General features: G+C 40.6%; 4 protein-coding genes across 4 annotated transcripts; 2 read left to right on the top strand and 2 right to left on the bottom strand.

Annotated features, from left to right (window-relative positions):
- Window positions 1–31,488: 31,488 nt before the first annotated feature.
- On the top strand, window positions 31,489–33,225 carry LOC128739926 (protein croquemort-like). Its single transcript, XM_053835427.1, has 5 exons — window positions 31,489–31,620; window positions 31,681–31,986; window positions 32,047–32,888; window positions 32,947–33,037; window positions 33,112–33,225. Exons 1-5 carry the CDS (start codon window positions 31,489–31,491, stop codon window positions 33,223–33,225), a joined length of 1,485 nt encoding a protein of 494 aa, XP_053691402.1.
- A 26,708-nt stretch (window positions 33,226–59,933) lies between these two features.
- Window positions 59,934–73,472, bottom strand: LOC128740542 (UDP-glycosyltransferase UGT5-like). Its single transcript, XM_053836090.1, has 5 exons — window positions 73,223–73,472; window positions 71,163–72,293; window positions 63,977–64,401; window positions 61,972–62,191; window positions 59,934–60,658 (listed from the first exon to the last, which is right to left on the bottom strand). The coding sequence occupies exons 2-5, from the start codon at window positions 71,789–71,791 to the stop codon at window positions 60,361–60,363; spliced, it is 1,572 nt and encodes a 523-aa protein (XP_053692065.1). The 5' UTR covers window positions 71,792–72,293; window positions 73,223–73,472; the 3' UTR covers window positions 59,934–60,360.
- A 9,077-nt stretch (window positions 73,473–82,549) lies between these two features.
- Window positions 82,550–122,791, top strand: LOC128739925 (serine proteinase stubble). Its single transcript, XM_053835426.1, has 9 exons — window positions 82,550–82,577; window positions 87,094–87,433; window positions 87,645–87,907; window positions 87,998–88,137; window positions 88,204–88,492; window positions 94,958–95,147; window positions 95,324–95,621; window positions 121,994–122,143; window positions 122,235–122,791. The coding sequence occupies exons 1-9, from the start codon at window positions 82,550–82,552 to the stop codon at window positions 122,367–122,369; spliced, it is 1,833 nt and encodes a 610-aa protein (XP_053691401.1). The 3' UTR covers window positions 122,370–122,791.
- Window positions 122,792–122,970: 179 nt separating this feature from the next.
- On the bottom strand, window positions 122,971–123,670 carry LOC128744256 (uncharacterized). The gene is made up of 4 exons (XM_053841113.1): window positions 123,472–123,670; window positions 123,322–123,401; window positions 123,114–123,261; window positions 122,971–123,056 (listed from the first exon to the last, which is right to left on the bottom strand). Exons 1-4 carry the CDS (start codon window positions 123,668–123,670, stop codon window positions 122,971–122,973), a joined length of 513 nt encoding a protein of 170 aa, XP_053697088.1.
- Between the last annotated feature and the right edge of the window lie 20,509 nt (window positions 123,671–144,179).

Below are 144,179 nucleotides of genomic sequence, written 5' to 3'. Positions count from 1 at the left end.
TGGAAATTCCTCATCGAGTACGTAGTAGAACTCTACGTAATATTTATTTACTGCTTCTCTAGGCCGAATGGTAAAGCGGTAGAGTTGCTTTATGCTCTCTACGCTCGATGATTTTTACTGTACCAAAATTATTCTACAGTGAACACTTGACTTTACAATATGTACATTAGTTTTGACAATATTATCTCAGCATATCCATACAATCATTCGAAGTGAGGATGCCGTCGCGCACTTTCCCATACCATTTTAATTTTAGGACATCATTAAAGCCTAGGTTCAAGTGATAAAAATAATCTTCATCCTGTTGGAATGGGGAAACCCTGTCACTTGTTTTTGTAAATGAAAATGGCAGAAATTCCAGTAGCATTATGTCTAATTGGCATCTGTGTCTGGGAAGTACGGCAATCACACTGAATATGTATGGGAAAACTTGATGTTTTCGTTGATTTACATTATTTATCAATTGAAAAACGATGTTATGCTAATAACCATATAAATGCTACATCTTTAATGAATCGATTGATATACAAACCTTTGAAAACCGTTCAAAACTGGCCGAGTTATTAGCGTTCAAATACTTTTATTGTTTTTGTTTTGACGTTCGTTTTTGATGTTTTAGATTTTTTTTTAAATGACACTCCATCTTGCCGTAAGACGTAGTTCTGCGTTAAATTTTTTTGGTGTTTTCGACTTGGTTGGCTTTTGAGGGATTCAGAAGGCACGATTTTTTTCTATGGTGTGCTGAGACCCCTCTCCCTTCTAAGAGGTGGGGGGCTCCTATACAAATGAAACACAAATTTTCTCAAAACTCAAGAACTAATTAAGCAAATGGAACCAAAATTTGGCATGTGGAGGTTTTTGGAGGCAGGAATTTTTTCTATGGTGAATTAGGAGCTTTACCTACCTTAAGAAGCGGAGATCTCATACAAATGAAATACCAATTTCCTCATAACTCGAGAACTAATCAAGCAAATGGAACCAAGTGGGGGTTTTTAGAGGCATGAATTTATTTTATGATGGTTTGAGACGCCTCACCCCTGTGGTAGGAGGATAAGGACTCTCATACAAATAATACAGAAATGTTTGCGTATGCGCCATATTTTTTTATATGTAACAAGCGGTAAGCTGTGAAAGTAAACTAGTAAAACCTTTTCGGAGTAAAAGACAGTGAATCAACGCCGTTAACTTACGTGCCTGTTGTCATTCATGTCAAAAGAGAATGACATACGAACGGCACGTCGTATTTGCGATGAATTTTAATATTATTTGTAACCAATGGCCCTTTTAAAGTCCACAAGCGAGTTAAAGTAAGATTATTGAAACATGTCAAGCTACGCATAATCATATTTAATACAATAATCTGTAGGCTGGTCATTCATTACTATTTCAACCTTTATGATGCACACAAGCGATTTTTAAAAGAAATCTCTATGTCTCAATGGTTGCAGGCGTTGTACTTATGAACCCCCGTCCACGTATTGTCAAAGCCAAGATAGCATTCAATGAAGAATTGAATCTGAATATTTCGCTATCCTCTTTTAAACATTCGCTTGAACAATGGCACTCACAGATTCTTATAAACATACATATGCCAGAAGTGCAAAATCAAAAATATAATTCATGAAACAGATATTAATAACCAAGCTCTCTGTCATTTTTTGACTTAGAATAATATTGGAATAGAGAGCAACTTTCATTTGGACTATAACTATGATTGTGTTCAAGCGGTTCAAAGAAATATATGCAGTAAATTATTATAAACAACCTGACGATAGCGGTAACAAGAGTAATAATCGTAAGAATGAAGATGCTGAAGTTGCTGATGGGAATAGTATTGTAACCGACGTAGACGCAATAACAAGAAAAACAACGTAGCATAGCGTGGTAAATGCAGTTTGCCTGTTTTATGTGTAGCTACGCCGTCCACGTCAAATTATTACTGCATCCAGCTCACATTTCACCTCGCTGTTCGTTTGAATCCGTGCCATCAGTTTTGCGTGAATTTGAATACCTTTTCGCGTGGTGCTTCCAGTTTTGCTTCTGTCTCGTGCCTTGCAAGAATTTTCCCAGACACTTTTTCGTGCTTTATTTAATTACCTTTGATGTATCTTAACGACGTGAGAAGATATGCTAAGCTGTGTCATATTAGCAAAAACATAAAGCTGAAGATTCGCGATAAGACTTACATTCTTTATTCTGACTTTTCTTCCTAATTTCTTATTTTTCCATTGTTCACATGTTTGAATGCGTCTTCATTGTAGTTTACCACAAAGCGACCTTGGAATACTGAATGCTAACTTCGATACATCTCAAATTTAAATATCTCGGTTAATTAAAGCAACGTGCTGCTCGAGTCAAAGATGCTGATAATTAAAGCAATCCGGAAGCTATCCACAACGTGCCAGAGCATATTGGACCCGTACCATGGAAATCTAAGCATACAAAATCCGTATTGTACAAATTTCTACTGTGAATAACAATTTCTATTACACTATCTTACGCAATACACTGCCAACTAAACTTGCAGTTATTGGTTAAGCTTTCTTACGTCAAGTCCTTTGCGAGGTAATTTCACGCACTGTTGCCATGCATGTAGCAAATCACGGCGGCACCAGCCATGCCATAAGAGGAAAAGTAGCTTATCGCCGCGGTGAAATCTTACACCGCCTATGTTGCAATATCTAGTTTCTATCATCTAGTTATACCAATTCACTTTAACAAATGCCCGTACAGCTCTGCTTGTGATGTGCAATTCGAACGAAGAAGGGATCTATCTTTGCGCCATATCTAAATGAAGCCTGCAAATTAAAGAAGTAGCACTATTTTAAGTAAAACTTTGCACTATTATAATAGTAGTTATATTGCAATGTCATTGTAGTTCATTTTAAATCTAGTCAAAAGTATAAATATAGAATCTTACAAAAACTGTATTTTCTACGTTATTTTGTGAACCCATTTTTTAACGAAGAGCAGAAAGGACAAATTAAATTATTGTTTGGTTGCATCAAAACTGCTAAAGTAGCACAAAATGTATGTTAAATATATGTAATGTGATAAAAGTAATAAAAAATCAAAGTTTTAGTACGAATATCCGTTGGGACGTTAAGAGGTCATTCGGCCTTTCAGGTTAAAGGCTCTATAATAGAAACCAAACCAACCAAGTACGAATATCATTTGCCATTGAAGGTTCGTTGCTTGTACCGTGAGTCGTCCGCACTCGAAATTTTAACTATGCGTATGGAAGATAATGCGGTTTGAGCGTCTTAACGATTTGCGAACTCAAACTGGTAGGATGATGGTACGATATGGTGCCGGTGCGGTCGTACTGAGTTAAGAATTTCATTTTGAATCACGTTCCGAGCCTAGTCCAAGTCACTAAGCCTGCATCATTTCTGACGGGGATTATTGTTGCTGCTGCAGCTGCTGCTCTGCTAATGACATCCTGGACGTGGTCTGCAGTAATTAGAGGAGATTCGATCAACTTTGCAAGGGGTCTGCCGGGAACGATGTGCGGTTGAGGTTTAGTTTGTATATTGGAATTGGAATTCATCAACTCTCCTCGATGGACTGAACGGTCCAATCATGGTCTGCAACTTTGTTGTTACATACTGTGCATTTGTCCGAGATAGAATGCGGTCTCAATAATGCATGGTGTCTATGTGTAAGCTAGAATTACATTTGCAGTTGAGGTTTTGAGCAGAACGGTACTTTTATTTGCGAGTGTACAGGCGTGGAAACAACAAGTGCGGGCCAGTCGTGTCGGCGTAATGAGGTTAAGTAAAGTGTAGATGGAGGTTGACAAATTAGATTAGAGCGGAAATTTGATATGTTTAGCATTTTTTCTGTATGGTTTGACACTAGCTGATTGAAGCCAAGATTTATTATTTGTCTTTGACTGGGCATTGGAGTTGGCGGCGAGTATAATCGAATGTAGAAATCGAATGGTTGAGTATTGGGAATGCTTTTACTCTTCAAATAAGTTTGTACCGTAATGCCGTGTATGTTGTTCGAAGTTATCTATTGATCTCAACTTGCTACACTACTACTACTTGCTACATACAACAGCAGTACACTCAGACACTTCATATCATCGATGTTTTGCAGTAGATCAAATATTCAGGTCAATTGCTAAGTTCATTTAAAATAAAATGCAATCGCAAATAAATCGAGAAAACAGAAATAATGTACCAAACAAACTTACCTACAAAAACTTTGTTCGTGCTAACGTAAGAACCTATAATTTTACATTTAGTGAACGGGATACAACACTAATAGTTCTTACAAAACGAATAGTTTACCTTTTAAACCGTCTGTAAGAACAATTAGTGTTGTGTCCCGTTCACTAAATGCAGATTAAACTACTTTGAGATTTATTAAAATTTCCTAAATTATTAATAACCTTTGTGGAGATCGGATAAGCAACCCCAATGGAAACTATGCTGACAAGGAAGCAGGCATTCATGCGAACGCTGAGTGTTGGTACGAGGGATAGCCTTGTCAACCCTAGGCGTTTGTTCCCATGTCAGTACTGGCTCTTGACGGCTTGACGATTTTTCATCCTAGTGAGCGGTTGAGCTTCAAGTTAGAAGCGGCTCACGATAGCGTTTGATCCGGAAGAGGTAGTTGAATTAGAAAGCGTGGCATTAAATAAAGCTGCCATATCACTTGACTTCTAAACAAACTTACTACGTAAGACCAAATGCACACAAAAGCTCCTAAATAGGGGTATAGATGATTGGTAGCTAGTACTCTTGATCGCTGCATTTCGTGGGTGTCGAGCAATAGAACAGCCAGCACCCCGAAAGTTCGGCATCATGGAGGCATCCGGAGGCATCTGCAAGAGATCCGTCGCAACGACCAGGAGTTGTAGAGGATCTGTGGTTCCAAGGCCCTATTTTACCAGAGCTATGGAACGTCCAGCGAGCTGGAAACGGGCTTCGTAGTGATGGGCTGAATACAGAATCGCGTGTTGGATTAAAGGCGTGCTTATAATGGTGAACTGTTCACACGAAGGTAGAACCGACGACGAGAAGGAAGCGTTCTATGCGTAGCTGAATTCCCAGGTCGGTAGGGAGGCGATATAAAAACATGGTGATCGGGCACCATTACCTGAAAACAGACACGAACGATAACGACCAGCGCTGCATCAACTTTGCAGCTTTCCGAGGCATTGTGATCAGTAGCAAGTTGTGATCAGTTTCTGTACCTGCAAAGGTATCAACAAGGTCATGTGGTTATCTCAAAGAGGGTTGAGGAAGGATGAGTTTGGCTAAGGAATACCACGAGGGAGAATTTGGTCAAGCATCGATTAGCGGGGAATGAGTTCAACCCGATCCAGTGGTGGAAAAACCGCCAGGAGTAGGACAGACATTCTTTATATATTTTATATCATTCGATCGACGATCGATCGACAATCAAAATAAACTGGGTCTAGTAATTTTACTTTTAAACAAGTGCGAAGGCTCGCCAAATTCGAACAGATGCTCAATACTAGTGAATAACCTTATACTGAGCGCTACGGGTTCAAAATTGCCGAAGTTTGTAGGATGAAATTTATTAACTAGCATGGAAGATGGTCTCAATATACGTTAAAAAAAATTTTTTTTACCCGGATAATCGAGTCTAAAAACCCGGATAATCGAGTCCGGCCTGTACTATATAGTTTTAGGCAGTTTAGGCAGATACTAGAAAAGGAAGGCCTGTAGAACAGTGTGTGCTCTACATATGCTGGCCGAAACAAAACAGCCTATACCCGCCGATGAAACAAAAAAGAAACGTTTGGTAAAGTTTCGATCTGACGGAGGCTGCAGTATCAGCGGAAAACAGGAAAAGTGTAAATTGAGAATACAGCCCGGACTCGATTATCCGGGTGATCATTTTTATTTTCAGCCCGGATAATCAAATCATCATTTTTGGTACAAATTTTTTTTTTGTATGTCAAGTTTTCTAACTTTTAGGTATCAGAAATGTTATATTTATTATTGATCTATCTTCCCAAAAGTCAGAAAATTCCTTTCTCACGATTTTTTCCAATGATGATTTTTTTTGTACAATATTATTTTTTGTATGTTATGGTTTTTCAATATTTAGGTATTATAAATGTTTTTTTATTATTGATCAATCTCCCTTAAAGTCAAAAAATTCGACTTTTGTAATTTATTTTCTGATGATTACGATGATGATGCTGATGATAATGATGATGATGATGATGATGATTTTTAAGTAAAAAAATTGATTCCATCATCGCAGGATTTATTTTTGTTTTGTTCGCCGGTAAAAGGGGTATAAGAAAGGTATTTTGTAGCTTTAGGGAGGTGAATCAATACTTGTCAAGTTGGAATCACCATGTAGCATGAAAACTATAACATTAGGGTTTAAAATAAATCAATGAAAAAAAAAATTTTTTTTCACCCGGATAATCGAGTCTAAAAACCCGGATAATCGAATCCCCGGTTAATCGAATCCCCGGATAATCGAGTCCGGCCTGTATTCCTTTCCGAAACATAAACATGGAGTAAACGTGCGACTCGGCACTTAATCAGAAAAATAAAGAATTTGTTGATGTATTGTGATATTGCCCGGGTGTTGCATTGCATTTATTTTTGCTATAATTGTTGCCATTCGCTTGTCCAACTTAACGTTCACGTTACTTTTCCTGGTTATGGTTTCAATAACAATTTAAATGCTGCTTTTCAAACTACCACCTTGTCTAACCAGGTATTTTTTAGGGAACTTCAACCGTTTGGCATGCTTGAAAATGTCTGAAACCGTTCTCTTCCGGTTACCGTATAAACCCCTGCTAGGGAATTTGCCTGCTCGAACTCGATTGAAGCCTTTTCGTAGATTCCATCGGCCATCACTACGTAATCGAATTTCGTCAGCATAGTCATGTACAGCTTTTGAAATCGTGCTTTTGGGTGACGCGAAATGGAATCATTACTGTGATATGATATAGTCCTGTTGATAGTCTTGCTCGTTTTTAACTCCATGCACGGTTATAGACGACACTCCCAGTTTGTATGCGATGTTACTGGTGAAGAGATTAGGGTTTCGCTTGAAACTTCCGTCGCTTCCGTCATTCGTTTTATCGCTGTTGTCTTCCGGTTTTCGATATGCGCTTGATCCAGAACAAAATAAACGCGTCGCTCGCCGCGCATGGGGTGGTCAGGTTTTTAAATACGCCATTAACTTTCTAACGCGGGCAACGTCATTAAAATGATACGATCAAGCTAACGACTATTTTTTCATGAAATCAGGTAGACTTAAAAGATGCTCAAGTGTTGATTGTCATTGCCAGTAAGGAAAAAATCTATTTTTTTTTAGTTTTTCTTGTCAAACGCTTGATACAGATATTTTTTCAAATCAGACATTTACAAAATTCCAATAAAGAATGAAAAATTTTTGGAGTCAATTAATTTGTTCTATGCACCCTTTTTCTTCAAAAGTAAAAATGACCAAAACTAGAAATACTTTTTTTGCAATTTTCCTGAATTCTTGTTTTAAAAAGATAATAACTGTTGAACGCATGGTTGGAACCAAAATGCCGAGAAAATTGTTCTGAAAAGTTTTATATTGATTATTCAAAACAAATTTCATATGTGCTTCTGAGGTTCTAAAAGTGAAGGCCGTTAAGTTTAGGTCGACCAAATTTTGTTCGTGTGTACAGGTGAACAATATTATCCCCTCAGTGAACTTTTTTTTTGCAATTTTTAGCAATTTTTCAGTTTTCAAGCGGCATTTTTGTTTGCCGGTAAACGACATTGAAATACTGTGATCCGACGCTTTATTTTGCTGAATTCTTAGATTTGCTGTTGAAATGTTCTCATTTTTAAATTCAATAAAATATAAATACATATGTAAACATTTCTTTTCCGATACCTCAGTTCAAGCTTATTCGAAATCACGGAAAAAATACATATTTATATTTATGGTCTGCGGTATTATGATTTACCAAGATTAGGGGAGAGACGTCTACAATGAGACACTTTTTTTCCAAAATTTTTTAAATTTTTTTGATGATAGCTACCAACGAGCTCTTCAACCCATTTGAAAGGTATATCGTTCTAGTTGTCTGAAAAAAGTTTCAGTCGTTTTGGTTATAAGCTAAATTGATTATAACCACAAATGGGAAGGTGTAATTTTGTCGCACTGTTAACCAATAAGTAGGAAGAGTGAGACAACGAGTATGGTGACCGTACGAGAGCCATAAATACGATAGCCATACGGACGGTTGCCATACGTACTAGCGGAGTTAGCAGACAATTCGATTGTCATATCAAACTACTCTCCCCTACATTCTGCAAATAAGTGAGTAATTTCCGCAATACGCTCAAGGTATTGGCTCACTCTATAGAACTAACTTCTGCAACCCGCATGAAGAATTAATCCTTTGTAGGTCTAGGTATATATGGTTTTGCAATCATACCGCAGTACTTTTGATTATATATTATCCAAGCACTTTTTCATCGATAATTTTCAACTAATCGTTATAGTACTTTTTAGTTGATTACACAGGTACTCGCTATATAATCAGGCTGAAACAAATTATTGTTTTAAAAGCTTGTGATAATATTAATGCCGCAAGTAACAATAATTTGTTTTGTAATCAGCGGCATTAAAAAGTACTTCGGCGTTAGCTAATTTAGCGCTCATGATCAAGAAGATCTTCATTATAAAAAGATTACTGCTATCGTATCGACTTGAACATTGATTGATCAACTTTTTAATCCAACGATTATTTCTCTGCTCGTGCAGAAGCTGCGGAAGTGGAATGAAGTGACAACTCACTTACGTTTAACTCTACAGCAATCCTTCCGATAAGGCAGTTTCAAATTCTTGTTTAACCATTGAAGCTTAGTTTTGGTTTACGCTCAGTGTCTATCGTACGCTTCACACGAACCAAAAACAAGCTAAATTAATCAAAGAAATCTGTGATATTGCAAGTGTAGACGGTACTGCTCGCCGCTCTTTTTGAAGGTTCGCTGTACGAGGCCCAGCGACTAGTGTATTATAAACTCCAAGAAAACGACCCGAGGCAATGCACATTTTATCGTTCCTAAATCTTCACATAAGCCGCTTAAATTTACAACTGCATTAAAATCACCTTTATAATAACAATAAAATAGAGAGATTTGATTTAATCTTTAGAAAGCATTCCTATGATGTTAACAACTTGTTATAACATTACGTGAGGCATACTACCATGAGCTTTCATTGTAAGGGTATCGTATAACAATACATTTTTAGCTGGAATAATAACGAAAATTTAATACAAAGTAATTTATTTCTGTTTCGCAAACAAAAATTATATAGATAAATTTAAAAATATCTTTATAATTAAATATCTTTTTAAAATAAATTTATGAACAAATATTTTTGAATATATAAATATCTCATTACATTAAAATACTCATGAATAAACGTCACCAATTAGGAACACTAAGATTGTCAAATTATATAATATATCGAATAATTGTGTCCGAAGTTAGTTTCCATAATCGTGGTATAATAGTTTAATGTTATTTTTCTTGAATTTTTTTTTATTTGTCCGGCGGTTTGAAAGCCAGCTGTGACACACCTCTGATGGCCTAGCACCATCTTGATTTGTGTTTAAGTGATTTATTGGCATGAACGCGGTGGGCGAAGATTTGACATTTTGACTTTTCACGCTTACGGCTTCGTGATTCATACACCTACAGCACTCCTCGTTTTTATTGTCTACTAGCTGACCCGACAAACTTCGTATTGCCACAAATTAACCTATATTGTACATAAATCATGAATCTCGGATGATCTTTGTCACAATCTCGAGTTTTGCAAGCCCCCCAGTGGGCGGCGCTTCCGACGGCGGGTCACCGGCAACACTCGCGACCGTCTCGTCCTGAATGATCTAGTGTTACTATAGATAGTTTTTGTGGTCTTGTATTGACTAATGTTTTATGGAAGAGTCTCGAATTTCTCGAGTTCGATTAGTTTTTGAGTTTCGCAAAAATTTCTGTTTCATTTGTATGAGAGTCCATATCCCCCTACCACAGGGGTGAGAGGTCTCTAACTATCGTAAAATAAATTCAAGACTCCAAAATCTCCCACATGCCAAATTTGGTTCCATTTGCTTGATTAGTTCTCGAGTTATGAGGAAATTTGTTTTTTATTTGTATAGGAGCCCGCCCCCCGTCTTAAAGTGGGGAAATCCATAGAAAATATTCTTGCCTACAAAAACACCCACATGATAAATTTGGTTCCATTTGCTTGATAAGTTCTAGAGTTATGAGGAAATTTGTATTTCGTTTGTATGAGAGCCCCCCTCTTAGAAAGGTAAGGGGTCCTAATTCATCATATAAAAAATGGTTGCCTCCAAAAACACCCACATGGCAGATATGGTTCCATTTGCTTGATTAGTTCTCGAATTATGAGGAAATTTGTATTTCATTTGTGTAGGAGCCCCCCCCTCTTAAAGTTGGGAGGGATCCTAATTCACCATAGAAAATATTTTTGCCTCCAGAAACCTCCACATGCCAAATTTGGTTCTATTTGCTTGATTAGTTCTCGAGTTATGAGGAAATTTGAATTTCATTTGTATAGGAGCCCCCCCTCCTAAAGTGGGTAGGGGTCCCAATTCATCATAGAAAAAATTTTTGTCTCCAAAAACACCCACGTGCCAAATTTGGTTCCATTTGCTTGATTAGTTCTCGAGTTATGAGGAAATTTGTATTTCGTTTGTATAGGAGCCCCCCCTCTTAAAGTTGGGAGGGGTCCTAATTCACCATAGAAAATATTCTTGCCTTCGAAAACTTTCACATGCCAAATTTGGTTTCATTTGCTTGATTAGCTCTCGAGTTATGAGGAAATTTGTATTTCATTTGTATAGGAGCCCCCCCTTCTAAAGTGAGGAGGGGTCCCAGTTCATCATAGAAAAAAATTTTGTCTCCAAAAACACCCACGTGTCAAATTTGGTTCCATTTGCTTGATTAGTTCTCGAGTTATGAGGTAATTTGTATTTCGTTTGTATAGGAGCCCCCCCTCTTAAAGTGGGGAGGGGTCCTTATTTACCATAGAAAATATTCTTGCCCTCGAAAACTTTCACATGCCAAATTTTGTTCCATTTGCTTGATTAGTTCTTCAGTTATGAGGAAATTTGTATTTCATGTGTATAGGATCCCCCCTCCTAAAACGGGGAGGGGTCCCAATTCATCATGGAAAAAATTTTTGTCTCCAAAAACACCCACATGCCAAATTTGGTTCCATTTGCTTAATTACTTCTCGAGTTATGAGGAAAATTGTGTTTCTTTGGTACAGGAGCCCCCCCTCCTAAAGTGGGGAGGGGTCCTAATTTACTATAGAAAATATTCTTGCCCTCTAAAACCTTCACATGCCAAATTTGGTTCCATTTGCTTGATTAGTTCTCGAGTTATGAGGAAATTTGTATGGAAGCCTCCCCTTTTAAAGAGGAGAGGAGTTATAATTCCCCTTATAAAGAGGGGAGGGGTCTCAATTTACCATAGAATAAATTCTTGTCACCGAAAACACCCACATGCCAAATTTTGTTCTATTTGCTTGATTAGTTGTCGAGTTATGCAGAATTTTGTGTTTCATTTGTATGGAAGCCCCCCCTCTTAGTGGGGGGAGGGGTTTCTAACCATCACTAAAACCTTTCCTGGCCCCAAAAAACCTCTACATGCATATTTTCATGCCGATTGGTTCAGTAGTTTTCGATTCTATAAGGAACATACGGACAGACAGACAGACAGACAGAAATCCTTCTTTATAGGTATAGATGATAGTCCGTAGTAACTTTCGCTCAATAGTAGCAAGTGCTCAAATGATCTTTTATACAGGGTTCCATTGTTTCACGTTCAGAAGGAGCCGCAGCTCTGATAAAGCGGTCTACTAATAGAGCTACTGGGTACATGCTACACGCCATACAGGGGTGCTACATACAGGGTGTTCAATAAGTTCAAATACACTTTAAAAATTTGTTTAAAAAATGAAAATACACTGAAGTCGCTTTTTACGCGGTTTGGTTTTTACGTGACTATTTTTACGCGAATTTCGGAATTTACGCGGTTTTATTTACGCGAATTTCGGAATTTACGCGGATGTGCTCAAAACGTCTATTTTTTCGCGTAGTGTTGAAATCCACAAAGTTTTTTTTACGCAAAATTTTGTTTTTTTAACGCGAATTTCGGAATTTACGCGGGACGTATCCCTCGCGTAAAAAGCGACTTGAGTGTACAAGATATTCTTTTCTGAGTCAATTTTTATTGAAGCAGTGTTTATTGAGAACCTTTACGACATATTTGGTGGAAACACCCTCCTCCCCCCCCTTGTGCTTTATGCAGATCTTGGAAATTCTTAAATTGATCCATAGTGCTCACATTATGTTCGCTCTTCTTGGCCATGAGGTACGACCATACATAAAAGTCCAGGGGATTAAGATCCGGGGAGCTGGGAGGCCACAAAGTCTTATCGAGAAAGTCAGTCAAATTCTCCCGACACCACGCTTGGACGATATTCGTCGTGTGGGCCGGAACGCCGTCCTGTTGAAAGACGTAATGTTCTTTCCCGTAGAGGTCACGAAGTGCCGGGGCCAAAACCTTCTCCAGAACCTCGGTCTTATAGTACGCTGCGTTGATTTCCACGTTTTTCTCGTTAAACACCAGTGGAAGCTTCCCACGCTTGGATACGAAACCTTTGCGAGATTCGTCGTGTCTTTGATAGAACTTCCGTGTGTCGTGAAAGGGATCCAACTGCTCGAGTTCTTCACTCTCCCTCTCCTCCTAGTGTCGGGTTTGCTGTTTTTTTCTTTTTCTTGAAGCAGCAGCAGTAGCCCTTGAACGATGAAAAGTTGTATTCGAACTTGTTGAACACCCTGTACAGGCAATTCATGTGCGTGTGGTATGGGTCTTCCCTAAAGTCTAAAGAATATGCAGCATACACATTTTTCTATTCATACACATGAAGCTATAAGAAGATATACACAATATGCCTCACAGTACAAATTTGTCGCCCGACAGACGCAAGCAAAAGTTTTGCTTGTGTTGTAAGACGTCTGTCCGATAATTCTTACCGGGTATATACACGCGTGTGGTGTGCAGCCTGTAGCACGATTAGTAGACAACGTCACTTTCAATTGCAAATCGTCACTCAACAATGACGCAATGAAACTTCAGTTTCAATGAAGTATCAAAACTGGTTTTCATCAGCATCGATGAAGCGGGTTTCACTTTATCATGACGATCGCTTTTAAAGTTTTATTTGTACTTTTCTATCAAATACTGATCCGCGCCCAGTAAGCTTCGGGGTACGATGCTGGCCTAACAAGCCAGTCGTCGTATGTTCGAATCTCGGCCGGGAGGAGCTGCTATAGTGTCAGTAGGATAGTTGAAATAGTCCCGTAATTGTCCTGCACTCAAATAGTTGGCCATTAGTTACATTTTAGTCTGGTGTATTATTCGTTCACCGCCTCAAATATTCTACCGAAAGCATCCACGTTATCGGCAAAACAGATAAATTGATTAGATGTTCGCATCTTGGCTGGGAGATGCTGCTATAGACTCAGTAGGATCGTTGCACTATCCCCATAATTGTCCTGTACTCTAATAACCGGCTGCGAAGTCTGTCGATAAAGAAGGGTCTAGTTCTCAACAGGACGTTTATACCCATGGCTTTGCTTCGTTTGATTATCGCCTTTCTTGTAGATAACACAAATAACTCCGTCTTTCCATTTCTCCGGTAGTCGTTCCGTATTCCAAATCTTGAGAATCAATTGATGCAAACAGCTGGCCAATTTGTTCGGGTTCATTTTAATAAGTTTCGCTCCAATGTCACCTTTTACTGCTGCTATGTTGTTGTTCAGCCGCATGATGGCTTCTTTAATTTCACTTATCGATGGGGGTGGCACATCTTCGTTGTTTGTTGTACCAATGAAATCACTTCCTTCACTATCACGGTCTTCTGCCTGCACGCCAGTCAGGTGTTCACCGTAGTACTACTTCTACCTTTCGATCACTGCAGGGTCGTCAGTCAGAATACCTCCACCTGTATCTCTGCACATTTTGGTCCGCGGCAGCACGAAACCTTTGCGAGATTCGTCGTGTCTTTGATAGAACTTCCGTGTGTCGTGAAAGGGATACAACTGGTCGAGTTCTTCACTCCCCCTCTCCTCCTAGTGTCGGGTTTGCTGTTTTTTTCTTTTTCTTGAAGCAGCAGCAGTAGCCACAGCACAGCAGCAGCAGTAGCCCTTGATGTATATAATGATCGTCCGTGCCTGGGAAGCAGGGTTATCACAAGAAAACTGTATAGCGAAATTGAACCTTGAAAATTTTCGGTAATTTTCACTATCTAGCGACTAGAAAACAACGTTTTCCTGGAAACTACATAATTTCTGCATGCTGCTTTTATGAATCCAACGGCATGCGTTGGTAACCATCAAAATCCGATCTGAATTGGAAAAGCCTGGACTAAATCTGAATTTTGGATTGACACCCTACGGTAAGACGTAGGTCTGCGTCAAAAAGCATAGTAGAATTTATTAAAACATTTTTCTCACTTTCTAACAGACGTCTGATCTTCTCAAAATCCTGACCAAAAATATGCACAATTGACTTAATATAACTTCATTTTTTGTTTTGATTCATTGCATTTCTCTCTGTTCTGTTGGACAATTATGAACAGCGTAGTGGCTTGTTAGTTTGATGGCGCAGGGCCAGTGTGAAAATATTTTTTTCCTGTTCGGTCGTATCTGGCTCCGGTTGAGATAAAACGCTCATGCGATTTAAGTCGGATTAGATAATTAGACCAGTAGAAAAAAAATGATGGTGTTCCTCTTGGCTAACGTGCGGTTCTACCAGTCTTTAAAGATTTTTGCTTCCAGCGGGTTGGCGCTTGATGATAGAACAACGTCTTCGGTATACCGTTAGCTACAAGGAAAATTGCCTGGCTCTTTCTCTCTCAGTGATGACTGCGGAAGACTGATATCACCGGGAGCCGATTTCGATTTCATCTCTGGTGCCGTGGAGATAAGCATCGCAGGAAGAACACTAGTGAAATGGACGCGGTAACTAGTGAAAGTAAAGGGTAAGAAAGCCGGTGTCGTCAGGAATGCGTTGCCCGGTTTACGACTTGTGTTCGTGAGTAATTGTATAATTTACCTGCGAAGAGCTTAACGGGACCAGCTGTAGGACTATTCCCAATGGCTAATGATTCTCTTTTGATAAAACAACAGAATGTTGGACATTTTATTCTCTGTAACATTCAACCGCTTTTAATACATATCACGGACGGTCCGCTAACTTTTAAAGGCTTCCAACGGGAAAACGGTTGTGGTTCGTGCGAATGTGCGAAATATAATTGCATTCATGTTAATGGATCGAGTAACGGCGGTTTCAGTTCTTAAATAATGATTAATTAGTGATTAAGCAATATTCATCAATCATTCACGTCGAGAGGCATCGGTCTTCTGAAAATAGCCTAGATGAGCACTTAAAGAGTGGTTTTCTATCTGCGAAAAGCACTTGCGAGTGTCCGGTCCGGTGACCAATCAAAGCTTTTTGCTTTTTGTTTGGTTTTTACAAAGCATTTATGCATCGAGCAATTTGCGTTCTACTTTAGCGTGTAAAGGGCTTTTGTGCAAAATTGAACTTAATTTCAACATTTTACTTTGTTGCATTCTTCTACTAGGTACCACATGAATCGCATTTGTAGGGACAAATAACAATGATGTATGTAATTGAATTATATAGCTTTTAGCAGTGACATACTTTTTGAGAAGGTGTCATTTTACATATGCTATAATTAAATTAATAAATTATATACTATAACGATATTAAATTTTCATTGAATATTGAAATGTTGAAGTCGTTAAAAAGTAAAAAATGAAAATAATAAGAGATTTTTTTTGTTTCAGATTCACGTACCTTCGTCCGTACAGGTAAGCTACCAGAAACATACTTAACTAAGACCATGCTTTTAATTGTGTTGAAGGTTTTTAAGCTGACTAGCGCCATTACAGCATTGGGTTCATCTTCTGACTTCAGGGTAGAAAATTTATATGATTGCAATTTATAATAAGCAAAATAAGCCAAATACAATATGACATTCTCCCAACTGATCATTTTAATGTTAATCGACATCACAACATCCCCGTGATTGCATTGTATATGTGACAATTTTTTTAATTAAATCATCTGCCGCGATCGAACTTTTATAAATAGACTGATCGAAGACATAATAGTGTATGGTTGTAGTTTCGTAAGGTGCGATGTAAGTCGTAATTTTTTTCCCGGTTCTTGTCGATGGACTGCTCTCCGATGGACTACAGACACTATCTGATTACGACCGAGCTTTAACATGAGGTTGTCAACGCTGCTACGCGGTGTTCATCATCTTGAATGGAAGATGGAAGATAAAAAGACCATAAACCAACAATCCTAACTGTGAAGTACAGCAACATGATTAAAGAAAGGCAGTGAAACTACCGGTGAGACAAGCAAGACGGAATCGGTCAATCTGAAAGGTGGAAATGTTCGTATCAAGAGTTGATTAAAAAAGCTCTAAACGGCTACAAGTAGTTAATACGTAACCTACGTTCGTCACTTCATAACACCTTTAATTAAGAAGCTTTCATTGCGTTTTTTTTTCATACAACAGGTATGGTTCATTAGTTTCTGACTGTTGAACTTCTCAAACGATCGACGATTGTGACTTTAAATCCGGTTTCATTCTATGAAAGTGAACTTTATGAATTGATGCAATTGGTACTTTCTTTTCTTGGGTGGTCCCAACCCTACTAGCACACTTGATATAAAACGATTGCGCTGACTGTTAATTTAACCATCCAACGAGCAACATCGTAAAATCGGTGCGATCAATCTATTTTTTCATGAAAGTTCACTGAAGATAAGTTCAAATTTTGATTTTCACGAAAAAATTACCTGGATACCTAGTATAATTTTCCCTCTTTAATTTTTCATAACGCTCTACCGAGATATTTTATCAATTCAGATGTATTCCAAAATTGAACTATAACTTTGTAACTTTTGGCTTTTGACTTTTGTCTCTTGATTTTTGACTTTTGATTTTTGATTTTTGACTTTAGATTGATGACTTAAGGTTTTTGATTTCTGGGTTTTGACTTTTTCGACTTTTTGTGATTTTCTACTTTCGACTTTACAGCTGAATATCAAATGGTAGTTACCGTAGAGCACTCAAGAGACATTAATGAGTGAATTAAAGAACGAATTGTAGAGCCTGAACGAGTAGGAGTATGAAGCACATGCATGATACGATCAGTAAATCTAGCCTGACAAATAGCTACTTCCTATGACTTTGACTCAGAATGCCAACGAGGGCCAGATTAGAAGAACCAAGTCAAAACCCACACGTTGAGTATTACTGCGACGGGTCAGAACAGAGAGCGATATAGAAAGGCTAGAGAGGTCTAAAAGAATAGACTTCACCGGCGTAACAATTGTCAACACTGGAATTGCATTAGTGCACAGGTGGATGGTTACTCCACTAGGCACGATACGAGAAGCTTCTGTAAAACGATCAACAAAATCTGCAACTAGATCGTACCAACTCTTTTTGTGTGTGTGTGTTTTTGTATTATAGTCACTTTAACCCTTGACTTTAACACTTTATGAAAGAAGAAATCTCTCCGGATTAGTGGCAACGACCTTTAGCATGAAAACACGGACACGAATCGGAACATGGAATATACTGACCCTTGCCCAGCAGGGCAAGCTGGCTTAACTTGCAAGGGAAGCTAGCCGCCTGAAGCTTGAAATCCTGGGGCTGAGCGAGGTCCGCTGGCTGGGTACTGGCGAACATAATCCGGGCAAGTCTTGCTCTACTCTGGCATACGAGGTGAAAATGCTACTCGAGAAAGAGGAGTTGGATTCCTACTGAGCCTAGGGGCACATGCGGCCCTGATGAAGTGGGAACCAATAAATGAGCGAATAATCGTTGCCAGATTCAGAACACGGGTTAGGAACCTTACGGCAATCCAGTGCTATGCGCCAACAGATGCTGCCGACCTGCAGGAGAAAGAGAGTTTTTACAGCCAGCTGAACAGCGTGGTTGAGAAAATCCCGAAGGGGGACATCCAAATTCACATGGGCGACTTCAACGCGAAGATTGGCTCAAACAACGCGGACCTTGAACGCGTCATGGGACACCATGGCCTAGGAGAGATGAGCGAAAACGGGGAGCTGTTTACAGAATTCTGTGGTAATAACGACATGGTCATTGGTGGATCGCTCTTCCCCCATAGACCAGTACATAAAGTCACGTGGGTTTCCCGCGACAGCCGAACAGAAAACCAAATCGACCACATCTGCATCCGCCGGAAATGGAGAAAGAGCCTTCTTGATGTACGCAACAAACGCAGCGCTGACATTGCATCCGACCATCATCTTGTTATCGCTGAGATACGTCTGCGCGTCGCACGTGTCCAACGACGGGAGGAGAAAGTTGGGTGCCGCTACGACGTCCGCCGATTGGAGAATCCTGAGGTGAAAAGGGCCTTTGTCGAACAACTTGAACCTCGAGCCTCGGAGTTGCCACCTAGTGAAACCGTCGAAGAGCAATGGACCGGCATCAAGAACGCCTTCATCACGACCAGTGATGAAACCCTCGGCAAAGCGCGCAGCGGGCGAAGGGGTGGATTTCGGATGAAACTTGGAGGAAGATCGACGAGCGGAGAGAGGCGAAAGCCGGCATTGAGCGAGCGCGGACCAGATCGGCTAAAACAGTTGCCAGCTGTATCGTCAACGATACGCCGAACAGGAGAGGGCTGTTAAACGTGCTTGTAGGCGGGACAAGAGAGCCTGGACTAACTCCCTAGCCGAACAAGGAGAAACCGCCGCCGCCAATGGTGATATCCGTTTGTTGTACGATATTTCTCGCCGCCTTAGTGGTGCCAGGATGAATACAAAGATGCCACTAAAGGACAGAGCTGGTCAGACTGACCGTACAGAACAGCTTAAGCGATGGACTGAACATTTTGAACAACTCTTCCGAGTTTCAAATGTCAGAGACCAACAAAACCAGCAGCGTACGACGCCTACAGTTCGTCGAATAAATCGCGTGAACTCGGAGGCGCCATCGCTGGATGAAATTGTAGCAGCCATCATGAGTATGAAATCCAATAGAGCGCCAGGGATAGATCGTATTTCAGCCGAAATGCTCAAAGCTGACCCATCTTTGTCAGCCCAGATGATGCATCAGCTTTTCAACAATATTTGGGAAACCGCAACTTTTCCGGTGGACTGGATGCAGGGCATATTGGTCAAAGTCCCTAAGAAAGGAGACCTAACGGAATGCGGTAACTGGCGTGGCATCACGTTGCTCTGTATTACTCTCAAAGTACTCTGTAAGGTAATCCTCAACCGGATCCAGGAGTAGATCGACGCTACTCTCCGGCGGCAGCAAGCTAGATTCCGTGCTGGCCGATCATGTGTAGACCATATCACAACGCTCCGCATTATATTGGAGCAGATCAACGAATTCCAGGACTCTCTTCTGCTGATGTTCGTTGACTTCGAAAAGGCGTTCGACCGGCTCAACCACGAAAACATCTGGGGCGCACTTAGGCGTAGAGGAGTTCCAGATAAGCTAGTCCATCTCATCGAGGCTCAGTATGAGGCGTTCTCGTGCAAGGTCTTGCACGACGGCGTCTTGCCCGACCCCATAAGGGTTACTGCTGGCGTGAGACAGGGCTGCATTTTATCACCGCTTCTGTTTCTCATCGTTATGGATGAGATATTAGTTGGAGCAATTGACAGTAGACCAAATCGAGGATTGCCTTGGAATTCTCTAACGATGGAGCAGCTAAATGGCCTCGACCTAGCCGACGACATTGTCTTGCTCGCACAACACCGAAATGACATGCAGAGCAAGTTAGATGACCTCTCCGTGAGCTCCCAAGCAGCAGGTCTCACAGTCAATGTAGCGAAAACTCTATGGTAGTGAACACTCACAATGCCACCAACTTCACAATAGCGGGACAACAAGTTGAGCAGGTAGCCGCCTTTCAATATCTTGGTAGCCAAACAACGCCCGATGGTGGTACCAAGACTGATATAGCCACACGGATCAGGAAGGCAAGGGGTGCCTTTGCAGGTCTGCGAAACATTTGGCGCTCAAACCAGATCACTCTACGTACGAAAACCCGAATCTTTAATTCAAACATTAAATCCGTACTGCTGTATGCCTGCGAAACGTGGTGCGTCTCAGCGGAGACAACGCAAAACTGCAGGTATTCATTAACCGGTGCCTGCGATACATTATTCGTGCCTGGTGGCCTGATAATTGGATATCCAATGAGGAACTCCATCGTCGGTGTCATCAACGGCCGATAGCCACAGAAATTCGTAAACGTAGGTGGAAGTGGATCGGACACACTTTGAGGAAAGGAGCGAACGAGGTTTGCAGAGCAGCACTCGACTGGAATCCAAGGACAGCGTAGAAGAGGCAGACCCAGAGGCTCGTGGCGACGGAGCTTAGCCAACGACATCCGGGCTGTAGACGAGAACCGTCGATAAATGGAAACAAACTTTTTTTTCGCTTCCATTATAAAGAGTTTTAGGAGCAAACAGATACAAAACTAGCTACGTAACAGAAAGGGAAGCTGACTGGGAAGAAGCCAACACCCCCCCTCCCTCCGCTGTTGACCGGAGGTGTCCGAGGAACGAAAGTATGAATGTACGTTATGCCATAATTGCGAAACGTCAAAGTTTCGGAATGTTTGCCAGATATGTTTTTTGACATAAAAGAATCAGCGCATGGGGGTTTACAAACGAGGGAGACGTTTAAAGGGTGCAGTTCTCTTGCATTTGGATCGATAGCAGTTGTACAAGCGGCTGGATTTTTAAAAGGGGGAATAGTGTGGCCATTAACAAATGAGACGTTCAAAAACATAAAAAAGGCCTTGCTTTATAGGGATTACCGAGAAGGAGGCAGATCTGCAAGTGGCTGGAGGACAACAGAACGGGAAGGGGAACAAAGAGAGTAAACACATTCAAATGAAGAAAAAAGGTTTTATTTTTTGCATTATGAGAATTTTTGTTACAATGACAGATGTACAAGTGACTGAGAGACAAAGCGGCCTCAAATAGGATCGGACAATCAGCTAGTTTATTAGATCCTATTTGAGGCCGCTTTGTCTCTCAGCTAGATATCAAAAGTGGCAGTCACACCGGACGCACGCGTTTTCGAATCGCTGCTGCGCGCGCTCTTCATAATTTTAAATTATATTTATTTTACCGCTTAAACCGTCGCGTAAGCGTTTTTACCAATAACATAGTGAATAATTTTGTGTTTTAATCGCGCGTTTTTATCATCAATCATGCCGTGCGGAGTTAAATCGTGTGGTATCAGTGACGACCGCTTCCTATGGAAGTGCGAATATTGTAACAAACAATATCATGCAGCTTGCATCGGAGTGCAGCGGCAGCGTGAGCATTTTATCACGGCTTTCATGGTGCCTATGTGCGCCGATTGCCAGGAAATACTACGGAAGGAGGCCGACGTGAGGAAGCTGCTTCATCAACAGGAGCAGCTCATAGAGGCCATTACCTCACAGACCGACGCTAACCATCGTGTTGCTGCTGACTTAAAGAAATTCTGCCTGGTATCGGAACTTTTCGATAGCATCGAACAACTGCTCAGCGACGTTAAAGTAACATTGGCAGCAATAAACACAAATAACAACAAAATGTGCAACGCGGTCAGTCAGCACATTCAGTCGTGTGACTCACAAGCGCACACGACCATAACTGGCATCAACGAAGCAAACTCAATGATGTCACAAAAAATAAAAAAATATTTGGACGAACGGCTATCAAGCCTGACAACCGACATGGCTCTATCGATGGAAAGAGCCGACACATCATTACCTCAATATAATTGCGAGTCAACCCTTCGCGAAATTCTGGACGAGGTAAAATTGGTCTCAACAGCTGTGTCTGCTGTTGAAACGAATGCAACAGCTGTTTCGCCGCCACAGAAGACATTACAGGAAGAATTAGCAGAAGCTTCATCAGCAAATAATGAAAATCTACAACCTAAGACTGACCATTCATCTCCAGGATGGCGATTTTTGGGCAATAAATGGCGCTGGATGCAGAACTGGTCGATGTATGACGCCAAACAACGGACTCGTAGGCTTCAGGAAAGAGCTGCGGAAAAAGCCAGACGTAGCAGAAAACGCAGTAAACAACAGCGCATCAAAACTAAGAACAATATAAATAGCAATCATAGAATCGGTAACCAAACCCGTACGAATGCTTCGGACAAACAGCTACTGGCCACAGCGAAAGTACAATTTGCTGGTCCACCATCAAATACGGACCACCCAATTGCAGGACTTTCAGTGCCAAAGTTTATTGACTTCCAAAAGGGTGAAATTCTAAACCCCTACCACACGGGCCACCAGACAAAACACAATAGAATTGAATCACCACCAGCGGGAAATAGCACTGCGTCAACACCGTCAACGTCATCATCGCACTCAACATCTACCTGGACACCCGACCCGATGCGTCCACCTATCGTCAGCTTAACGCAGCAATCAGCTGGCGGAGACGGACGTTTCCTGAAAGCGCGACTGCGAGATCCGAAAATTATGTATCTCATTCGTCTTTACCTGGCATACATGCACGACAAGGAACCGACGTTCTGCTACGAAGGTATGACGAACACCAGCATAAAAGTGAATTTGGCTTCAGAAGGACTACCGGTCTCTGCGCAGGACCTGCAGAAAATCTTTTTCGAGGTACATGAGGAATTTGGTGTACCGAAACAGGCAGCATCTGACGACTTGGAAGGTTATCGACGGCATCTCAACAATCAGAGAATCCAGTACCTGCAACGTGCGAGGGAAAGCGCCGGTAAATTTAGCCATCCGGTCCGAAGCACCAACCAGAATTTTCGGAAGTAACGACTCCTTTCGATGAGAAAGAGGTAACTAATTTAAGTATTTCTTCAACCGACCCTCTTCCGTCAATTTCTTCACTAAAACAGAATGTGACTGAAATATTGATTTATTGTCAAAATTTCAATCGCATGAAAAGTCCAGCCAAAATGAAGGAAATTTATAAAAATTTACATAGCTCATCCTTTTCTGTTATTCTGGCAACTGAGACAAGCTGGAATGAAAGCGTAAAAAGTGAAGAAATTTTTGGAAGTGCCTTTAACGTATTCAGAGACGACAGAAATTTTCTTGAGTCTCAAAAGAAGTCGGGTGGCGGAGTCCTCATAGCTTTGTCGTCTAATTTCAATTCCGAAATTATAACGACAACAAAATTTAAAGAATTCGAGCATGTCTGGGTAAAATCACATTTAGCAGGAGAAACACATGTATTCGCCTCGGTGTATTTTCCTCCAGACCAAGCTCATAAAACAACTTACGAAGCATTTTTCCAAATTGCCGAACACATTCTATCACAACTGCCTCCCGAGGTTAAAGTTCACATTTATGGAGACTTCAATCAACGCCATGCTGACTTCATTCCAGACTCTGAAAATGAATGCATCTTACTCCCAATCGTTGGGGAGAATGAAACACTGCAGTTTATTTTCGACAAAACTGCCAATTTGGGGCTGAACCAAATTAACCATATTAAAAACCAACAAAATTGCTATCTAGATTTTTTGCTTACGAACATTTATGAAGACTTCTGTGTGACTGAATCATTAAATCCACTATGGAAAAATGAGGCGTTTCACACAGCAATTGAATATTCTTTATTTATACACAAATACCATAGACCCAACGATTGCGAGTTCGAAGAAGTTTTTGAATACGAAAAGGCAAACTATGAAAACATTAGACGTAGATTAAACTGTGTTAATTGGCAACTTATTCTCAAGAATGAAGAAAATGTCGAAGTTGCTGTAGACACATTCTATAAAATTTTATTAGAAGTAATGATACAGAACATACCGTTAAAGAAAAGAAGACGTCACAAAAATACAAAAAGTCCAGTCTGGTATAACAGTAAGATTAAGAACTTGAAAAATCGCAAACAAAAGGTCCATAAAAATTATAAAAAACATGCCAGTACTGAAAATTTAGCAAGATATTTGGACGTATGCAACCAGCTAAATTTTGCAATCAGCAATGCGTTTGAAGAGTACAATTCAAAAATTGAACTTGAAATAAAGTCCAGTCCTAAAAACTTCTTTAATTACGTGAAAACTAAACTAAAATCTGACAATTTTCCATCCATAATGCATCTTGATGAAAATGTTGGGGATAGCTCGGAAAATATTTGTAAGCTTTTTGCAAAATTTTTTCAAGAAATCTATACAACATTTTCTGAAGAAGATCGCGATCGCGACTATTTTGCATTTTTTCCGGATTCTTCAATGGATATTGGCGTTAACCAACTTCACGCTCAGGATATTTTGCAGGCTTTGAAAAATGTGGATGCCTCAAAAGGTCCTGGGCCTGACGGAATCCCTCCAGTATTCATAAAAAATCTTGCAATAGAGTTCACTGCTCCTCTGTTTTGGCTTTTTAACTTATCACTAAAATCCGGAATCTTTCCAAAAATATGGAAAAGCTCATTTCTGGTGCCTATCTTTAAATCGGGCCGGAAATCTGACGTGCGTAATTATCGTGGTATTGCCATTATCTCTTGCATTCCAAAACTTTTTGAAGCTATTATCAATGAAAAACTATTCCTTCAAATTAAAAACAGAATTACAGAAATGCAACACGGTTTCTTCAAAGGACGTTCGACTACGACAAATTTACTGGAATTCATAGACCACTCACTGAATGCAATGGATAATGGAAACCATGTAGAAGCACTCTATACGGACTTTAGCAAGGCATTTGATCGCATTGACATACCAATGCTGCTTTTCAAATTGCAAAAAATTGGAATTGAGCCAGGGCTCCTGAAATGGCTTGAATCGTATTTAACTAATCGCCAACAAATAATTAAATTTAACGGAAAGACCTCGAATCCAATTCAAGTCACTTCTGGTGTTCCTCAAGGCTCTCATTTGGGACCTCTTCTTTTTATCTTGTATGTAAACGACATTTCCTTCATTCTCAAGGAACTTAAAGTGCTAATATATGCCGACGATATGAAGCTCTTTTTGGAAATAAGAAATGAAGAAGACATCAATGTATTCCAGAACGAAATACACATATTCTACATATGGTGTAAAAAAAAGCTTATTAAAACTTAATGTAAAAAAGTGCAACCTTATATCATTTAGCAGAAAAAGAATTACACCGGAAATATCAATCATATTAGGAAATCAAATAGTAGAAAAATGTGAAAAAGTTAGGGATTTAGGAATTATCTTAGACTCCAAACTAACTTTAATCGACCATTATAACACAATAATACACAGAGCAAACAACATGCTAGGTTTTATTAAACGCTTTAGCTATAATTTTTCAGATCCATACACCATCAAAACACTATATATTGCTTATGTGAGGTCAATACTGGAATACTGCAGTATTGTATGGTCTCCTTTTTCAATCACGCACGAAGAAAGAATAGAATCAGTACAAAAACAATTTCTCTTATATGCTCTTCGTAAATTAGGTTGGACAGCATTTCCTCTTCCATCATACGAAGCACGCTGCATGCTCATAAATATACAATCATTAAAAGAGCGTCGTATTTATGCAATGGTCTCATTTGTAAACGATATCGTTTCGCACCGTATTGACTCAGCAACACTTTTATCAAAACTGAACTTTTATACACCTACCCGGCAACTTCGTAATCGAAATTTATTTGCCATAAGCCATTATCGTACTAATTATGCAAAATTCGGTCCACTAAATCGTATGATGGCAGCGTACAATCAATACTGCGAAACCATTGACTTTACAATGTCTCGGCATAGACTTAAACATCACTTTAATTCAATACGTAATCATAACGCGTAGATAACGAAACAAAGGAATAAGAACACTTTTTAATCACCATCTAATTATAAGACTTCTATATAAGAAACTGTATATGCATTATACTAGTCTACATCGGTTGACGAAATAAATAAATAAATATGAATGAAGGCAGTACCTATCAGGATTTGCATTATAATATAATAATTTATAATTATAATAATTTCATCGACGGTAGCAGTAGAATAGTGGAAGAGACCTCGAGTGTTTGTGCAGCGGTGGTGATAGACAGAGATACTTTAGTTACCTTGGTAGGCTAGTGACATGTGACAATGATGTTATCCCTGTTCTGGCTTACGGACAGAGAGATAGCGTAGCATCCCGCAGTCTTCAAATTCGCACAAAACTGGCAATTTACAAGACCCTGGTTCTCCACGTGACACTCTACGCCCACGCAGCGTGGACGTTGAGAAAACAACCGACGAGATCATGGTGTCCAAAGGCGTAATATTCTGCGATCAATTCTTGGTGGTAAGGGGCATAATATCGGTGCTTCGCGTACCTGCAGATACAATATAGAACCGCAGTGGTCCTTAGCCCCAGATCCAGCAACTCCTATCTTTACATCTTTGTGGTTCCAACCGGAACATGAGTAGCCTTAGCGGAGATTGGGTAACCAAACCCGGTGCAAACTAGGAACGTGGCAACTCGCACTAAGGCTAAGATGGTAGCCCCATCATGAGACTGGATAGCGTGGCCCCAGTATGGCAACCTACATAAACTCACCTTACTACGAACATTCAAGCAATAATATTCCCGAAGCCTGAAGCTGATTAATGTACTATGAATGACCGTACGTCGATGGTCGATTTCCCCTGACATCATGAATATACGTTCCATACGGGTTGACGGGGATATTGGCTTTGATCATCAGTTAATCACTCAAAACTGTCAACCGTATATCAGGAACGTCATAGCCGTCCTCCTCGGCTGAACATTACGCAGTAAGATAACCCACAATCTGCAGAGAACTACGTACGAATACTGGATAAGGCACGCCCGAGAAGTTAGGTGCCAAAACCTTCGAAAGTGGTTGGTACAGAATACGCTTGGCCTTCAGAGAGGTGAACTAGGTGAAGAGCCCCGGAGAATACAAAATTATTGGTTTGATGGGAAATGTCAACAAGCGGTGGAGGGAGAGGAAAAAAGTGTCAGCTCCGAAAAACTATCTGAGGAGAACTTGGCCAAAAATCGACAAGCAAGGAACCAGTTGACCACGATTCTGAGAAGTAAGAAGCGCCAAAAGGAGGACAGTGATTGTGAAGAACTAGAACAACTATTGTGTGCCAATAGCACGCGCAAGTTTTACGAGAAATTGATCCAAACTCGTAAGGGCTACACACCGAAACATGTTATATATAGGGACAAGGGAAGCTGATCACAAACGAGTGCGAGGTAGTTGACATGTGGAAGCAGTTCTGCGTATAAATACTGCGAAGTTGTCGAAGGAGGCGAAACGGAAGTTAATCTAGAAGTGCTAATGGAAGACAGTAATATTCCAGCCCCTGATCTTCAAACAGTCAAGCAATAAATTGGGTAGCTAAAGATCAACAAAGCCGCCGGTACGAACCACCTGTCTACCAGCAGAGCTTTATTCGCATGACCGCGAAACGCAATGGCTCTACATTAGTTTATTTCCTAGATTTAGAAGGTGGAGAAACTACCGGAGGAATGGATGGAAAGAGTGGTTTGTCCCATCTACAGAAACAGTGGGTGGCTCGACTGTAGCGATTATCGCGGCATAACGCTGGTAAACACCGCCTGCAAGGTACTCTCCCAGATCGTCCAATCCAATCCAATCCAATCCAATCCAATCCAATCCAATCCAATCCAATCCAATCCAATCCAATCCAATCCAATCCAATCCAATCCAATCCAATCCAATCCAATCCAATCCAATCCAATCCAATCCAATCCAATCCAATCCAATCCAATCCAATCCAATCCAATCCAATCCAATCCAATCCAATCCAATCCAATCCAATCCAATCCAATCCAATCCAATCCAATCCAATCCAATCCAATCCAATCCAATCCAATCCAATCCAATCCAATCCAATCCAATCCAATCCAATCCAATCCAATCCAATCCAATCCAATCCAATCCAATCCAATCCAATCCAATCCAATCCAATCCAATCCAATCCAATCCAATCCAATCCAATCCAATCCAATCCAATCCAATCCAATCCAATCCAATCCAATCCAATCCAATCCAATCCAATCCAATCCAATCCAATCCAATCCAATCCAATCCAATCCAATCCAATCCAATCCAATCCAATCCAATCCAATCCAATCCAATCCAATCCAATCCAATCCAATCCAATCCAATCCAATCCAATCCAATCCAATCCAATCCAATCCAATCCAATCCAATCCAATCCAATCCAATCCAATCCAATCCAATCCAATCCAATCCAATCCAATCCAATCCAATCCAATCCAATCCAATCCAATCCAATCCAATCCAATCCAATCCAATCCAATCCAATCCAATCCAATCCAATCCAATCCAATCCAATCCAATCCAATCCAATCCAATCCAATCCAATCCAATCCAATCCAATCCAATCCAATCCAATCCAATCCAATCCAATCCAATCCAATCCAATCCAATCCAATCCAATCCAATCCAATCCAATCCAATCCAATCCAATCCAATCCAATCCAATCCAATCCAATCCAATACAATCCAATCCAATCCAATCCAATCCAATCCAATCCAATCCAATCCAATCCAATCCAATCCAATCCAATCCAATCCATTCCAATCCAATCCAATCCAATCCAATCCAATCCAATCCAATCCAATACAATTGTAATCTAACATTGGTTCCAATTCAATTGGAATCCAATCCAATTGTAATCTAATATTGGATCCAATAATCTATGTTTATAAATCTGTACAGTGAATGAAAAAATGATGGATTTTTATGCCAATTTGAGAATGATGTTAATATTGTCAACTCAAATCGACTTTTCCCACAGATACACTTCAAGAAGACTGAGTCCGTTAAAGTTAAATAAAATAAAATAAAATCAACTACTTTATTCTAAATCAAATTTAAAGGTGTTGAAGTTCTTACCCAAAATATCTATTATTTTCTGTATTTTTTTCAATACAAACACCATTTTTAGATCGATTGATATAAGTATTTCTAAGGTGAAAATATATAGCTAAGACGCTCAAAAAAACAATATAATTGAAATTTCTTACTAACCCATTTGGTCTTAAAATACAAAGCCGTTTAATTATTTGAAATAGCCCAATTTCCTTTATCAAACCATAGTAAATTAGTTCAACGTAAACAGTTCTCACTATATCACATATTTAGTATTTAGTTTGCGGTTATGCTTCTATTGAAGCTTCTATGTTAGAGAATTGATATGGAAGCACATTTTTCGTCCAACGATGGACGATCATGCAGCAACGAGACTTACGTAGTCTTACGTCAACCATGCGGTCGTGTCATGTGCACAACCCCTCTGATTTATTGTGATCTTGTTCAGTTTCTCCTTCGATGCTGTCTTTATCTCCTCAATCATGGCGTTGCGTCGTCCTTTCATGAGCCTCTTCGGTTTCGGGAACAAGAAAAAGTCACAGGGGGGCAGGTCTGTGGAATACGGTGGGTGAGGCATTATTGAAGTGTTGTTTTTGGCAACAAATTCGCGCACAAGTAATGATGCATGAGCAGGGGCGTTATCATGGTGCAAAAACACTCTTCATCGCTCACATCTTCTCGACCCTCTGATAACATTTTTTACCACCGAAAAACGTTCAAAGTCCAAAGTAGCTTCGCCGTAGGCAACAGTCAATATTTGGCAAATGTTCGTCCACTTCAAGATGTTTTTTACACAAAATTGTATACAAATTTTTTGATTCGTTTTTAGGAATAGACATAAATCGGAGACATCCATGCACAATAGCTGTCAAAAACTGACTGAACATTCAAAATGGCCGAAATTGTCAACATCAGTGAGGGTAACGAGTACCAACATACCGCCACAAAAAGATCGAAAATCGAACATACGTAACCCGCGAAAATTCAGAATTCGCGGTACTGTTTGAACCAACCTCGTATATAATGTTTGCTCAGTTTTGGTTTGAATTCTCCAGGAAACCCAACATTGTGCAGTTCTCGAAATAATAAGTCGAAGAGTCAAAGCAAAGTAGCATTGCAGTGGTATGCAACCTACAAATATTCCGTGATTATGCTATGCTATGCTAAAATTTTGAAGACATGTTTTCATAGTGTGCACTCCAAAGAGCATATTTTTGTGTACCTGTTTCGGGAAGTTAAGAGTTAAATAAATATAGAACACCATTGGTTTCTGAAAGATTTATAATTAAGTTTGAGTTTGGTAGTTTATGTTTATTTTATCACGCTGATAATCCATTTTAGCTTCCTTTCTACTCACTCATGTCAACAGTATGTGCAAGATTTTTTTGGAATGTTCATCTCTGTTTAAGTTAATGACTTTATTGGATAGCTGACAGCGAACAGAGCTTTTAAAAAAAGCTTGGAACGCACTGTTCTGTTGCGAAGTTTTCCTACACGTAGGTTATTGTTTCCAGCCAAAAATTTCGATTTGGATGGATTTTGTTATCTTTACGCGGTACGAGATAATTTTTAACTGCAACGGTAATTTGAACGACAGTTTTACTAGTGTGAATTTATTTTCACCAGCAATTAGCGGAAAAACTGAAAGGTTTTTGTTAACTGCGAGCAAGAATTTCAAAATCCGGCATTAACTAAAATATATTACGCTTATTGAACGGTAATAGAAAACTAAATGTCGTCCAGGTTATCTGACTGTTGCTTTGCTGTGGGTCTCTTTACCACATGATCGAAGGTCATTATCAATTGATAAGCAGTGCTCGTGGGATTAGCAACTAATCAAAAATTATGATTTATTCATCTAACAATGTAGCACAATGCTTCGTACAAAGCACGTTACCTAGCTATTATAATTTAAGTACATAATTTTGAAATTGCAAATAAAACAAATTCTCCAGGTTGACTTTGAAAACTATCATGTCGACAGTCATTATAGAAACTAGGTGCAAATTGTTAGCTTTATTACGACGTAACGAACTTTAAAATTAACAGCACTTTATTTGACATTCCGTTGTCTCTCTCGTGGTTGCTTTGAAGAGGGGAGCGAATGAATTTCTAACTCAGTGGAAAGCTCGCTTCTTGGGGGTTCACCTGTAGAACGACGATTTAAAAGCGTTTCTTCGAAAATAAAAAAATATAAGCAACCTTGGACGATAATAACAAAATTGAGGGAAATTTCACACGATTAACGTTTTTCTCTTACATTATCATTTAATGCTGGGACAATAAAAAATGCTGCTTCGTCTTTTTTTTGCCAATTGCCAATATGTTAAGCGGCGGTAATCGCGAAAGAGTTCACTGATAAGAACCGCTGCAATGGACTGACGGTGTAATCGATATCTTTATGATGTCGTTATTTTAGCCATTTGACTGCTATACAGAAATTCATTTCCAATCTGTACGGCTAAATGTGCACTTGAGAATACGATGTGCTGCTGCTGTAATTGTTCAAATTTGGCAAAAAAAGTATGGTCCTTCGTTGGGGTGGCCATAATTTTTGCACTTGCAGCATTTTTCGGATTCGGGCTGCCAGCTATTGTGGATTCCGTAGCCCGTAAAGTAAGCATGTATAACCATTTTACGAACATTAACATATATATGAATTCACTCATTTGCTAGGAGTTCATCATGGAGCCGGGCTCTCAAGTGTACGAAAATTGGCTATCCTCTGAAGTGCCCAAGTATTTGGATATATATGTTTGGGATTGGGTGAACCATGAAGACATAACCAATCACAATATTCGCCCGAAGCTCGTTGAAAAGGGTCCGTACGTGTTTTTGGAGGATCACGAAAGGCATGACATTGCATTCAATACTGACCACACAATCAATTTTCGGCAGAAGCGGACCTGGACATACGTACCGGAACAGTCGAAGGGAGACTTCTACAACGACATAGTAACCACTCCGCACACCATTCTTATGGTAAGTTTCTCAAGTTCATAAAATTATTATAATTTGAGGATGCAGTCGATATTATTTTAGACGATCAGTAGGCTCGTTGGATCTGGCGCTAATGAGACAACAATCGGTTATGTCAATAATATTATCGAAAAAAACAATCTTCTTGATTCGGGAATCGCATACAAAGATGTTCTAGTGCGTGATATTCTATTTGACGGAGTTGAGGATAAACTACTGAACGCACTGCAAATCTTAGCTCCAATGTTTCCTGAAGGCTTCGAAGTTCCACCATGGGATGGTTTTGCCTACTTCACTGGTAGAAATACTAGTGTTGAATATGATGGTTGGTTCCAAATACATTCCGGTACCGACGTATGGGCAAATTCTGGACTGTTGACATCGTGGAACAATGTAACGCAGGTCCCATACTTTCGTAATGTATGTGGTAAGGTTCACGGTTCTACGGGTCAAGTGAATCCACCAATGACCAGTGCTCAGATCAACACACCGGAGGATTTTAGTCTGTTCATCACCGATGTTTGTAGTGCTTTCAATTTGAAATTTAGCAAAGATATTGAATTTAATGGAGTAGATGGCCGAATTTGGGTTGGTGATAATCGTGTTTTCGACAATGGTCACAACTTTCCCGAAACCGAATGCCAATGCACCGCACCGGTAGCACAATGTCCCAATTTGAAGAGAGGCGTACTTGATATATCTGGTTGTAAAGCGGGTGCTCCATTGTTGGCAAGTTTTCCGCATTTTTATCTGGCCGATCCAGCCTATTCGAATGCTCTAGAAGGGCTGCAGGCTATACGCGAAAAGCATGAGTTCCAGTACGTAATGCATCCGTTCTCTGGAATACCTCTTGAGGTTAACGGCAGATTACAGTACAATGTACATGTCAAAGATTATGGTTTGAAGTAAGTTGAATTCGAAAAATATTCGATTCAAAAAATTTATGCACAAATATTCTTACAGAGTCACCGAGGATTTACCGGACGTTTTGTTGCCAGTGTTTTGGGTGAATCAAAGAGTAGTTCTATCGCAGGAAAAAATCGACGATTTGAAAGTAAGTGTTGTTGGGTAGCTTTTTGTTTAGCAAATTACATAACGGTTGAGCTTACTTTGTACGATTTTTTATAGGCAATCGATACCATTCGTTCAGCTGGAATATACACAGGTTTTGCATTGCTGGGTGTTGGTATTGTCGCACTCGGAATTGCCCTGTATTACTCAATATTCGTTTGGAAAAATTGAAAACCATGACTGAAATATGATGAAAACTACGACTGTGAGTGTGCTATACAATGTTTACCTGCGTTCATATAGATGTAATATATGATGGATTTCTTTACAAGCGACAGGTCCCTTGGAAAACGTGATAAATCACAAGTGTTAAAATATTATTAATTAAGTTGTAAATTTCATGATAACTTAAGAATAAAATGGTTGACTAGCTGTAAATCGAGAAGGCCCTAAAACTTTTTCGAAATTTATGAAAAATTTACAACAAAATGCCGGTACGTATCGCCACTTTAGTGCTGATAGTCTATTATCGATCCTGTGTCGATCGAACTATGGTCCTTTAGTACTGTTGGTCCTGGGTTTTCGTTCACTAATGGCCTCGAACACCATCTTTGAGAGCAGACATGCACCGTATGCGGGATCTGCCCCGGAGTCTACAGTCTCTGATTATAATTTTGGCAGTCTGAACAAGCTCCCAACTATATTAGAATTTTTGTATGCTAGATACAGCTTGTGGTGAATGCGTCTGCGCCACACTCTACTTTACATTTTGCCATAAGGTATTGATCGCTGAGGTTTACGCTTGAAAGCAACATGCACTGGTCGATCAGTTTCCTTCTGCCTCCATGATTCATGTCCGTAAAGGGCCAGAATTAGTAGTCGGTGTAGAGTGCCAATTTTGTGCGAATTAGCAAACTACAGGACCTCAGCTGGCTAAGTAATTCATTTTTTTAAGAAAAGGGAAATCTGCTGAGCACCTGAGAAAATACGGTGCTATCAGACACCTGCGAAGACAACTCAGGTAGTGCGGGGTTAGCGATCCCGACCCCCCTAATGAGACGTGAGGATCCCGACCCACTAAAAACCTACTCGAATCTCCAGCCTCAATCCTCCCTGGCACCACCTTATCGATAATACTTCTGAGAGGGGTGATTGTGCTTAACGCATCCTCTTAGATAACTAGTGGACTATGGTATTTAGGCTATTTACTTGCCGTTGATCGGCTCTCCAGCGGTTTTGTAGCTCAAGCATTGACCGCTGTAGCTCAAGCATTGAATATGGGTAGCAGCCGCATTGACCGCTCCCCAGACGTCCGTGCTAGAACACATCATTTGGGCTAAGTTATCCGGAGTAGTGTCCTGTCCGCTCACTGCCTGCATGTTGCTTCTTGCACACACGAAACATATATACATTGCGACATATAAAGAAAACATGTTCTGCAGTTTCTTCTACATCCACGCATTCGGGACACGCGGGGGACTCCGCATGCCTGAACTTGTGCAGATACTGTCTAAAACAACCATGGCTGATAGAATCTGTGTCAAGTGGAAGTTGACCTCGCCGTGGCCCATCCGGATAGTTCCGGGATAAGTCGATGTGTCCACCGGCCTTTTGTGGAGTCAGACCATGCCCGCTGCCATGTGGTCATCGAGGCCGATCTTGTGGTACTCCGTATGCCTCTAGTTCCACGTTGGTTGAAGCACTCTACGTCCTCACTGATGATGATGCCAATAAGCATCATACCCGCTAAGACGCAGATTGTGTCATATGAAACTGTGCGATACGTACTCGCCACTCTCAAGCACATGAGACGATTGGTACTTTCCAGCTTACCTAGGTAGCTATGGCTCCTAACGCCGATGACCACACCGGTCCGCCATACCTAAGTATGGACTGGACCACGTTGGCTAAAAGCCTTCGCTTGCTGCCATATACCGAAGAGCTATTAGACATCATACGAGACAATGCCGAAATAGCTGTGGAACCCTTCTTGCAGGCACAGTCGACGTGGCTCGTGAACTTGAGCTTGACGTCGACCATGACTCCCAGGAGTTTTAAGGACCGCGTTGACGAGATAGTGCAGTCCCCGACGCTGATGTTTGCTTGCTGCACCGACTTGCGGTTGTTCACCACGATAACCTCCGTTTTATGATGCGCTAGCTCTAGTTTCCTGGAGCGCACCCAATCTTCAACAATGCTTATAGAGTGGGGAGCCGTCAACTCAACCTCACCGATAGATTCCCTGTAGACTTCCAAGGTGATGTCCGCAAAGCCGACAATCACAATTCATACCGGGAACTCCTAATGGGAGTTGTTTGATAATGGACGCAGGGTAAACGTCTGATCCGTCTTGGAGCAATCCTTATGAAAACCACCCAGGAAACAGTTTGGTTTGCATATGTCAATTACTATCTTACAGTCTATATAGCGGTTTCTAGAACATGCAACTAAATACTCTTCGATATGCGATGAAGATATAACTAAATATTACAATCATCTGTAAATGCAAAGCATAGTTTTGGTGCTACATTCCGCTTTCGGAACTTGATAGGTTTTTATTGGGTAGGATTCGCAGCAAACTGTTAGAATACAGGACAATTCCTGGGTTGGTGCGACGATCCGAACGACTCCTACAGTCCCTCTCTGACGAGATTCAAACAAGCGAGAACTGGCTTGTTAGACCAGCATCGTACGTCGAGGCCAACTGGGACAAACATCTGTACTGTTTTATAATTCACAGTCTTATACAATTCGAAAATAAAATACGCACACGACTTAATATGGACTTTCCGCAATCGGTCTCAGTTCACAAAACAGGATACAAAATAGAACAATAGAATAGAATAGAATATAATAGAAGGTTTTCCGAACAAACTGACACGACTATTCAAAGCTACCGTAGAGTGCGTGATGTGCTACGTTCGCATTTCGGGAGCACTCTCGAGTCTTTTCGAATCGCGCAGAGGTATCGAAATGAGAGGAACGATCGTCAGCAAGAGTAGCCAACTTCTAGCCTTCGCAGACGACTTCGACATCATTACTAGAAGCCTTGGACCGGCGGAGACAATTTACGCCAGACTAAAAACGGAGGCTAGGAGGATTGGGTTGCAAATCAATGCATCAAAAACCAGATATATTCTAGGAAGAGGCTCCAGAGGAAACAACGTTCGTTTCCCACGGACAGTGGCTATTGACGGCGATGAACTGAAAGTGGTTGATGAGTTTGTATATTCGAGATCTGTGGTCACCGCCGACAATAATACGAGTAAGGAGATTCAACGACGCATTCAAGCTTGAAATCGAGCTTACTTTTCCCTCCGCAAGACGCTTTGATCAAGGAACATACGCCGCCGCACAAAGCTGTCGATGTACAAAACGCTAATCAGTCCGGTAGTCCTCTACGGACTTGAGACAGCAACTTTGCTTATGAAGATATACGTGCACTTACCCTTTTGAACGAATGATGTTGTGGACTATTTTTGTCGGAGTACAAACGGATAGTGGAGTGGCGGAGGTATATGAACCACAAGTTGCAGGCACTACTTGGAGAGATTACTATCGTACACCTGGCGAAAGTTGGGAGACTACGGTGGGCCGGCCACGTCGCAAGGATGCCGAACGACTGTGCAGTAAAGTCCATACTCTTCAAGAACCGCACCGACACCAGCAATAGAGGGGCCCAATGCGCTATATGGCTTGACCAGATTGAAGGTGACTTGCGTGTGCGAGACGCTCAATGAATTGGCGACGAGTAGCCCAGGACCGAGAATATTGGAGAGGAATTCTTGACACGGTAATAGCCACCAGCTCTCGGCTAGCAGAAATAAGAAGTAAGGATCTTCTCCTCTTTCGAGCTTCGTTGACCCTCCGGCGAAACAGGGGTTGGTGTAGTAGGCTTTGCAAGCCGTCACCACGAAAAATACTAAAGCACGGAACGAAGAACAAATAAATTCTTACGGGAACAATCAGAATAGACCCACGCGACGAAAAAGAGCTATGGATTGGAAACTCGGGACGTGGAACTGCCGATCTCTAAATTTCCAAGGGAGCACTCGAGTGCTCTCCGACGTATTGAAGAGTCGCAAGTTCGACGTCGTAGCGCTGCAGGAGGTGTGCTGGAAGAGCTCAACGCTACGTACGTTCAGAGATGGACATACCATCTACCAGAGCTGCGGCAACACACACGAGATGGGTACAGCTTTCATAGTGATGGGCGAGATGCGGAAACGGGTGATTGGGTGGTGGCCAATCAATCCTCGAATTGCAGGTTGAGAATCAAGGGCCGATTCTTCAATATAAGCATCAACAACGTGCACAGCCCTCACCTCAGAAGTACCGATGACGACAAGGATGAATTCTACGCGCAGTTGGAGAGTGAATACGACCGCTGCCCAAAACGTGATATCAAGATCGTTATCGGGGATTTCAATGCTTAGATCGGCCAGGAGGAGGAATACAAACCGGTGATTGAAAGGTTCAGTGCACACCAGTGGACCAATGAAATGGGTCTAAGACTTATCGACTTTGCCGCCTTCAAGAACATGGCCGTACGTAGTACCTTTTTCCAGCACACAATCCATCACAAGTACACCTGGAGGTCACCAAATCAGACAGAATCACAGATCGACCACGTTTTGATCGACAGTCGGCACTTCTCAGACATTATCGACGTCAGATCCTATCGAAGCGCTAACGTTGACTCGGACCACTACCTAGTGATGGTATAGATGCGCCCAGACTCTCCGTTGTGAACAATATTCGGTACCGACGCCAGCTTCGGTTAGATCTCGCGCGGCTGAAGCATCCAGACGTCACCGCCAACTACGTTCCAGCCCCAACGATAGGCGAAGGTTAGGAGGCCATCATGCAGCTAAAGAACAACAAGTCAGCTGGAAAAGATGGCATCAGAGCGGAGCTTATTAAAATGGGACCAGAAAAGCTGGCCGTTTGTCTGCACCGACTAATTGTTACAATTTGGGTTACGGAACAGCTACCGGAGGAGTGGAAAGATGGGGTTATCTGCCCGATCTATAAAAAGGGCGACAAGTTGTGAGAACTATCCAGCGATCACCGTTCTCAATGCCGCCTATAAAGTGCTCTCCCAAATCATTTTCCGCCATCTATCACCAATTGCGAATAGATTTGTGGGAACTTATCAAGCCGGCTTCGTCGAAGCGACCTTCGACTCTACAACGGATCAAATATTTACACTGCGGCAAATCCTCCAAAAGGGCCGTGAATACTGAGTTCCTACGCATCATTTATTCGTTGACTTCAAAGCCGCATATGATACCATCGACCGGAAAGAGCTATGGAAAATCATGGACGAGAACAGCTTCCCCATGAAGCTCATCAAACTGGCTAGCGGAACCGAGGCCGAACGATACCGCTTGAGCAGTAGTATAATGATCGAGGGCGATGAGTTTGAGGTAGTCGATGAATTTGTCTACCTTGGTTCACTGGTAACGGCGGACAATGATACCAGCCGTGAGATTCGGAGGCGTATTATCAGCGGAAGTCGTGCTTACTATGGACTTCACAAGCAATTGCGGTCGAGCAGACTAAGTCCCCGTACAAAGTGCACCCTGTACAAGACGCTTATTAGACCGGTTATTCTCTACGGGCATGAAACATGGACAATGCTCGAGGAGGACCCGCGAGTGCTCGGAGTGTTCGAACGACGAGTGCTAAGAACTTTCTTCGGTGGCGTACAGGAGAACGGAGTATGGTGGCGGAGGATGAACCATGAATTCGCACAGCTCTATGGCGAACCCAGTATCCAGAAGGTGGCTAAAGCTGGACGGATACGATGGGCAGGGCATGTTGTAAGAATGCCGGATAACTACCCTGCAAAGATGGTGTTCGCCTCAAATCCGGCAGGAACAAGACGACCAGGAGCGCAGCGATCAAGATGGTTAGACCAGGTGGAGCGAGATCTGGCGGAGAGTATTCGGTGTCCGGGGAATTGGAGAGCGGTAGCCCTCAACCGAGTTACATGGAGAAACTTTGTTCAGCAGGCTTTGTCTTAGGACGGCAAACCACCTAAGTAAGGATCTTCTCCAATCTGTACAGTTTGCTATTAAAGAGATTGCTGACATATATCTTACGTACACTTTCCTACCTGGACGTGCGTGTAGACGCATCGGAACATTATGCGAAATCCTTTCAAAATAGAAGCTCTTCAGTACTATCTATGGCAGGTTAGCTCTATCTATGGCATATGTGGAGCCCTACCAATTGATAGACGAATGTGTATACACTGTAGACTATTTTGGGGTGGAGAATTCTCGCGTAAAGTTGTTGTAGAGCTGTAGAGCTGAGCTCTACAGAGTGTATACATTACTCTAGTTATTTCTACGCGAGATTTTTCCGAAACCGAAGCGAAGATTCGTACGCATATCATACGTTTTCGTCCATGGCGTAATGCACTCCAGCTACCAGAATACGCAGATTACTGTCAGTTGCTTGAAATCGAATGTTACTGATATTGAAAGTGCTATTGGTTGGGTATTTCGTATTGCCAGTTTGAAATAATCCATAGAAGAAGTTAACTCGCCCACTAAAAGTGTGTACTACTGGTAGTTATACCCTAATTCTGCCGTATGGCGGCAAACTACAACTTGTATAACTCGAGGTACACTCTAGGTCTAGAATGTATTCTGGAGAGTGGTTGAGCCTAATTGTACCAGATATAACCTGATTTGGCATTAATTTACTTAATCCTAAAGACGTAATGTGAAATCAACAAAATTTTAGGGTCATGTAGACCCAAAATGGAAGCTACTAATCCCATTCTTTCTCCAGCGTAATCTAATCTCGTCATCATTATCATCATCATCATCATCATCATCATTAGATCTATCTATCTTTATCCATCCTCAAATAGTACCGGCGGAAAACGATCGCGTCAGTGATAAGCGAAACCAGCATGTCGTACAAGCAGTTTGTATCGCTAATTTTGTTATTGATCACTATGAACCGTGACAGACTGGATGTGAAGGAATTCGCTAATTATATAACATTCGGCTAGATCGGTTTAGCAGGGGCTTGTAGCTCATACACATTGTGAAACCTAACGGCACGTTAACTAGCTGACATCTCGAACTGCTTCTTGGTAGACCGTGGCCATGACAGCCAACAGAAACAGAGTCCCATTCCGGTCCGTCACGGTGAGCGATAGATGACAACAGATCGCGATAAGGCAACCCACTTGCGTTCGGCGTTTGGTGCCATCCAAGTTCTACTTCATCTCAAAGCAAATCTGTTATTTATTGTGGTCAGTAGTGCATGTGCTTTTTGAAACAAATTAGCGTTGTTTTATAAAAGACTTCTTGTGTGGTTCCCTACGAAGTAGGGAAGATGTTAACTAATTTCGTTCTCATATTAATGACACCATTTTTATGTTTATTTACAGATCTGCTGATATGCTGATATTCATGTCGCTACAGCAGGACTCTGATGGTGGATTTAGGTAAGTGGAAGCATATTCACAAAAAAAAAACAAACTTACTTGCCAAATTGTATGGAAATATCAAAACGATGAGAACCTAGAAGTTCTCTCACACGATGATTAATGTGGTTTCAACTGGAAGCAAGCGATGTCAAGCCAGCAGTGTGATAAACGGCAGAAGCTATCGGCAACAAAACCATTCCCATTTATTCAGTCCTGATGGTGCACCCGAGAGGAGTCGGGCAAGATTTATTCCAGATCTCTTTCAATTTAACCACAGCGGGACATCCAATTTAAGCACACTAATCGTTTCTCGCGTTTCGGTTCGGCGTGACCGGTGGCGGTGGCGCTTCCTTCTGTATTCTGTATTCTATCTCTGACAAACGCGTCTTCAAACATGTACAATGTTTAGAACTTGGCCGTATTCTTCGCCGCCAGCAGCCTTCTGTTAGGCCATAAATAGCGCAAGTTGACGTTGGCGTTTTGCATCGATACCGCGGCTCGAGTCATTGAAATATTACGTACGCTCAGGGGCGTGACCGTTTTGAAAAGATTAATTAATATTTGTTATTAGCTCACGTGTGCATCGATCTTGATTAAGCAAAAATAATTGAAACTGGCATATGATCATTGATCTACCATTTGTTTTCAATTTTCTCTTCTAGTGGTTAATATAGTATTAAGCGAGCATAAGTTTGCTAGAAAGATCATCGCATTAATCAATGACTTACACAAAGTTGCTTGTCATGGTGACGGTTGATCGGTATGTTTGACTGGTATATCAAAGTGCGCGTTGGTATATTTCTCTACAATCTTTAAGCGGTGTGATTATTAGCCGCTCTAATTTCGAAAGTTTTTTTTATGTCGGTATGTATGATTATTAGGTTCACGCTATTGCCCCACATCCCAATTAGTGTGCTTGAAATTCTTATCGATGCTTGTGAGCTTTTCTAAGGGCAAATACCGGGGGCTCTTGTTTACAGGAGAAAATAATATCGGTTTCAATGGTTCATTAGTCAATGAGCCATTACAATAGAGCCTTGGGCATAGTCACCTATATAGGCGTTAGCGGTTGATATGCCAGTTGAGCACAGATGTTGATGGAAAATAAACAAGATGCAATAAACACTTCATCCAATAGTTTGTCATTTACGATAATTATCCGTGAGGGCAATCATTAATTCTGAGTCTCTACTTTCAATGTGTTTCTGGTTATTCCGCATAACCGTTGCTTTTTTTTTGTAAGGACGTCACAGTTATGCTTGGATTCCGCACCAGATTTTCCTTGCAGCATTATTATTACATAAGCGATATTATCATTTATTTTTATCCAAGCTTACGATAAGTGATTTAGCCAAGTTTGCGCTAATTTTATGTTTTGGTTAAAACTTTTCTTCTAGCGTTTAAAAATTTTTTTTAATCGAGCCAAAAAAAATATGTGATTTAAGCATTTAAGCAACTTTAGATAAAAAGTTTAAACGTGAAAACTAAATCTATTCTTGCTTTTCATATATATGTTATTACTTTATATAAAATTTATGCAGGGTTGGATTTTGAACTGCGTAACAAGGTAGTCTGACGTTTTTTGATTTCATTCGAAACATTAAGGTGATTTATCTATTTTGAACAGGTATTACGCATACTTTTTTTGGTTATTTAGTTTAAAATGCACATGCTGTCATTTTCGAATTATAGAGAATACAAATTTGGTAATCAAATGCCAATGTTGTCTTTTAATTTCGTTAGACTACGATGTTACTCAGTGCTTTAACCCATTATGTCCTAGCGTATGAAATTTAATACGTGATTTCAATGCTCCACGAGTCATAATTGGTTGAACTAGAGTAAATGATTATAATTACAATTAATAAATAAATTAGAGCTATAACGATAGACAGGCTGCCTCTAATATACGGGTATTTGTTTAATATACTAATATTTCAAAAGTTTTCAACTCGCTTTTTGTTTACTTGCGCCTTCCATTATTGAACTTAATAATATATGATGTGGCATCTGAATCATCGATCTTTGCTTTTTCCTAGAAATTTGCCCGGTCTCTTTTTTTCTCACACTTTGGCATTCCGAATCTTCGTAAATCCTGATGCCCGGTTTTCTGCCCACCTGGGCAACATATCACTGAAACAGGTTATATAAATCATCCCGCCAGCTCTGGGCAAGCCCACGAACCAGTTTCCAGTCCGTCATTAGATTTCCGTCAACCCAACACGATGCTTTACTAATCCGAATCACAAACATATTTCAGCCATCTAATTAGCGAAAGACCGTTCGCCAATCTCGCCGTGTGTGTGTCCTGGTGAACAGCATTTCATTCATGAGTGCTTGAAATTTATCAACTTCCTGAACCGGAGAAGCACTCCGTGAATCATTTCTCCAAAGCTGCCGATCAGGGCGGTGGTTTGCGTTTTCGAACTGAACTAGATCACGTAACTTATCTGAATATTTTATCTACTTTGTACAACATATGCTGCAGCACTTGCAGGGCATTCAGCAGTGGTTCAGTTAATCCGTGCTATTTGATTCGTAAAATAAAATGAGGCTTTTAAAATGCTATCACTTCTATTCAATCACGCAATAACTTGCAATAACTTGCTACTCATTCAAATTCAAATAGATAAAATTAACAAGTTAGTTTACGTTAAGCAGGACTTAACGCAAACGGAATAAGAAGTGCTTGTATTGGGAGGAAAAGCAGCTTTCATAAGATTTCTAATAGATGGCGTTAATAAAATTAAAGTGCCTCACATAATGTGGTCACTTTCTCTTTCTAACTACGAAGTCTGTAGTCGATTACGCTTAATTGTTGCACCATCAACAGTCTACGCCATCAAGAAAGAATGGAACACTCATTACCCATTCCAAATTGAGTATTCACTTTGAGAATCATTGGTTGATGGGATTATAGACAAGTAGATCTCAATTTCAATTTCAATCAATTTATTTTCATTTTATTTCATTTTCGTAGTGTTGATGTATTTAAGTATGCACACAGAAAATTTTATGCCCTTTTGGTAAATATTCACGAAGGTAAACGTATCCGAGCAATTGTAAGAAGCTATTGGAACTCTGATAGCGTTTTATATGAAACTGTAGTTTCAAAGTATGTGAGTGAAATCGGAAACAGTTGAACCAATCAATCTCAAATTTTATTACAAGAAATAATAAGTTTTTTCACCAAAAAATAATTTTCACTTAAAAGGTGCATAAAATTTGAAAGTTGTGCTTTTACAGCAATGCCTCCGAGATGATATTTTTGTCACTATGTACGTATTTAGTTTTGTTCCCAAAGTAGACGCGATCAGGGTTTATTTTTTTATCAATTTTCGTATGAAGTGGGCCCAGGGGGCCTGAGTGAGTGTGTGAGTGACTTTTTTACGTCAGAAAACGCTCGATACTAGGCACACTATTGATGTACGTTTGCATCACGTGACACAGTGTGAGACTCTAAGCCATTAAAAAGCACACGAGTGCCTGACGTAGACCTGTCGAGACGTGTACCGATGGCTGCGGTCATATCGTCCATTCCTTCACAACCACCCTCGCCGGATTTTTTTCAAGCTAGATTCTACTCCATGTTGGCTGGTAAACGGCTTGGTAATGCGTACCATCGGTGCCTTGTGCATTGGGCATAAAATAGACCCCACAGTGGTTCACAGCCTCTTACCTAGCAACTCCTACCCCTACTCCTCGTGGTACCAGCCGGGATACGAGCAACCTCGGTGGAGATCGGGTAACCAACCCCGGTGAAAACCAAGGTCGTATGCTGACAGGGGAGGAGGGCTCCTTCGAGCTACGTTGGCCCTCCGGCGATACTGTGGGGTTGGTTGCGGGCTTTGCAAGCCTGAACCACTAAAAAAACCAAAGCAATGGACTCCGTAAGTAATAATAATAACTCTAATCGGAACAATCGGCAAAGACCCAGGCGACGAAAACGGACTAATGATTGGAAATTACGAACATGGAACTGTCGGTCTCTAAATTTCCTCGGAAGTACTCACGTGCTTTCTAAAGAAGTGAAGAGCCGCAAGTTCGACATCGTAGCGCTGCAGGAGGCATGCTGGAAAGGAACGATGGTACGGACGTATAGAGATGGTCATATCATCTACCAGAGTTGCAGCAATACACACGAGCTGGGCACAGCTTTTATAGTGATGGGCGAGATGCAGAAACGGGTGATCGGGTGGTGGCCGATCAACCCCCGAATGTGCAGATTAAGAATCAAGGGTCGATTCTTCAATATAAGCATAATTAACGTGCACAGCCCTCACCTCGGAAGTACCGATGATGACAAAGACGAATTCTACACGCAGTTGGAGTGTGAATACGACCGCTGCCCAAGACATGATGTCAAAATTATCATCGGGGACTGTAATCGGGGACAGTATAACCTCTACCATCGGTATACCTGGAGATCACCCAACCAGACAGAATCACAAATCGACCACGTTCTGATAGATGGTCGGCACTTTTCAGACATTATCGACGTCAGAACCTATCCGGGCGCTAACATTGATTCGGATCACTACCTAGTGATGGTAAGGATACGCCAAAAACTATCTATTGTGAACAACATGCGATACCGCCGCCCGCCACAGCATAATCTAGCGCGACTGAAGCAATCGGAGGTCGCCGAAAACTACGCGTTATCTCTCGAAACCGCGCTGCCGGAAGAGGGTGAGCTGGATGAAGCCCCTCTTGAGGACTGTTGGAATGCCGTGAAAACAGCCATTAACAGCGTAGCGGAGAACGTCCTAGGCAGTGTGGCACCGAATCGACGTAACGAATGGTTTGACGAGGAATGCCAGCAGATATTGGCTGAGAAGAACGCAGCGCGGGTACAAATGCTGCGTAGAGCCACCCGTCAGAATGTGGAGCGATACAAACAGAAGCGGAGGCAGCAAATCCGACTCTTCAAGGAGAAGAAGTGCCGACAAAAGAAGAAGGAGTGCGAAGAACTCGAACCGCTGTACCGCTTTCACGACACACGGAAGTTCTATCAGAGACTCAACGGATCTCGCAAAGGCTTCGTGCCGCGGGCCGAAATGTGCAGAGATAAAGATGGAGGTATCTTGTCTGACGACCGTGCGGTGATCGAAAGGTGGAAGCAGCACTGTGATGAAAACCTGAATGGTGTGCAGGCGGAAGACCACGATAGCGGAGGAAGTGACCACATTGGTGCAGCAAGCGACGATGATGTGCCACCCCCATCGATAAGTTAAAGTTAAGGAAGCCATCCAGCGGCTGAAGAACAACAAAGCAGCGGGAAAGGATAGCATTGGAGCGGAACTTATTAAAATGGGCCCGGACAAGTTGGCCGGCTGTCTGCATTAACTGATTGTCAAGATTTGGGATACGGAACGACTACCGGAGGAGTGGAAAGACGGGGTTAACTGCCCTATCTACAAGAAAGGTGATAAGCTGGATTGTGAGAACTACCGAGAGCCATCACTATCCTAAATGCCGCCTACAAAGTGCTGTCCCAAGTCCTCTTTCATCGACTATCACCAATAGAAAATAGATTTGTGGGAAGTTACCAGGCCGGCTTCATGGAGGGTCGGTCTACAACAGACCAAATCTTCACTCTGCGGCAGATCCTCCAGAAGTGCCACGAATTCCGAGTCCCCACGCACCACCTGTTCATCGATTTCAAATCCGCATATGATAGCGTAAACCGACAAGAGCGACTAAATTTTGGACGAAAACGGCTTTCCGGGTAAGCTTACTAGACTTATCATGGCTACGATGAATGGGATCCAGTGCTGTGTGAGAATCTCGGGTGGATTGTCGGACCCATTCGAATCTCGCAGGAGACTTCGTCAAGGAGATGGTCTTTCCTGCCTGCTATTCAACATTGTGCTTGAAGGTGTTATAAGGCGAGCGGCGATCGAAATGCGGGGCACGATTTTCAATAAATACAGTCAGTTTATTTGCTTTGCTGACACGAAGTATATGCTGGCGGGCGGGACCGAGCGCGACAGGGCTCGCTTGGGCAGTACCGTGGTAATCGACGGGGATGAGTTCGAGGTAGTCGACGAGTTCGTATAACTTGGCTCGCTGGCAACAGAGGACAAGTTTGAGCCCCCGTACAAAGTGCACACTGTACAAAACGTTAATTAGACCGGTTGTCCTCTACGGGCACGAAACGTGGACACTGCTAGAAGAGGACCTACGAGCACTCGGCGTTAGCTAAGAACCATCTTTGGCGGAGTGCAAGAGAACGGTGTATGGAGGCGAAGAATGAACCACGAGCTCGCGCGTCTCTACGGCGAACCAAGTATCCAGAAAGTGGTTAAAGCTGGACGGATACGTTGGGCAGGACATGTTGCTAGAATGCCGGACAACTATCCTGCAAAAATGGTTTTCGCATCAAATCCGGTAGGAACAAGACGAAGAGGGGCACTGCGAGCGAGGTGGCAAGACCAGGTGGAGCGAGATCTGGCGAGCACTGGGTGCCCGCGGAACTGGAGATCAGTTGCCATGGACCGAAACAGATGGAGAAATTATACTGCGCAGGCCTTGTCATAAGACGTTAGGCCAATTAAGTAAGTAAGTCTACTCCATGTTGCTAGACCGTCCACTTTCCCTGCACCTGTCGAGACGTATACCGATGCAGAGATGGCGACCGTCATGACTTCCATCTCCTCACGGTCTCCTCGCAGGGTTTCTTATCGAGCTCAACACTGCTCCATCGAGTTCGCTAATTCACTTGCACTTCACCTATCAAGACGTGTATCGATCTAGGGATGGCGAGCTACATGACTTCCATCCTTTCACGGTCTCCTCGTAGGTTTTCTGATCATCCACTGCTTCATGCTTGTATCTCTGCTTCCACTACGTCTATCCGGGTGTTTTAGTTAGGGTTTTTCGTCTCTCTATTTTTGTTGCAGTTGCGCCTTAATCTGTGGTATTATACTGTTGACAGCATTCCAAATACTCTCTTGAGATATTGCGTTTACTACGTTATCCACGGTCAAAGGTGGCATCTCGCTTAGCACCGTGGCAAATTTTGGGTATTCGAAAACAACGCGCTCCGCTGTTTCTTCTACCTCTCTGCGGCAGGTGTCACTGCGTGTCCGAACCGGTGCAGCCGTGCCCCGATAGAAACTGTGTCAAACGAAAGCTGGATTGCCCATAATTCCTGTTCAACCAAGTCGACAGAACCGGTGTGAGTCTATACGTCCATCTACCGTTTTCGGCCCTGACCCTATTCTGCCGCTATTTAGCCAATGATACCTCTCTCACCAGCTTCCGATTTTCTCTGATGTGTCTTCGTCTGTAGTATTCGTTAATTTCCTCCAGGATGATGTAGATGGGAAGAATTCCTGCAATAACACATACTGCCTCCGATGATGTTCCGGTTCTGTACGCACTGGCTACTCTCACAGCCATGCGCTGGAAGGTACCATTTAGTCTGGCGCGATTCCGCTTGGCTCGCAGCGCTGCAATCCTGGCTGGAGCTTCATAACTTAGTATCGACGACGATATGCTAATCAGTAGTCGTCGGTTGCTGCTACTACAGGCTCATACCTGTTCGACATAACTCTGGCTAACGTGTTGATAGCCTTCGCTGCCTTCTCACTACACGCATACGCGTTGAGGCAATTGCGTGCTCTCCGACAATGAGTGCTGCTTGCTGTACGGCTTTATAATTACTAACCAGCAGGGCTTCCGTTTTCTAATGGGCTGTGTGCAGCTTTGCCCCCTGTATCCAATTTTCTATTGTTCTTATCGCTTCGGTCGATAGCAATTTCACTTCCTACAGTGTTTCCATCGATATTACAATGTCATCGGCAAAGCCGACAAGAAGCACTCTTCTGGGCAATTTGTATTTGTATTTATATTTGTATTTGTATTTTAATATAGGCCCGTTATCCTTTCTTAAGATTAATTTACAAACAATTATTGGACAAATTCTACATATAGAAACAAGGTTGTGATTTTATCGACTGGATTCAATTGTAACTGTTAATATTTGGCAGGGCAGTCTTCGGAGAAATTTATCAAGACTGAAGTTTGATGTTTTCCCGACGTTTCGACACTTTGTTGGTGTCTTTTTCAAGGGGTAATATCATTTAGTCTTTTGTTCTGTTCGGTCATGGAGGGTAGTGGTTGGGTGAGTTTGAATATTTAAAAGATTTAAAAAAGTTTTTCCTGCTTTGTAGCTGTACTGCGGAACAATGGTACAAATACGATCTCCTCTTCGCTTCTGTTTAGACGAATATTCGGCTCGCTCGATTAATATCCCTCATCTACAGTGGATTTCTCTTTCCGGAATCCAAACTGCATTTTTGACAGACTGTGTTTACCTTCCGTGCATGTCCTCAGCCTGTTTAGGATAATGGTCTCTAGGAGTTTTCCGTAGGTATCCAGCAGACATATCGGCTTCTATGATGTTGGATCCCCTGCAGGCTTCCTGGCTTAAGCAACAGCACTAGCTTCTGGGTTTTGCACCTGTTCGGGAAGCGACTATCCTCTAGGCATTTCTGCCGCACTGTCCTGGACATATTCGGGTACGTTTGTATCGCTGCCTTTAGGGCCGCATTGGGGACTCCTTCCTAACCTGGCGCCTTCTTGATCTTCAGTCATCGAACTATTGCTAATAACTCGTCATCGGAGACTTGTAGACCTTCAGTATTAGTGGCCTTTTCTAAACCGTATGGCGTCGGCGGCCACATCATAAGGTGGTGTCTATAGAAAAGTCCTTCCACGATAGCTTGCAGCTTATTTGAGTATAGCTCCCTAGTTGTCACGGGATCTTTGCCATTACGATGCAGTACGCGTTATCCCATGGGTTGGCATCAGCTTTCTTACACAGCTTCTGGTACCAGCTGCGTTTTTTTATTCGCTGCGTCTGTTCAGCTTTATCTCACGTTTCAATGCTGACCTAGCTAGTCCGAACTGCACGCTACGCTGTTCTAAATCTGCTGCAGTTCTGAATCTCTGGACGCGTCTTCTAGCTCTGAGACAATTAGCTAAGTATCTCGGTCCACCAGTACGCAGAGCGTCGGTGGTTTCTCGGATCCAGTTTTCTCTGCAAGGTGGCATCGCATGCCTTCGCCAAAATATCCATCAGTCCGCAGTCAGGGTCTGTATTTCACTGTCCACTCGTAGTGCCTGAACAAAGAGATCCGGGTCGAAAGCTGTAGTTTTCAATTTCCTCTCGTAGATTCTAGCTCATTGTGTAGCCACCGAATTTCATCGGTCAATGCTATACCTGATCGCTCGATGATTACTATGTGTCTGATCCTCACATACTCTCCAGTTCATGCCCGGCATTAAGGAAGGACTGCCGAAGTTTACGTCACTGATGAATTTATGTCCGACTACGAAAAATGCTCACGTTTGCTTCGTTTAACAGCACGACAGCTAGTTTAACCAAGGCATCCAGCAGGCTGTGAATGAGTGAGCGAGTGAGTGAGTGAGTGAGTGAGCGAGCGAGCGAGCGAGCGAGTGAGTGAGTGAGTGAGTGAGTGAGTGAGTGAGTGAGTGAGTGAGTGAGTGAGTGAGTGAGTGAGTGAGTGAGTGAGTGAGTGAGTGAGTGAGTGAGTGAGTGAGTGAGTGAGTGAGTGAGTGAGTGAGTGAGTGAGTGAGTGAGTGAGTGAGTGAGTGAGTGAGTGAGTGAGTGAGTGAGTGAGTGAGTGAGTGAGTGAGTGAGTGAGTGAGTGAGTGAGTGAGTGAGTGAGTGAGTGAGTGAGTGAGTGAGTGAGTGAGTGAGTGAGTGAGTGAGTGAGTGAGTGAGTGAGTGAGTGAGTGAGTGAGTGAGTGAGTGAGTGAGTGAGTGAGTGAGTGAGTGAGTGAGTGAGTGAGTGAGTGAGTGAGTGAGTGAGTGAGTGAGTGAGTGAGTGAGTGAGTGAGTGAGTGAGTGAGTGAGTGAGTGAGTGAGTGAGTGAGTGAGTGAGTGAGTGAGTGAGTGAGTGAGTGAGTGAGTGAGTGAGTGAGTGAGTGAGTGAGTGAGTGAGTGAGTGAGTGAGTGAGTGAGTGAGTGAGTGAGTGAGTGAGTGAGTGAGTGAGTGAGTGAGTGAGTGAGTGAGTGAGTGAGTGAGTGAGTGAGTGAGTGAGTGAGTGAGTGAGTGAGTGAGTGAGTGAGTGAGTGAGTGAGTGAGTGAGTGAGTGAGTGAGTGAGTGAGTGAGTGAGTGAGTGAGTGAGTGAGTGAGTGAGTGAGTGAGTGAGTGTATGAATGAGTGAATAAGTGAGTGAGTAGTCGAGTAACCAAGTTGCCCGAAACGCTTCTCATAACTGGATGCGCCGGTTACTCGAATCCTGGATTTTCAGCATGGTATACTATTTTGTCACATTCTAGGCAAGGTTCCCGGGTGAATAAACTAGTAACGCCTAAGCGGAAAATGTTACAATCGTTGAATATGCTGTTATAGTGCAGAATTGTGGTGAAGAGCCTGCTCGTTATCCGCGACGTGTTGCTCAGGACAATTAATATAATCCCTTTGGAAACTACTTGAATCTTCTGTCATTTTTATTATTAAGTCGTATATTGATATCATAAACAATTACGCGTTGTTATTTAATATTCATAACTCTTGTATACAGTATTGCAGAATAAACATTTTTGCATAGAAATGTAAGCAAGTTTTCTCAGCAATCCTGAAAAATTATTATCTGGAAAAATATTCCGTGGAATTATTCTTGGTGGTGGAAAGCTTCAAAGAAAACTTTAGCTTAGCTTAGCTTAGATAGATTGCACATATCAATGGTTGCACTCAATGATTGACCCGAATCAGTGAAATTGCACAATGAATCAAATGAATGGGGTTGGGAGTGACCGATCATTCTCACTGTGAAAAATTCAGTGACTCGATATTTAAAGCATCAATAACTGCGCCGGCCACGTCCTTGCAATCAGGCGGGATTGGGGAAGGAATGTTAGCGTAATCCTTGTTGTTTTAGGGACCGTGTTAACCTCTGCATCCCCGCAAAGATTACAGGAAGGAGTTGCGTTTTGTTAGTAGCATAGGTTTCGTTGGATCGGGATTCACCTTGATAAGTGATGTGATCGTAATCTGACTACTCTTTTAATAACCGTTTGAAAACTATATATTAGTGCTCGTTCACCCCACAACGAGCCGAATAATTACGATTCGAAAACGTAGTATCAGCGTTTAACTTTAACTTCTATTACTTGATACTATTGACTGTGCGATTAATTTGTTTTATCAAAGCTTTAACATAACTATGTTATCAATTATCTTGAATTATTTTACTATCTAATTAATTTTAAATCTGGCTAAGTTATTATTTTTGTTGATTTATTAGGACTTCTTAAATACAAATTGTTCATCTGAGTCCTAATATTGCTAAGTTTGATCCATCCAAAATAGTCAAAAATAACAAATACTAAGAACAATGCCCATTGTATTAAAGGTGGTGGAAAGCTTCAAAGAAAAGTCGAAAAACTATGTTTTAAGTAATAAAAATGTCGAAGTTATGACCAGAAGAGTTGATTTTACTTAACATTTGACAACTTCAAGAATTCATGTGTAATATAAAAATAATGTATTTTTGAAACAAAACCACTTGAGGAACGCTTCCTCTGCTTGTTTCCAGTATATTTTATTTTTCACTTCTTTCTTTCCTCTCTAAACGGCCATAAACACTGTAAGTGATATATCAGAAAACGTCAACATGTCATGTTTATATCATGGCTTTATGTAATGCTCCCTTAATGATCTCATCAAAACGTGCCAACACGTGTTCGTTTGATTCCGGACGAGATTCAACTGTTGAGCTACAGGGGGCTGATGCATAACTGATCGTCATCAATTGTAGATCTGGCTGCAACCGAAACGGAATCAGCCAATCTTATGATCTTGATCTCACACTGCTGCTGTTGGTTTTACTTTCTTTGTAAAAAGAGCTTTTTGATTTGTGCCTACCTGGATAAGACAACAATGTTCAGCTAGACATAAAAATGGTGTTATATTTTTAATGACAGCCAATCTTACTGTATCGGTTTTATTCCTATTGTCGGTATACCTCGATGCCTGGGACTTTCTGCTTGAGCAGTGTTTTTGCTTTCGCTTTTGCTTAAAACTAGCCATTGAAACTCTGTTGTAGAAATACTTAGTATAAATAAGGCAGAATGTTCATCTAGTCGACAATGTAGAATTATCAACATATTGTATGATATGTATTCAACCAAATGTATCTGCAAGATTGATAATGAGATTTCTATTTACTCCGTGCATTATGAAAATGGTTTATACACGTTTCAAAAGCAGATACTCCGTGCGCATATGTGATTATTTCTTCGTTTGATTGAAGCACAGACATCACATGAACACATACTTTTACTCTTCGCCTGGCGGAACCATAGTTGACTTCGGAATTTCACTTGTAAAATTGGTACGTTGAAACGGAAAGTGCTCGTTGTGCACGGATGCACATATTTACTATTTATCTCCCTGGAATCGAAACACACCGGTGCGCTGGTATTACCCCCAATACGTTCAGCTGTATCAATGGCCGTTGCTTGGCTACAGCAAATTAGGCTGCAACCTCAATGTCCGACATCGATTAAAACTAATTCATTAGTGTGCACCAATTTCGTGGTTTGACGATTATGGGCAGACGTGAGTTTTGAGTTTTACTCCTCTTTGCTCTATTGGAGTTTGAGTTTGAGTTTGAGTTTGAAATGTAACTTCGCAGAACAAAACGTAAAGAAATAAATGAGCTAAATGTGAATACAAACAATCAAAGTAGAGCTGGCACGTTCGCAGGGTTTATACAACTCCCATCAATGTCGGGCTGCGCTTTAGCTACCGGAGAGGCGGTCAACTAGGCGTGAAAATCTATAACGAAAGTGGCTGTGGGGTTGAAGACGTAGATAAATAAATAATTAATTTCCTAAGAGCCAATTAAAATGGGAGGCACTTGAAGCTCCTCAGCTAAATATTGCCGTGTATTTACTTTTTCTGTAAAGTTGTACCTAGTTCTTTATTGCATGGATATTGTATGAACACCATTCCGATTTATTACTGATGTTTACGACCATAAAGCTTAGCAGTTCCGTCGATACCTGTGTACATCGGTATACGCGGTTCAATTTTATTTTAAACGTTATTTTTTACAATTTACACACCTCGTCGTCAGAATAATGGCGTTAACTAATCTCATAATAAACTAATCAAGTTCACATCCTACAACAGAGTTTTATATTTTTTAATGTGGCGGTCGAAATGATAAATTGGGCACATAAGTAATCAAACATTTTGCACATATTGCTAAATTGAATACTAATGTTCATTTGAGTACAAACAGACTGAATTCATTTTTAGGATCAGCGCAGTTAGGGTACGGTGTTGCTACTTATTGTGGACAGAATTTTAAAAGCATCGATTTTCCCTCCCTCAGTTGGGTAATGATGATGGCTCTTTAAATGTTTTTTTTCTCTTCCTTTTAACATTTTTTCTATTTAAATATTCTCTTCGCTGTACAGCAGTTTGCATTTGTTTACATAAGCTTGAAAGCTTAAAGGGTCTAATGACGAAAGCTTTTTAATTGTGTAGCTGATCGGAAAATCGATCAGAAAGGAGTCGCAAAGTTTATTTCAATTTGGGCAATGAACTGTTCCGGTTAATGGAGATCGGTTAAGTCCAGGCTTGACTCAAAACTGGTTATGATGCAGGTGGTAGATGAAATACAACTACCATAAATTACGTTTTTTGACTAAAGTGAATGTGCAGACCGTGATTCTTCTTCGAGCGAAAAATTTTCTATAGTAATTCAATGGCTATTATCACAAACTATATAGTTTGTGCTATTATTGTAGTTTGAAATGTAAAATTAGTTCCATATCCAATGTTTGCCAATGGCTTGAGACAGATTCATTATATTGTCAACACAAATGGAAGACGCTTGAAGTGCGTTTAGATTGGCAACCTGTAGCATGCAAGTTGTTCCTAAATGTTGCCCAATGTTTACTGGTACCTTGACAAAAGAGACGATGAATTCCGTCTACCGAACCTAGAAATACTGAACATAGTTGCGCCGGTCATCTTTAACAGCCAGCACGGCGTCATGAAGCATCGCTTAGCAACATCGAATTTAATGTGGAATGTGACAGCTGTGTTTCGTGAGTTACAATCTAAAGTGGATTCCATTTATTTTGATATTGCGAAAGCCTTTGATATTGTACCACACAATGTTGTCATTTGCAAATTCAATCACATCGGATTTGCCTCATGGTTCACTGAATGGCTTTAGTCATACTTGTTGGACCGTATCGTTACCGTGAACACCGCGCGTTCCAGAATATTATTCATATCGTCAGTGGTACCTCAAGGCAGTGTGCTTGGCTTTCTTATTTTTATAATTTATACTCATTGGCGGAACTAGCGCTTATTTTTAGGAGGGTCCCCTGACATTTTTTCGACCATTTTATTTCGTCGGTAAATTAAAATTAAATGCAATTTAATACATGGGATTTTATAACTGTGATGCATATAAAAATTACGCTCAAGTTTTTATTATCTAAACCTGTCTAACTATAATTGTTTTTAATTCAAAAAACTAGGTTAATTTTTCTAGGGATGACTAATCCTCTGGTAATTGGTCCAGGTATATTTGAAGAGGAATTTTGTACTTATGGGATGCCAAAATAGTGACTATTAAGTTTCGTACAGCGATGCACTTCCCTGGCGGTGACTCCTCAGTTTTTACCGTAACTTTTCAACCAGATTAGATATCAAAAGATCCATTTGGCATGATATTTCAAAAGGTAGAAGCCTCTCTAAAATGCAAAAAAAAAAAAATAAATTTCGATTTTCCCGACTTTCTAGAGTACGGTCCCCCCTTAACTCTACTCTAGAGTTAGGTGTTACTATCGACTAGAAGTTAAGGTTTAACCCATTAAGCCTTACACTTTTTCCAGTGGAGATATCCAACTGAAACGTCCAGAAAAGTTTAGTTATAGTCAATGGGAAAGTCGCTGAGAATATTGTGCTAGGCATCATCTTTGGTATGATGTCTTACACAGTTCAGCTCGTTGATCATAAATAAGCACAAGTTTGACGTGATCGGCACCTAACCGGCACAGGAAACTACGCCATGAACAAAATTGGCACACATAAGGTGCATAGAGTGTTCTAGAAGCGACTTACCCTTGGTAAAAGTTCAGCAAATAAAAACCCAGTACTCGCCAGATCTCGCTCCACCTGGTCTTGCCACCTCGTTCGCTGTGATCCTCTTCATCTTGTTCCTACCGGATTCGATGCGAAAACCAAGCCCAAGCGGGCCCTGTCGTTTTAGACGTATTTATCTCCAAACCAATCTTCTCTGCTTCGCGTTTCAGTCTAGTGTACCGATCTTCCACCGCCTCAAATGTTCTCCCGACAGCATCTACGTCGTCAGCAAAGCAGCACTTCTGAAGAATCTGCCGCAGGGTGAAGATTTGGTCCGTTGTAGACCGACACTCCATGAAGCCGGCCTGGTAACTTCCCACAATTGACGATAGTCGTTGGAATATGACTTGTCACGGCACTTTGTAGGCGGCATTCAGGATAGTGATCGCTCTGTAGTTCTCACAATCCAGCCTATTTAACATCCCTTATCGATGGGGGTGGCATATCTTCTTTGCTTGCTACACCAATGAGGCCACTTCCTCCGCTATCATGGTCTTCCGCATGTACACCATTCAGGTGTTCATCGTAGTGCTGCTTCCACCTCTCGATTACCGCACGGTTGTCAGCCAAGATACCTCCATTTTTAGCTCTGCACCAGACTTGATTTGCTCTTTTTACTTTATTTCTACTCTTTTGACTACAGCGTCCCAGTCAAACAGAATTCAAAGAAGTGATTTATAGGACAAGTGTAGAGTTACTTATTATTTACAATATTGTTGAAGAAAGTATAGTTTTATCTTTTATATTTATGACGCTATGGGGCTGATACCCCGCTGGTATCCAAAAGAGCACTCTTTTTGCTACCAATGGCATTGCAGCTCTGTAACGCTATAAATACAAAAATTATACTATACTTTCTTCAATAATATTGTAGATAATAAGTAACTCTATACTTGTCCTATAAATCACTTTTTCGAATTCTGTTTGGCTGAGGCGCTGTAGTCGAAAGAGCAAAAAAGAAGTAAAAAGAGCAAATCAACCCTGCTCTGCACATTTCGGCCCGCGGCACAAAGTCTTTGCGAGATGCATTGAGTCTCTGATAGAATTTCCGTGTATCGAGAGAGCGGACCTACTCGAGTTCTTCGCACTCCTACTCCTCTTGGTGGTGTTTCTTCTCTTTGAAAGTCGGGTTTGCTGTCTCCGCTTTTGTTTGTATCGCTCCACATTCTGACGGGTGGCTATACGCAGCATTTATACCCGCGCTGCGTTCTTCTCAGCCAATATCTGCTGGCATTCCTCGTCAAACCATTCGTTACGTCGATTCGGTGCCACACGGCCTAGGACGTTCTCCGCTACGCTGTTAATGGCTGTTGTCACGGCATTCCAACAGTCCTCAAAAGGGGCTTCATCCAGCTTACCCTCTTCTGGCAGCGCGGTTTCGAGAGATAACGTGTAGTTTTCAGCGACATCCGGTTGCTTCAGTCGCGCTGGATTGTACCGTGGCGGATGCCGGTATCGTATGTTGTCAACAACAGATTGTTTTTGACATATCCTTGACATATCAGGAGTCAATCCCGGCGTAGTGGTTAGCATTCACGCCTCTCACGCCGAGGACCCGGGTTCAAATCCCAACCCCGCAGAAGTCACGAATGACCTAAGCTGTTAAAATGACTATAATCAAAAAAAATATCCTTAACATCACTAGGTAGTGATCCGAATCAATGTTGGCCCCGCCCGGTTCTGACGTCGACAATGTCTGAAAAGTGCCGACCATCTATCAGAATGTGGTCTATTTGTGATTCTGTCTGCTTGGGTGATCTCCAGGTCTACCGATGATAGAGGTTATGCTGGAAGAAAGTACTACGTATGTACATGTTCTTTGAGGCGGCGAAATCGACAAGTCTTAGGCTGTTTTCGTTCTGTTGCGGGTGTGCGCTGAACCGTCCAATCACAGGTTTGAATTCCTCCTCCTGACCAACCTGAGCATAACAGTCCCCGATGATAATTTTGACATCATGTCTTGGGAAGCGGTCGTATTCACGCTCCAACTGCGCGTGAAATGCGTCTTTGTTATCATCCGTAATTCCGAGGTGAGGGTTGTGCACGTTAATTATGCTAATATTAAAGAATCGACCCTTGATTCTTGATCTGCACATTCAGGGGTTAATCGGCCACCACCAGATCACCCGCTTCTGCAGCTCGCCCATCACTATAAAAGCTGTGCCCAGCTCGTGTGTGTTACCGCAGCTCTAGTAGATGGTATGACTATCCCCATACGTACGTACCATCGACGTGATGAACTAGAAGTGGTAGATGAGTTCGTGTATTTGGGATCGCTGGTGACCGCGGACAGCAACCCCAATGGCGCATTCCAGCGAGAAATCAGGCCTACTTTGCCCTTCGTAAAACGCTACGATCAAGAAGCATACGCTGTTGTACGAAGTTGACAATGTACAAAACACTTATTAGACCGGTAGTTTTTTATAGACTTTATAGATTTTATAGAAGCCGTGACGCTGCTCACGGAGGACATTGCCGTGTTCGAGCGGAAGGTACTGCGGACGATATTTGGCGGAGTACAAATAGAAAGTAAAGAACGGTGGAGGCGTATGAATCATGAATCATGAACCATGTTGTAGGGAAGAAGTTACGAATAACCTTCAAACTACTATGACACCGCTGTTCACCGTTACCCAAATGCGGGCTTGCCAAAATTTAGCTTGCAAGAAAATAGTAAGTTCAAAATAGTTGTTCAGTAAATTGAGGCCTTTCGGGTACAGACGGAGTAGTTCAGGATGTTATCGCTATGTGGCGCTAGTACATATGTAATATTGTTGTATAAGCTGTATCTTGCACTTCTGACTATTTAGAAAGTTGCCGCCTACTGGAAGGTTGTTCAAGAGACTGTCACATTCAATATAATATGTAAAATAGTTTTTCTCAATGGGCGGCGCTATTGTATATGCGCAACGCTATATCTCATGATCTAGGTCATCTCGGATGTTATTTTGTTCGGAAAAGTTGTTAATTCTAGAAGTAGTACAGAATTGTCTATAGAGTTTTGGACTTCGGTAAGGTTGTTTAAGAGACTGTCACCTTCTAGATCAGTGGTACCTAGGCATAGGCGTGGTGCAGGCCAAATTAGATCGCTCCCTGAGTCCGCGGGCCGCAATGACCTCTGGCCACTCTTGTGCATAACAAAATGTAAAATAGGCGGCAGCAAAAGCCGATTTTTAGGAATCACCACAAGATTTAAACTGGAAAACAATCAGATCTACAATATGTACGAGGTATCACGATTGAACTGAGTGATCCCTGTGTCATCAAAAAAATTATTCATAAGTCCGCCATTCCTCAGATCAGTCCGCGGGCCGCACGAATCATCACGAAGGGTCGTATGCGGCTCGCGAGCCGTGGTTTAGTCATTACTATTCTTGATGGTCTGGAGAAAAGCTCAGAATTTTCTAAGAGAGCGGCGCTAGTTTATATGTGACCATTTTGTGCCACAACTGTTTAGTTAATCAGCTGTGTAAGATATAGCCTGTACAAGAATATTACATGTACGCTAGCACTACATATTGAGACAATTCTGTATTATAGATTATACCATCTGCAAGGCTGCTCTTACGCAAACAATTTTAACATCTTTGATTACACGCATCATTAGTTATAGTGTTCACAGGAAAGTCGCATATACACTAGCGCTATCTGATGAGTAAATTATGAACTATTTTTCATGCTATCTTGAAGGCGACAGTCACTTGAGCAACCTTGTCGAAGACCGCAACTCTCTGGACAGTTATCAGCGCCTATACAAGATATTATATGTACACCAGCGCCATGTAATGACACTATTCCGAAATACTACAATTCAACAAAAAAAACCTTGATCTACTGAATGACTTTGTCGATGATACCAACGTTCTATACGGCCAGGATCACAAGTTATTCCCTGTTGGAACCAATTAAGTCAATTCTCATATACTAAAAAGACTCCATCAAGGCGGATTTCATTAAGGCGGTCCCTATTAGCGTTCCCCAACAAACATTTTTTTTAACAGTAGATTATTCAACCGTTATACAGCTTATGTTCAGGAATTAGGCGTCTAATAAGCAATTATACAGCAAAAATGTTTGTTGTGTCTTATTGGGGGGATTGCTGCATACGATATTATGCCAAGGGGAATCCAATTGAGAAAGGTTGTGAGTCATGTGATTCTACTCTAGTGATTGAGCTCTTGGTGAACAACAAATTAAAAAAAATTATACCGAAAACAACCCTGTGAATATTCCTGTGATTTCTGGTAGGCTGTGATTTACCTAACAAACTGCTGAACATTTGAAAAATATCCAGAATTATCGAATTGTATTTAAATTCGTAGTTCTACGTAAACCCAACGTTCGTGGCCCTAAGTACAAACCTTCATACTTTTTTCTAACCATGACAAAAATTAAACTTACTGTGTTTTAGAAGGACGAAATAAATAAATTTCATTTACGCGGCGATTAGTAATTTATTATTGCATTGTTATACGTTGTTGTCGTAATTCTAATATCACATTTGGTATACTTAAATACCTGTAAGATAAGACATATTACTAATTTCTTACACTAACAGTACGAAGGATGTCGCTTATTGAAATCTACACTTATACATTTTTGGTGTTCTTTTCAATTATGTACAAACAGAGGGAGTGGAGTTTAACCCGTTGTCCGAAGAAACACGTAATATACGCCTAGAGCTATTTAAAGCTCCCAAACAGCTGGGCAGTTAGTTACCCAAGAAAACATGCTGCTTTCACATTCTCCCGCTCACGTTTGGCTCAGGTGAGTTTGCATTTTCTGCTGCCACGCGTTACCATTTCGAACGGCAAACTCTTGGAGTAACGTATGGCACGACTAAGTAGATAGGTAATCAGCCAGATCGCCACGGTAGCTAGGACGGCAACCATCAGTGTGACATCTAGCATCAAGTACTGGAACCACGAGAGTTGCGGTGCACGCAGGTGCCTAGTACCACCGTGGCGCACAACGTATTCAATCCACCAGACTGCGCGGTCAAGCGAGCTCATCGGCTGGTCCGCGAGCATGCGGTTGAGCTGGTCTATGTTTGATTGGTAACTGCAAAGTAAAAGAAGATTGATAAAGTGTAAGTTTTTTGGTATACTTCCTATAAAATTATTGCAATATGTAATTTGAAATATCGCTGACAAGATGCGCTTTTTGTTTGTAAAGTGATTAATCAATTTATAGCTATAATTCAATTCATATCATTTCGTATTGCTTTGCCACCAACCTTTTTGAATTAGAATTTGGTTGTTACGTTTGTGTTAACCACGCGACGCCGCGACGTATGTTTAGGAACACAATGCTAAGTGGTAGTTTGCTCACAAAGTGTGGATATGCCTAATTTACGTGTGTATGTAAAAGAATCGAAACCTTGCAAATTTTACTACATTCTACATTCTATATCAATGAATTAAATTAAATTTTGTAGTTCATTATCACAAAGTAGTCAAAAGTCAAAATTGTGGTTTTAAGAGTGTTATTTTTGTTTCTATGCTACATTGTATTCATTGTAACCTTTTCAGAACTGAACCGTCTCAAGCGGTATAGGAAAGTGTTCACCACCCGATGTATGTATGATAAAAGCACAAATTGATACTTTCAATGCAATAATGCAAAACTGCTGTTGATATACTGCGAAAATAAAAACAGCACTCGATTTTTGGTGTAAAAATAAATATTTAAACTGTTGCTGATATTTATTCCATTTAGTAGTTTATAGTATAGTTGGCTTTGAATCGTTCGCCTGTCAATATTGACGGTACACACGACTAAAATATACAAGGCTAGCTACTCCGCGACTATCTTTTTTGTAACGTCAGTACATTCGTTGGAATAAACAAACAGTTTTCTCCCCATTCATTTGCAAGCTATGATTTCTGCCATCGAAAAATTTCCTACTATGTTTCCTTAACAACCAAACTTAATTTTCAGCGTTATGAATGGAAAAAACATTTACGTACAAAACGGGCAAAACAAACTGAGGCCTACTACAATATTTAACGCGATGAATTTCATAAAGTAGGTGCACTTTATGTTTAGACTCTAGTGAGCTAGCCTCGTGCAGGCTTAAATTTCACGCATTATCATTGATCAGTCATCTTCAGAGTAGGGCACCGGAGGGTATTTTCGGCCCATTAAGCGATAGCATCTATTTTTTCGGCCTATGGCCTGGTTCTAGTGGAAGAACAGGTGGTTTTGACGTTCTTTGAATAAAAAATAGTAGATTACTTACAGTCTTGAGAAATTAGTTATAACATATTAAAATTGTATGTCGGCAAAGTATTTTCATTGGCGAAAGAAAAGGCAAATAGGCTGAATTTAGAAACCTGCTGAAAATACTCCCCCTCCGTACTCTATATACTTACACATCTGTTAGAAAGGCATCCTGCAATTTTTCGACGATTGTCGCCTGCGTTTCGAAGTCAATCAACGAGATAATTCCGATCTCATATTTGGCAACCTGACGTAGATAGTGTTCAGGCGAGCTCGAATGGCTGATACCGAAAACCGGAACGCGATTGTGGATTGCGTCCTCAATGTTCCGTTGACCGCCGCTAGTGATGAATAGTTTGACCTTCGGATGAGCTGTTGTTCGGAAGCGACAATATGAAAAAAAAAGAGAAAATATAATAATTTCAAATTCAACAGCGAAGCACACAATGTCAGTATCTAGTTTGAATATGCAAATATATCTTTGCAATAACGATTAGTAACAGTATAGTCAGGGAATCCGGTCACTACTTCCGTAAACACTACATTGCATTGGCGTACAAAAATTGTAAACAATATGGAGAGTACAGGGTAAAATGGCAATCTTATTTGTAAGCCAGATGACGACTTTTTAGATTCAAAGAAACACTAAAAGTGGGGAGCGATGTACTTTTAATCATATAGGAGTCAAATCTCCGATCGAATTTCTAAAAATAATAGCATAGCTGATTGGACCAGCCTGCATTTCCCTGCATTGCATAAAGCTGTTTGTTGTCGCCTACGCATATTTTACGCTTTTTCTTGGCAGTCATTACACATTTTATTGCGGTTTTGCGCCTTTGCGATGCAGTATCCCGTGCACTACCCAGTAAACGTATGGTAGCAAAACGTAAACAAACTGTGTGCCAATAATATGGACGCAGAACAATAACAAGATAATTCGCGACAAGCCCCCAGCTCACGTTTGAAGCAACTTGCAGGCTTACTAGTCGCTCGCGAAGATCAAAACAAGTTCCTCCGTACCAGCTTCTCAAGTGTTTGCGTCTATTCCCCCTAGGTCTTGCACATTCTACGTCGAAACTATGAAATAACAACATGTTTTTGCGTAAACTTGTTTTTCGCGTCGGTTTTAGAGCAGATCTAATAGGGAGAATATTAATGCGAAACGATGTTTCCCTCATACGGTTATTTTAGGGCAGTACGAACAAACATCATAATTATTTTCGATTCAATTTAATTTTTTGAATGGTAAGTAGCACTTTATGGGGTCTAGAATATACTTATTTAGCGATAAAAGTTGTTTTGACGTTGCCATTTGCACATTGCCCAGCAAAGAGTGCTCGGCGTAGAAAATTTGTACAAAACCGATAAATTATTGTGAGTTCCAAATATTTTGCTTTATCTACGGTGTTCAAATGAACCATGTGCGTATTGATAGTGATTTACGAATAACAACAGCAGCGGTAATAACAACAATGACTAACATTTTCATTCACGCCCGTTCTCGATACGTGAATAAAGAAGGGTAAAAACAAAAACCGACAAGAAAACGTGTTTTCAAGGTCTTTGCTTCGCATTTCGCTATAGATATCACGAGCTGTGCGCGACTGGCATGTTTATAATCTGTTAGCGGTGCTTCTACAGTTTTTTTTTGTTTTGAGCCATTCAAGTCAATTAACCCGGAAATTTACGAAACCGTTCCCAATCTATTTAAAGTGGTTCATAACTGATTCTCTGGCGATTTTTCACGTTACAAGATTTTTTTCAAAAAGTGACAATGGTTTGTTGAATGTTTTTTCTATAGCATTTATAGATAATCTTCTTCTGTAATAAAATAGATTGCTAGTCGATTTACCTCAATATTTCAATATTTTTCTGTTTCTCGAAAACCAACCACAATTTCCAGTCATTGATATTCAATAGTAAAAAAACCACAGTAACATTGCATCTATTGTAGGCCTTCACACATGCTTCCAACCGGCCATATTGCTACAATCAGAAATAAAGTAGTGCTACGCAATATGGCAGTCTTATGCACGCTTGGACTGGCTCACGGTGAGCCTCCGGTTTGACGCAACCAAAAGTTCGCGATATCAAAAAAAAAAAAAAAAATAGAAAAGCAAAGGCAAAGCTATTTACGTTTACGTTAGCTAGGCTTACCGAGAATCTGCTCCTGCTGCAAATTAAACGACTGATAAATTCTCGACGTGGTGTTGATAAATTGGCCACTATTCCAGTTCCAAACGACGGTAGCATCCAGTTTTTCCAGTGCTTTAACGATTTTATCCTGTCTCCATTCATCGGCAGCGGGGTCAAGGTTAACATACACGATTGGTTCCGGTGATTGCTCCAGGAACTGGTATAGGTCATATGGCATTTCCTCGGCTACATTGTGATTCTGATGAATCCCCCCGAGATACACGGTCGTTGGTCCCACAGGGCGTACATTACCGAGCGCTTGATAGCAATTAATCAGAAGTAGATCAGCTTGCCGTTCGATCTCGAACAGATCCGGTACTTCCGGGCCGAATATTGCGCTGGCGATCATATTCTGCTTTGGGATTTCTCTGGCGTAGTAATAGAAACTGAAAGAAAAAGCGAGAAACAAGATTGGGTAACGTTTACAGCCGGCAATCAGCAGTAACCTAGATGAAACTAAATGATGTAGGCGATCGGTATTGTTTACAAATTACCAGTGTACATACAGCATGGCATTAAATGCATGACTAGATGTTTTAGGGTGTTTATTTTATGAGATCACTGTCAGAATGATATAATTCATTTCCAGAAATAGCAATGTGATTATATCAGGTTGAAACCTCAAGCACAGGTCAAATTTACTACAGTAGGATTTCGAATTTGGCAACAAATGCGCGTCGCTCATGTTGTCAAAGTCGAAACCGTGCCAAAATCGCGACCCCTTTTTGATATGAAACATCAGAGGGGTTGTGTCCATGACACGACCACATATGTAGGTGACGCAGGACTACGTAAAAGTCGCTTTCTAGTGATCGTATCCATGCATGTAATCATTATTCATGTATACATACTGTATGCAGCATAAATACATGCTACATGCGTTGTATGTAACATTTATTAAAGTAGTAACATTGTATACGTCCACTGCTCAATATATTTCAGAGTTATTTCTATGTGCATTTGGAAACAATTTAACAAAACAAGAGCACACGTTATTGCTTTCCTGCTACCTTACAGAAATTAAAGATTGTTTTTGTTATCAACCGTTTCACTACGTTGAAGGGGTTTTACCAATTCAATCCCATTTTATCAACAGCACATATGACAGGCCGTATGAATAGAACAGTTTACCGATGAACTGGTGTTTTTCGACTGATATATATGTATCTAGTAATTGTGGTTTTGGCCGTTCAGTCATTAAATTATAGTAGACGCTAAATTTTACTTTTTACGCCATTTTTATTAGCTGTTGTTGTCTGAGTTATAAATTGTTTGTTACTTACAAAGTGTTAACCGTCTTTGTCTAAATTCTTTTAGCCTACAGTGTTGTCTGGTTGTGAATTTTGGTACAATTGGTTTTAATACATATTGTTTACGTTAATCAGAATTTAGTTACGATATACCCAATTATAAATCTCACGTTTATTGGAGTGGAAATAAAAGAGTTATGTGAATAAAACCAATATAAGAATAAGGGGGTACCCACAAGTTTCGCTCCGTAACTTTTTCCCCTCACGAGACAACCACTTTCTGTTTTTAGTGAAGTTTCTTAAAACAATATTATCTACAAATATTTCTGTGCTGTTAAGCTTGAAATAAAAAAGTTATTTTTTCTATTTATGATAGTCCCCCCCAACGAATCGCAGAACAGCAGGTAGAAGGAGAAGATATAAATGGGCTGTGGAGAAACATTCATGGTGCCATCGAAATGGCTGCGAGAGAGGTGGTAGGCACGACGCGTGGAAGGCAGCGTAACAGCTGGTTTGATGCCGAATGCCAGAGAGTGACATATGAAAAGAACCAGACCAGGAGTCGCATGCTCACTGCGGCAACGCGTCAAAACAGAGAGAGGTATAGAGAGACTAGAGTTGCGGAAAAAAGAATCCATCGTCTAAAGAAACGCGAGTACGAGGAGCACGTGCTCGCCGGCGCAGAGGAGCGATACGCCAGCAACGACACACGGAGTTTCTATAAAACGGTGAGATGCGGGAGTTTTGCCATGCCTGTGATGTGCAATCATAGCGCAACCGGCAATCATAGCGCCATCGGCAACCAGCTTACCGACAAAACGGCGGTAGCAGCCAGGTGGACGGAGCACTTCCAGACATTGTTGAATGGAGAGGTAAATGCGGAGATCAGCAGGGACATGATTGGAATTGTAAGCGATGGTCAAGCTGTGGAGCCACCAACACAGGTTAAAAAGGCAATCAGTGAGCTGAAAACGGTAAGGCTGCTGGAAAGTACGGTATCCCGGATGAACTTCTGAAAGCGGGGAGCGAGCGGCTGTACGAAGCAATCCACCGGATCATTGTCAGGATCTGGGAGGAAAAACAAATGCCGGAGGACTGGTTGGATGGTCTCATTTGCTCAATTTTCAAAAAATTACAAGAAATTACATTGCTCCATTCTGCCTACAAGGTGCTTTCCCGTATCCTGTTCTACAGACTGAGACCTTAGCGGAGTCCTTCATCGGCGAGTACCAAACTGGTTTTCGTGAGGGTCGCTCCACGACGGATCAGATGTTTACTCTGCGTCAGTTGCTTGACGAGTTCCGGGAGTACAACTTGCAGACACACCATCTGTTTGTGGACTTTAAAGCGGCGTACGATTCAGTCAAACGAAATGAGCTGTGCCAGATAATGCTAGAACATGGTTTGGAAGCTAATCGGCGAGGGGGGCTTGTGCTTGGGGTTTTGAGCGTAAAATTCTGCGATCTATAATTGGTGGCAAAATGGAAAATGGAGTGTGGCGCAGATGCATGAATCACGAGCTGTACCAAGTATACAAATATGCTGATATAGTGAAGGTAGTGCAATGTGGCAGGCTGTGGTGGGCAGGACACGTGGCTAGAATGTCCGATGAAAGAGTAGCCAGAACTATTTTCAGCAGAGAACCAGGAAGAGGCCGTAGACTACCAGACAGACCCCGCACCCGGTGGATGTGTGTTGTCGAAGACGATGCACGTTCAGCTGGTGTTCGTGGGGATTGGAGAACGGCAGCCCAGGACCGACGGTACTGGAGGACCATAATTCGTTCGGCGCAGGATCGGTAACGGACCGTTGCCACTAAAGTAAAGTAACTAAAGTAAAGTAGATAGTTCTCCCTTAAGCCCTAATTTTCTAAGGCTAGTAGAAAGCTTTCATAAAACGGAGAAACTTCACAGAAAACACAATTGTGACATCTCTAATAGTTTCGTCACAATTATCGAAGTCGATAATCGATGAATCCATTCCACTGTGCGACGGTTACCCGCCATAGTTTTCACCTGTCGCCAGCACAAGTTCACATCAACAGCCCGGATGCCGTTAGCTAAGTTGCATCGCCGATTGCCTCTGGATGTGATTCTTCTTCCAACTGTCAGGCCACAATATATCGCAGGTAGCGATTAATAAACATCTACAGCTGTTGCTTTATCTTCGCTGAGGCGTACCACATTTCATAGGCTTACAGTAATGTGGATCTAACGTTTGAGTTGAAAATTCTGATTTGGATTGGTAGAGTGATCTAGTTTGAGCACCATATGTTTCGTAGACTTGCAAAGATACTCCCGATCCGTGAGGCTATATCAGTCTTGGTATCACGGTCGGGCGTTGTCTGGCTCCCAAAATATTGAAAGGCTTCCACCTGTTGTTCAACCTGTTGTTCCGCTACTGTGAAGTTGGTGAGATTGTCATTGTGCACTACCTTGGACTAAATCTTTATTATATTGACCGCGAGACCTGCGACCTGGCAGTTCTGTAACAGGTCATCTAACTTGCACTGCACATCTATTCGGCTCGATGCCGGCTTTCTCTCTCCGCTTGTCGATCGTCCTTCAAGTTTCATCCGAAATCCACTCTCCCCAGTCATTGCACATTTTGTCGGAGGTTTCATCACTGATCGTGATGCAGCCGTTCTTGTTGCCGATCCACTGTTTTTCGATAGTTCCGCTAGGCGGCTACTCCAAGGTTCGGGATTCAAGTTGGTCGACAAAGGCTCTTTTCACATGGGGATTCTCCAATTGGTGGACACCCAACTTTCTCTTCTTTTGTCGCTGGACACGTATGACGCGCAAGCGTGTCTTAGCGATAACAAGGGAGTGGTCGGATGCAACATCGGCGCCACGCTTGTTGCGTACATTAGCCGGTCGGTCTCAACTAATTTACTGGACTTCACTTTCTGTTGCATCGCGCAACTCGAGGAAAAAGCATAAGTGGATGCAGTATAAACGGGTTTGAAGGCTGCATTCGACCGGATTGACCACCGCATCCTCTTGCGAAAACTGCAGTGTCTAGGAGCTTCGCAACAACTATTGTGTTGGCTTGGCTCATATTTACGTGATAGAGTCTTGCAAGTCAAGTTATAATTTACCGTTTTACCTGTGTTTACTAACAAATCTGGTATTCCCTAAGGAAGCAATATGGGGTCTTTATCCTATTCTTTAACGACATCGCGTTACTACTTGAAGCCGGATGCATACTTGTTTACGCAGATGATCTCAAATTGTATCTTATGTGCGCTCTGTCGACGATTGATGACGGTTGCAGGATTTACTAGATGCCTTTGTGAACTGGTGCAAGTTAAACTACTTGATTGTGATTATAGCCGCATGTGAGTTATCAGAGCCACATGTGCCCTGGGCTCAGCAGGAATCCAACTCCTCTCTCGCTCTCTCTTTCTCTATCTCTATCTCTATCTCTAAAACAAAGCTTGTAAATATTTGAAAAGAATGGGATAGTAGTAAATCAAAAGATTTTAAGGTGTCCCAAATATGACACTTAATTTGTTTCAGTTTTGTAAAACAATTTTAAACTATAGAGAATCGACAAAATTTTATGAGTATGTAGTAGCAAATGTTTTTAATACATGAAGGAGCAATATTTCTGAACGTCGGCTTGATAAGGCTGACATTCGGAAACAGTCTAAATATTATATATAAATATTTGATTTGGAAGAAATAACTTTTTGAAACTGTTGCGTGTTGTAGTCGGCGGAATATACTTACTAAGTGTAGAATTTGTATATCTTTGATTGGAAAATAAAAATAGATAAGTAGCAACGGGTTTTCACTGGATTATTTACATGATATGGGAGAAGGAGATGCTACCGGAGAAGTTGTCTGTCCCATCTACAACAAGGGGGATAATCTCAACTGTTGCAAGTTGCAACAATCGCGGCATAACGCTGGTAAACGCCGCTTACAAAGTATTCTCCCAGATACTCCGGCTATCACCGATAGCACAAGGTTTCGTAGAAAATTACCAGGCGGTTTTCATGGGGAATCGCGCAACTACGGACCAGATGTTTACCATCCAATAGATTTTGCAGAAATGCCGGGAGTACAACGCGCCTACTCACCAAATCTTTATTGATTTCAAAACAGCATACGTTAGAGCCGATCGAGACCAGCTATCGCAGATAATGCACGAACACGGTTTTCCGGAGAAACTTGCGCGACTGATCAGAACTACACTGGATCGAGTGATGTGTTTCGTGCGCATCTCGGGAACACTCTCGAGTCCCTTTGAGTCGCGACGAGCGTTGAGCACCGTTGACGGCTTATCCTGCATGCTGTTCAACATCGCTCTTGAATGGAGTGGTAGATAAGTTCGTGACTTCGGGCCAGGCTTCATTTTCAGTTTTTTGCTCAGTAGATGCTCATTTGACTGAAAATGAAGCCTGTTTCGGCATTCCTGGTGACCGCGGACAACAACATCAGTAAGGAGAGCAACAATAGCGACGCTTTCAAGGGGAAGTCGGGCCTACTTTGCCCTTCTCAAAACGTTACGATCAAGAAGAATACGCCGCCATACGAAGTTGACAATGTACAAAACCCTTAATAGACTGGAAGTTCTTTTTGGACTTGAAGATGCTGCGCACGATATTTGGAGGCACTGAAAGCGGAGAGTGGAGAAGGTGTATGATTCATGTGCTACAGGCACTGCTGGGAGACATTCCCATCGTACATCAGGAGAAACTCGATTGGGTACGGTTGGCTAGACACGTTGTAAGGATATCGGACGCCAGTGCGACGAAAACAGTTCTTTTCAACAACCCCACCGGCACCAGTAACAGGGGGAATCACCGTGCAAGGTAGCTCGACCAGGTCGAAAGTAATTTTTGACTTCTAAGACATCTGGGAAATTGGCGACGAGTTGCCCAAGATCGAATTCGAGTGACAATCGTTCAGGTAAATTTGTTGGTAGATGGTCCGGGTTTTAATGAAAATGTCGTTTTTCAAGCCATACGTACAGATACCCGGCCAAACCAGATATTTCCCAGCGAACTTCGGCCTTTCTCCTTTGGGTTGCCTTACAATGCTGTTTGAAGTCTGTCTTGATATAAGTTTTGTCGTTCATCACTACACAGTCGAACTTCGGCAGTATCGTCGTGTACAGCTTTCAGAATCGCATTTTAGACATCAACATAACAATAATCTTTGCGTTTGGCGTCACTAGCTTATAATAAGTGGATAATCCGGCTCATTTTTTAGCTTGATACACGGTTGTAAACGACATTCTGGCTTGTTTGCGACAACTCGGACGAAGAGGTTGATGGTGCGCTTGAACTCGTTGCCCACTCTTTCTTGTCGTGACTACGACTCGGCTTTCGATTTACTCCGATCCTGGCTTCCTGGCTGTTGACAATCATCCCGCGAATATTTTATTATATTGGGAACAGTTGATTTAATCATTTTTAACGATTTCGCTACCTCTACGTGATTTTCGCGACGAGCGAGCCAAATTTTAAGCCCTTGTTTCTCTGGCTTAGATGCCATTTTGATAATTGAAAAGCAAATGGTAATTTTAATAAAATATCAAGGCATCTTTTTGTACGAACACGTTTTATAAAACAAGGCTTGTATAATTGTTTTAAATGCAGAAACTGAGTTTAATTTGATCAAATGATAATCGTAACAGACTTTAAGATTTAAAAAATGTCCCACAAAAATGTATAACCAGTAATGAAACATAATTTGAATGAATATTTTCGCACAAATTTAAAGCAATTTTTCTATTAAATGAAATATTTGAGTGATTTACTGCCATAAATTTGTGATTTTCTTAATCTACCAAATTTTAATTTAGCATGAAAGTAATGAAAAGACATACATTTCGTTGAGTAAATACGCAACAAAATAATTTTAACTAGTAATATGGCTACTTACCGGTACCAGATGGTGAAAAGTACGCTGGAAATCCGCTGCGGCAGGCTGAGGTCTTCTGAGAACGGCATAAAAATGCTCGGATATCCGATCGGATGGTTAGGATTTCCGAGCGCTTCGTGGGCATTGATATATGCGCCGCCGTTAGCAACTCCGACCAGCGGAGCATTGAAACGATAGGCGAATGCATTCATCAAGCTTATTCCAGACCATTCGACTATAACCACGTCGAACCGGGCATTGCCCAGAATCAGGTCCTGCACTAGAGGATGCTGTAATTCAGCTTCGGAAATTTTTCTCATCACATTGAACACATTCTGCAGCATATCTCTGGCGTCAAGGTTATCTTTATGAAAATCTTCTAGAATGGGCAAATTGTAGACAAATCCCAAATCAATTTGCTCTAGCCTGTGCGTAAGTGATCCTTTTCCGGTTTTCCGCAAATCGATTGGATCCGTAGTTAATAACGTAATATCGTGTCCCTTATCGGCCAGAGATTCGATCATTGGCCTATACAAAAGCTGATGTTCTTTGAAAGGCACCGGGAAAATTGCTAAAATTTTGGCACTGTCTATACTGACAATAGATGCTGTCAGAATAAAAATAATTCTAAATAGTTTACTCGCGGCCATTGTTACACACTTCGTGAACGGGAGCTAATATGCTAAACTAAGTACTCAAACGATTGATTGTTCTCACTGCAACCTGTCTTATTCTCGTTCAGCTTGTTGATATTCTATACACTTTTGACCCCTCACACAGTGGGTCCAATTCTTCTCGATTGGTCTTGATTGCAAAAATTCGATTGTTAAATTCAACTGGTATTCATTGCTATATATGTATACACCGAATCAGATCACTCTCAGTAGCTAGTTGCTTGAATTTGCTAATACTTTCGTGGGATGGGCCGGTGGTTATTTGCCTTGCCGGGTGATGACGCGAACAAATCAGTCTCACTTTAGTCTGAATTGGAAATCACGTTTTCACTGATTGGTGCTGAGCGTGTCGGTTGCTGTCGGCACTATACACTAGGTACTTGCGATGTTGAATGAAGATTCTACGGATGCATACCAAGGCAAGCTATTTCTTCGTAGAGCGCCCGCATGGCAATAGCCGAGAGATGCCTGACTGAACCTGCCAAGTGAGAAGACGGATAATATCGGACTTGATTATGGTTATTGAACTATTGTGGAGGATACTGATCCCTCCGTTGAATGGCTTTGTTTGATTACTTTTGTCCGAGGCCAACAAAGCCAGTTGCAAGGTTTTGATCCAACAAGATCGATGGATGCCCTTAAGAAGTTAATGTCATTGAATAAGAGTCATACGATAGCGCAACAATATTCCGAATTTCTGAACTGGATTATACAGTCCCACTAAGAAGGCAGCAAAAAATTAAAACTTATTTTCATGTTCTTAGCTTTCGACCAGACTACACATATGCCAATAAGCAAATAAATATGGTTGATTGTCAGTAGTTTCATCCATAAAGCAAAAATTTATGCAGCAAAAATAATCATTAAACGATTGTGAAACCATAGCAGATACTGATAACGATTCTGCCAGTTCAACACTATAGAACAAATGTCAAAGAACCGGTTCAGCTGTTCTGTAATATCAACTAGTGGAATAAAAATATGTGTCTGGTAGTTTTAGTGCGCTTCCATGCTTAAGGCATTGGCCCACACGCAAAGGGTATTTCACCGAACACACTGCGTCACTAGCGAGGAAACTGGTTCGTTTTTCCTGTGTTTTGCAAGCAAAAGTACCATATACGAATATTTTATTTATTTTTTTATTTTACATATACGAGCAAAAATAATTTTCCTCGCAAGTATATTTACGGTCATACATTCTCATGTACCGTGGATCGTTCGACACAAAGAGCTTCACTTCTTTTTGCTGTCAATTTACAAGCTGAGAAACCGTACAGCTGTTTCGAACTGCGATGTGAGTCACATTTTTTAATCCTTCTGTTTGGCGCACCGTCTCGGTTCCTTTATACTGACACTATTGACAAAGGGCATCCATTCTGATTAATTATTCATAAACCCAAAGCGTACCTTATAAGTTAAATGACCTCTCAAAGAAAAACGTTTCGACACTCCGAGTAAGGCCTTGCGTCGCGAGATTAATGCTCCTAACACTTCACTGCCTTCGCATACTAAGGCACTTAAAGTTGGCACTTTTTCGTCACTGTGTCGGCCCAATCAGCTGTTGAACTGGTTTCCTAATACTAACTACTATGGAGACCAACGTTTACTTTTCATTCACTTATTTCCTTTTGCTTTTGCTAGCTGTTCACTGTTCGAGTTTATGTTGAGAACTGCCGCTTAGCGACGGTTGCCGATCGGTTATGAACTTGGCATTCGCATGACGCTGCTCTGTACTTGCGGTTCAAATTGTGACGTCGCGCCGTCCGTCGGCGGTATTCATCATGTGTTTGTCGGTCCGCGGAATTCATCGCATGAATACACTCGCTAAAAACCAAAACAGACTACGTTGTTTGGGCAGATCGCGCTCAGAACAGCTTCAAAATAAACCACTCGCGGTGGAGTGCTGTTTTTGATTTAAAATGGCATTCATAAGGTGCGCCGGTGTTTTGCCGTGTTGTTATCGCTTTTGTGCGTCATTTCGAATTTGGGTCGAAGATTATCTGCATAAGTTGTAGAATTGTTATCAGTTACTATTGACTTTCACTTTATCTGATCTCATATGTATTGAATTTTTTTTTTGTTTGATTATAGTCACTTTAACCAGCTTAGCTTGGGTCATTCGTGACTTCTGCGGGGTTGGGATTTGAAAACCGGGTCCTCGGCGTGAGAGGCATGAATGCTAACCACTACGCTGGGACTGACCCCTATGTATTGAATTATATATGTATTCACTATTCAATTTATGCTTTTTGCTTCACATTTCAAAAATGCTTTAAAGGGTCTCACCATTTAATGAAATCAATGAAATTTTCATTATGTACCTACGTAATTGCTATGAAACATGAGGCTAACAAATATGCAAACATTAATCAAATTCGACTTATCTACCTTATCAGTGTACAAAAGAGCAGAACTTTTTTTAACAAAGGCCATTTTCTAAAACTTACAAGAAAGCGTTAATGCAAAATGGTCTTGTGAAATACAGTGGTAACCCGATTTTGTCACGTTTTTTACCCGATTTTTTCACGCTTTTTATTTGTCAAATTGAACTGCTTCATGTAGCATCAGGATAATTTGTTTAGCATCTTGTAGTAGTGTGTACTTTCACATGGGTAATGAATAGCTTGCAAGTTTTTGTATATTTGGGAGTTTGCTTTTGAAAGTTGCATGATTTTTACAAGAAAATTTGAATTTTCTTCTCCAATATTGACGATAGCAAATTATAATATATGTATTATATTCTAGAAAAGTATGTAAAAGTATTGTTTGAAAATCATTGTCAAACATGTCAAATGTGTTAAGGTGAAATTAGTCGTCATCGATTCTGCCAATTTCAAAAGCAGTTTTTATGTTTAAAAAAAAATCTGTTCATGAAAATATATTCGCTGGATTGAGATTGGTATGAAGAATGCAGTATTTACATCTTTATAAACAGAACCCCGCTTTTGGGCCCAAAAACTGCTTCCGAAATTGGGCTGAACGAAAAGTTGATGACTACTAGTTTCCCGTTAAAACACTGTGGAAGCTATAATCAGAGATTATAACCTGATTCGAACCCACGACACCTGCCAGGGCGTGTAACTCACTGGTACTTGTACCTTTGAACCATAGAGGTGTACCAGCGAGCCACACACCTCGCCACAATACCTCGGGTATTGTGGGTTCGAATCAGGTTATAATCTCTGATTATAGCTTGGTTCGATTCATGCACCTTCCAGCATTGGACAAAAGGTAGGAGTCACTACGACAACTTGTTAAGCGTAGTTACCTATTTCCCCCCCCCCTTACCTTTCCACTCTTTACCCTCCATTTTCCAAAAAATTTTCATTACTTTCCCCTACCGTCCCTTCATCAATTGTAGAACCACCGTTTCAAAAAATATTCATAAAATATGTTTGACCGCATTTCAACATCAAGACTAAAAACTCGAGGTTGGCCACCCTAAATTCATTATGGGGGTGACAAAATCGGGTCATTACTGTATATGAAGACTCTAATATAAGATTTGAAAGAAAAGTTAAACTTAGCCTATTACTGGAAAAATTACTCAATTGATGGGATATGGCCATAACTGATGTACTTGCCAATATATAGTGGTACTCTTACTATAAAGTGAAATTTGATAAATTGTAATACAGTGGGTTTTCGAATTTGGCAACAAATGCGTGTCGCCTATGTTGCCAGAATCGAAACCGTGCCAAAATTGAGACCCTCTTTTGATAAGAAAAAATTGAATGTAAATGCGTTAGAAATTGACTAAATATTATCAATCAAAGATTGCAACCATTTTATATTTAAATAGTCCGCCAAGAGCTATGCGTCCGATGCAAATAAGTTTTCGCCAACCTGCGGTAAGACGTAGTCCTACGGCAATAAAAATTTTACTGTTCGAAACTTTCTATAACCGCAAACCTTTTATAATGAACACACTGAGGGCATCATTTTTGCATCATTTAAAGCATGTATGTATGCGGAAATTGACTGATAAGCATTTTTTGTAAGGGAAATATTTTGTGTTGCCAATAACGACTACTTTTGTTGCCAAAATTGAACCATGCCAAATTCGAAATCGCACTGTATTAAAATAATATAATACTCAATTGCATGGCTAACAATAATAGTGTTCGAATTTATACGCACAGACTAACAGACGTAACACTGAAGCCTCATTCCTTCGCCAATAAAAACGATCATTTCAAATGTTCACTTAAGCCAAGACTCAAACAACAGTCGCTGCGCGAGAACGCCGGTCGCTTGCACTGGCGCTGTTGTCGGATAATATACAAGTAAATTTATAGCATTGCTAAATTTATAGCAAGCTGCTTTGCGTAGCGCGAAGACTGCACCAGGTGATGCTAATGTTTTTCCAAATTTTAGGGGTGTCATTGAAACGAAGTTTTGTTAGAAAATTTGTTCGAAGTGTTACGTCTGTTAGTCTGTGTTATACGTTTAACATATTAGATAAATAACAAAACACTCAAAACCTTTACATCTTCAAATTACACTTACGTACCAGCAGTTGTAATGATCATGTAATAGAGCACATTTTAGAGGTTGTTTTATGAGCTGGTGGGTGAAAAGCGTGCTTCGTAATTAGTGTTTCGTCATCTTGTTGTTGTTGTTTTAGTACTTTAGTACTGATTTAACACGTTTGAACGGTTTAATATACGGTGCTTAAATGTTGAAGTTTGAAGAACTCTTGAATGAATCGTCCGATTTCCATTAACTTGGTTTCTTTTATAGATCTCAACAGTAATTTCCAAATAATAATGAATTGTAGGATGTTTCTCAGTAAATTAATGCTTATATGTTACAAATATAGTTTTTTAAATATTTTTTTCACATTTGTTTATGTAACTTTCAAACCACAAGCATATTCGTCATGAAATTTGAAAGTTAAGGGTATAAAAGGCTCCCCTTTGATATGCAATTAATTTTGTTCAAATCGGTTAAGGGACCTATGAGATAATGAAGTCTCTTCTTTTTCGTATTTTTATATATAACTTTTGAACTAAAAGTCCGAACAATATGAAATTTGATAGCGAGCTATGCGGCAACTAGCTATTTCATTTCATACTGCAAAATCTCTAGAAATGTCGAGAATACAACGTGCCCATGCACCATATTTTTTTTAGATTTCAGGGCAGCATACGATACAGTCGAGCGCAAACAGTTATGGCAGATAAGGCATAAGAAAAGGTTTTTCGGACAAACAGACATAGCTGATCAAAGCTACCCTGGAGTGATTGATGTGCTACGTTCGTGTTTTGAGGGCACTCTTAAGTCCCTTCGAATCGTGCAAAAGGTTGCGACAAGGGGATGGACTGTCTTGTATGTTATTCAACATCGCTATCGAAGGTGTAATCTGGCGAGCGGATATCGAAATCAGAGGAACGAAAAGGAGTGAGAGGAACGAATACAACGTTCACCTCCCACAAATAGTGGCTATTGACGGTGATGAACTGGAAGTGGTTTGTGAGTTCATTTATTTGGGATCTCTTGTCGCCGCTGTCAACAATTCGAGTAACGAGATTCGACGAAGATCATCAAAATCGGTTCAGCCATCCCTGAGAAAAATGAGTGAAATTGAAAGCGTTACATATACACACACATAAACACATGCACACACATACATACATACACACACAGAAAATGCTCAGTTTTCGAAACGGAGTCGAATGGTATCTGACATTTGGCCCGCAAGACCTTCTTTCCATTTCCGGTTTTCCGAGTGATTTCTATACCTTTATACTATATACTAGCTGATTACCCGATCTTACTCGCCCCTTTGCCTCTCAGTCACTTGTACATCTGTTATTGTAACGAAAATTCTCATAAGGCAAAAAACATAACCCTTTTTTCATTTTAATGTGTCTACTCTCTTTCCCTTATAGAAATTTAAAATCTCTAATCAATATAAAAAAAAATTTCCCTTATTCTGTCCTCCAGCTACTTGTAAATCTGACTTCTTCCTGGTAAACCCTATAAATCGACAAAAACCGTTTTTGAACCTTCCCTTTGTTAATTGTACAACTGCTATCATTCCAATTGCAAGAGAAACGCGCCCCTTCACCCATTTGAACCTTTCTTTCCCCTTGTAGAGACCATCTCCCTCTTTTGTCAACACCCCCGCGCTGATTCTTTTATGCCAAAATATATGTGTTTGACAAACGACGTTTAATGAAGAACAGTCCCGAAGTTCCGGAGCTATGGCGAAACATACATTCATACTCACGTTCTTCATCCCCCTACTTGTCTATTGTTTCCCAGTCAGCTATCTCTTCTGTCACGTAACTAATTATGCATTGGTTTGCTCTATGAAAATTACTATAATGGAAACTAAACAAAGGTCTTTTTTACCATATATTCCTCTTCGGTGGAACCCCCTCTTTTCTCAAAGTTATTTGCACAACTGCAATCGGTTTAAATGCAAGAAAAATGCATCCCCTTTTACTTAGCCTCTTGTTAGGGCCCCCCTTTTGGCAACCTCCCAGTGCTGATTCTCTTATGTCAAGTGTGTCAAGTTTGATGGAGAGCCATTCAGGCATTTCCGAGCTAGGATCTCCCTCCTGTTATGAACCACCCCCCTTTTGTCAACCCCTTAAGTTCTGTGTCCTTTATGCCAAGGAACATATGTGCCAAGCTTGATGAAGAAGCGTCTAGGCGTTTCGGAGTTAGGATCTCCCCCCTGTTACGACCCCCCTCGTTATGAACCCCTTTTCCTGTTGTCAACCACTTCAATTCTGTTTCCCTTATGTTAAGGAATATGTACACTCAAAATAATCCGCACATAACTAATGGAAAATTTCCATATGAAAACCCTTATGATTATTATGTGCCACATATAAACACAATCCGCCCAGAAGTACACATGAAAATTAAATGGATATGAATAGTATGTGCTAATTTTAAAGGTAAATTTTAAAAACACATAAATGGTAACTATTTGGCACATAAAGTTTATTTACTGGGCACATGGAAAAAATCTATGTGTGAAACACATAGAAACTTTACGAAAAGTTTTCTCAGTGTATGCCAAGTTTGATGAAGAACCGTCTAGGCATTTTGGAGTTATAGCCTACCCCTCTGTTACGAACCCCCCCCCTCCTTCTCTTATCAACCCCTCAGTACAGATTCCCTTATGTCAAGGAATATGTGATGTGGTATGTAATTATATATAGATACATTTAATATTTTTTTGTCCAGCTTTACTACAATATTCTGGCAATTTGGCCATTGCAAATATTTTACAAAGTTTTTGTCCTTCCGGTGTTGGGCCACTGAAATACAAGAGATTTTTTTAATCGAGCAAAAAAAGTTTGGATTTTCATCATTTTTACTCAAAGTTTAAACGTGAAAACCAAATCTATTCTTGTTTTCAATATATACATTACAATTATTTTCCTTGCAAAAATCTACGAAAAAAAGATAAAAATGAGAAAATTTTTTTTTGGTCGATTTATGAGAATTCCATTGTTCGAATTTCTATTTCTGCTACATGCTGAAGCATTAACTAAACTCGTACACTCATTTTTCGAGTTTTTCAGACTGTAGAGCCCACAGACAATTTATTTTTTTTAAATGACTCATATCCTACAAATTATTTTTTTTTGCCCCCCGATTTTCCAAGACAATTTCCAAGGGGAGGCTGACAAAAACTTTAAAAATAATTTGCAATGGCTTTATTACTAAGCCTCCTGATTTTATTTCAGACGATTGATAGCTGATAGTTTATAGAAATACTTTGGTATTAAAAACATTCTCACTATGAGCACTATCATCTCAACCAGGGCTGTCCTGCACTCAGTGCACCTATTTTGCTTGTTTAAGTGTAACTCCTCAACAAAGCAAAATTCGAAAATATTATGTATGGGGCATTGATAGAGTCAATTATTATCCATAAGATTGCTGAACTAGATGTTGCTGTATCTTAAGTATTTATGGCACACTCCCAGTTCGCACTGGGTAGTGCGCAGAGAGCGCTCTTGGTGTATCATTCAGTGTGAATTACAAAATAGGCTATATTATTGTGTAGAGTTTGAAATTTGTCTGATTACTGATCGTAAATGTATAATCTTTTCCTGTCACTTTTAGTGCAATCATTAGTCAACTATCCAAAATAAAGCAAATACCTATATGAAAAAAGATTGCGTTTCTTTTACCATCCGACGAAGCGGCACAAATTAAATTTAGTCTATTCCCTCGCTGCTGGATTTGGTGCAATGTTTGCATTACATAGCAATAGCGTACGATAGAGGAATTCAACACGTTATCAGTCAACACGTGGCTTTAGCATGCGTAGTGCACGAGACTTTGTTGGCCGTGTGTAACGGAAATACCTATTTATATACTGTAGTTAGGTGAACGTTTCACAAAACAAGCCGGCGATAACATAACAAGTTAGCTATTGAACCAAATGCTGATAGAGGCGTTTGTAGACAACAGCGTTCTCTGTTTTTGAACGTCCGTGTTGTTCAGTTCTGTTGAAACTATTTAAGTTTTTAGAAGGAGGTCGATCAACTCATACAGTTTTAATAAAGAGTAGATGAGCAAAATGAACTGGAACGTTTATTTGTTGTTACTTTTATTATATAAAAGACCAATATATAAAAAAAATTTTACTTTGCTTTGCTTACATTGCAAATATCAATTGAACGGTTAATATTACACCATAAACTGTAAAATATATCACCTTTCGCAGTTCCAATCAGCCACTAGAACCACTAGAACATATAGAATAATTAAATTTCTACTAAACTTTCAGCGAGATGAATGAATTTAAAATTTAAAATCTCTTTAATCAATAGAAAAAATACTAAACGTTCAATCAAAGAGACGACCAAGCCATGATGCGTTGGTTGTTAAAATTTGCTTAACTATCATTTTAAAATAATTTGCAGCACCGCTTGAACTCACAGACATTTGCCGGCAAGAACGCTGGAATCGCTTGCGTAAGCGACTCACGTGTTTTCCTAATCGTCGACATGATATTTGAAGTCTATTGATGCTGCTATCCGCCAAACAAGTTATAGCAGGCCATCGTTTCCAGATGCTCACAATTTACTATCTTGTACGGCATTAATTTACATAAATTTTTCCAACCATGTGATTCAATTTCGACTCGCCAGTGTATATTACTTTGTCAGGGACACACAATAACAAAATGCGGTTAAAAAAATGCAAACAGTTAAAAGTCATGTTGCTACCTTGCGGAACATTGAGCTGAGAGAACAACAGTAAACAGATAAAAACAACGGAGGTTTTACTGTGAACTTTTATGTCAGGAAAATTATGTCGGAAACCAATTTTCTTTAACCTTCGCCATTTTTAAATCAATTTAGGTACTCTAACAGCATGCACTTTTTGTTTCATTTGCGAAATGTAGAAATTCATAAGTCTGGAAGATTCATCCCATTCTTTCGTGTTGGTCATTGTAAGATATATCAACATATCGCATCTTTACTACTTACTTATTCTGGTGGTGACAATCTGCTATAGATCCTGCAGCAAATATAATATGGTTATCCGGTTCGCCAGTCGTTTTAATCTGAAGAATATAAAAGGTAGTAGAGAGTGCAACGGGAGTGCACATTTTACGCCGAATTCAACAATGTTATACCGCGATAATTCTTACAATGAAGTCGATTGTAGACCTTTCGCTCAAGGTGAAACGGTATTGAATCGTCCATGTGAGGATATGGATTCCATCGATCCGGCCATGTTTGGATTCAGCACCGTTTCACCTTAACATTTGCTCACCCGTCAGATCTTCAGAATGATTTGGTGGATCTCTTCGAACAGCAGCTCACTCTCTCTCTCTGCCAGGGATTCGACTCCCATCTTCCAGGGATTTGACTGGAAAGCTATCTGCTTATTTCGCATCCTGTTCCTGTTGTCGCATTTCTCATCCCATTCAATAAAGTCTGGAAGTTCCACGTTACTGCATCAACCGTTTTATCAGGAAGCAAGTTGCCATTCTCCTCATTGCACATCACCCATATGGGAAACTTCCTAATTTTGATGCTGAAGATTATTTTGTAAGAATTTCATTTGCCGTCGCAGACGGAACTGGCGTAGGGCCTAGCTTTTTCACACTTGCTTCAATGGCGTCATAGATTTTGTTCCACAGGCCATTTGTATCTCTTTCCATCTGTAAGCAGTAGTCGGTGTCAGTAGCAGGGGGTGGCTCGTACTGTTTAAATCAGGCGTCTCCATTCAACTCGATCTAAGGCTACTCGTCGTAAATTTCCCAGGCGTCTCAGAAGTCGCAAATGACTTTCACCTGGTAAAGCCATCTTACATGTGGAGCTTCCTTGTCCCTGGTGTCAATGGAGTTGTTGAAGAGAACCGTTTCCGTCGCACTGTCGTCCGGTATCCATACGACGTGTTCGGCCTACTGTAGTCTACCGACTTTCATCCGATGTACGATGGGAATATCTGTATACGCCTCCGTTTTCAGTTTGTACTCTGCCAAACATCGTCCGCAGCACTTTCTGCTTAACGCAGCAAATATTTTTGTTTAAGAGTTGCTTATTCAACTATTGCATAGCTAAAAACCAATGGAACAAGCACTTGATAAGCTACTATACAACAAAAATGTTCGTTGGGAAACAAGGCAAGGGCGCGTATGTCCTCTGTGAGCAGCGTTACGGCTGCAAATCCGAAAAGAACTACCGGTTTAATACAGGTTTTGTACATTGTCCGCCCTGGAGCCTCGAAGACGGTTGGGGTAAAATGTGCTCCACCATCGGAGAGGCGCTAGGTAAACAGCCCCGATGTATAAAAATTGATTGTTTTGGTGGGGAATGCAAATAAACGGTGGAAAAAAACAGGCTTGGAAAAATTATCTGAGCATTGCCACCAGGGAGAACTCGGCCAAATACCGACGAACAACCAGTTGACCACGATCTTGAGGAGTCAAAAGCGCCAAAACAGGACCGCGATCGTGAATGCTTTGAACAGTTAATGACACGCGCAAGTTTTACGCGAAGCCCCTCTCGAGGACTGTTGGGACACTATCAAAACAGCCATTAGCAGTGTAGCGGAGAGCTCCATCGGGCATGTGGCCCGGAATCAGCGGAACGATTGGTTTGACGATGTATGTAGAAGGGTGATGGACGAGGAGAACGCTGCGCGGGCGACCAAGATGCGCAGTGCCACACGTCTAAACGTGGAAAGACACAAACAGAAGAAGATGCAGCGAAGCCAAATCTTTCGGGAGAAAAGCGCTACCTGGAAGAGCAGGAATGTGCAGAGTTGAAGTGGCTGCATCGTTCTCAGGAAACGCGAAAGTTCTACCAGAAACTGAACGGATCCCGTAAAGGCTTTGTGCCGCGAGCCGAAATGTGTCGGGATAAGACTGGCAGTATTCTGACGGACGATCGTGAGGTGGAAGCAGCACTTCGACGAACATCTGAATGGCGCCCAGGCGGAGAACCATGGCGGCGGAGAAAGCGATTTCGACGGTGCAAAAAACGGGGAAGAGGCGCCAGCCCCAACGATAGGCGAAGTTAAGGAGGCCATCATGCAGCTAAAGAACAACAAGTCAGCAGGAAAAGATGGCATCGGAGCGGAGCTTATTAAAATGGGACCAGAAAAGCTGGCCGTTTGTCTGCACCGACTAATTGTTACAATTTGGGATACGGAACAGCTACCGGAGGAGTGGAAAGATGGGGTTATCTGCCCGAGCTATAAAAAGGGCGACAAGTTGGACTGTGAGAACTATCGAGCGATCACCGTTCTCAATGCCGCCTATAAAGTGCTGTCCCAAATCATTTTCCGCCGTCTATCACCAATTGCGAATAGATTTGTGGGAACTTATCAAGCCGGCTTCGTCGAAGGTCGATCTACAACGGATCAAATATTTACACTGCGGCAAATCCTCCAAAAGGGTCGTTAATACAGAGTTCCCACGCATCATTTATTCGTTGACTTCAAAGCCGCATATGATACCATCGACCGGAAAGAGCTATGGAAAATCATGGACGAAAACAGCTTCCCCAGGAAGCTCATCAAACTGATTAAATCTACGATGGATGGTACACAGTGCTGTGTTCGGATTTCGGGTGGATTGCCAAGTTCATTCCAATCACACAGAGGGTTTCGTCAAGGTGATGGTCTTTCATGCCTGCTGTTCAACATGGCGCTACAAGGTGTTATGAACCGATCGGATATCAACACGCGGGGTACGATATTCAACAAATCTAGTCAATCCGTCTGCTTTGCCGATGACATGGATATTATCGGCAGAACATCTGTGGCGGTGGCTGAACAGTACACCAGACTAAAGTGCGAAGCAGAAAAGATTGGGTTAAAGGTAAATACGTCTAAAACAAAGTACATGCTGGCCAGCGGAACCGAGGCCGAACGACACCGCTTGGGCAGTAGTATACTGATCGACAGCGATGAGTTTGAGGTAGTCGATGAATTTGTCTACCTTGGCTCATTGGTAACGGCGGACAATGATACCAGCCGTGAGATTCGGAGGCGTATTATCAGCGGCAGTCGTGCTTACTATGGGCTCCACAAGCAATTGCGGTCGAGCACACTAAGTCCCTGTACAAAGTGCACCCTGTACAAGACGCTTATTAGACCGGTTGTTCTCTGCGGGCATGAAACATGGACAATGCTCGAGGAGGACCTGCGAGTGCTCGGAGTTTTCGAACAACGAGTGCTAAGAACGATCTTCGGCGGCGTACAGGAGAACGGAGTATGGAGGCGGAGGATGAACCATGAACTCGCACAGCTCTATGGCGAACCTAGTATCCAGAAGGTGGCTAAAGCTGGACGGATATGATGGGCAGGGCATGTTGCAAAAATGCCGGACAACTACCCTGCAAAGATGGTTTTCGCCTCAAATCCGGTAAGAACAAGACGACCAGGGGCGCAGCGAGCATGATGGTTAGACCAGGTGGAGCGAGATTTGGCGGAGACTACTCGGTGTCCGAGGAATTGGAGAGCGGTAGCCCTCAACCGAGTTACATGGAGAAACTTTGTTCAACAGTCTTTGTCTTAGGATGGCAAGCCACCTAAGTAAGTAAGTAAGTTTTACGAGAAGGTAAACTTGTAAGTGCACACACCGAAACCTAACATTTTTTTCCTGTATGGACTCATCACTGCGACCAGTATCGTTGATCTTTTGTGATATCGCCCGGGTGTATGCTGTATAACCCGCACTACATTTATTTTTGCTATAATCGCTATTAAGTGAGCGATATGCGTGCTTGTGTGTAATTGGGTACCCTTCCTTCAATGCATTCTCTACTTTACCCACCATGACAGCGCTGTCCCCAATTATAGCCATCCCTAGAACAGCTAACCAGTGCATTTTACTATAAGGGTCTTGCACTGCCAATAGGCTTCATCGGGATAATGGGTTTATTCTCAGGCTCCTCATCACCCTTCTTACATGCTGAATTCTATCAGCATGTAAGAAGGGTGATGAGGAGCCTGAGAATAAACCCATGCTAGAGTCACTTTGACATCGAATGGCCTGATTCTACTAAGATTCGAACCTACCATTTGCTTGTCAAAGCAGACTCGGTAACCTTACGGCTACAGAGTTGAGGGGCTCTAACATTTGTAGGGACGAGAGAGAGATTGGTGATGCACTTGTTTCAACACTTTTTGCTTCTAACAAGTTACTAAATTTGTTAAAATTGGAGGTTTGACGTTTAACGTAGTGCAAAATTTTCAAATATTACCAACAACAGCTTTGAGCAAGCTTGCATACTTTTTGTACTAGAGCTAATTTAAGGCAAACGGAACCGAAAACTAAAAATGTTTAATAACTCTGTAATGATTGAGATTTTCCCATATGCGCCGAAGAATTTTTTTCGTCAAATATGGTCTTCTATCACCCCCTAAAATATTTGCACAGAGCTACCTAATACCTTGTATATGTACCCGTATTAGCTGAACTTTTATTTATGCTGTGCTTTTAATGAAAGGTCAAGCGTGTTCGATTTCAATTAAAACAAACGATCTGTGCCACTAAAATTTAATGTTGAAGATAAAATAAATAAAAAAATATGCGGTAGAACTCATATTATCCGGAATGAAGAATTCCATTCTCTTTTGACCGAAAAACCAATCCGGCCGAATATAGAATAAAGGTGATTAATTCTTTACTTTATAAATAACTCAGTGAAGGATTTTGATTTTTCCCTCCCCGTCTTCATAATTGCAAATTGCGTGAAATCTCATTAAAAATTTCGATAATGTCCCACGCAAATCTGACAATTATGTTCCCTTTGTTTGACATACGAGTATCGGTTTTACGAAGTGTCGTAATTCCCCTTCCACCGTTAATTTGGTCTACTTTTTGGTTTACCAGGAAGGTTCATACTCTCGGAAATGTATATCAACGCCGGGTGTAATCTACTTCGCCTTATAAGTTCTATAAATAGAGAGGACAAGTGAAAAGAAATTTTGTCTTTTGGAAGTTAACAGACACCGTGTTAACCATACGAGCTCGAGCTCTTCTTTTCAACAGGAAGCTGTTAAGAATGTAATATGGTTCTGGCGTTGTACTTTTGATGTAGATTAATAGTTTTTGAGGATGTGTAATACGATGGTAGCGTGTGTGCTAGTTTTAATCAAAACATTTTGGGCTATTTTTAGTTTTATTTATAATTTTACAAGATTTTATTGCAGACCAATTCAATCTTTATCATCAACAGGGTATGGAATTGCTAGCATTGCTATTACTGTTACAGATATACTGCACTATGCAGAAATATATTACGCGGAAGTTATCTGTTGGTTGGTGTCAGACGCACCGTAAAGAAATTTGTCGCTCTACGCAAAACTTTGCAGCGGCGCTTCCCAAATTTCCTTATTGATGAATAAATTTTAGATCTGTCTTGTAATGTATAGTCTACATTAGGTATGTCTTCAGAACACAACACTAATAGTTCTTACTATCATTGGCGGAACTAGCGCTCATTTCTAGAAGGGCTATAGCCCCGGAATTTTTTTTGACCGTTTTATTGGTCGGCCAAGTCAATTTTTCTAGGAGGGGGGCTAAATCTCTCCTAGAGGGGGCAGTTCTAAAATTCAGCCCATGTAAAGTAAACTTGAAATCAGCAATTCATAACGCATTACATTTTACTTTTGGCTTGGACGAATCCCGCCTGTTGACAACAAAAAAGTTTGCCTTAATGCAGTCTGAATTATTATAATAGAAAATAATAATTTGTCAAAATAGAAAATACAAAAACAAACATCTGTACATTTCGCACATCGAGTAATGTTTTATATTTTTTCGATTGTTCCAGGTATAACGAGAAGCTCCACCACGATGTGGAGTCGATGGAAAGTATCGATTCTACTGGTCATGATATACTGGACAGCAAGAGCGACACCCGCGTCTAGTCAGCACTTAAAAATAACCCCCAAGCCCTGTACAGTAAACGGAATAGACGGCACCTGTATGTTTGTGTGGGAATGCATCAAGTCCGAAGGTCAGCACGTGGGAGTCTGCGTGGACTCATTCATGTTTGGGTCTTGCTGCTCGCACAACCTGACCGACAATGTGATACCGCAAAACTACCATCAGACTGTAACCTATCGTCCAAAGCCAGCTGGTAGCAATAAGCATAAACCTCAAAAACCTAGGTATTGTATGAGCGGCACCTTCTGGTGCTGTATGTGTACATGTAAATAACCGTCACTAATGTTTTAACGCACGTGTACTTCCTCGGCCAGCTATACCGCCAAAAATACTAATAACGTAATCTTCCCATTCGTTTTTCTTTTTGTTCCTTTTATGTGTTTACATCCTACGTACCCCCGACCAAACCCGATTTTATTAACGATGAGAATGTAGTACTTTCGTTAGTAGCAGTGGCTACACTACCATATACCGTCCGGGTAATGGCGGTACACTAGTGATACGACCGTCACATAATCATCACCATATGCATCATCAGTACCACAAGCCTTCTTCCAGCAGCAGTTCCAGTACCAGTAACGCCAGCAGTCAACTTCTTAGTCAAAAGCCAACAGAGGGCACTGTAAATAAACACTCTACCTTATCGACGCCTTCGCAACAGTCAGACCTGGAGATGGCAGCAAGCAGCATGTCGACTGGTTTGTATCTTTGCTATATTTTGAAGAAACTCACCATAAACGCTGTGGGCCAGCTGGGGAACAATATTGACGTAATTCGTTTTCTCACAGGAATATTCACCACTCATTGGCAGGCTACCACTGAACCAAGTTTTATAACGAAAACACGACCGCCGAAGCCGAGCAAACCTTCGAAAAAGCCGATTCTGTCGTCGAACATTCAAAGCACTGCATTAAAACCAAAACCATCGGTATGTTATTTCGTAGTGAGTTACTGTTTAGTAAAATGTTGTTATATAGAATGTCCCTTCTTGCAGGCTAAGCCGACCAAACCAGCTACCACTACCGTTAAATCAACTTCCACTACTAGTATTATTAGCTCAACCACGCCGCGGAGGCCTTCCACAACGGAAACTCCCGCGACAACGTCGTCATACGTGACGGAACTGGTACCGTTGAGTACCACACCTGTTGGCACCAACACAAGCCTACCGGCGGTGTCATTATCGACTGTGATTGGCGACGGCGTGGACGTTTTCTCGCCGTCCCCCGAGATGTATACGGTAGCTCCCGGGCGGTACACTATATCGGCCGCCAGGAATTACGGTGAGTTAGGAAAGCGTCATTCGATGCTAAATGAAATAACAGAGATATTATTTTCATAAAATTCATTTCTATACAAGATGTTAATCTGATAAATGCAATCAGTGTTATCTGTTGGCCGATTAAACATTTCCTTTGCACATGGCTTTAACTTTTTGAAATTTTTAGAGCGTCTTAGTAGAATACGAAACCTGGAAATGTAAATTAAATGAAAACTTATCCAATTTAATTCTACCATGTATATTTTATTCCTAGGCTTCCTTAGTGTCTGTTTTCGAACAGTAGTTCGAAATATACATAGTAGAATTGAATTCGATAAGTTTTCTTTTTATTTAATTTCCAGGTTTCGTATTCTACTAAGACGCTCCAAAAACTTTAGGGAATAAAAAAGTTATTAAAGAAAAATTAAAAGAGAAAGAAATGTTAGTGTTCATATGCAAATGGCTAATATTACTAGGGAGAATGACATTAGTTCTTACCATTTTCTACTTATTTTTTAATTTTACCGAAAGATGCTACAGGGCATTTTTCAAAAATATCATACAGCAAAAAATTGTTCACAAAATCTTCCACGGAGGTGAAAAACTCCCAAAAGAAAGTAGAAAAAACTATGGTTTGCCTCACGGAAGTTGTTTTTAGATATTTTTAGCAGGTTTGACAATTTTTTGCTCTCCTTATTTTGTTCATGATTCCAAAATTCCATGACAGCGAGTATACTGTTTTTGAGTTACAACCGAAAAACAAACGGCCATTTTCATGCGTTTTAATAGAATCGTAATAGATTTACTTACTTTACTCATGCTTCATGAAGCATTGTGGAGTAAACAGTTTCTAAGGGGCATAAACGACTAAAAATTTGGAAAAAACAGATTTTTTTAAATTTCCTACTTGGTTCTACAAACTTTTTCGGTGATATTTATGACAATTTTGTAATGATTCGACCAAGGGAAGTGGCATGAAAACGATCATTACATCTAAGTATTCCAGTGCCGCACGGAACAAACTCGTCGTAGTAAAAAGCGTCGTCACACAGTTTGTAGTCATGATGCCAAGCTCGTCTGCGATGGCTAGGAGTTGGCTGCTTTTGCTGTAGATCGCTCCTCTCGTTGCGATGACCGTTTGTCTGAACGCACCTTCAAGAGCGACGCTGAATAACATACAGGACAGTCCATCCCTTTGTTGCAATCCCTTGCGCGATTCGAAAGGACTCGAGAGTGTTCTGAAATACGCACGTAGCACATCGTAGCGCAGCACATCATCATTGATTAGCCGGGTTAGTTGAACCGGAAAACCATTCTTATACTTACTTATGTGTCCATGTCCGCCGGTTCGGCAGAAAAAAATGATGAAATAAGAGATCTTCACTGTCGACGGTTACAGGTTCTCGTCTTCAGCCCAGATGTCGTTGGCTAGGCTGCGTCACCATGAGCCTCTGAGTCTGCCTGTTCCACGCTGTCCTTGCGAATTCCAGTCGAGTGCTTCTTTGCAGATCTCGTTTGCTCCTTTCCTCAAGATGTGTCCGATCCACTTCCACCTACGTTCTCGAACACCACCTAACATTGATGATGGGGTGCCTTGTTGGATATCCAGTTGTCACATTTCGTAGGCGTACAACAACACGGCGTTTGAGTTGAAAATTCGGGTTTTGGAGGTATCTGGTTTAAATGCTAAATGCTGAATGTTCCGCAGACTTGCAAAGACACTCCTGGCTTTCCTGATCCGTGTGGCTACATCAGTCTCTGTACCACCATCGAGCGTAGTTTGGCTACCAAGGCATTGAAAGGTGTTCAGCTGCTTAGCCTGTTGTGTCGCTACTGTGAATTTTGTGAATTTGGCATTGCAATGTTCACTACCGTAGATTTAGTCTTTGCTACACTGACGGTGAAACCTGAATGTCTACGAACTCTCGGAGAGGTCAGTTAACTTGCTCTGCATATCGTTTCGGCTTTGTGCGAGCAAGACAATGTCGTCGGCTAGTTCTAGGTCATTTAGCTGCTTCATCGTTAGAGGATAAAATGATAAAATGCAACACTATCATACACCAGCACTAACCCTTTAGGCTCGGACAAGACGTCATTGTGCATTGTGCATGAGAATGCCTCGTACTGAGCCATCGATGAGATGGACTAACTTACACTCTCCTACACCTAAGTTCACTCCAGATGTTTTCGTGGTTGAGTTTTCGAAGTCAACAAACACCGGCAAATGAAAGTCTTGGAATTCGTTGAATTGCTCCAATATAATGCGTAGCATTGTGATATGGTCTACATATGATTGGTCAGCACGGAATCCAGCTTGCTATCACTGAAAAGTAGTGTCGATTTTCTCCTGAATCCGGTAAAGGATTACCATACAGAGTACTTTACGTGGTGACACAGCACCATGTGATGCCACGCCAGTCATCATGCTCAGTTAGGTCTTCTTTTTTAGGGATTTTCATCATTATACCAGTGCACCGGAAAAGTTGCAGTTTCCCATATATTGCTGAATAGTTGCATCTGGACTGACAAAGATAAGTCAACTTTGAGCATCTCTGTTGCAATTCACTCAATCCCTGGCGCTTTGCTGAATTTCATACTTTTGATGACTGCTTCAATTTCATTCAGAAATCGCGCCTCAGAGTTGACGCGATTGATGTGACGAACTATTGGCGTCATGCGCTACTGGTTTTGTTGATTACTGATAATTGAGACTCGAAAGAGTTGTTCAAAATGTTCACTCCATCGTTTAAGCTGTTCTGTATGATCAGTTAGTAACTGGCCTTTAGCGGCATCTTGGTATTCATCCTGGCACTACTTAGGCGGCGAGAAATAACATACAACAAACGGATATCGCTTTTGGCAGTTGTCTTAACCGCTCTTGTTTGCGCTCACTCAGTGCCGGCAATTGCGTCCGTTCGTCGATCATCCTCCAAGTTTCATTCGGAATCCACTTGCTCCGCCCGCTGCGCACTTTATCGAGGCTTTCGTCACTGGTCGTGATGAGGGCGTTATTGGTGCCGGTCCTTTGCTCTTAGACGATTCCACCAGGTGGCAACTCCGAGAAACGGGATTCAAGTTGTTCGACAAAGGCCCTTTTCACCTCGGCATTCTCCAATCGGCGGACATCGTAACGACACCCAACTTTCTCCTGCCGTCGGTGGACACGTGCGACGCGCAAGAGTATCCAGGGATGGCACCTCCTCAGAAGAAAAAAAGAGAAGAGAAAAATTCAAACTGTGCTCAGTCTTCAACGCGATTTATTCTGCTCCGTTTCATTTTAACTGTGCTCTTTCTTGCTGAACCCAGTTGTATGAGCAACCGCACACTGTGCTACTCATTGAGGAGAATGTTTTGAACTTTGAATACGTTGATGCGATGCGCTGACGTATGACAACTACGGGTAGTTTTAACATGGGTAGTGCGTTGAGAAAAAACGACGATTGTCAGTAGCGGTCATTGCCATCAGAAAAATATTAATCCATTAATGCAGTTGAATCATGATTCTTACATTTAGTATATTCAGTTGAGTTTGGCTGCCCGTGAACGCAACTGCATCATATGGTTAGGCATGTCACAACGGCAACAGTGCGAAAAATGTTATTTAGATATGGCAACATTTGAATTCCCATATATTTGCTTCTTGACGCGTACCAACAGGAAAGTCCCATTATAAACAAAGGCAATTCTCCGCTAAGATTCAAAATTTAACGACTTTTGATTGTCTTGACGCCTCTGAGTCTATAGCTGCTGTACGCGCACCGGTTGTTTTGTTTCCACGTTTACTGCTGTAGCTACCGAGAGGACCGGGAGCAAAACCGAAAGTTGCTCATTTAAAGAGCGCATTAAGAAATTTTTCTGCACGTCAGTTTTTCTCATTGTGTAGTCTGTTTCTCATTGTGTGGATTTACTTCTCATTTCTGAAAGCAGTTCTGCTCATTGTGTGGAACAAAAAAAGTTGCACTTTTTGCACAATGAGTGAGGAAATAACAAGCCTGAGAGTATCTAAGTGATAACGAGTGCAATATTGGCGCTGCGCATGTTGCGTACATCAATAAGGATCCATCTCCACTTGCGGTTGATGCAGGTGTGATTAATTGGTGATTTTCTGTTTGGCCGTCGCGGGAAACCCACGCGATCCATCAATGACCATGTTCTTATTAGCACAAAATTTTGTAAACAGCTCCTCATTTTCGCTCATCTCTGTTAGGTCCCCAAGTAACTAGTGAGCACTTAAAGAAGCAGAAATCTAGCTTTTTATTAGCCTACGGTGCACACCATATCGTGCAGCATAGTTCAATATGCCTATAAAAAGCTGCTAGAAAGCCGGTTTTGGCGAAATATCCGGCTACATTAGTGCTTGGAGCTTTACAAAAGTCATAAAACGTAACGCCTGTTGCGTAACGGTAAAACGTCAAACATAAAAAATGCGAAAAATATATTGTACATCCTTTTTTTATCTTCCCTCTCTGTTATGCTTATATGGCGTACTTTGTTGACGTTTCAAGATTGCTTTTTGTTATTTTCTTTTTCGGTTAGAATTGAACCGCCAGCCAATCTGTCGATAGGAATAGGAATAGAGGAGTAGGGCAACGCCTTTACCAGTTGATCTGTAAACGGTAGTTGCGAGTCAGCTGCCAATAGCTCTACTTAAATTACCGAAATTCTTAACTCGGATGTTTGATTTGCTTATCAAGGCGGAATGGAGGGAAAGATTCTGTTTTTCACATATCTTCCATAAGTTGCGCTTTGGGAGAATTACCTACCTTTTATTTTTTTTTATGTGATGGCATACATGTATAGAAATATTTCTTGCATATTATCCGTATGCATATGCCCTATAGATTCGTGTTGATGTTTATTCAATCGGCGGTGCAGGATTTTGCGTAAGACAAAAAGAGAGGGAAGCATTTTTTCTGTTATCACGCGTACGTTTGCAAGGAGATTTCCTGCAAGTGTGAGCAGTGTTCAAAATCTCTTTTGATGCCGGTAACGGCAATAAAGCTTGCTTAGAGCATCTAAACAGCTTTTCATAGTGCTTCAAGTAAATATTAATTCAGCATTGAGAATGCCATTTTAAAGCTGCTATGCTTTGACAATTCTGAATTATATCTGGCAGCATGTGACTTGCAAATATAGAGCAGCTTTCAAGCTTAATTCAGTGCTTAGCGGTTACCTGGGTCATGATGTTCCATGACGTATTCAAGGTCCGCGTTGTTTGATTTGAATATCCTTCCTCGGGATTTTCTCAACTACGTTGTTTAGTTGGCTATAGAACTCTCTTTCTTCTGCAGGTTGGCAGTATCTGTTGGCGCATAGCACTGGATTGCAGTAAGATTTCTAACCCGTTTTCTAAATCTGGCACGATTAGTTTTTCGTTTATCGGTTCCACATGGGTCACATGTGTCGCAAGTGCAGCCCCCCCCCCCCGAGGCTACCTGGTTCTTTCTACCGAAATAAAAGAACGTTTTTCTATAATCGACCAGACGGGGAGTCAAAACCGAATCTTCGGCAAGGCAAATTCTGAGGACCGTTCCATGGGAGATTTCGCAGAACATAACGAACGAATTTACGCTGAATACTTTCTAGTCTCATGTTCCAAGTTGCCTGATGCGGGCACCAAACAACGCTGGCAAACTCTAAAGACTAATGAACAGTATAAACACAGACTAACAGACGTAACACCTCGAAAAAATTTTCTAACAAAACATCGTTTCAATGACACCCGTAAAACTTGGAAAAAGACTAGCATCACCTGGTGCAGTCTTCGCGCTACGCAGAGTAGGTTGCTATAAATTTAGCAATGCTATAAATTTTCTTGTATATTACCTGACAACAGCACCAGTGCAGGCTAGCGAGGTTCTCGCGCAGCGACTGTTGTTTGACTCTTGGCTTAAGTGAAAATTTGAAATGATCGTTTTTATTGACGATGGAATGAGGCTCCAGTGTTACGTCTGTTAGTCTGTGGTAGAAGTATGCTGTCGTGTGATGGACAAAATAGGATGAAATTTACCACTTTAATTAAACATTTCCGAAAAAAAGTATCAAAATTTTTCCGCATCGTTCGAAAAAATCCAAAACATATGAGATATTTTATTAATAGTGAATAAAAATGTAAATTTGAATTCCAGATGGGTTTGATTCGATTTACTTATTTTTAATACGTCCATCTGACAATGTATCTTAATGAATTTATAGTCACAAAAAACAATTATATTAACTCAGTCCTCACAGTCAGTCATAATCGCTGTGTGAATTTTGCAGGTGGCTTTCCAAACTCGAAAATCTTGAAATATGTCACTCATAACAAATCTTACACCTTTAAGTAACATATAAATCTATATCTTTGTTTTTGCCATATCCTCTAGATAAAAATAATGCCTTCTCGCAGAAGAAGAGCTTTCATGCGGACAATTGACAGACCATTTCTTACATTATACCAACAATATTCTCATAATGAGTTGCTTTTGTTCTTCACATGTCTTGGCAGAGTGCGGAGTGCAAACGATGGGACGACCGGAAACTCGTATTGTGGGCGGTAAGAATGCCCCTTTTGGCCGGTGGCCCTGGCAGGTATCGGTGCGGAGGACATCCTTCTTCGGGTTTTCCAGCACGCATCGGTGCGGTGGAGCTGTGATCAACGACAACTGGATTGTCACCGCGGGCCATTGTGTAGATGAGTAAATGAGTTCAGCTTTTAGTCGTAGCCTTACTTCGAATATTTTTCCATTAGTCGTGGGGAAAATATGATGTCATTTGTTTATAATTATTAAAATTTCCAATATTGAGCATTGCTGTTAATGCGTGTTTCAATCTTTGTTTTTTTTTTCTTCTCTTCTTTTTAATTTTCATTTAGTTTGCTACAATCGCAAATACGGATACGGGTAGGCGAGTATGATTTTTCTCACGTACAAGAGCAGTTGCCGTACACGGAACGTGCCGTCGCCAAAAAGGTCGTACATCCCAAATATAATTTCTTCACGTATGAATTCGACTTGGCGCTGGTGAAGCTGGAGCAACCGTTGGTTTTTGCTCCACATATAAGCCCGATTTGTTTGCCGGGTACGGATGATCTGCTAATCGGTGAAAACGCAACCGTCACCGGCTGGGGTCGTCTCAGCGAAGGCGGAACGCTACCTTCGGTGCTGCAAGAGGTAAGTTAGAAGTACTGCTGTGCCCGGGAGCGAAACTTTTCAAATTACTTCTCAAACAGAGTTACGCTAAATAATTGAAGCTGTTGTGCAAACAACTTTCCCTTTAGGTTTACTCTTTTACGGTATAGTTTCGGGTGGTTCGAATTCAAGCGTTCTACTCGTTCGAGCATCATCATCGTTCGGGTACTTAATGCTTGCACCATTACGCGCCAAGAGAATCGACAATTTCATGCTGAATTTTGTTTACTCCGTTCGCAGCGGTGTTGAATTTTCAATTAGGGCTGGAGAAAAATAGGAAAAACAATGGGGTTTCGATGTATTTAGTTTTGAAATTCGAAAAAATCGAATTTTGTTTCAGTTTATTTTCTAGAAACAAATTTATATTTACGTATAATGTTTTCTATTAAGCCTCAATTTGTGTAATATTAGTTATCTCAGAGATATTTTCTGTTTTATACTACCTTAAATATAGTTACCGAAACTTTGACTCGTTCCGTGTCCTTTCCAAGTAATTTAATACACCAAATACACTTTAAAACATAAGCGAATTTCGAAATTTACCCGTTATTCCTTTCACCTGCGACGTGACATAGCCAGCATTAAAAGTTCTGAACTTTCCAATAATTCTGAAAAATATCATTTCCTTTCGACTCTCTATCGCACACACATTAAACGTTTGTGTTGTTTTCCTACATTGAAACACGGTGAATCAGTTCACTAAAAGTTTTTCGTTTAGACAATACGAGTTGCCCCATGGAGGAGGAGGAGAATCTCTGGAGAAGTTTGTACACACTCAGAAAATTGAATTTGCCACCCAAGATTACCCCATCCTACTTTGCACTCAAAGAGACACATACCCGCAAACAACCAGCAAAACGTGCTCCAGCCGCCGATTGGGTGGGAAAACGACTGGTTCCGATTTCCCCAAGGCAAAGTGTAACATCGGAGCTCATGGCTGCAGCAGTCTGTTCAAATTGCTTTTTATTTGTTTGATCTGTTCCTGTTCCACCACACCTTCATCTTCTTCAGTTTCAATTGTGTCTACGTTTTAGGACACATCTTCTCGTTGCTACCACAATTTACTTTGCACGAGATTGAAGATGAGGGAAGCAAAATTCTTGACACTTGCCACGAGTCTCGCTACAAACCAGTGAGTTGCTGGTTTGCCGAGTTTGCAGTAGCGGTCAACAACAGTCGCGGAATCAGCAGTCGTAGCCGATAGTACAAAAAAAGTACTAAGGTTGGGGAATATACAGTGAACCTTTTTCATCTAGCATTTTAATGGCAGGAAAGGAACAAACTCCTTTAACTTTTTACATCTCATTTCCATTTAGGTTCGCCGCTTAGTTGGTTTCGAGGTACGACGCTGGTCTAACAAGCCAGTTGTCGTATGTTCGAATCTCGGCTAGGCGGTGCTGCTAGATAGAGTCAGTAGGATTGTTGCACTAACCACGTAACTATCTTATACTCTAATAGCCGGCTATGAAGTCTTTCGATAAAGAAGGGTTAAGCACAGACTAACAGACGTAACACTTCGAACAAATTTTCTAACAAAACATCGTTTCATTGACATCCCTAAAACATGGAAAAAACACTAGCATTACTTGGTGTAGTCTTCGCACTACGCAGAGCAGGTCGCTATAAATTTAGCAATGCTATAAATTTACTTGTATATTATCTGACAACAGCGCCAGCGCAGGGGAGTGGTGTTCTCGCGCAGCGACTGTTGTTTGAGTCTTGGCTTAAGTGGAAATTTGAAATGGTCGTTTTTTGGCGATGGAATGGAGCTTCAGTGTTACGTCTGTTAGTCTGTGAGTTAAGTCTCAGAAAAGACGTTCAAATCCAAGGCTTTGCTTTTTCTATTTGGGTTTAGCATAGTTGAATGCCAAAAGCAAGATGTATTATTTTAAACGTTTTGTCATCTCCATCATAAGTACAAATGTTTTCTTAATTGTTTCATATCTTAACAAGGTGTACCTATATATTGTAATTTTCCGCTTCTGCATTATGTTTTGTAATATCATTATTGGAACAAAAATTCTCGAAATGACAAATATTAAAGTTAGAACTGGAATAAAATAATGAACTTTTTTAAAGCTAACATTCATTTCACGGTAACGAAATAATAACAGTAGAAAATTTATATTAATAGCGCAGGGGCGTAGCCAAGAGTGTTTCTTAGGGGGTGTTTTACAAAAAAAAATTTGACATAGCCTAACCTTAAGGAGTTTATTCAGGAAATGAGGAATTATTTTCAATCATCATAAGCTATTTTGGTTTATACTCAGAGTTCTTCATTTGACAAAAAAAAACGAATTGATATAAAAGAAGGTAAATGTTGAAATTGCGCTTCCCAGTTGACATCGTGGTACGTTGTATATTCAAATCTTGGCTAGGAGAGACTATTAGAGTCAATAGGATCGAGTCCCTTCCAGGCACGGCAAAAGTCGAGGACAAGTTGACAGCTTAACCTGCATGCTTTTCAACATCGCCCTTGACAAGATGATCCGGCGAGAAAAATCGAAACGAGAAACTAAATTTTCAGTGAAGGTAGCAAACTTCTTGGCTACGCAGATGACTTTGATATTGTAGGCCGAAACTTCGCAACGACGGAGGTCGTCTGGGCTAGACTGAAAGCAGAAGCTAGTAGGATTGGACTAAAAGTACTTACTTACTTAATTGGCCTAACGTCTTATGACAAGGCCTGCGCAGTATAATTTCTCCATCTGTTTCGGTCCATGGCAACTGATCTCCAGTTCCGCGGGCACCCAGTGCTCGCCAGATCTCGCTCCACCTGGTTTTGCCACCTCGCTCGCTGTGCCCCTCTTCGTCTTGTTCCTACCGGATTTGATGCGAAAACCATTCTTGCAGGATAGTTGTCCGGCATTCTAGCAACATGTCCTGCCCAACGTATCCGTCCAGCTTTAACCACTTTCTGAATACTTGGTTCGCCGTAGAGACGCGCGAGCTCGTGGTTCATTCTTCGCCTCCATACACCGTTCTCTTGCACTCCGCCAAAGATGGTTCTTAGCACCCGCCGTTCGAAAACTCCGAGTGCTTGTAGGTCCTCTTCTAGCAATGTCCACGTTTCGTGCCCGTAGAGGACAACCGGTCTAATTAGCGTTTTGTACAGTGTGCACTTTGTACGGGGGCTCAGATTGTTCGACCGCAAGTGTTTGTGGAGTCCGTAGTAGGCCCGACTTCCGCTGATAATACGTCTTTTAATCTCACGGCTGGTATTGTTGTCCTCTGTTGCCAGCGAGCCAAAGTATACGAACTCGTCGACTGCCTCGAACTCATCCCCGTCGATTAACACGGTGCTGCCCAAGCGAGCCCCGTCGCGCTCGGTCCCGCCCGCCAGCATATACTTCGTTTTAGACGTATTTATCTGCAATCCAATCTTCTCTGCTTCGCGTTTCAGTCTGGTGTACTGATCTTCCACCGCCTCAAATGTTCTGCCGACAGCATCCACGTCGTCAGCAAAGCAGATAAATTAACTGGATTTATTGAAAATCGTGCCCCGCATTTCGATCGCCGCTCGCCTTATAACACCTTCAAGCGCAATGTTGAATAGCAGGCAGGAAAGACCATCTCCTTGTCGAAGTCCCCTGCGAGATTCGAATGGGTCGGACAATCCACCCGAGATTCTCACACAGCACTAGATCCCATCCATCGTAGCCATGATAAGTCTAGTAAGCTTACCCGGAAAGCCGTTTTCGTCCAAAATTTTCCATAGCTCTTGTCGGTTTACGCTATCATATGCGGCTTTGAAATCGATGAACAAGTGGTGCGTGGGGACTCGGAATAAAAGTAAATGCCCGACTGAAGTTTTTGGAGCGTCTTAGTAGAATGCGAAACCGGAAATTAAATAACAAGCAAACTATTTCAATTAAATTCTATATATATCTATATTTATTCGCGACAGGTACATATTTAGGCTACAACTTGCAGGGTTCATCAGTGTCTGTTTTCGAACTATTTATTATTTAATTTCAAGTAAGACCACTACAAATTATTTTTAAAGTTTTTGAACCCCCCTCCCCCTCCCACACTGGAAATTGGCTTGAAAAATCGGGGGGTTTTTCCATTATTTGTAGGATATGAGTTAATTTTTTTTATAATGCCTGTAAAACTCGAAAAATGTGTGTACGAGTTGAGTTAACGCTTCTGGCGCGAAATAGAATGGGAATTCAAACAGTGGAATTTCCGAAGTCGGTCAAAAAAATTCTTTCGTTTTTGCCGTTTGTCTATAGGTACTGATCTAAAAGCAGCGTTCGATTGTATTCTCCATAAAATACTACTACAGAAAATTTTGCGTCTTCGCGCATCTCGCAATTTCACCAAATGGCTCAGTCCCTATTTACGCGACAGAGTTCTGCGTGTGCAGCTTGACTCCTGTTTCTCTTCCCGGTTTATTAACTTGTCGGCTGTGCCTCAAGACAGCAACATGGGACCTCTTCTGTTTGTCCTGTTTTTAAACGATATCGCCTCGCTGCTTGGAGCTAATGTATGCTGATGACTTGAAATTGTATTCGTTCGTTCTATAGAAGATTGCATGCTGCATCAGAGGCTTTTGGATATGTTCGTTGACTGGTGTAGGAAAAACTGGCTGGTCATCAGTATCCCGAAGTGCCAAGTAATTACTTCATCATAATGACTTTCTATTGCATCGCTACTAGTTCGATCTTCTTCAACTACCAAATAAATGAACAATGTAATTTCAAGAGTCGACCAAGTCAATGATCTCGGAGTACTGCATGATGCTAAACTGACGTTCAATTTGCATCGCACCACGACAATATCGAAAGATTCCCGACAGCTTGGTTTCATCACTAAGATTGCTCGAGATTTCAGTGATCCTCACTGTTTGAAGGCGCTATACTGCTCCCTGTTACGGCTACAAAATGCGTGCATAGTTTGGTGTCCTTATCAGCCGGCATGGAATCTGTGTATGAAACGGGTTCAAAAACGTTTTGTCCGGCTTGCGCTACGTGGCGTTACCTTGGCGTGATCCAGTAAATATACCTCCGTATCCCGACCGTTGTCATCTTCTGGGTCTCAAACACCAAAACATGCACCGACAATTTGATCTGTTTTGAACCGGACTACTGCAGCCGAGTTTCCATGGAACAACTTTTGGATACAACGAACCAATTACGGCCTGCATTCGTACTTCCTCTGCACTTGAAACCCTTTTTGAGTTCGGCGAACCGGCACATTAGTCCGCACATAAATTAGCTAACTCTAGATTTTTATAAGCATGACTAATATTCAATAAGACAACTATGTCAATTAAATTTTATAATCAAATAAACAAAAAACAAATGAAGGATACGTTAGGTGAAAACTGTATTTATTTTTGAATAAATACCTAGTGTGTACGTGCAGCTTTTTTTGAGTGTGGTCGCAAATATTAGTCAAATCTACATTACTGCGCACCGTTCGTCTTGTCGTGTGGCTCAAATTGGTTGAATTTTGGAATAGGTTTTGAATCTATGGGAAACAATTTGCATTCGCTTCCTTAGGGACGGACAGTTCAGCTGGGAGAATATAAATGAATAAACTTTGCCTATTTAACTTTGGATGAGCTTTGAGGCTGCCCTCGGTGTGAAATCGTAATGTGTTAGCAGATTCCATAACTTCTTTTGCAGAAAGCTATGAGATGACGAAGGTGTTTTGGTACATACCGATCACTATGAATAATTTTAATAGGAAAAGTGAACAGTTTTTTTATAAGAACCATTTTCGATCGCCTCATCACAGTTATTGCTATTACAGTATTATCAACAACACATATTCATTCATTTTAATATGGTATCTTATAATATATGACGAATAGTTAACGAATCGCCAGCTCCGCATGAAATATATTCCTTAATCCAATAACAATCTCTTTTATACTGGATTGATCGCAAAAATGGTGTTTAACGCATAAAGGTTTCATTCCAGTAGCATAATTATTCACCCTCAACACTAGTTTTCCTTTTTTACCTAATGGTTCTTCGGCTCTGGCATATCAGGAATGCGTGGAATTGAACTTCCTAGCACACATTTATACGCTATTTCCTCGTCCCTGCTGATGATGATGCCCGGAATTCGTTAAAGAATTTTGCCATAGCTTTTATCGTCGGCAGTTTTCCTTTTGTCACTGCAAAACGCGCCAAACTCGCACTTTCACATGGCTGCTCTTGCAGAAGGAGCAAACTTTGTTATGTATTCATATGACGAAGATGACGTCTTGCGAGTTTTATTCGTTAGGAATTTCATTTCATTCGACCTACCTCTGAGCTGCATGCAGAGTAGACGCCGCCGGTGAAGCACGAATATCCTGTGTTGAACTGTTTGTTTCGGGGAGAGCACTGACTGATTGTGAAATTGTCAGTGTTTTTATGCGCACGTGTTTGTGTGCTTATGTGCGTGTATGTTTCCGTTGCCAACTGGTATCAGGTTCAAATAAGTGCCGCAGTGAAATTTAATATGCCCGTAGATATCGTTTGCACATGTGACCTGTATTTTATTCTCTACCAAAACCCGAAGTGCGCTCCAAACTGACAACGAATACCTACTGACATCCTTTGAAAAACTTACACGTCATATTCAAAAGCTTCGGGCAAGTTCACGCTCCATCATAAACACACATTTATAACTCACCAGACGACTGCTATACATTCGTCATCTGTGCAATACCCTTGATTCGTATGATAATGTTGAATATTATTTCGTCGTGGGATGCTCCGACCGACTACTGGGGACAATGGTTACGTAAATGTCAAAGGGCATAAATTGTCTCGCAATTGTTTTTATCATTGAATTTTAGTAAAATAAACTTTCCCACGGATGATTTTTCAGTTTTTCAGTGTTTTATTATAATTGGATTTTTAGTTATTTATTTATCGACATTATTATTGACAGACTAATCAGTTATAACTTAAATTGGTTTAAATTGGTTTCTAATAGTTCATAGCGTTGGAAGCTTCTAAGTTCTTAGTTCTAAGTTCTCTTCTATAACTTATTATTATACTGGCATACACATGATTTATCTTAACGCTTTTAAAAATGAGTTTACTTTGATGGGTTTTATCGTATTTAGGTACAAATAATTCATAATTACATGTAGAATTTAATGAACTTAACATCTTCTGTTATAACCAAAATTGGCCCGCACTTGTCTCACTATTCGACATGCAGACGATGATGAAAGGGTAGACATTTTGTCTCATTTTGGTTATGGAAGCTGACGGTTTACAATGCTGGTTAGTCATGAAACGTTACCACAGTAGTTCTTCAACTCTCCGTGGGATTGTTCTGAGCTTCGGGAGATCGTATCCTTTGTTCTGGCTGACACGGATAAAGATGTATCATGCTTATGTACGAATAATACATGCCCAGCCGTATGTCCTCCCACCAATCACTTGGAAGATCTAGGACGAGATGCCATCACGCTGCCTTTGGTGTAGTGTCACACATTAACATGGCGATGGTGGTATGGTCTGATGATTTTACGCAAATCTTACGAATAAAGGCTCTGTCGACATAAAACAACAGCAAAATCTGATTTGGCACAATAGCTGTCATAAATTTTTCAATGTCAGTTATCATTTGTAACGAAACACATGTTAGCGGTGGGTTTGTCACTGTTTGCCATGTGTCTTCAATAAAATTTAGGTAACAAGCCATCGCCAGAATTTTTATTAGCAATTTAAATCTTCTTTGCTAGTGATAAATACAGTTAAACACAGTAAAATCCTGTTCCAGCTTTTTTGTATACCAGAAGAGCACTGGGTTCAAAATATCACTGCGACAGTCATGGAGACTGTATTTTATAGCTGGCCCCGATTGCTGTACACGGCTTACGAATTACTCGTACCCCTTGATCGAGTTGAGCTAGCAGGCTGTAAGACATGTGCCCCAATTAGGTGCTACATAGTTAACATAACCAATAACCTTCTTGCGATTGAGTTTCCATACAGAGTAGCTTCCGTAGAAACTGAACTTTCTAGTTTATAGTTGCAAAAGCGGCAAATGTCAGTTAAGACCTTGCCAATTCTCTTTAACTGGTAAGGAGAGGGGCAATATCCGGTGAGGAGTCCCGTGATTTTGCGCAGTTCACTACTCCTTAAGGTAAGTAGTTTTTTAACTACTGCATGGTCTGGGTAGGTAAACTGTTTAGCTTGTCTATAACCGCCCAGTTAGCTTCGAGGTACGATGCTGATATAACAAACCAGTCGTCGAATGTTCGAATCTCGGCTAGGCGGTGCTTGCTAGATAGAGTCAGTAGGATCGTTACACTGACCCCGTAATTTTCATGTACTCTAAACAGCCGGCTGCGGAGTCTGTCGATAAAGAAGGGTAATGTTTAATGACAGTTTAAGCTCACGGCTTTGCTTTTTTTTAGCTTGTATACAACCCTGCGATTGATACCAGTTGGATGCTATCTAGCTTTTTTCAGGTCAATTCAATCAGGTTGACAGCGGATATGGAGGGATCCAGAATCGGTTCGGGGCCAATGAACTGCTGATCTGATCCTTGTCTCGCTAGGCCGTCAGCAAGCTCATTTCCCTCGATTCCGCAGTGTCGAGGCACCCAGAATAATGAAACTTCGTTCTGGCGGGAGAGTTCTCTTAAAGTTCCCTGTGCGGGCTCCCAAACTAATTAGTATTCACATTTAGTGGACTTGAGAGTGAGTAGCGCAGAGATTTTCGCATGCCTATACTTTCGTTTAAAACATATCTTGGCGCAGATGTATATTGCATATACTTCCGCTCGGAAAACGGTGGGTCATTTGCCCAGTGGAACAGCTTCCCTTATTCCGGGACCGTAGACTCTGGAACCTGTGCAAGCCCTAATTTTTGAACCATCTGTAAAGAAACAGACGGTACCGGATGGAACAGAGCCGGTGTTTAGGCCGACAAACCCGTGTGGTGGCACAGACTCTTTCGCTTCTGGGGGACGATGAAGTAGGTACTTAGTTCTTTTGAAGCGAATAAATCTCCAGATCCGTCTAATATTCTACCCGTTTCTTGCAGAAAATGAGCAGCATTATAATGCCCGGGCATATTAACAATTTTCGAATCAGTTTCACTTTGGAAAATATCCCGGTGAATTGGCGAAATGTGGGCAGATACCTAAAAGCATACCTAAGACAGATAAAAAAGTGAAAACCATGCAAAAGGCTTTCAGACCAATACATTTGACATCAATGCTTCTCAAGTTGACAGAAGAAATCGCGGAAAACTATATCCGCAATTAGTTTTCAAAGAATTTACCGTTGCATGGAAATCAACATGCATACCAATGCGGTAAATCTACGGAGACTCCATTGCTCTGCGTTGTGACAATAATTGAGAAATCGCTGAAATATCAAGAGTTGGCACTTTGGGTTTTCCTTGACATTGAAGGCGCTTTCGATAACATGTCCTTCGCTTCAATTTTTACGGCTCTCTTTCAAAACGGAGTCGAGTAAAATAAGCTAGATTCTAGCAATGCTTTCAACCGGTGAAAACACAGCCTCATTGGAAGATACATCACTAAACATTTTCGGCAATGAGAGGAATTCCGCAAGGAGCTCTCTCACCCTTGTCCACTGATGGCCGACACATTCCTTCACAAGCAGCGCATCTTGGTTATGAAACTATTGCTTAAGTCGAGGACGTAATACTTATTGTTAGAGAAAAGTTTGGGATAAATACCTGAACTTAGCTGCTTTCCTAGATTATGCTGTTAAGATAGCATCTCGTTGTAGCTTGAACAGTCAAACAGTGACCTACGCACAATCAGGGGACTCCTAAATGGATACTGTCCCGCTCTTTATCATTCAAACAGTGTATCGAATGATACCGACACCTTCCGCTTTTGAAACTCTGCACTCAGCGCATCTGCTCAACAATTGCGGGGTTCTTGCTTTATCTACGCGTAACTTTTTCGGCAGTTTCCTGCTTACTCCATACCGAGTATAGAACCCAAATCCCAAATAGTCATTGATTTTATCAAACATGTACCGAATCACGGAACAGGATTGCAACTATTTGGCTCAACTTTATTAATGGGTATGAGCAGTCCAGGAACTGTCTACAGCAATCGAAGACTGCCCCAAAAGACGATCATTAAGACTGCCACAGTGACCTTTCAATCATATGCTCTTCTGGCATACAAAAAAGGGCCTCGCTACTTAATCTGCACAGGGCCTCGCGCGCTGTAACGCCAGGTCTGGGATGAAAGAACGGACCCTCCATCTTAAGCGAACGCGATCTGTTTCAATTACACTATATGGAACATCCATATTAGGCTGTGCCTCCATTCAGTTACGACACCTTTGTAACCTTAGTGCACCGAGTTTGGCTTCCTTCTTCACATGAAGATGTAAAGGTAGCAAGCATAACATTGCCATCCTCCCAGTTGGCCTCGAGGTAAGACGCTGGTCTAATAAACCAGTCGTCGTATGTTCGAATCTCGGCTGGGAGAGGCTGTTAGAGTCAATAGGATCGTAGCACTGACCCCGCACTGTCCTGTATTCTAACAGCTGGTTGCGAAGTCTGTCGTATAAAACAGAAGGTCAAATTTCGATAACGGAATTAGCACCCAGGCTTTGCTTATAACATTGCCTCCATGGCTGCAGTTGGAATTGTGCGCCTGGCGCTGGTAACTGACAAACATGCCACGCGTTGAACTTTGTTTAGTTTGACCTGCACAGTCACCACGCCATTCAGTGTAAGGGGAGCAAGAGCATGTCTCCTCTGCCTAGTAAATGGTATCACAATGGTTTTGGTGTGGTTTGCATTAAGCCCCTCTCGTGAACACTACGAAATAGTGGTAGTTACAACACACGACTAGACAGCACTGTGTCAAATTTACCTCCGACAATGAGTACTACGTCGTCGCCGTACGCAATGACCATGCTGTGATAGTTTGTGCAGGGAGAGTGCGTCGCCCACCAGTGACCAAAGCAAAGGGGAGAGAACTCCTCATTGAGGACATCCTTTGATCGCTGAAGTCATGATGGATGTAACTCCTAATGAGGCTATAATTCCCTGCTTGACAGTATTGCTTGAATCCAGCTCATTGTCGGTTGATCAGTTCCTTTGTTGTCAAAAGCCCTTTCAATGTCAAAAAAGCACAAAGTGCCATCTCATGATATTGGAGCGACTTTTCAAATCAGTCTCACGGTTTCCGTAAATTAAAAAAAAATTGATCGCGTTGATAAGCATATTGATTACCATGCAGACTTATTACGGATATGATTACCCTTGATTTTTTCCATCAACTCGAGAAGCGTTGATGTTAGACTTATGGGTCTGAAAACTTTTGGCATGGATCTCTTTTCCTGCCTTAGATATGAACACCACCCTAACTCTCTAGCAGCTTGCCGGGACACGTCATAACGTAAAGCTGGCATGAAAGAGGTTGATGAGCTCGGGCATTATAATCTCGTCCGCTTTTTGTAAGAAGATGGTTAGTGTGCCATTCGGACCTGGAGACTTCATTGGTTCAAAGGAATTGAGTGTCCAATTGATTGAAGCCTCCGTAAACAGTCGGCGTGCAAGTAGAACCGAGTCGTTTGACACATTGTTGTGATGACTTAACTTGCTGCTGCCCGTCGACGTCGCTTTCAGTGGTCAATGTCGAACCAGAGAAATGTGTGTTCATAAGATTCTCCAACGTCTTCCTAGTAGTAACAGTGCGCATCCCGACGAATGCTGTTGAGCGATTCATCCCACCACGACACGTCACGGCGGACTGTCCGCGTGATTAACCGACAGTTAGCAGTGAAAGCGCCAATGATCCTACTCTGTAGGTACAGGTCAGCTGATGTGCGTATATTAATATAACAGAAGTTCCGAGAGTAACCCAAGTGTTCTCTGAACGAACACCAGTTGGTTTTCTTCTGGGTTCTGTATTGTTCTTTCCTGAGAGAGTTTGCCTCAATATCAAAAATAATATACCTATGGTCTGATAAACTAGGTTCATCAGAGACATGCCAGTTTTTGACCTTATCAGTAATACAAGTGCTGCACAGAGTGAGGTCTAGGACCTCATCTCTGATAGCTTTATTTGTTACAGTTAGTATTTGACCGCTTCTTTCCAGTTACTTCAGCGCCTCTAGTTTTCGTGCCAAGAAACACTGTCATTAGTGTTTTGATGTGGAAGAATCGTTCACTTAGTAGTACAAATTTCATCAAGATTGTTATACGCTTGAAAACTTATCGAAGATAGTGAATTCTGTACAATCGCGTTGAATGATCGCCAAGGCTCTCAAACATCCAAAGCCGGCTGTAAGTACCGTGTTCAAATGTTACCGAAAAACATTGACGTTGAACCGCGCAAAGCAAACTAAACGTAGAAGTGGAACATATGATCGGAAAGTACGAAAAAGTTCTTCAGGGTAGTTCAAAATAATCCCGAGATCTTTGGACGTGATTTGGCGGAAAGGTGTGCTATCGCGGTTTGTACACAGTACACTACCGCATAGGACGCTGAAACAGACCCTGGTCGGAAAAAAACCGTGCAAGGAAACTATTCGACTAAGTTCTGACCAAGTATGATGGATGTATTTGTAAGCATATGTGAAAATGGAATCCACAGGGTAAGTCTGATTGACTTACGGTTTTCACGAGAAGTTTTTATTAAATAGCCTTAGAGTATATTAGTAATTCTGATTCTGATGGGATTCTTAATGGCGATATAGCTGAAGGAGACGAAGCGGACGTTAACCTAGGAGTGCCTACAAAGGATAACAGACTGCCGGTTCCCGATCTCTAAGAGATCTGGCGAACAATTGGTCAGTTGAAGAATAATAAAAATTCAAAAATGGTAAAAACCCACTAGCAACGGCACTTCACTGGATAACTCAAGGTTTTGGGAGAAGGAGAAACTACCGGAAGAGTGGATGGAAGTTATGATTGGTTGCATCTATAAAAACGATAGCAAGCAGAATCCACAGGGTAGTATCAGGCGGACTTTTTGAAGACCCGTACGACTGCGGATCAAATTTTTCATTCTACGACAAATTTTCCAGACATGTTGGAAGTATAACGTGTCCACGCGCTATATTTTTGTGGATTTCAGGGCAGCATACAATACGATTGAGTGCAAACAGCTATGACAGTTAATGCACGAGAACGGGTTTCCGAACAAACTGATGCGGCTGAAAGCTACCTTGGAGCGAATAATGTGCTACGTGTGTGTTTCGAGAGCACGCTCGAGTCCCTTCAAATTGAGCAGAGGGTTGCGACAAGAGAATGGACTGTCCTGTAAGTTATTCAACATCTCTATTGAAGGTGTGATCCGGTGTGCAGACATCGAAACGAGAGGAATGATTTTCAAGGTAAAATAGCCAACTCCTAGTCTTCTCAGACAACCGTAACATCATTACTAGAAACCTTGGGACGGCGAGGGTAATCTACGCCAGAATAAAAAAGGAGGCTTGGAGGATTTGGTTACAAATTAATACGTCGAAAACCGAATATATGGTTGGAAGAGGAACCGGAGCAAACAACGCACCCAGTAACAGGGACATTGAAGAGTTCATTTATTTGGGATCTCTGGTCACTGCCGACAATAATACGAGAACGGAGATTCAACGACGCATTTAAGCTGGAAGTCGACCCTACTTTTTCTTTCACAAGACGCTTCGATCAAGGAGCATACGCTGCTGCACAAAGCTGACGATGTATAAAACGCTAATTAGACTGGTAGTCCTCTACGGACTTGAAATTGTAACTTTGCTGCCAGGAGGGATACATGCACTTGCCGTTTTTGAACGAAAGGTGTTACAGAATTTTTTTTAACAGAGTATAAATGCAAAGCTGCCGTCCCTGCTTTGAGAGATTTCTATCGTACACCTGGCTAAAGTTGGGAGACTACGGTGGGCAGACCACGTTGCAAGAATACTGGACCCACACTCTTTCGGTTGGTATCCGAATGTTTTACTCACGAAGCTACTGTCGCCTGTTATTTATTTGCGTATTGACATCAGCTTAATGCTGTTCAGACTAGATTCAGTTAAGGTATATAATATTATTTTTAAAGCTAATTCTACTAAGCCTTGCATTTTGATTAGGGACATTGAAAATTTGTTGAAAACCGTTTCCAAGTAATGACTCTGTTAGGGTCACTTCTTGCTCAGTTAGTACGTTTATCCGAATAAAACTGTTAATGTCAGCATCAAAATTCCACATAAGATTCGATAGATTATAATCACTAAGTAATATTAAAGAGTCTGTGTTTTTGGCTTAGTCGGAGAGCTTTTGAACACAGGTGCAGTGCTCGTTATAGATAATTGGGTTCGAATTCGGTTTAATATGCACACAACATATAAACACTAGTTCGGCAATTCAATACAAACAGTTACTTGTTCTAAACGTATGTCACCAGGAAGCTGAACTAATCGGGATGCAAAATGCTTTTTTATGGCAATTAACATACTACCACCACGTGTCGCGGTACTTGTTAATGATTTCCTGTCGCAACTGTAGAAGATATAGTCCGAAGATAACTCAGTAAAAGCAATGTCGCTGTTGAGCCATGTTTCCGTAAAGGCAAGTACGCCATAATCAGATGAAGTAAACGCGAGATACAAGTCATTCGTCTTTGTTCGTAATCCTCTAACATTCTGATAATATACATCGTAGGAGAGGCTCCGTTTGGTGTTTTTAGTTCGAGCAAACTTTCAGTTCTATTTTGATTGGTCATAGAGTCATTTACACAAATAAGTGAATTTTCTAAGCGGTGGGTTGTGTGTTGACTGAAACATTCAAGGTCTGACTGGGTCCTGCTATTGTTAATGTGGTAAGGCGGTTGGAAGTTTTGAGAAAACCCTGTTGGGGACAGACTTATCTACGAACTCACGGAATATAATACCAACAGGCCAAGTGTCCGGATTCATAGCTTTAGCCTTTAGGTCAATGGGGAGTCCTATTTTGTATGAAATGAAGTTTAGTGATCTCGGATCTCTTCTACGTGGATATTAGGTAGTCTAATAATACCTAGTTTTATGTGATTCTTCCTAATTGATTGATGATTCTTAGAAATTTATTTTATGAAATGCAATTAGACCTTTTAACGCTTTGATTTACGAAAATGAACCCGACCTTCATATACACTTTAATATGATGACGAATTATGGGTAATGAGCTATCAGAGATGAGTATTGAGAAGTGAGAAGTCAGCTGTGAGAATATTATCTGAAAAGTATTGTACCGAGAAGTGCTTGACTAGAACTACTGTGGAATAAATATTTAAGGGTTTATATAAACTATAATCCATTTATCAAAAAGAATTACGGCGAAAGTTTCCAATGAGCTTGAACCAACAGAAATTTTCGTCTGACACCTGCAAAATAAATTTCTGCATAGTATGCTTAAGATGGATTGACATAAATCTTCGTAGGTGAAAATAAAATTGGCGTTTGAAAACTTAAGAATCAACAGGCACATAGTCAGCAAAAAAAAATATAGTCACGAACGCTCCTCAAGTTATGGTGATTCAAAAAAAGGGTCACGATTCGTTAGCTTCAGCTGCGGTCTCCGTAGAACAGAACCAGGCGATTCATTCGAACGATGGATGCGATTGCGGTCAGATGGCAAAGGGCAAAGGAACAATGATGTCACAATACCGATACCGCAATGGGAAAATGGATTGAGAGCGTGTCGGTACAAATTGCGCACATTTTTCTGCATTTTTCAGCTCTTCTAGTCTACTCCACTGCCTCTCGAAGCAGCCGGTTTTCCATTGCTTGGCAAGTCCTCAACGTTTTCCGTCCTATAAAAGAGTGAGGTGACTTTATTTTCTGACTGCAAAAGGAAAATTCTTTAAGTGCTTGTCAACGAACAAATTCCAAAGCTTAATTTTTCTACAGCTTCTTCCAATCAGCAAATACTTGCTATAGAAATGGAAAAGGTGATTCTCTATTCTTCCAAATGAAAACCAACAATTCAACTTTTCGACAAATGACATTCATTCGCTGCAGGAAAATAGTTTCGAACTTGCGGACCAACCAAATTGGATATCTTATTTTGGTAGAGATAACTTCATTGATGCAATCAATTAATTTTATTTGTGCGGAAAGGTCCTTTATCACACAATGCAGCCACGTTTCAAATCTCAAAAGGAAGACCGAAGTTTCCCTCAAGCATGTTCAATTTATTGCCGTTATTAGATTTAAAGTTGTCTGTTGTTGTCACGAGCACTGTATTGATCTTTCTTCTTCAGTAAGGTTATACCTTATACCTAGACGGTGCTGCTAACAACTTTAATTTATGCTACTTCTTAAAAGAGAAAGCGAAGATCCGGTTTGGCCGTGAATGGAAGGAAAATTGATTAATCAGTGAGGAGGTTGTTGAAACCACGCGACCACTTGGTCACGGTCGTGCTGCTCAGCAAAACCCTTTCTTACAAAAATTAATGAAAATATTTTCTTTTTACATTTTGAATTTAGCACTTAACTTTACTAGATCCTTTGTATAGATAAGCTTTGATCATTTTTAAACACTGATTTGGTAGTTTCTGGAAATATGAGTTATAAGTATATTAGTATCATTCGTTAATCTGTAATATATGTAATAAATAAAATAAATCTAAATAAAATTAAAATTGAAGCTTTGATGACACACATACATACAGCCAGGATTCCATTTTAAATTGCAAATCGTCACTCAATAATGAAACTGCGAAACTAGCTTCAATAAAGGCCAGTGAATTTGGAATTAACTCATCACGAAGATCGTTTTCAAGTTTTATTTGTATTGGATTTGTATTAAGTGTTGGATAGAAGGTTAGCAAACTTAAATGAAAATATGCCCCATTTCGCACCCGCGACCCCCATTGCTTTAAAAAATCCTTACAAATCACGTCTTTATTTGGTGTCACATTTATTTCCTTTTATTATGTCCGCATTTCCTTTAGGGACTCGTTACATGTTGTAAACATTTTATGTCCTTCCTTTTGTCGAATTCTTTGCTCGTCAATAGCTATATGCCGTGCTGCTCAAACAGTTAAATTAATGTAAGCGTAATCTGTTTATCCGTATCTTTGATAAGTATCCGTTTTCGTAAGCTCGACAGATGGAGCGCGCCAATAGAATGGTGGGATTAATTTGTTCAGCTGAAATTCAATTTTCCACCTAATCGGGCGACCGTAATCCGTCACGCAACGTTAGTACAAAGCGATTTCGAAAGAAATTCTCTTTTCCAGCGTTCAACCCAAAACGGAATTCATTACTCGGTTAGATGATGGATAAATTGCAGAACAGAAGAGAAGACGAAAAAACTTCATGCCTCGCCAATTGCCCTCAGAGAATACAAAAAAGAACAACTTTGGGAGTTTGTTTGTTTTTAAATGTGCAAAATAGCTGTTTTTAATTTCAAACAGGAAGCCAGAGTTGTTTTCGGACTGTTTGTTTAAAGCATTTGCAAACTGCAGGTGTACCAACCGTACTAGGTATGGCGTTGCAAGGATATTGTTCCTCATCATGAATTTGTATCATATAAACCAAAACCAATCCAATCCACTCCATCCAATGTAAGTTAGTTTGAATAATGGTGGCAGCTGCTGTAAACAATCAGTTCCAAATAATGGAGTAACAGGCAGTCGTTTCCCAGCAAAGTGTCAGATATCGAAAACGAAACCGAATAACATATGAGAAAAACTTTCACCAGAATCCAAAACTTTTGCATCGTTTCTTCTGTTTATTTAAATTTATGATCCAAATAGTAGTATCAATTTCTCTGAAGTCATGCATTTCGCATAAAACAAATTAATGGTTCCAAGTTATGCGTAAACTCGTCGAGAAGAATGTCTGGATCAACTTGTGCTTTATGGTACGAACTATGTTGGGTTTGAACTATGCTTATATATATTAAAATCGTGCCAAATGCAGACTTGGGTATATTTTTGGCATCATTTCAAAGTAATAAATATCATCCAAGTTAAGCTATCACCGGAAAAACTGTCTGAATCAACAAATCAGACCCAACGCAGGCAGAAATTGAGCCACACAGTTAGTCTCCCATTTTCCCCATCCCTTTATATCGCCAATCTCGGTGGATGGCGGTTAGTCTTTGTGTCCTCTTCGGAGTAAAATGTATGCGAAAGTCTGCCAAAGACATGCACACACTAAAAATGCTTTTAGAGCCATTTATTTGAAATATTTCCCTTGCTTTCCTCAAACTCGACTCGCATAAACATCCTCGCGTACGAAGAGAGGAATAAAGACTTACTTAGCTCCTTCGGGGAATCTAAAGTGAAGCTGCTTCGTGAGTTTAGAAGATGGAAATAGTAATGGGCGATGTCACATCGATGAATCGAAATATCGATGTTCCAGCATCGATTTTCCGATGTTTCGATTCGATGCGAGCTTACAGAAAAATCGGTCACATCGATGTTATTTTTTCGATTCAAATCGATGTCCCGATAAAATTAACTCGCGGAAATCTGGACAATTCAGGTTTGAATCCAAAAGAATGAAAATTTAGGACTACTAAGGATAGTTAATAAAAAACCAAATGTTTATGCAAGTAGTATTTCCTTCTTATAAAACTTCTCAAAGCTGCTAAAGAGTTTCATAGGACTTGTCGTTCTTGATTACAAATAGTCCAGAGTTAAATGCTGGAGAGAAATGTGTTTCTTTTTTACAGTTAATTCTATAAAGGCAGTTAGAATTTCTTTAAACTCAGAAAAAATCAGGATTTTTATGAATATCAGCAAAAAACAAAGGTTTGTCAGCATATCAGCAGACGCGCAAACAAACCGGAAAAATGCTGAATGATTAAAAGCATCTGCCGTTCGGTTTTCTTCATTTGCCAAAATCGAACATCGATTCAATTAACATCGATGTCTCACACTCGATTTAATCGTTGTGCCGATGTTTTGGAGACTATTGACATCGATTCAAAAACATCGATTATTTTTGTTTCGATGCCCAATACTAGATGGAAATGATCCGCAGAGTGCTATACCATACGGATCGCAGTGTAGGTGTATTCAGTTTACTTTGCTCCTGTTATAAAATTTTCAAACCTTCGCCTTCAACCGAACGAGCTTTTAGTGTTTGGTTTGATAAAACATTCCTGCGGCCGAAATGGGAAGGATGTGAGCTATATCCTCTTATAAGGGACGGGTGCGTGAGGTGGTGACATATCGTTTTAACACGCAAATCGGAACCCGTCAGCAGCGCCGGTCAGAAGTTCGATCGGTTACAAAACAGCCGACGCGTTTAAATTTTTACAACGGATCTTAAAAAGAGCACTTTAAGCAAACACTTGTATTTTTAACAGCAAATAAAAACTTTGAATACAAAGGAATTTTCTAAATTATATAGATTTGGCTAGAAACTGCTAGCAATTTAGGAAATGATGTACACGGGAATAGTTCATTCATTAATGAATATATGAACGAAAGCAATATTTAAAGCAAAACGGGTTGTGTTGTACTGAACATCCTCTTAACAATAAGACTGGCAGCTCTGTCATATTCAGGAGATATTGGAATTAAAATAGACTAGAAGTTGAACTTCGACATTTAGTTGGATTCGAAATAGGAGTTGAAACTTAACTTGCAACTTGGAACATTAAATTGAAATTCAAGAGGACACGGAAATTGCAATTGGACATGAAATTAAACTTGAAATATGACCTTATATGAAATTGTGATCAGAGACGATTTTGCATTTAACTTACTTACTTATCCTGGCGGAATGTCCTTTAGGCTTTCACCTGGATAACAATGTTCCGCCATCAATTATCGGTCCATGGCTGTCCGTTTCCAATTTCTCGAATGTCCCGCACTTTCCAGGTCTTGTTGCATTTGGTCTAACCATCTAGTATGCTGCGCTCCTCTGAATCTGGTACCAACAGGATTCGAGGAGAACGCCATTTTTGCGGAGTAGTTACTCGGTAATCTCACAACATGGCCCGTTCATTGTATCTTCCAGTTGCATGAGCTTTCTAGATACTGGGTTCACCGAAGAGCTGTGCTAGCTCGTGGTTCATTGTTCTCTTCCATACACCGTTCTCACATACCCCGCCAAAGATGGTCTTGAGCACATGACGTTCAAAAACGGCCAGTGCTTTTAAGTACTCGTCGAGCATTAGGATATCCGTAAGATCTCGTCCGTAAGACCTGGTCTAACTATCTTGCTCGCTGCGCTCCTCTGCGGTCGTCTTGTCCCTACTAGATTTGAGGCGAACACCATCTTTGTAGGGTAGTTGTCCGGCATTCTTGCAACATGCCCTGCCCATCGTATCCGTCCAGCTTTAGCCACCTTGTGGATCCTGGGTTCGCCATATAGCTGTGCGAGTTCATGGTTCATCCTCTGCCTTGTACGCGTTGGTAGCCTTTGCTTAGGTTATTGAGATTTCGTGAGGTAATTCGTTGAAATTTTACGTAAAATATAGAAACCAGAAGTGTTTGCTATTGTCGATGGTTTTTCTCTGTGTATCACTCAATAAGTAGCTAGGAAATCTCACCACCGGGAGGAAAAGAGTGAAATTGGGGCCGCCTGGATGACAGAAAGAGCGCAAAGCAAAAATGACGAAGTCAGATGGTAGGATTATGTACTTTGCGAGGGCATTGGCCGTTGGCGTAGGGCATTAACCTGTGCAGCTTTTAAAAGCGGCATTCAAAATCATTTTCTAAAAGGTACTCGAGTTGAACAGTTGATAAAAGCAGAAGCTATATCCTGTAAAGCAAAGAAGTCCAATAAGTCCAATTATTTGGAGATAGTGAACTCGGAACTCTGTGACAACAGGCAGGATATTACCCTACGCAGTTTCGTTATTTGATGCCCTCGTCAGTCAGATAATGCCTTCGATGCTTTTGTCAATCCCCTAGCAGTCCGCCGTGTTAAAAACCACTTTCCCAACCAACATTTTTTTGGCGGATCGGCAAAGGCCGATTATCCAGATCTGAGTGAGTGATCGTCATTCAGCGAGGAAGGAGGGGCTGCTGGTTGGTAGTTCCGGCATACGATTCTGCAGGAAGCGGTGGCCACGGACAGCAGCGTTTGGTGAAAACCGGAAGAGCGGAAGGTGGTGCAGGCTGTATGTAGAGTGAAAAAGGGGGTCCCCGCCGAAGAAAAGGTTAGATAGATTAAGGAAGTGGTTGGTAGAAAGGCCAGAAGACAAAAGTGAGAAATAAAATTGTGAAAGTTAACGTCTCGAGTTTTCCATCGATTCTTCAAGTATTTTCGTGCTTTCCCGCGAAAACCCAGGATAAGCGTGCCGACCCTGAGGTTTTTTCAGGGAGTATCAGCGACGCTCGCGGCTGAGGCTAACTTATAACTTACAGTCTCTATACTTCGGTCTCCTGTACGCCGCCAAAGATCGTTCTTAGCACTCGTCGTTCGAAAACTCGAAGCACACGCAGGTCCTCCTCGTGTATTGTCCACGTTTCATGCCCGTAGAGTACAGCCGGACTGATAAGCATCATGTACAGGGTGCACTTTGTGCGGGGACTTAGTCTGCTCGACCGCAATTGCTTGTGAAGCTCATAGTAAGCACGACTGCCGCTGATAACACGCTTCCGAATCTCACGGCTGGTACCATTGTCCGCCGTTACCAGTGAACCAAGATAGACGAATTCGTCGACTACCTAAACTCATCGCCGTTGATCATTATACTGCTGCCCAAGCGGCGTCGGTCGGCCTCGGTTCCGCTGGCAAGCATGTACTTTGTTTAAGACGTATTTACCTTTAACCCAATCTTTTCTGCTTCGCGCTTTAGTCTGGTGTACTATTCAGCCACCACTACAGATGTTCTGCCGATAATACCCATGTCATCGGCAATGCGGACGAATTGGCTAGATTTGTTGAAGATCGTGCCCCGCGTATCAATATCCGCTCGGTTCATAACACCTTGTAGCGCTATGTTGAACAGCAGGCATGAGGAAGCCCTCTGTGTGATTCGAATGAACTTGACAATTCTCCCGAAATCCGAACACAGCACTGTGTACCATCCATAACCACCACGAAGCTCCATAACCTCTTATTCAGCAACTATTAATATCTCTACCTCCTCGTGGTACCATCCGGGATACGTTGCTTAGTGAAATTCGAACAACTGAAGACTGAGTGTAAACTCTCCGCCTGCAGGACGGTTCTTGTAGAATGTATAACTACTAGGAACCAAAGCAGAGGGTTCAAAGCCCCTAAAGGAGATGGTTTTATTATCTGTTATCCATGGCTATTATGTAAAAACTTGAATGGATAAACCCCTAATCCAAGGCGTGACGCGGCCCGTGCCGAGGGATGAATGGTGGAGGGGGTAATCCACAGTCCCCCTTCTAGGGGGCGACATTGTGCCAAAAACATAAAGTTTTTTTTCTTTTTTTTTCCTGTATGGACTCATCACTGCGACCAGTAACGTTTGATCTATTGTGATATCGCCCGGGTGTTTGCTGTATAACCCGCACTGCATTTATTTTTGCTATAATCGCTATTGATTGAGCGATATGCTTTATTGAATTTTTATACGTGCTTGTGTGTAATTGGGTACCCTTCTTTCAATGCTTTACTCTACTTTACCCACCTCGTTCTACATGACAGCGCACAGTCCCCATTATAATCATTCCTGGCGTAGCAAACCAGTGCATTTTTACTATAAGGGTCTCATTTTTGCACTGCCAATAGGCCATATCGGGATAATATAGAACTCAGCATGAAGGAAGGGCGATGAGGGGCCTGAGAATAAACCCATACTAAAGTCACTTTGACATCGAATGGCCTGATTCTACTAAGATTCGAACCCATGACCATTCGCTTGTCAAAGCAGACTCGTTAACCTTGCGGCTACAGAGCCCCCTAACATAAAGTTAGGCTAAAAACCTAAACAGTGAACATTAGCATATTTATAGACAATACACATAAATATCAGCATTAAGTAGTTCATACGGGGCCGTCCATGAACTAAGTGGATTATTAAGGGCAGGGGGGTCGGCCAAAAACAACGCGTCATACAAAAAGTATGAACGAAAATGTCCCGGCGAGGTCTGAAAAAACTAAGAATGAGTTCGTAGTCAAAGGACAGCTTTTATATAGCCAGTAGCGTTTCTAGGGTTAGCAAGGGAGAGATATATGAAGGGGTGTTTCCTAAGGGGGCATACCTATTTGATCATTTAACAAAAGTAACCATTACTTCGTTCGAGAACCCGCGGCCGCAGAACATGTGGCCTTTCCCACCCCCTCCCCCTCCTTAAAACTGGCAGTTTATACACGGTATAATATATTCGTCTTATATTCAAAGTGTTTCTGAATCTGAAATTTCCAGAGAAAAAGTAAAAATTAGTTTAAATTATTTAGCAGACTTATGATGCTGTCTGCTCTAAAATGGATGATGCAATCTAATCTATCAAAATATTGTGCTCAATAGTAAAGAATGTGAGTGTACTAGTGTATACTGACGTATTTTTGTTGTGTATGTGAAATCCACAAATTGGATCGATCATTATGGCTTGGCACAATCTCACCCCCGTGAAGCTCGAAAAGTACAAAGTTTCAAAAAAAAATTATTTTCTTATTATTACTTATTATTATTATTTACTTATCCAACACATAATAACCTTTCAATACATTGTAAATGATTAGTTTATATACCTTTAAAATAGTAAGTTGATACGATTTCTTGTTTGGGTTGGTTTATGCAGGACATTTTTTACAAGCGTTATTTCCGAGTATTTTTGATCGCGAACTTTGAAACCCTGTTTAGGCTAAATGGTTTGCTAATATTATCTGTGTTCCATTTTAAGTTATGAATAAATATGTTATGTTCATCATTATTTTGAATTTTGGTCACCAGTTTCTATAGATATAATAAATTTTCACAAATAAACATTTTTGGTTTTTGGCACAATCTCACCCCCGTGGCACAATCTCACCCCGGATGGCGGTACTCAAAAGTTGCTGAGTCTCAATAAGAGAGATAACAACACGCTTGCCGGTCTTTGACAGGACATTGTCCGACTAAATATTATGTTCCGAATCTTGGTTTCGTACAAGAATATCCACGGAACACCTACTCTGCAATTGCTGAGCACAAACAGCACGCAGACTGCAATATCTCAAAAAGGGGAGATATGATCTGCGTCGCCAATCAGGATAACAAGGTTCAAAACCAAGTCACCTCTGATTGGCACCTGCCTCGCTTCAGCTACCAGCCTATTACTTCCTTAATAAATGATAGGTCAGCTTGAAGCGTACAGAAAAAGTAATAAACGGGGCATACCACAATAGTTCAAAATAATGGACGCAGTGGTAATGTGGGTACCCAACAGAAGAAGGAAGAAGGTACCATCCATCGTAGATTTAATCAATTTAATGAGCTTCGTGGGGAAACTGTTTTCATCCATGATTTTCCGCAGTGTAAATATTTGATGGGTTGTAGACCGGCCTTCGACGAAGCCGGCTTGATAAGTTCCCACAAATCTTTTCGCAATTGGTGATAGTCGGCGGAAAATGATTTGGGACAGCACTTTATAGGCGGCATTGAGAACGGTGGTTGCCCGATTGCTCTCACAGTCCAACTTGTCGCCCTTTTTAATGATCGAGCAGATAACCACCCGTCCGGTAGCTGTTCCGTATCCCAAATTCTAACAATTAGCCGGTGCATACAAACGGCCAGCTTTTCTGGTCCCACTTTAATAAGCTTCGCTCCGATGTCATCTTTCCCAGCTGACATGTTGTTCTTTAGCTGCATGATGGCCTCCTCCTCCTATCGTTGGGGCTGGCATCTCTTCCCCGTTTATTGTACCGTCGAAATCGCTTCCCGAAATCGTGTACCGATATGAGAAGCTGAGTTGATGGCCGTTTACTATGAAATAGGAATTCTCGGAGTCCAGTATATGTTAGTAAGGGAATGCAGCCCTTTATTATGTACCTTCCCAATTGTAAAAGTGCTTTGATCTGTACATAACATACGAAGAAAAATTCCGATCAGTGATTATAAAGTAATTTCACCCTTAAAGTAGGAAAATTAATGTCTAGTAGTCAGACTGTGACAGTTTGTCGTCCTACCTTGGGAGTTAAGAAAACGTGGAGAAAATGACTCCAAAGATGATATTAAATTTTCAAATGCAAAAAAAAAACTGTGTGCAGTTATACTGACAATAATCAAACTGATGTTTGTGTTAGTAAAACACGCTAGTAATTCAGAAAGTAACCTGACTCTGGTCGACTAGCACACAGTTTTAATAGAACTGCTGTCAAAACGTTCATAAATTAAATCAAAGCGTTCGCTTTACATGTCGGTTTGTCAAACTGCGCGTGTCATTCATAAATTTCGAGTTCGAGTTAGCCCAAACCAGGGGTGACATTGCAATTCTCGTTTCGAGTGATTTTGGTTCGTTTCGCCCATTCGTTTAACGTAGGCGAAACGAACCAAAATCACTTGAAACGAGAATCGCAATGTCACCCCAGGGTAATTTATGAATTCGCTACAAGTTTTCTTGGCAAATTCTAGAGCAGCATGGAAAAGGATTTTTTTATTATTTTCAGTACATTTCTCGTGCAACATGTGCAAAGGGTCTAAGTGAAAATGGCGATACAATTGCACTTAAATGGGTTAATTTTGCATGAAACGGTTCCTGGCATTATTATCTAGCTATTAGTTAAGAAAAAATGCATAAGAATGTTGCCGTGATAAACGAAAAGGTGCGTTTAGATTGGCAACATGTAACATGCAGTTTTTTCCAAACTATTGCCCAATGTTTCCAAGCAACTATGGCAACGCATCACAAATGTTCAGGTGGCGACAAAAGCAACATTGAGCTAGCAACTAGCAACATGTCGTATACCACATGTTGCATTCTACACGTTTGCGCAGATTGAACGCACCTTAAGAGAGAAGACACGAGAAGAAACTGACATTTGCACATAGGCCCTTTCACATGTTGCACGAGAAATGGTAAAAATAAGATGTCACGAGATACACAAGATTTTTAAATTGATTGGTGCCCAAATATTGAAAATCGTTTAACACACAAAACCTAGCAAATTTTCGTGTCACTAGCAATTCTTAGATAATTTTTTACATTTTACTAAGACGCAATCCTCCGTCAAAAAATCGCTTTGAATTCAATTTCTTCTCCTCTATTACCACAAGCAGTTCCTATAGAAATTAATCATTACTAATGATAGCCGAATCCTTTACTAAACTATCTATTCACCATCAACGTAATTCATGCGTCAGCTAGCCGGAAAAGAAATTTATTGAACTGCTCTTTACTTCATGCTAATGGGCACAGTCAAATTTCGTTAGAACGGTGGAATGCTGGGGAATGCTTTCTTATTTTCTTTTAGTAGAGCTATATTTTACTCGAGGAATTAGCCGTGCTTAAGGTTTAATTCAATTCCATTATCGGTTTTCACGTTTTACCTTTTCTGCTTCCAGGTGTCGGTGCCGATAGTGAGCAATGATCGGTGCAAAACTATGTTTCTCAGGGCGGGCCGGCATGAGTTTATTCCGGATATATTCCTGTGTGCCGGACACGAAACCGGTGGTCAAGACTCCTGCCAGGGCGACTCAGGTGGACCACTGCAGGTAAGTGGCGTCAATTTGGCGCTTGCTCTCTGCCATTAATTGGATACAGACCGGTTTTGCTTTAATTTGTTTTTCGTTTCGTTCACGCCAGGTCAAAGGAAAAGACGGCCACTACTTCCTAGCCGGAATCATCTCGTGGGGTATTGGGTGTGCCGAGGCAAACCTACCCGGGGTGTGTACAAGGATATCAAAGTTCGTTCCGTGGATTTTGGACACAGTTTTGTGATAGCAGTAATATAAGCATGATAAATCGTATGAGTGATATGGCGTGAAAGCGTAAAAGCGAAGAAGTGTTCAATCAGTAAACGAAAAAGACTTGATTTTTTATTTAGCAGAATGTACGAATATGAATTGATCAGTTGAAGTCGATAAGAACATAAAGCGGTGTAAACACATTGACCTTATGTACATAATCGTAGTAATGTTCAAAATTCGCTGTTTGCCTTGTTGATATCAATTGTAATTAATCAGGAATTTCTCATTGAAAACTGTTTATTAGAACCAGAATAGCAGGATATAATCATAGTTATAAAAATGAGAAAGTCACTATCGATAATTGATGTAAAACTTGTATTAATACAATTATCTAGGAAATAAGCAATAGTTTTGCTCGCGCTTTTGTAACAAAAAATCTGTCAATATCTTTCTATATAGATCAGTGTATATACTAACCAATTCAGTAAGCAATAGTTATGGAATATTGTTAACACATCCGTTGTTAAGTTGTATTTATATGCAAATAAATATATCATTATAACGTCTTTCCAAAGATTTAAACCGATTGTTAAAGCTTCTATTCAAGATTTTAACTCAATGTCCGAAAGTATTCATACATAACGTTGAATTATTCTTCTACTATTATCGAGAGCTGCGTACACGCCCAATAGTATCCAAATTGCAACAATCAGCTTGGCTAAAAGTATTTGAGAGATAAATTCTGATGTAGCCTTTTAGTCTTTCATAAACTGACCACAGGAAAACACCAGTATCCAGAAAATCCACGAGCTTCTCTTTCCTTCACTATCAATCAATGTAAATATTTTAGAAAAAACTGTCACGAAAAATACTTCTTCCAGAACAGCATAAATCATAAACACTTTGATCAAGGTTAAATTCTCCTAAAAGCAAATTGGTATAAGGATTAAAAGGAATATAATTCACATGGTTATGTTTTTTGCTTTGAAAATTCCTATGATGAGCAGCATTCCCGGAACCATTTTGATTAAAGTCGTAATTACGTGATAAGGCGCAAAATCAGCTGGAATATAGCAAAATATACAAATAAATTATCACCGTTAAAAGTTCAACCCCCATAAGAATGCATTTACCTAGATGACCGTAAAATTCGCATACTTTTTCCACTAATTCCTTATCAAATTGAATGCGCGATTCCGGTGCTGTGTCGCTGCATTGAAGATTCATCAATTTTAGAAGCTCAATCGTTTCCATCGTGTAGTAAAAGCAAGTAACAATCCACATAAAACCCAGAAAGTATCCGAACACCTTGTAGCAATCCTTGGTGCACATTTTTGGACCGCAAAGCTTCATTTGGACTCAAAAGTGGTTTTCTTATTTACGGTTGTTTTTAATGTGACAAGCTGCAATCGCTTGCTGCCTTTTGCGGACAGAGCAAGCTTTGCAGTTGCAAAAATAGGGTTACTTAAATGAAATTGAAAACTAATTTACCACAGAAGCGTACGTCTACGCTTCAATTAACTTGTATACTAAAACAGAACAAATTTTTTTTAACGTCATCTAGTGAAGATCTCATGAATTTCTGCCCAAAAACCGAAAGATCTGGATCGATTAATCATTTTTTCTGCAGTCAGTAACCAGAATTGCAAGATGAAGTTAGCACTTCACATCAATCCTCAAGTCAACATATCCGTTTTTTAGATAAAAATGTTTCAAATCATTAAAATAATAGTAGAAATCTTCAAAGAGCTTAGATTCGGGACAGATTGTGATGTCACGTATCGCTTAGTTGGTTTTGAGGCACGATGGTGGTCTAACAAGCCAGTCGTCACATGTTCGAATCTCGGCTAGGCCGTGCTGGTAAACAGAGTCAGTAGGACTGTTGCGATTTTTACCAAGGGTAGCCAACTTCTAGGCTTTGCAGATGACTTCGATATCATAGCCAGGAACCTTGCGACGGCGAAGGCAATCTTCGCCAGACTGAAGGCGGAGTCTAGGAGAATTGGGCTAAAAATAAATGCGTCGAAGACCAAATACATGAAAGGAAGAGACTCAAAGGAAACAAACGCGCGCCTCCCACGGACGGTAACCGATGACGGCGACGAACTAAAAGTGGTAGAGGAGTTCGTGTATTTGGGATTGCTGGTGACCGCAGACAACAAAACTAGTAAGGAGATCCAGCGGCGCATCGAAGCGGGAAATCGGGCCTACTTAGCCCTTCATAAAACGCTACGATCAGGAAGCGTACGCCGCCGTACGAAGCTAACAATGTACAAAACATTATTAGACCGGTAGTTCTTTATGGTCTCGAAGCCGTGACGCTTCTAACGGAGGAGATGCGCGTCCTTGCCGTGTACGAGCGGAAAGTGCAGCGGACGATATTTGGCGGAATACAAACTGAAAGCGGAGAGTGGCGGAGGCGTATGAACCACGAGCTACAACAGGCACTGCTTGGGGAGACTCCCATCGTACATCTAGCGAAAGTTAGCAGGCTACGGTGGGCCGGACACGTTGTAAAGATGCCGGATCACAGTGCGACGAAACTAGTCCTCTTCAACAACCTCACCGGCACCAGGAACAGGGGGCCCAACGTGCACGATGGCTCGACCAGGTCGAAAGCGATTTGCGACTTCTGAGACGACTAGGAAATTGGCGACGAGTGGCCCAAGACCGAGTTGAATGGAGATGAGTGCTTGAAACAACACGAGCCACCCCATAGAGCCGGCTGCTGAAGAAGAAGGACTGTTGCACTAGCCCCGAAACTGTCCTGTACTCTAATAGTCGGCTGTGAAGTCTGTCGGTAAAGAAATCAAGTCTTGAGGTACGTTTAAACTGGGCAATTTTTTGGCAACATGTGGAGTGCAACATGTGATATGTGACATGTTGCTAGTTGTTGCTCAATGTTGCTTCTGTCGCTACTTGAACATTTGTGATACGTTGCCATGGTTACTTGGAAACATTGGGCAACAGTTTGGAAATAACGGGTGATAACTAAAATTTTGGAATTTTTTCGAGGCCTCTGTACTCAACAACAAACGAGCTCAGAGAGAAATGAGAGTTTGTATGTGTTAGCTCTATCCCTCCTCTTTTTGTCAACATTCTTTATTTTGTTTATGATTTTCCGGTTTGGCTTAAAATGGCGTCGAAACAAGAAGCATTTCGGGAGCACGTTGTACTCTACTACGAACCGCCACATAAATCACGGCAAAAAGTATACGGTACTACATTTAAAAAGCGAATATGTTGCGACTTTCACTGTTTACCATATCCTAAGATGCCCAACAACTATTCGCAAGCAAGGTAGTGGAAGGCCAGCCAAAATTATAGACGCAGAAGGACATCGTTTTCTTTCTCGTTTCTTCAACAGCAAGCCCTCTGGTTTGGCTATCAATTAAGATGTGCACCAGACGAACGTTTGAAGAAAATTTTGATGCCGTTTCTACGAAAACATCATGCAGATGTACAATATGTGTTTTGGCTGGATAGAGCATCATCGCATTACGCCAAAAAAACGCAATCGTTCCTAAATACCCATTCGATCCCATTTGTACCCAAAAACCACGACCTGAAAAATCTGTCTCAGTGCGCCCAATCGAAGATTTCTTCGGGATTTTAAATTCTTTGGTGTGCAAAAATAACTGGAGAGCCACGAATTGCAAACAGTTGATTGATCGAATCAAGAGATGCATTCGCAAAGTTGGCATGACGGCCGTACAACGCTCCAGTTCCGACATCAACCGGAAGCTTCGCCGAAAAGTCGATTATAGAGTCGTATTGAAATAATGTACACTTTTTTTTAACATTAAACAGTGTATCTTTAATTTCGGTAAATCAGCTCTTCTTTATATATCTTTGTCTTTTTTTGACAGCTTGAGAAAAAATTCCAAAATTTTAGTTGTCACCCGTTAACGCACTTTTAGAAAAGACGTTTAAGCCCAAGGCTTTGCTTTTTGTGATGGCACGTGAAAAACATATAATGGCATAACGCATAAAGAGCAGTCTCACGTGAAATAGGTAAATGACAAATATTCAACTTTACTGATTTGAGTGAAACTTTACCTACGTGTTTGCTGGGGTGAAACATGAACATTTTTGTGGCAACCTTGGCCAACTTATTAGATTTTATTAAAATATCGTCATTTTCGCCACATAAAACGATGTTTTCCAAGACCTGAGATGGCAGATAGCCTTTTATTTTATTTCGATCGATTCGATTCGATTTCGATCATTCTTCTTTACAAAATTATGTTGTTGTTATTTATTTCGAAGCAAATTGAGGAAATATTACATGACAAAGATGTCAGGGTTTGCTTATTGCGGAGTTTGCAGTTTTTTAGAGTCCCATGCGAAAATTATAAGTGTAACTATTTCCTGCGTGTCCCACCCACCTACCAGTGTACCGCTTTTTGCTTGACAAGCATATTTTCAAAGTACATATTGTGCATATACAATGTACAGGATAATTAGGCCATTGCAAATCATTTCAAAAGTTTTTCTCACCCCCCCCCCCCTTGGAAAATGGCTTGAAAAATCGGGGGGCAAAAAAATAATTTGTAGGATATGAGTTAAATTTTTTTTATAAAATCAATTGTCTTTGGGCTCTACAGCCTGAAAAACTTGAAAAATGAGTGTACGAGTTGAGTTAACGCTTCTAGCATGAAATAGAAATGGAAATTCAAACAGCGGAATATCCGAAAATCGGCCAAAAAATTTTTCATTCGTTTTTGTCTTTTTTTCGTAGATTTTTGCATGGAAATTAACAACGTATATATTAACAGCAAGAATAGATTTGGTTTTCACGTTTAAACTTAAAATGAAAATGCCTAAAATCCACATTTTTTTTGCTCGATTAAAAAATTCTCTTTGTTTTTTTCCGCCCAATACCGGAGGGACAAAAACTTTTTAAAATATTTGTAATGGCCTTATTATCAAATTATGAATTTGCGTAGGATTCGTAAAACTGCTGCAAGGTACAATAATGCATTTTCAATATTTATCTCAATAATTGCAGTTTATGAATTATTTCTAGAAGAACAGTTCACTGCGCCTGGAACACTTTTTTGTACGGTTTAGTCTCTGAATGCAGTACGCGTGTCTTGAATACACGATTGAAACTCACAATATTGTGAAAATTTAGGTGTCATCCATCTTTGGCTCGAGTAGCACGTTCCTCAGCTGTAGCTGTCATAGTAAAAAGTTTTACAATGCTTGTACAATGATAGCACGAGTTACTAAAACTATGCGATAGCCCGACCATAACGGTGCCCCGACGTTAAAGGCATTACCTTATATGTTTATAAAAATCTTTATAAGAAAGTAGCGTTCAATTGTTCGATTTATTTAATGTAATTTTAGATTTTGTTTTGATAAATCAATTTAAAAATATTTGTAATTTTTTACTTGTGATATGATTTCATTGATTCTGATTCACTTTACATTTAGTGTATTGTTATACCTACACTTATTCAACATAGTTGTTACATTGCATAGTTTTATGTACTACCTGAGATATTGCAACGTATTAGTTTGCTCTGGAAGTTATTTAATTTGCGATCATACGAACTCTGAAATGTTTTGTATTTTTGTAGCATTATCCATTTTGAAGAGATTGATACTTTCGCGTTTGATCACATCTTGAATGTTATACGATTTTTTACAGATGGCGTCGTAGGCTCCAGATACAATCCATATTTGCATTCCAAAATAAACTGCAAGATATAAGAAAACATTTTAAACAATATGCTGATATATTGTGAATTCAATGAATATGGATTCAGGTTGATCACGATCGGTGTAATATTGAAACTCTGTTGATTACGTTTCGACCATTATCAGATACTATTAATAACAGAAATAACAGAAACAGAAACATTTTTTTAAATAACATATACATTAAAATAAAGTAAGAGAACTAACTTACCAATGACTAAAACCAGTACAAAGCCCCACAAAAACATAAGCACAAAACTTTGTGTTTCGTAAAATGATAAGAATATTGCGAGCCAGCATGCGAGAAGAAACGTAATATTTATGAGTAGAAATATCCGAAAGGCTTTTATCAGCTGTCTTTTATCCTGTAGAACAATGCAGATAGAAAGTTTCACTACTGACGCTACGCTATATATAGGAGTATAACATTCATAGCTACCAGTGCAACACCGACCACCAGGAGCACCGACATGAGACATCCGAGGGACAACATGAAAATCAGCAAGGCGTAGGTAACTGGCGTACATATAGAATGAAGATAGAATAGAAATATCATAACTCATCGAGAAGCACTGCAAGAGTTTTTTGCACCTTCCGTGTTCAACTGTCAACGTATCCATTTCAATAAAACTTACACTTGTTGCAAATTTCCTGGGAAACGCGACTGCTTCCGTCCGGAACCAAATTCACGCTGCAATTATCACGCATAATTTTCTCGCTCACTTTATCTGCTTCCACGGCAATACTAATGGCACAGAAAAAGTTGCAACATGCATAAAAGTAGCAAAGAAATTTGAGTGTAGTTCCTGAACACATTTTCCGTTGGCGCTCGCTGTCCGACTGAATCCGATGAATACTGATTGAGCAACAAAATCGGCGGAATGTATTTCTCATTCTAGCAGATTTAAATGAACGCATTTTGGTCATAAAATGTATGATTTATTAGCCATTTCGTTTGCTATTGTTTTTCGGGATGATGAGTAAAGCGTTTCCTTCTATGCTATTTTATACAAACAATTATCTGTTTCGTTTTGCCGAATCGTATCGATTAGGCTCAACGTTTGTGTTACGAACGAAAAATGAGTAATGTGAACGCAGTATCATACATATTCTGTGGGTCATTTTCCCGTTTACGCCTAGAGCAAGCGATTGCATTGGAAATTTAAGTTGAATAAATCATTTTTTCTCATTTTCAATAATCCCTAATGAATTATTGCTATGATTTTCCTTAGAATGAAAGAAGAAATATCCACAAATTTGAAATTGATTAATTGAATAAATTTTGCCCAGCCTTGCGTACACCAATTTGAAACCAAAAAAAATATAAACAGCTCGGTGTAATGCTACGAGGAAACAGGTTGATGCTATTTTTTCTTTTTGGACGAATGATTGGCTTTTAATGTGTATACATTTTTCGGTAAATTTTCATTGTTATAAGAGTTGTGTTACATAGTATATTTTTGATTTATTTGCTTCCACAATAAACGACTTTTTTAGTACAGATCAATAGGCGAGAGAAATATTTTAAAATTAGCGTAGAAATAAAGCTTATGAATTATTTAGGGGCTCGTCACCATCGACACAATTTCTTTCGTAAATTTGTAATACATTATCATTTTTTGGCAGCAAAAAAATCTTGTCGGAATGTTTTGGCAATTCCTACGTATAAAACATCAAGTCATCCACTCATCCGGGAGTTATTGATTAGTTAAGTGTTGAGAACTGTAATAAACATTATTAAGTGGTATGTATAAGTTTACAGAAATATATTGTATGTCATGTTAACTCATCTAAGCTGGTTGGATATTGACCGATCGTAAGGACTAATTTGAATATTAGGTTGAACACTTTGAACAACTGCTGGTCGATCATGTTGGTACCATATTACGACACTTCGCATTATATTGGAGCAATCCAACGCCTTTTCGGATTCTCTTCTTCTGGTATTGGTTGATTTTGAAAGAGGATTAGACCGACTGAATTTCGAAAACATCAGAAGTGCACTAAGACGTGAAGAAGTCCTAGATATGCTAGTCCAACTCATCGATGCTCAGTACGAAAATGTTTCCCACAAAATATACAGAACTGAATGATTTCACCGCCATTTTGCTTCATTGTTATGGACAAGGTCTGGATTGAAACCATTTACTGAGGAGTAATTGAGGAAAACTCTGAAACCCTTTGACAATGGAGTAAATAAATGACCTCAACTTAGTCGGCAACGTCCTCTTGTTTTTCCAAAGGTGGCCCCTAAAGCTTGCTGATCTCTTCAACAACTCTAAGGTAGCAGGTATCATAGTCGACGTCGTAAAGATCAATCCCTTCTATCCTTAAGAGGTTATCAGGTCATAGAATTTTTCAACATCTTGGCAACTAAACAACGCTAAGTGGTGTTGCATTTACATTTACATTTATTAGGGATAATTCATCTGACCTTGAATTTGTCGTATGCTCGAATCTCGGATGAGCGGTGTTTGCTAGATAGAGTCAGTAGGGGTCGGAGACCACCCCACTGGGTCGTGTTGTGGGAATAACCCTTCCTGATGACTTTCAGCTTGTGTGGGCAGGTTTCCGACGGAGTAGACGCACCCGTCATCTTTTTCATTACCACCTGCTATATACCACCCCAGAGGTTTGAGTCCGGATCACGGCATAGCTCTTGAAAATAGGATTTCTTGCAACGCCTAACCTCTTAATGCTGGCCATTTTATGCTCAACTCTACGTGTTTCAACATCCGCATCGGTCCGGGCCCGCTACATACGCCTTCTCGCTCTGTGGCATCTGGAGCGAAGGAGATCGATGGTTTCGTTTCGCCAGTATACCGAGCGGCGATCGCTCGTTGGCTGCCCGGTCCTAGGCATGGTGCTCAACCCTTGCGACAGTGGCATCCGTCCTTCAAACTTGTTCCGTATAGCTTGGTGGTTGCTTTGCATGTACTCATCGGAGACTCTTCGGCCCACGTTGGGCTGCAGAAGGTGATATCGACGAACGATTGTTGTACCTTCTGCAAACCCCTGATAAAACCCACGTTTGCCAGACTCACATCCAGCTTGGACAAAGCTTCCAGTAAGTCGCCTGGTAAGTTTGGTGCTCCCATTCGCGAAGTGACCTTCTTCTTCACATCGCCTATACAACGAAGACCTAGCGAGGGCTTTGCACTTCCCTGCTCGATGGTCGAAACCTATGCATTTAAAACAGCACTCCACGCGCTCCTTAGTCGTTGGTGCACACACGGACCTTTACGATGGCTTCTGGCACATTAATGGTCGTGACTTGCATATCACCGTATTACTTTCGCTACCACAACTTTGAGCTGGTCCCTCAGAGCATTTTTCAGATCATCTGCCGTCGTAACTTCGTCGAGGTTTATACACTCGACAAAAGTACGTTGCGAAAGGGCCTTGACCTGTCCCGCATCGGGTCCTTTTTGAGTTCGAAGAGCATTTCTCCTGTCTGAATACAACGGGTTTTTAGCATATTTGCCCCAAGCTTTTGCAGCGTATGGTCAGACTTCAGACTTATGGAGTAAATTAGTATACGACAGTTGACCTGTCAGCTTTGCTACCAACGCATCGTCCTTGTGAGCTCGCTTCGGTTTGGCTATGCAGCCGCGGTTTCTCCCTAACCACCCGCCACTCATCTTCAGTCACGGTTGTACCACCCGGGTTCTTCTCCATCTGTTTGCAGATAGAGGCGTAGTCGATCCGCTGCCTCTTTACTATCAGCGTCGGCCTATCATCAGGCATCGCCGCTGTGTGCTTGGCAAGCGGTATGCGCACCTGCCGAGGCATGGCCATAGATTTGGCGGCCATGGTCTGAGCTAAGGCGATCTCACATCGCTATAGAAGCTCTTGTCTTTCCACCTCGGCAACCATGACGGTAGAGCGCAAGAGGCTCACCGCTAGCTTTCTAATATCGAGGTGGACATTCTACCGCGAGTTGATGAACGAGTACAACTCGTCCATCAACCTTTTTGCTTCCTTTAGCTTGCTACTAGCTGGAGGTAGAACCATTCCCGCATCAAGAGATTCGCAACTTCCTTGGTTGCTTGGTCAGCAGTGGTAACCACTTGCAGTCTATCCGGGGTGCTAGACTTCGGTGGAGTCGACTTTTTGGGCAGTGCAGCCGTTTCTGAAGGGCTTCCCTTTTTGCGTTGCATTTCCGATTCCGGGAAGTTTCCCTTCTTCGCTGACGGCGAACGCGCCAACTTATTGTCGAACCCTCGTTATGAATAAAGTATTCATTTATGCTGTTGGGTCCCAATTTCAGGCCATTGGGCCCGCTCGTAGTATGTAGTCGCCTTTATGATTCCATGGTTTTCTTTGCAAACAGTGAATATTCATGAGAATAGGGCGCAGAGCCAGAAGGTATCATCTGAGCTTACAACCACCGACTTTGACGTGGGTGACGAGCTTTGAACTTATCTAAAGACCAGCCACGGTTTTAGTGGGACGAAAGATAGCCGTAAAAGGTAGCCTACTCGCCGTTTCGGGACGGTGTCACCCTTCCTTACCTAAGGTAGTAGAAAAGCACAACTGTCAGCCCTATAACGTCTACGCTAGCTATGCTCGCCTCTTTACACCGTTACACTACGCCATCTGCAGGCACTAAGTGCCCTCCTTTCCCTGTTAGCACACAACCGAAGGTACAACCAAAGATTGGTATTTGGTCGACCCCAGGTCTGGTTGCGTCCCAGCTGGTACCGCGTGGAGGTAGGGATAAGAGTTTCTTATCTCATTATAGATGCTATGTAGGTTGGTACGAGGCTATCTGAACTGATCCCCGCTGGGTTTGGGTCGGCCGTGGCGACGCAGCTTAGCCAAGGTCATCCGGGCTGTTGACGAAAACTAGTTCTGGCGATAGGTAAAACCCAACGCAGCTAACCGTCGGTAGTGGAGACCTTTAATTTAGGACATGGACACTAAGACACACAATGCATCCGGATTTTACTACGTTGCGAAAATTTGAGCGTTTTCCCGTGGATTTTCTGTCAAATTGCCGCAACGTATTAAAATTCGTATTAATTATATCTGGGCTTTTATTTGCATATAAGTAAGTAAGGGATGTCATTTCATCAGTGAGCCCTAAATACATGGCCTCGTATTGAAAAGCAAAACCGTGGGATTAAACATACTTTCTAAGACTCGACCCTTCCTTATCAACAGACTTCGTAGCCGGCTATTAGAGTACAGGACAGTTGCGGGGTTAGTGCAACAATCCTACTGACTATCTAGCAGCACCGCCTAGCCGGCCTCGTATTGATATCAAGTCTATCTCCCTTGGCCTTAGTCTTCAATCAAATATGCGTAAGAAAACAGATTTTGGTCATATTTTACCAGAAGTACCCGTTTTATTGTAATAATAGAAGATAGTACATGATGCGCCTCCATTGAATTATCAAGGTTGCTTTAAGGGGGGACCCTGCTCTAGAAAGTCGGAAAAATCGCATTTTATTTTTTTGCATTTTCGAGACACTTACACCTTCAGAAATGTCATGCCAACAGGTTTTTTTTAATATCTGATCTCGTTGAAAACTTACGGCAAATATTGTGGTCACCTCAAGCGAAGTCCATTGCTGTACGAAACTTTGAACGCGTTTTCCCTAAAACCATTTTTCTTTGGCTGGCGGTACGTGTATCTCAGAATCTAGTGGACCGATTTGGCTGAATTTTTTTTTCAGCATGTAAGAATGAATTATCTAAATTGTTACGTAATCGTTTTTTGATATCTCAATTTTTCAATTTTTTATGAGCTTTTTTTTGGCGATTTTTGATGAAAAATCACCTTTCTTTTGGAAAAATTGCCGCCATTTTGGTAATTTTTCGAATTTTCAAAAACCGCTACGTAACAATTTAGGTATTAACCTAAAGCTTCAAAATCATCCTTGAGATCCGTTTTACGACACTCCGTTGGTTCCCGGCACGTACCGCCAGCAAGGAACTATTTTCTAGAGGGCATTCACGCGCCCACCTGCCACCAGTATAATAATCACTATTCTGGTATCCAAACAATACAATATATAGCTTTAAATATACCTTAACCAATAACGATGAAGATACGGCACCATCCATCGCCTTATTCGGGGGATTACTGTGTTACATTTATCTCCAAAGACTTACAGCTTGCGGCTGGTTCTCTTCTCAGAACGGTAATAGGGTAATTGATCTCGAATGGACCTATTTAGCGCTTTTTAACACCACCACTCGCACTCCTGCTCAATTTACTCGTCATTTATAAATAATATGTGGTGATGTTACTATTTGTTGGAAAGTACCACCTTTTTTCTACATTATCAGTACTTTAAAAATGTATAATTGATGAAACTTTTATTAAATATATCGCTTTTTGCCAAAGCCTTTTTTTGATCTTGAATGGACCCAACATGATCTTGAATTGGACCTATTTTTGATTTTGAAATGGACCTAAATTTGGATTGTCATAGTTTCTTCCATGTAAATGAACAAAATAATAACAAAGAATTTTTTTTAATAGTACAACTATACTACTGTTATTTATTAATAGGACACAAGGTTGAACAGCTTTTACCTTTCTTATACTCTGTTAGAAAGGTATGAAAGTCGGTTGAAAAATTTGAAATCAGTCACAGTCGCCGAGGGTCTTGTTTTTATGTCAGCCCAACAATTGAACAATGTTTCAGTGACTTGATATGCGTTATATATGTATCTGTGTGTGACATTTGTATATTGGGAATTTATTATTACCTGTTGTTCAGATATTGTTGAAACGATTTCTACGTCATAAAAAAATTATGTCGCCTATTAGTTTCAAAAATTTAAACCATTCATTAAAAATATGTAATATAACTTGTATTAAACGTAGTTTATCAAGTACAGTGGGGCTCGAGTTTTTATTTAGTGACTACATATTTCGAAAGGTCAGACTTTTACTGACGTAGGACTACGTCTTACTGCAAAGTATCTAAAGGTTTGCGACAGCCCCTGTCGAACATTTTGAAAATAAAACCGTTGCAATAGTGAAAAATTCGTTAATTAGTGGTAATTATTCAATTTTTGACACATTTATATGCAATTTTTTCAGTTAAAAAATGGTCTAGATTTTGCCACGGTTTCGATTTTGGCAACATAGGCGACACGCATTTGTTGTCAAATTCGAAATCATACTGTAAATGGTGCTTGAAAAAATTAGACTTGGTAATTCTACTAGGTGTAAAGGTAAGGTTAGATACTAGGTTTTAATTTTAAATGATAGTCGATGAAGAACTGTTCCAGATAGAAAATAGGTGAAGCTTCCTATTTTCTATCTGGTACAGTTGAATATTTTAGATCTCAGGGTCACTCAATTTCGGTGGACAAGGCGGTATTAATTTTGTCACAAGTCAGAGGGGAGAGGTGCTTAAAGAAAACTTTACATTCCCCAAGAAAAAATCAGAGGGGTTGTGTATAAGATGCGACCACGGATGACGTAGTACAACGTTAGTCGGGTTGCATGATTTTGAATATTTTACTAAACTGATTTTTAATCTATCTGTCAATCGATCAAGAGGTGATGTGAAGTCAACCTGCTTACTTATCGGCAGAATATAAGGTCTTTGCAAAATATTTTTTAAGTTTTTGTCACCCCCCCCCCCCCCTTTGGAAATTGGCTTGAAAAATCGGGGGGCTAAAAAAAATTTGTTGGCTATGAGTATAAAATCAATTATCCGTGTGCTCTACAGCCTGAAAAACTCGAAAAATGAGTGTACTTAACACTTCCAGCACGAAACAGAAATGGAAATTCGAATTCGGAGTTTCCGAAAATCGTGCAAAAAAATTCTCTCGTTTTTGTCTTCTTTTCGTACATTTTTGCATGGAAAATAATAACGTATATATTAAAAGCAAGAACAGATTTGGTTTTCACGCTTAAACTTTAAATAAAAATGCTTAAAACCCATGTTTTTTGCTCGATTAAAAAATTTACTTTGTAAACCCCCCCCCCACCCCCTACAGTGGTCCAACACCGGAAGGACAAAAACTTTATAAAATATTTGTAATGGCCTAATTTTACTTTATTCTGAGCCTCATAATTATTTTAACTAAACTATTTAGAAAATTATCAAATACAATATTATTTTCTTAGGCATATCCAGTTCGAAAATGGTCCAGATATTGATCCAAATTTTATATTTTTTGCACCATATCATTATCCAGGCCTTTACCTAATTTCTAAATCCTCCATTGATGCACAGATGATTTTATTGCCAAACCGGATAGTTTTGTAGGATGGTTGTCACAAAGTCACAAAGTTTCACGAGGGTGAGGAAGTTGACGTTCTTAACCATCAGAAGTGGCTGCTTCTTTTTACTCAGACGAGTCTGATTTTGTGACTACAGGATCCGGTTGAATTTTGTTGGCCTTAGGGTTTTCGGTCAGCGCGCTAAAGGTGTTTTGAAGCTTTGGTATATGCTTGATTAACGTATGTAAACTATTTCTCATCTGAGTTTTGTCAAAACTTAAACTTACCGCAAAACTTTTTGCTGTATTTATATGGAAAATACAGGACGTTATTTGTCCATGAAAAAACTTTGATTCCAACCATTTTTACGATATTGCCTGTAGATAGTTAAGCAGGGATAACCACTTTAAATAGAGTTTGGAATAACTCAATTCGAAGTTCCAATATTAGAGTTTCCTATACAATAAAGCTATATATAAATCTTCAGAATTGTATTCTCAAATAACTTGTTTCATTCTTCTGAGCATTACTCTTAATGATACAAGAATTGTCCCGTTTAGCATAATTTGGGATTTTTTTTTACATAAGGCGAACAAATTGGGAAAATTTAACTCTACTTATATAGATTACACTTTTGCTTCGTGCTAAAACAAATACGTAAAATCCAATTGAAAAATTTAAGTGTAACTGGTTTTGTGCTAAATGCCAATGACGCAAAAATAGCTCTTTTTTAAGGGACATAGTACCTTTTACACCATATTTTTTGCCTAATTTCAAATATTTTTTCTCGATAACGCGAAAGGCAAATTGAATCGGGTTTTTTGCATTCGAAACATTGCATTTTATACTAATATTTGCAATTTTGTTTTCATAAGGGAACCCCTTTCCCTTGCCCCTAGGGCTCCTTGAAGATAGTCGTTCAAAAAAAAACATGAATTGCGGTACCATGGATTGGCGCTGGGGGCTTATCCGAATTGAAAAATTCCAAAACGACATGAAAGAACATTTAATTATCTCGTGTTTGATCCATCCTTTTTTAGAATCCGAACACATAACAAAATGGCTGACATTGATACATAAAAGTATGGTTTTTAAGCGAAAAAATTTACTTTAAACATTTCTAAAAAATACAAGAATTACAATATCAAGAAAAGGATGGGTCAAACACTAGATGAAAGCCAACAATTTCAAACAAAAAAAGAATCATAAGAATTGCTTGAGCCGTTCTTGAGATATTTATGGTACCGACTTTCAAAACTTGGTTTCGAGTTAAAATGTTAATCTTTCGAAATAATCAATAAAAAAATTTAGGTTTTAAAAAATTGAAAAGGTACTATGCCCCCTTAACAGAAGGCAGTTAGTATCCCTCTTATCTTTTGATCCATCTTATCTTTTAATCAATGATGGTTAAAATTTTTGTACAATACTGATTTTGTACAAATTAAGTTTATATTATTTTAAGCATAAAATGACATATGTTAGCTAACTAATTAGGAAGACTTTTTAGTTTCAAAACTAGAGGCTACAATGTACAAACACTATGAAGCAACTACGAAAAAGGATGAGTGATAGTTAGTTTTATCAATATAATTAAGTTTTTATTTAGGCTATAAATCAAGCCTATTTTCAATATCCCGAGTTTATAGATTAATTATAAACGGAGATACTATAGTGACAACAAGCAGTTTTATGGAATATACAACGGCGTGTTCGTTGGTGGTAGGCAATGATAGCTACCGGCAGTGATGTCTCGGAGCGCAAAACTAGGTCCATTCTAAAATCAATACTAGGTCCATTCAAGATCAAAAAAGGGGGTTAACATTTTTAAGGAATTTGAAGATTTTACTGGTTTTACTGAACTTTTAAATACCTAAATTGAAATTACACATATTTTAGCATCATTTTAAGAGTATTGTTTTATTTCAAACCAGAAGGGTTCCGGGTAGTAACAATTTGAAAATACTCTATGGTGACTGCCAAAACGCTGAAAAACAGCTACTTTTAAATACGCGGCAATAAAGTAGTTTTGGCTATAGTTTTAATTTAATTTACGTTCAGAAATGATTAAAGATAAACATAAAAGCTAAATACAGTACAAAGACTTGATAATTATATCCTAAAATTCTTATTTAAAAATAGGTCCATTCAAGATCAGAATTCGACTAGGTCCATTTCAAAATCATTTACCCTACTATTTCTACTTATTATTTATAATTCTGATCGATGCTTAATAAATGATGATGAAGCTTGCATATTTTCGAAAAAAAAAGTATTCTTATCTTGTCTCGTCTTTCTTAATTGTTCTCATGATTGGGTTGATAAAATACTTAGCGATTTCAACACGAAACCATTACACCGTTTTCGAAAACTATAAGCATTTTCTCTTACCTCCGAAGCATGCAGAGTTATAGTGTCTTACGTGCTACTGATTGGGTTTACTAGATAGTGTGAACCGCAATTAAAAATAATCAAGTTGGAGTAAAATTACATGTCCCGCCCTATCTGTAAGGAAGGTAAAAAAGAAAGTTCAGTTAATTTCAGTTCCCGACAATGCAGTTCGGGCGGGAACGAAAACTCGATCAGTACATTTACGCTATACTGCTAATGTTTTAAAGATCTTAAGCATCGCTGTAGGGAAACTCACTGAAGTGCAGGAAGAGCAGAAAACGAATTTCCTTCACCGGATACTGATACATTTCCGTTTGTTCCACTGAAGTCGAGTTCCAAAGTACAATGAACATGAAGTAAAAAAAATAACTTTTCTATCGCTATGGGCATAAAATTTATCTTTAGTGCACGTTCAAATCTAACGAATTCTGATTGTCAAAACCCCATGTTAACGATTAACATCGGTCGATCGGTAGCAAGCAAATTTACTGCACAGCCGAAATTTGAACTGAAAATTTTAACTAACCTGAATAACCAACATCAATAAAGCCAGCTCATTAAGTGGCAATGACATTTTGTGACCATAAATTGGCTTTCGCACTACAGCATCGTGTGATAAAGACATTTTCCTCTTCTGACTTACGTCAGCAGTTTTTCCTCCTCGTTCTGCATGTGACCGTTATCAGAAGAAGCAGTAGGTGGAAATGGTTTCTGAGAACGTTTTACGGAACGGAAAATATATCACAGCATGACTGGTAAGCATAACAACAAGAGCCACTCTGCAGACCATAACATCGGAAAAGCGCATGTTCATAGACGAGAGAGAAGGTCTATAAACAGCATCCATTTGGATGTAGGGGAATCGGTTCATGCTTATCACCAAAACGAACTGGGACAAATCCCGATGCACCGTGCACCAGGGATAATCGGTTAAAACACGTGAACCTAGCTGTTCGGCTCTTTGTTTATCAACGCAAATAGTGTACAGGAACCGAGAGAACCAACGTCTAAGGACATGATTATGAATTTTCTCTGTTTTGACTAGGACACGATTACTCTTGCTCTTGAGTTTGCTCTCATAAGCCGTCACAATACAATTTGCGTTTATTCTGCCTGGTTGGAAATAAAATATCCTGGCACATCCTTGCGAAGCGTCAGTTTGCCGTGAGAATCCGAAGTGATAACTGGTGAATTTCATGTACGCTTGTCATCAGTTGCCATCATTTTAATAAATGTTGTACTTCAAAGTGGTGCAGAGTTGCATCGAAGAAAAAAAGGTGAAGAAGTGTCGTGCTTTCTCGCTGATTTTGCCTGTCTTCTAGGGGAATGTTTCTTTCGTGAAGAATTGAAGTACACAAGGATAACTCTTGACTTTAAAAGGTGAACGGAGGGCAAGGATTGTGAGAACGGAAGAATGGCTTTGTGCTGTGAACGTAGTGGAATAAATTGCTTTATGTGTTCAATCAAATTTGTTAAGATAAGCTGAGTGTCATTGATTGGCTGGACAGCCAATTATTGCTGGGTTGTGCTCTGAATAACAATTCCGGAATAATAGGACGACATCCATTTCAGCAGGAGACTACATAACAGATAAGACCGAACCGTGTTACAGAAAGAGTGTGAATACTATTAATCGACTAATTTGGGCATGAAATGTTTGTGTTTGATGGGTAAACTTGCAAAAGCAATTGAAAAGTTGAAAGTAATGCCGTTCGCAGGATTTGTGGTTTAAATAATCAGCAGAGATAGCAGCAAGGGTAGAACATGTTTTTTGTGATGTTGACTCTAACATATTCGTTATTTGAAAAATAATGACTTGTTATGTACCATTAGTGAAGTGACAAAATTTAAACATGGCTCAAATGCATATGTTAGATATTATGTTCATCTATTCAATTCTAATGGATACTTAATTTTGAATGTAAAACATAATAATTTACCTGTCTGCCAAGTATATTACACAAGCCAGTAATAAATCTTCGCTCAAAAGAAATACGATCAGCCAACCATCCCCCCCCCCAGTTTTTTTTAATTTTTCAACATAATTTTCGTCATTGTTTAGCTTTACTAGTTGGACTGGTTTGTCATGTTCATCTGTTCGTATGTGAAATGAAGCATCTATATAAAAGTTTTCTTGATGAAGTCACGTAGTGACTGGGAAATTTACCAATGCATGCAAGACAAACAGTTTTTGAGTATTTACAGTTCGTTTTGCATTATTTCAGTGATGTGGAAAGGTGTGGAGAACGGCTACTTAAAACTTTTTAAATAGAACCTCCTACTCAGTTTAAATTTATATTTAAATTTATTATTTAAATATATTTTGTACATAACAAAAGTTTTTGGATAAGGGCAGGCTTCTGCATTACCGTTTTGTCTGTCTCAATGCTACGAAGAAAATAGAAAAATAGACACGATTCAATCTTGTTTTGTTTTATTGGTGTTTAATAGTGTGATCTAAGAATGAAGGAAATTATCATACGAAGTTTCAAGCCAAGAAAATTTGCATAACCATTCAAGCACGAAGAGTATTAGTTATAATATTTTTGGTTTTTGGATCAACATAAATTGTCTTTATCTCTCGAGATAACAAAATCCAATGATTCTACACATTGCAATAAATATTTGCTAAATTTAGCAACCTACACAATTGTGTAGGTTCGGCCTTATCTTTTTTTTTAGTTTTGATTATAGTCACTTTAACAGCTTAGGTCATTCGTGACTTCTGCGGGGTTGGGATTTGAATGCGGGTCCTCGGCGTGAGAGGCGTGAATGCTAACCACTAGGCCAGGATTGATCCCATATATCGACTTTATCTTATACCATTGCACTATGGGCAAAAACGAGACGAAACAATGGACGCTAATAAGATATGGCCTGCAGGTTAATAAAATGTAGATGATCTTATGTAAAATTTTCCGGAGAATCGCATGGTGCCCACCGCTTTCCTGTTTGTCATCGAGAAGTGCCCCATTTTGCTCATTTTCCCCTATTTTTAACATTTTTTACCCTTTATGGTCTATACCAAGCTAGGCTTTGAGAAAACAAAACATAAAAACCTAATTTTGTGTAAAGAAAGCCACATAATTGAATAGGGTTGACCCCGTTTAGTTTAGAGCGGAATCATCGCTTCGAGGCTCATAGACTTCAGCTTCTGAACGAGCGGAACGGTCGTTACGTAGCTATGTAAATACATGCAAGTTTTTGCAAGTTAAGTTTTTACTAACCTTAATACAACAGATATACCGGAATGTCCAAAATTGGCTCAAAAAACATCCGAATGTTGATCCAAAAATTTGTAGTTGAATACACCGTTTGCCACACTTATTTTTTATTTTACAATTTTATAAATGACCAGTTTTAGGAACCGGCAGTACTCTAAACGGAAGTTCCGTAGTGTGGAGCATGAACGAGTGCTCTACAGTATAAAGTATTCATTCTTACTGACCTAAACCCTGACCTGCGATCTGGAGTATCTCCGGGAAAATGGATCCAAAATTTGCTTATATAAGTTTTCATTGAAGGTCAATCTAAGGCGGTTCTTTGAAGACAAGTTGTATAAAAATCGATTAGAAAATAGTAAAGATAGAGCCAAAAGTGTAATGGCAAGTACACTAATTTTTGAAGTACCGGCGGGAACGTAAAGGTTAAAGTAGGTAAGTATACAATAAGGCCGAACCTACACAATTATGTAGGTATGAAAAGCAATTTACATAATTAGGTTTTATTTCTAATTCCCGTCGTAGTAAGTAAAGCCATTCCAATTTTCATCATTTGTTGCATGGATTTAATGAATAAGTTCTTGTACTGATTTGACTAAAACACACTTACCTTCCGATCCGTGAATTTTGAAATCACTGAAAAGCGATTATCAAAGCAGATTAAGATTGAAATTATGCAACTGATTTTATTTCTTAAATTCGTCGTACCGTTTTAAAATCCGTCCATCAAAATTTTTCATCGTCCGAACTAAAAATCACAACAAGGTTTACAAAGGTAACACGCATGTATTTGTGTAGGACGGTATGACAAATGTTCTGCTGTTATTCTGCAAAATTTTTGCAGGCCTGGCAAGTTTTCCTGGCTGTAGAATAACGACAATGCCTTGCCCGAGTTATTTTCATATATGAATGACGGACATTAAAACGATTAGTCGACATTTTCTTCTTCGTTGCACGAAAAAACGTAGGAACTTTGGCTGGTAGGACTTCTTTAATGATAAAAAGCATTTAAATAGATCTTAGCTCTCTTTGATTGATCGCGTAGGATAGACAACAAACTAAAATATTACGGAATAACTAGTTTTGCATTGTGTATTTGCGTGTGTAAAAATGCGGATATTTTTAATTATTTGTGTTGGATAGGACGGAGATAGGCAATTACGACGATGCAGCAACAAACCCTAGGAAAGGAATTTTATACCTTTAGGGAGATGAATCAGTATTTGCTAGAATCATTATCCAACGTAAGAACTATGACATTTGTGTTTAAAATAAATTATTTAAAAAAAATGTTTTTTTTCCCCCGGTCTAAAGTTCACGGAGTCTAAAACCCGGATAATCGAATCCCCGGATAATCGAGTCCGAACTGTATCACCTAATAATTGAACAAATTATTAGTTCTACCTATGAGTAACAATTTTGTCAATCAATTAGTATAACACTCATGCATTAACCGCCAGTTAAAGTTAGAATGACCTACAATTGTAAAGCAAAGCCATGGGTTTATACCGTCTTTAGACATTACCCTTCTTTATCGACAGACTTCGCAGCCGGCTGTTAGAGTACAGGAAAATTACGGAGCCAGTGCAACAATCCTACTGACTCTAACTAGCAAGCACCGCCTAAACGAGATTCGAACATACGACGACTGGCTTGTTAGACCAGCATCGTACCTCGAAGCTAGCTGGGCGGTCTGACCCACAATTGTGTGTGACCCATAATTGTGGACTGATTGTAGATTCTTTATAAAAACGTTAACAAGGAACTTATTTACCTCTTCGAGCTCATCACCGTTAATAACCAATGCCTGTGTGATGCAATAGTTGGTTTCATAAGTTGGAACTTCTAGTTTTTATTTAGGGGCCATCAGTATACAACGTGGACAGCTTAGAATGAAAATGTCCACGCTTGTCCACGGAAGGGGGGAGGAGTTATGAAAATGTCCACGCTTGTCCACGGAAGGGGAGGAGGGGGTATGAAAGATGTCCACGTGGACAAGTTCTTTTTTCATACAAAAAATAGAAATTAGGAACGGCAATATTAAATTAATTATGCATATTAGCATTAATATTTTTTTGAAACGATGGTTTTTACAATTGAAGGAGAGATGGTAGGGGAAAGTAATGAAAATTTTGGGAAAGGAGGGGAAAGAGTGGAAAGGAAGGGGGGGGGTAAGAGGTAGCTACGCTTAACAAGCTGTCGTTGTGACTCCTATCTTTTGTCCAATGCTGAAAGGTGCATGGGTCGAACCAAGCTATAATCAGAGATTATAACCGGATTTGAACCCACAACACCTGCCAGGGCGTGTGGCTCGCTGGTACCAAAATCA

The sequence above is a fragment of the Sabethes cyaneus genome, chromosome 3 (genome assembly GCF_943734655.1).
Source record: "Sabethes cyaneus chromosome 3, idSabCyanKW18_F2, whole genome shotgun sequence".
Lineage (NCBI taxonomy): Eukaryota > Metazoa > Arthropoda > Insecta > Diptera > Culicidae > Sabethes > Sabethes cyaneus.
Note: the sequence above shows the minus strand (reverse complement) of the source record. Positions and strands in the feature narration are given on the sequence as shown.

What these genes read in the sequence shown, in the direction of transcription:
- LOC128739926 (XM_053835427.1), top strand. Translation starts at nt 31,489, where the DNA reads ATGTGCTGCTGCTGTAATTGTTCAAATTTGGCAAAAAAAGTATGGTCC. An exon ending in CTCCGCACACCATTCTTATG is followed by an intron (nt 31,987 to 32,046) that starts GTAAGTTTCTCA and finishes ATATTATTTTAG; the next exon opens with ACGATCAGTAGGCTCGTTGG. An exon ending in GTCAAAGATTATGGTTTGAA is followed by an intron (nt 32,889 to 32,946) that starts GTAAGTTGAATT and finishes ATATTCTTACAG; the next exon opens with AGTCACCGAGGATTTACCGG.
- LOC128740542 (XM_053836090.1), bottom strand. Translation starts at nt 71,791, where the DNA reads ATGGCCGCGAGTAAACTATTTAGAATTATTTTTATTCTGACAGCATCT. An exon ending in GCAGCAGGAGCAGATTCTCG is followed by an intron (nt 62,192 to 63,976) that starts GTAAGCCTAGCT and finishes TCCGAACAACAG; the next exon opens with CTCATCCGAAGGTCAAACTA. An exon ending in GATGCCTTTCTAACAGATGT is followed by an intron (nt 60,659 to 61,971) that starts GTAAGTATATAG and finishes TTTACTTTGCAG; the next exon opens with TTACCAATCAAACATAGACC.
- LOC128739925 (XM_053835426.1), top strand. Translation starts at nt 82,550, where the DNA reads ATGTGCTCCACCATCGGAGAGGCGCTAG. An exon ending in CACCATCGGAGAGGCGCTAG is followed by an intron (nt 82,578 to 87,093) that starts GTAAACAGCCCC and finishes CGATTGTTCCAG; the next exon opens with GTATAACGAGAAGCTCCACC. An exon ending in TACCTTCGGTGCTGCAAGAG is followed by an intron (nt 95,622 to 121,993) that starts GTAAGTTAGAAG and finishes TTCTGCTTCCAG; the next exon opens with GTGTCGGTGCCGATAGTGAG.
- LOC128744256 (XM_053841113.1), bottom strand. Translation starts at nt 123,670, where the DNA reads ATGTGCACCAAGGATTGCTACAAGGTGTTCGGATACTTTCTGGGTTTT. An exon ending in TCATCATAGGAATTTTCAAA is followed by an intron (nt 123,262 to 123,321) that starts GCAAAAAACATA and finishes ATTTGCTTTTAG; the next exon opens with GAGAATTTAACCTTGATCAA. An exon ending in GATACTGGTGTTTTCCTGTG is followed by an intron (nt 123,057 to 123,113) that starts GTCAGTTTATGA and finishes AAATACTTTTAG; the next exon opens with CCAAGCTGATTGTTGCAATT.